Raw genomic sequence first — 144,179 nt, 5'->3', positions numbered from 1 at the left:
TACTGTTAGGGGTTCTTATGGCACATAATACACATACCGGGTGCAAAAACTGCACGAGCCGGAGCGTCATTCGTGAAAACTCATATGCACTATTTTCATTTGGGTGCCCCTGTACTCCGCATAGTTTAGTAAATCTATGCATATAGGGCATCAAACTGTTCAGTAGACCTTAGGTGTTCCTAGTTGGGGTGATTTTCCTTTTGTAGGCAAGAAATTGTGTGAGATAAATGCGGCAAATTGCAACATTTTTAGGCGATTTTCTGAAATGTCATAGAAACCACTAGCTTTAGGAAAGCTTTGCAGATTCTACACAAAAGTATCAAAGGACTCTTTACCCATGTTGGATTTGTCTGAACGTGTACTTTCCAAAAATATATGGTTTTCAGGGGTTACCCTACATTTCTGCAGTTTCTATCCCACATAAAAACTGCCATGTGTTTATGAATTAGGTAAAGGTAAGCCATGAAATTAGTGTGCACTAGGTATATTTTGGGGTCTCTAAGTGCCATGTGCTTTGATAAACCTATGTACAATGGGCATCAAACTGTTCAGTAGACCTCTGGGGTTCATATTTAGGGTGATTTATCTTGGTACCTGATCACCTATAGAAAATAAGATGCTGCATATTGGAAGTTTTGAGGTGATTTTTGGAAATGTCATAAAATTGGCAAACTTAGGAAACCTTTGCAACTTGGTACTTTTGAGTAGAAATACATGGGTACCCATTTTAGAGTTCGGGGAATGTGTACTTTCCAAAAATATATGGCTTTCTGGGGTGAGCGTACTTTTTTTGTAGTGTTGTCCCACACAAAATGATGTAAATGTGTTGATTTTGCAGAAGCTGAAATGACAGAAATGACGGATCATATGGGGTATGTTCATATTGGGGCCCCTACATGCCACATACTTAGGTAAACCTAAACATATTGGGCATCATACTGTTCAGTGGACCCCTGGCGTTCAAGTTCAGGGTGTTTTATCTTGGTACCTAATGATACATGGGAGATTAGATGCTGCAAACTGGAAGCTTTGAGAGGATTTTTGGAAATATTATCAAAATTGGCAACTTTAGGAAAGCTTTGCGACTTGGTACTTTGGAGTAGAAAGACATGGGTACCCATTTTAGATTCGGGGGAATGTGTACTTTCCAAAAATATATGGCTTTCTGGGGTGAGCATACTTTTTTGTAGCATTATCCCACATATAATGATGTAAATGTGTTGATTTTGCAGAAGCTGAAATGACAGAAATGATAGATCATATGGGGGTATGTTCACATTGGGGCCCCTACATGCCACATACTTAAGTAAACCTATACATATTGGGCATCAAACTGTTCAGTGGACCCCTGGCGTTCATATTTAGGGTGTTTTATTTGGTTACTTTATGACCTGTAGGAGATAAGATACTATAGACTGGAAGCTTTGAAGCGATTTTTAAAAAAAATCACAAGTTTTGATAAAAACCAATAACTTTAGGAAAGCATTGCGACTTGATAGTTTGGAGTAGACAGACAGTTGTGCCTATTCTGGATTCCCCAGAATCTGTTCTTTCCAAAAATGTACAATTTTTATGGGATAAACCTTCTGTTAGTGGAATTTTTGTCCTTGAAATCTAAAGTATGCAGCTTTCTGGAGCAGTGCTTTGGAAATTTGGTAATGTACTGCTGGGAGTTTTTGACCTACACAAGTGAGAAATCTCCATAAAACTATATATATTTGGTATTGGCACGTTTAGGAGACATGGGACTTTCCAAATCAGGTGTATTTTAGTGCATAAAATAATTTTTGTTTCTGGTGTATGTGTTTATATTATGGAAAATATTTTTTTTTACAAATTTTTTAGACATTTAGAAGCCTATATCTTTTTACAGAATTGGAATTACACAAAAATTCCACCATATTTTGAAAGCTTAGGATGTCCCGAAAAAAACGATATATAGTTTTCCTGGGTAAACTAAAAGTCCCCCCGAGGAAAGGCCCCTAAAGTCAAACAGTGCAAAATGTTCAAAAACTGTCTGGCAGTAGAAGTTCCACTTTGTTCAAAACGGCTGGCAGTGAAAGGGTTAAAGAACTGCCTCAATAAATGCAACATTTGTATCCATTGTATTAAGATCAATATCCAACAGTGCTTAGTGATATCATCAGATATAATCGGTGCTTAGTGATGTCATTTCTGTCACATGATTTACTGACGCTTTGCTGGATTAATTGCCAGATCTAAGCTACTGAATCAAGCTCACCAACGGGCAGCCAAAAATTAGCCATATGCCAATTGGGCAGGTTTGAAAATCCATCGGCACATTGATGTGGGCCATGTCCTTTGGGTCTTTGTAGACCCCAATGGATAATCTGATCATTGGCCCTAGGGAAACAATCATTAGCCCTGTTATAATGGGTTACACATGTCAAATAGGAACACTTACTGGATCTGGCAGCACAGACTTTATTTGATGAGCCATAAACTGCTGCTCACCTTCTGCAACTGCCAACAAGTGTGGCCAAACACGGTCGGCAATTTCTCTGCCAATGTAGGGGGCCCTACGACGGGCCTCCCAGGTAATTTCTGGCTGAGAATCTCACAGATATTGATCGGACAAGTTTAAATAGTCCTTGTCCCAATCCACATGACCATTGTGGTTATCCAATCATTTGTTACATAGTTAAGGTAGGTTAAAAAAAAAAGGGAAAAAATGGAGAGTGCACACCCAGCCACATTATTATGAGGTGCTTTCCCCAGGGATGCCACCCATACAGAGTCTCCTAAATTTTAGACAAAGTTTATGAAGGAAAGAACTCATGATAACTCATCATAATAGTCATTACACAGAAGCCCATGGGGTCACTGACCCTGGCAGCCAAAAAACTATTGCTATGTGTGGCTACAGTCTTATTCTTATTGCTACTTTTTACAACTTATTTTTCTGTTCAGGCCCTCTCCTATTAATATACCAGTCCCTCATTCAAACCAGTCACTGGTTGCTAAGGTGATTTGGGCCTTAGCAACCATATAGCTGCTGAACAAAAACGGAAATAATTAAAAAACTACATGTACATTATACTAAAAGTTAATCCAAAGGTGAACAACACCTTGGAGGTTCTTGTATACTATGCATCTTACTATAGTCATTATAAGCTGCTTCCACAACTTCCCCATGGCAGAAGGGGAGGTTTGACTGCTGTTGTGCTCAGGAAGAAAACTGCGGAGGCTTGAACAACCTTTCTCTAGGAGTTTTCCATGCAGATGTATGGTAAATCATTTTCTCTGGTGGAATAATTAAACACACACCACAGGGTTATTTTAATTTCAAGCTAATTAACATACCATTATGTTATTATGTATAATGAAACCAGGCCCCCACAGGAAACCCAAGCAAACATGGGTAGTACACACAAACTTCATACAGATAATATCCCATTCACCATCCTAACCATAACCTACTGCTGTAGGGCAGGAATGCTAACTAATGTGTCAACTTACTGTTGTCAAATTATAGTAGTAGTATTATCATCCCAATAATAAGTCAATAAATGATTGAGTTACTAGTCCTCATTGGATCTTAGAATGGATAAATGTCTTGTGAGACACAAGGCTACAGGATTTGCAACCCTAGGGTTAGGCAACTGGTGTCTCTCCTACAACTCCCTGTCGGTAAGATTCTGTTAATTCCAGGCACAACTGAAGGGTTTCTCCAATATCCATGATAAGCAGTCACAAAAGAGTTAAGATCATTACTCCCAGTTTGCCAATTATTTGCTTGTTGCTTAATCCCTGAATGATGGTCACAAGATTACAGAGTATTATCACAAAACAGTAGGACATACCAACATGCTACTGGCGAAGTTATCACCCTCCTGATGTAATTAAAGGAATGCCTAGGGATAGTATTTAAGCAGAGATGGAACAAACACACAAACACACATATATATATATATATATATATATATATATATATATATATATATATATATGGCATATTATAGAGAAGGCTCAAGAGTAGCTTAGATCCATGTTAAAGAAACCCATAGATATCATTCAAAAGTGCTGCAGGGAAATGTAAACTCTCCCTCTTTTTTTGAAAGGCTGAATGACTCAGGGTTATATGTGAGGTGACAACCAAAAGGACAAGCCCTGGTGCAGATTCTTCAGAGAAACACTTAAATGCACTTTGCATGCTTGAAATGTAATAACTGCCATTCTGTAATTAAAGAGTAGGAATTCTTGTGTTCTAGCAAAGATACTTAATGTTCTCATTAAGGTTTTTTTTCCACATGGAATATGAAATCATACATTTAAATGCCTTGTGGCCTCATACAAGTAGGTTTAACAATTAAATCCAAAGCATTTTAGAAATCAAGGGTCATTTACAGAATTTACATTCCTGGAAATCAAGGAGAAGATGCTCCAACTCTTAAACTACAGATTGAGAGCAAAAATGAGAGGCTGCTGTTATTCTGATGGGTACTTGAGCAGGTAAGGCTTCCCAGATGATAACAGAACAAATTAATATTGAAGTGGAAAGGAAAATTATTTAAGTGAATTTAACTTTTACTTGCTTTCCATTACCTAAAGAAATAAACTGTAAAACTAAACTGCTGTTTCCGTTTGTTTTCCAAGAAGTCCATGGACCAAACTTAATTACACAGTCAAGTTTTCACTAATGAGAATCCTACATCAGAAGTCTTGCATTTACATTATATAGACACAAATATGTAGACACCTGCACATTCTAAAACCAAGGAGATATATATATATATATAAATATAATGCTCCCCTCTGTGCTGCCAAAATAGCCTTTAACTTTTACTGTTCTAGGAAGGCTTTCCACCAGATGTTGGTGGGATTTGCATCCTTTCATACATTCAGTATATAATTGGGTACTAATATTGAGGACCAGGCCTAGCACTTATTGGTTTTCCCATTTCCACCCAGAGTTAGTTGGGTTGATGTTAGGGATCTAAACAGGCCAGTCAAGTTTTTTTACTCCCATCTCTGCAAACCCCTTCTGCATGGAACTAACTTTATTCATGGGGTTATAATTCTGCTGAAACAGGAAAAGACCTTTTCAAACAGTTAATGCAAAGTAGAAAGCACAAAATTGTAAAGAATATCTTTGTACAACATAAGGATCCTTGTGTGAGCAATGATGACTGTGGTTAAATAGATAATTCCCATAAGAAAAAGGTGTCTCCAGTTTTGTCCATATACTGTTGGCCATACAGAGATATAGATGCAATTTTTGTCACCACCACATTAAAGTTCACTGGCAAATGAGGAGAAAGGACACGGATTCTTTGGGACAGGGGCCTCAATTGTGTATTGAAACATTTAGCACTTAAGCATAGATGTATTTATTTTCAAATATATATATATATATATATATACATGGGCGTCCACAGAAGGGGGCAAGAGGGGGCACTTGCCCCCCCCCTGGAAAAGTAGCAAAAAAAACAAAAACCTTACTCCGTTTCTGCACTTTCCCCTCAAGCCCGTTTTTGCTGTGCTCCGATTGGATCTTTCTTCTTGTGGATTCACCAATCAGAGCACAGCTTCCTTGACAGACAGTAAAATTGACCAATCAGAGCACAGATGCACACAGGGATCGGGAGATTTTGCAAACTGGAAACAGAAATAAAGACTGAAAAGATGAATCTGCAGCTGTAACTTTACCTAAGAACCAACTCTCAACTTTTGCTGCAGTTTTCATCCCACAGGTACTATACACAGGTACTATACACAGGTACTATACACAGGCACTATACACAGGTACTATACCCAGGTACTATACACAGGCACTATACACAGGTACTATACACAGGCACTATACAGTTCTAAAGAATCACTAGCTGACATTAAATTGTTCAATTTATAATCTATCCCCTACCCTAACACATGGAGGGTAAGTTAACTCTTTCCCTCTGAAAAAGCTCATTGTGAGTTTATAAATGTGTTGTTGTTTTTTGCACTTACTATTTTTTTTTTTTTTTTTTGTCATTGTTTTGTTCATTTATAGTAAGTTACAGTGGGGCCAATGCTGTGTATCAGTGCCAGTGTTATAGTGCCAGGGCCTGAATATCTGCCATCTGTACCCACTGCTCCTCATGGCATATAATGTGCTGGGTTTGTAAATACGGACTGCATCTCACTGTATATAATGGGGAGTCAGTACCCACTGCCTTTCTTGCTATAAAACTAACATAAACACATCTAAAGGGGTGGTTCACTTTTAAGTTAACCTTTAGTATGTTATAAAATGGCCTATTCCTAGCAACTTTGCAATTGGTCTTCCTAATTAATTTTTTTGAATAATTTGCCTTTCTCTTCTGCCTCTATACAGATTTCAAATGGGGGCCAAAAAATATTGTATTATTATTATAATTTTGTATTACTTATTTTTCCAAGTAGGCCCCTTAACTATTCATATTCCCATCTCTTGTTTAAATCACTACCTGGTTGCTAGGGTAAATAAGACCCTAGCAACCAGATAGCTGCTGAAATACCAAATGGAGAGCTGCTGAACAAAAAGCTAAATAACTGAAAAATGTGAATTCGAATGCGAACTACCCCTTTAAGCTAACTGATCCCAAACACAAATGTTTGCAGATCCCCTAACAGAAGTGCGCGTATGAATACTTTTACTACTAATACTAAACATTTTAGGGTAAAAAAAAAAAGCACCCCCACCCGCACTTTTGTACAGTATCCCTGGGAGTCAGTGGGAACGGCAAGAGGTAGTTGGGAGGTTAACTTTTTACGTCAGCAGTGAATCCACTAAGTGTCACATTAGCTGTAGGTCAGTCTGTGTATGGGCCATATTTAGCCTCCCCTAGTATCATCCTGCAAAAAAAAAAAAAAAATATATATATATATTTATCTGTTGCAGGATGATGCTAGCTTACTTGCCCCCCCTTGGAAAATTTTCTGCGGACGCCCATGTATATATATATATATATAAACAAGCAGAGTACCGCACACAAAGGGACTTTATGAAAACAAAAAAGGTTTATTGGAAAAATCCGACGTTTCGAGCACCAAACTGTGCTCTTCCTCAGGGACAAACCAAAAGACAAAATGCATGCATAACCCCTTAAATACCCTAAAGTGAAAAAATGGCGCCAAACAGTGCAGGTCATCACCATAGTAACCCATGTAAACAAATAACATGAGTTGTAGATTGCAAGTGTGAAAACAAACAGGCATCGAAACGTCGGATTTTTCCAATAAACCTTTTTTGTTTTCATAAAGTCCCTTTGTGTGCGGTACTCTGCTTGTTTATTGAATTATTTGACCAGCACCGAAGGCAGTTGTTTTTTGCTCAGAGGGTGTGCTCCTCTCTGTTCTTGTATGTGTGTATATATATATATATATATATATATATATATATATAATTCTCATTGGAGTATACTTTTGCACAGTGTCAGACTGGCCTACCAGGATACCAGGAAAACACCCAGTGGGACCAGGTGCAAGTGGGCCCTCTTGCTTCTAACTATTTAGCCTATTTCATGGTCATTCCCTGTTTCTGTATGGGAACAAGGAAGCTTGATAGATGGAAGAATAGAGTATAGTATGTAGAAAAAAGAGAACAGGATAATAAAGAATTTGAGGGAGGAGAGAAGGAATTAAAGTGTTGAAAGTGGGCCCCCACCATCTCACTCCAACACTGCTTTTGCATTCAGTGGGTCTGTCATTCTGGAGAGCTGGATACATCTTTTGCTAAGAGATATTTCTTTAATAATACAACCCTGATGTTGTTGGAGTACAGCTCCCAGCCCATATTCATATGATGGGGTATGCTGGAAAACATTTGAGTAACATATTTGTGGAGTGTTTAACTATGACATTAACCTGAAAGCCCTGAGCCTTAGGTAGATGTATAGTCATTGACTAAAGATGAGCTAGGCCAAGAGTCATGGCTTTGGTGGACTGTTCAGCAGAGTTCCACTACACGCAGGGTCCAGTCTCTATAAGACACACATGGGGGACTTTGCTTAATACCGTAGGTTTCTGTTCTTCCCCTGAGTGGCACGTGAGAGAGGGAGACTTGTTTCATCACAAGCAGAGATATTATTAGCCTCTTGGAAAGGAAACAGCTGATCTATTTTCATCTAATGCAGTAAATGGAAATGGAAATAGGTGCACTTATGCTGTTACACGGATAGTGATAATGCAAAGATCTTATTCTTGCTCTGTCATGTCATTACAGTGGGCTTTTAAGAAAGAAAAATGGACCCAAACATCTATTTAACCAGGGAAGTGCTTATCTAATCACATCACAATGCAAGTGCAGTGTGCAATTTCAGATGCAAATTTCCATGTTTTTTTTTTTTACCCATAATACAGCCTTTTCCCATAATTCCAGTGTAATTGCAGCCATGCTCCTAGTTGCTTCCGATTCACTAAGCACAAGTTTAATGTACCTATTGGCACAACCCCTATGGGGACTTGGATCTATAGGCAGGTCCAGGTTGGTGGTTGCTCCAGGTTTGCCAGTATCAATAGGCACAGTTGTGCACCATTCATCAAAAGAGTGCAGGAGCATGTTTGGACAAAAGTACCTAAATATATTCTCCTTTGGTCTTTGGGTACGCTCTGCCCCTACACTAGATGGAAGCCCCAGCCTTTCTGTAATGAGCCAGGCTTCATTCTGACTTTCATAATGTAGTATAATGATGGATAGGAGGGCATTACAACCTCTTTGTGTCAGTCAAGGTGACAGCATTACACAATTACAAATGTTGATATTTACACAACCCAAACAGCACACGGCATGAGGCTGGAATTTCAACAGCTCTTTGCTATGGATTTCTTTGCCTCTTCCACAAGGCTAGAAATACATTGGAAACGTGAGGCCTAATCAGAGCCTCATTAGAAATTCCATGTCAAGCAAGGCTGTCTGGCCCTGTCACGCAAGATCAGGATTCCTGATGAAAAGCGAAGTTCATTTCCAAGTGAGTGGCACTAGAATTTTAGATTTTGGTTTCAGTGAAGGCCATTTGCACAGATGTGTGTTTTTGTTCCTCAGTGGCTCTGCCAGGAAGAACACAATGATTGAGCGGCTTTATGAAAGATGTCTTTCAATGAGCTATTCACAGATTTACCCTGGCAGCTGGAACGTGAAATGTGAGAAAGTTTCCATTGAATATTATGGTTGTATGAGCGGTGTAGATTTGCTGAACAGTATTTGACCTCTCCCTGATGACAGATAGCCATTGAGATGACAACTACTGTTGCAGATATGGTTTATTTCCATTGTGGAAAACATCTCTTTTATTTCCCCCGTTTGATGAGAATCTGCAGCAGGTGGAATAAAGAAGGCAATATAATTGTGGCATCAGGCAGGAAACAAACTGATTGCACTTATGATAAAGGTCTTGGTAAATGCACCCAAATAACTTCACTGTGACTGCTGTAGGTCTTGAAAACCCTTGGAAACTAGATTCCTCTGGCTTTGGCTGCCAGTGCTTTGAAATACTTTGTAAAAGTGGTTTTCTAAGCTAACAAGGACATTCATTGTTGGGTTGTGTCTGGTTTCTTTGTTAGATCCAATCTCAGCAAGCAAGGGCACATAGATTCTTCCAAGAAATCAAACAAATGAGCACTTTTGCAATGTGTTTTTGGTTTCACTATCTGTTGCTGGTGCAATATTACTCATGGAGTGTGGAAGTCTAGGGGTAAATCCAATTTTAAGTGGTTTCTTCAATAAGGAGTCCTTCTACATATTCATTGCTGTGTCCAACATTATTTTTGTGGAGTCTAGATCAGGGATCCCCAAACTTTTTTACTTGTGAGCCACACTCAGATGTAAAAAGTGTTGGTGAGCCAGACAAGCATAAAAAAAGGTTCTCTGGGGGTGCCATAATAAGGACTGTGGTTGACTATTTGGTAGCCTCATTTGGAATGCTGGCACATAGGAGAATTGGCTTGGAGTAAAACTATGTCTCTGGGATTCCAAATGGGCACCAACTTTGAGGCCACTGGGAGCAACATCAAAAGGGGCAGTGAGCAACAGATTTCTCACAAGCCACTGGTTGGGGATCACTGGTCTAGAGACAGAGCCACTTAAGCTGGCCATACACGTGGCGATCTCACGATGTTTCGTACGACCGTCGGTCGCACGAAACATCGTCAGATCCGCCACACACCATTCAGGGCTGAATCGGCAGGTAAGGAGGTAGAAACAATAGGATTTCTACCTCCTTCTGCCGATTCAGCTCTGAAGGGAGAATTTTGGTCAGGCGCCTTCTATGGCGCCCGATCAAAATTTTCTAACTTGGCCGATCGGCGAGCCGACCGATTTCAGCAGCTTCCTGCGATATCGGTCGGCTCGCTGACATGCCATACACGCACCGATTATCGTACGAAACGAGGTTTCGTACGATAATATCGGTGCGTGTATGGCCACCTTTAATTTGGGCTTAGCATGGGTCTCAGAAGCACCCGACATATAATGGTTATGGCAGCGATTTGGCAATGAGATAATCTCTCACGTAAGTAAGAATATCAGGTAGATCATGATCCACAATAAGTGGTTCAGGAGCACCGTGTTGAAAGTAGGGGCTTCTTTTTGTATTGCTGGCTTGGAGGCACATTTTGGAATTATAAAAACTGCCAAGCAGAACCTCCTGCAAGGTGACAGTCAGTTTGGTGATAACAAACAGCAAATTATTGCCCTCATTTACATGCTACATTTGAATGTGGCTTATTGGCAAATAAGGTTGGGGACCCCTGAGATAAATGTGGATTTGTTCTAAATGAAAATGATGAGCGCCTGAGCCAAACAAACTCTCGGCACAAAAACTTAGTTCAGTGAACAGCATATGCAGCAGAGCGAGTTCCCAGTAAAAAGCCCCCTGTTTCTTCTGTGCTGCTCTCATTAGCACCATTGTGCCAGGGTCAGAAAGTAGCTCCACAAACCTAAATGTGAAAAATCATATTACATGCAAAAATACTCAGAGGATCACTTTGAGTAAATCTACTTTAATTTCTTCGGTAGGTTATATGGTAGCGATGGCAACTTGGTTAACGACTTACAATTACATTTCTAATTTTTATTGTAGGAGTTTCCCGCACATATTTCCATGATGTGTAAAAAAACAGCAGGAATGGAGCAGTTCAAGGAAAATTCAATGAAAACCTTAAAAATATACCCTTCAGTATTGCATCATGCTGGCTCATAAAAACAAAACAAATATTTTAGCCTCGGCAGGATTTTAATTACAGCCATTGTGGGTGAGGGATTATGACTCAACTTAGTGACTTACAGGGGACTTGGTTAAGAGCCTCAGATATTTTTAGAAGGTAAAACACAAGTCCAAGACAGTCTTGCAAATGTTAAACATGATTTATTTTATCCATACATCAAGCAAATCTTGGTTCTCCATTGTACCCTTTAAAACTCCACAAGGGATTGATTTCAGGAGCCTGCTGAACTCTCTGAATACCAACTATCTACTTGGCCATTTTAATTAGATTTCATTCTACTGAGACAGCTTTAAACAAAGTCACCAGTGGCTTTTATCTTACAAAGCTTGGAAGAAACTCTCATACTCATGGACTATACTATAGCAGGTGATACCTGTGTCCGCCTATAGAACCTCTAACTACTTATCACTGCTCTGCACTGTTTGTTTGTCCTTCTTTCACTCAAGTTAAACTTTCAGCATTGCTTTTTCTATTAGATTCTCTTTGCAATGTACTGAATATATCTTTTAGAGCAAATGGCCAAAGGGCTTAATCAATGCCTTAGCTTTCCCACATTGCCCCACATCTTGCCTAGCAGGTGGCAATTCCAAGGCACAAAGTGGAATATTGTCAAAAGGCTAGGTACAAATTAGCAACAATTAGAGGGCTGTAGGCTGGGCAATGATGTTAATTTATTTATTGGAAATATCTTTTCAGCAAAACAGTTAACCTGAAGATGTACAAAGTTGTCGCATCTTGCAAAGACTCATAGTGTAGAGCTGGTAGTGTAGTCAATCAGACAGGTTAGAAAATTTTGGTTGGATAAGCATAAAATCTGCGCATGTATTATGTATTGTGATATCCTTGGGGGACCTACAATGGAAGTAACTTTTGTACAATTGGTGTCTGCCAACTATCTCATGTTCAGAACATCCTCAGATTAAGGACTTTATCCTACAATTTCAGTCTGAATGTTAGTTTCACATCGTTGCATTTAAATGTACGACCAATATCCAAACATTTGTCGGTACAAAACTATAATCTGATGTGAATGTCTGACGTGTATGGCCACCTTAGGCCATAGATGCTGAGTACTGTTATGATGAAAATGACACCAGGCTTATCTTGCAAATTGCCAGAACATTTTACACGACTCAAGGTTCCGCATTATAAAATTAGAAATATTGCTTGCTATCACAACTGCAACTTCATTCCTTAGGCTGGGCATGCTTGAACGTGTGTGGCTGGAGATTAGTTTGCACCAATGCAACAAGCAAAGAAGGAAAAACAGAGTTTTCATTTGAATTCAAATACTTTGCTCTGCATGAGACAGGAAAAATGTAAATGAAGCTGCCCTGGATCAGACTAATACAAGTCATACAAACACAGTTTTTCTCCTAGGTAGGGTTCAGACACAATGAAGAGACAACAATATATGAATGCATTTGAGAAGTTTTTCCTATAAGTCTGACAATTTTTATGATTTACAAATAGTTTTTTTTATTTCTTGCGTGGCCATGGCCTGCTTGAGAAAAGGAGACACTGGATATATATTGTGAAATATCCAGCCAGGGGACAGAATCCTTTTTATATAGTAACAATGGGTGACACTTGCGGAGGAGCCCTGTGTTGTGATTTAGTAAATGGCCCCCAAACTGGCAAATTAATCCTCTGCATTAAGAACCCCGAATCACCTTTGTGAGTGGTACCTACCTCTCTGTTTCTTCCTGTTTTGTTACAAAGTATACACAACCTATTGGTATAATAGTATAATTTCTGTGCAGATTTTCACACAAATAAACACAATCAAACTATTCTTGTGCTTTTCCATGTGCTTTTCAGTGCTTTTCCATGTGCTTTGGAGTGTTTGTCAGCCTGCTTATGTTTGTACTGCACTCATGCTAATGATATTGCTATGGTCTGAAGTATATGCAAACATCTGCCCTGCTCAATTTTTTTTTATTGCATGAATAGGAAACCCTCCATGAAGCTGGAAAATAACCTTCATAATCCAAGCCAATTCCTTTAGAAGAGTTTGCTGCTCCCCATAACAATACCTTAATGCGCTGAATGCTGTACATGTAAGAATAGAACCTCTTAGCGTCCCAATTCTTGTTGTTTTAATAAACTTGATGCAGGTTCCCTTGTACCTAAAGTAAACAGAGTGAGGGCGGTATGACTGATGATTTGGGAAATTAAGAAACAGCTCTAAAGCAGACAATGGATACTAAAAAACGGTCATCTATAAAACACAGTGAAGGCCAAAAGCAGTGCCGGGCCAAGCCGAACGGGCGCCCTAGGCAACCTGGTCGGCTTGGCCCACCCCAACCTGCCTGGTGCCCCCCACAGTTGCACCCTTGGCAGGTGCCTCTTCTGCCTACCCCTAGTTCCGGCCCTGGCCAAAAGTGATCCTATTAAGGCCCTCCTTTCCACTTCCCCCATATACAAGTTGGCTACAATGGGAGATGCTGGTAAAGGGGTTGTTCACCTTTGCGTTAACTTTAAACATGATGTAGGGAGTGCTGTTCTAAGACAATCTGCAATTGATCTTAATTTTTTATTATTTGTACTTTTTAAGTTATTTTATTTTTTTTCTGCAGCTCTTAAGTTTGGAGTTTCAGCAGCTATCTGGTTGCTAGGGTTCAAATTACCCTAGCAACCAGAGCGTGGTTTAAATGAGAGACTGGAAAATGAATAGGAAAGGGCCTAAATAGAAAGATGACTTATAAAAAGTAACAATAACTATAAATGTGTAGCCTCACAGAGCGATAGCTTTTTGTCTGCTGAGGTCAGTGACCCCCATTAGAAAACTGTAAAGAGTCTGAAGAAAAAGGCAAGTTATTCAAAAACTATGAAAAATAAATAATGAAGACCAGTTGAAAAGTTGCTTAGAATTGGCAGTTCTATAACATACTTAAAGGTGACCAACCCCTTTAATAGAAAACATATTTAAGCAGATGTTTACCTCTAGCACCTTTTGTTTCAAAATGTTGAGTAAAGGAACCTCTCAGTTATATTGATGATATATTTTGCTAGTTTCCCTTAGAAGCCTGCTCTTATGTGAAGATCTAATAGTCAGTATTAAGCCATTGATTACTGAAAATCGCTAAACCCCATTAGCATGGCTTAGCAACAAACTCACACTGGGCTTCTGTGCAAATATCCCATAGCATGGCAACACAAGTGACAGCAGACCTCAATATGCATTGTGGAAATTATAACGTTATAGTACATCTATGGGGTGATATGGACAGTTGTGCAAGATGAGACAGTAAAACTAGTGATGAGCGAATTTTTTCACCAGGCATGGATTCACAGCGAATTTCCGCATTTTGCTATTAGCGAATTGTTTTGCGAAACTTCCATGAAAATTCAGTGGAAAAATTCAGCGTAAAAAAAAAAAGTTGCGGTCGTATCAAAAAAGGCATGGGTGACAAAAATAAGATGTGGGCGACAAAAAAGTTGTGCAAAAAATGTATTATGTATAATTTTGCGAATTTTATGGCAAAGCGAAACGTGACAGATTCACTCATCACTAAGTATATCCTGTAGAGAAGCTGAGAGGAGCTAAGCAAGCCATGAATTTCCATTCCTTTATACAAAAGAACATCAATGAAGTCATAGGGAGTCTTCTTGCCTATACATTGTATGTGTATTATTATTATTATTTGCATGGCTTGTGCTCTCATATAATTAGTTATTAATATTTGCACATTATAAAGATTTGCAGCCTATTTTACACTGTACAACTTTTGTTTTTATTGAAGTCGAATGGAAAGTAATGAGGCCAGTATATGTTCTGTTTCAGGGGACTTGGAAGAGATGCCGCATTCCTGTTTCTTTTTGTTGAATACACTGGAAAAATGCCAGTTCGGTGCAATTATCTTGAAAATAATAGAAAACCAACACACATATTTGATTTCATTAAACCTCAGGCATTTTGGAGCTCTTGCTAAAGTGGCAATTTACAAATATGTGAGAGAAAAATGAAGAACTGAAAGAACCACAATCTTAGTATAAAAGAATTAATACTTTTTTTAATGTTGCCCTTTTACTCATATAAAATAAATATGGCTGACTCTGTACTGTAGTACACAGGGCACTTTTTTTTTAAAGGGGAACTCCAAACCAAAGTTTGTTAAAGAGCCCCACACAGCACAGAAACCCCTGATATACCCTAATATCTCTGTAATTTGTCCCTTCAAAGGGTATGAATAAATACCATTTTTATGCTAAAATCCAGCTGCAAAACAGTTTTCTTTTTACATCATTTTATATCCTGGCAGGGGAGGAGAGACTAAAACATTGATGTTACAAATTTGAATAACTTCTCCACAGCTTACAGACAGCATGCAGGAACTACAAAACCCACAATGCATTGCACTGTGATGTTGCTTCCCTTATTGACATCATGTGTGCAGGGAATTGTGGGATTGGGGGGAGGCAGGCTGGGTCTACTATCAATTGCTTTGAAACCACCCTGGGCAGTCAACTACTGCTGTACTCACCATATTTGAAGCTCCACATGTGACATTATTGAGCCTTTGCAAAATTCTCATCATGACAGATGAACCATATTTGGATTTGGTCTTAAAGGGGTCCTCTACTCAAAAAGATACCTTGCAGTATACAGTCATTAAGCAATTTCAATTGTTTTAAAGTTATTTGCAAATGTGTTTGCTATTAAAATAAGTAAGTGTCTCGCTGTTTATAATTTCTACAAGGCCTTAAAAGTGGCACTAGCTGATGCACATAGGGATTTAGCAACATACATACAGCTTACTTCAAGGGGATGTTCACCTTCAGACAATAGTATGAATTAAAACAGCCCCTCTGAGAAAAGACATTTTTGTAAAGCATCTTTATTGGCATATCCGGCTGGTGAGATTCAACCAATCATGCAAATGAAGCAGGAGAGGGAAGGTATGAGCAGTAACTTGTTCAGCGTCAACTTCCTGTTTGGGCAGAATGCAAGTTGGTGTCGGCAATCCCTTCGGAACAGAGAGGAGAGAGCAGAGAGGAGCGAGCAGAGAGAAACTTTTATCAGTGCTGATCCTGGTCTGTAGCTTCAAAAATAAACATTTTAAATAATAAAGATGCATTACAAAAATGTTTTTTTTCTTACAGAGGCTGTTCAAATTCAGACTATTGTCTGAAGGTGAACATCCCCTTTAATTAAGCAGAGTGAGAAATGCCCATGAAACATTCAAGAAGGTTGATTGCCTCCTAATAAAGTGTGTTGTGGGAACTTAATAGGCACCTTAGATTGGTACTGATATAAATTATGATAATGTCGGGTAAACATGTCGGTACCATATAAAGTTTAATAACATTCATACTATTCCCCACAGGGGGTAAGCAATATCTGCTGATTATTCGAAAGCAATCTTCCCAGGAACACGAGAACATATTCTCAAGCATTTGGCACCATTCTAAGCAGAATAACGGTTTATTGACAAATGTGGGTATAGACCGGTATCTACATGTACATTTTTATTGATTTGCTGTGATTTTCCTTGACCCAACAATCCATTTTGCCATAGGTGAATATAACAAGGTGATGTCTCTGCCAGTATATTCCTGCCAGTAAAGAAGCACCCAATATTACCCCCACTGATTTTAAAAGGGTAGTTCACCTTGACATTAGCTTTTAGTATATTGCAAGGCAATGGTATCCGCCAACAATTGCCCTATCATCCATTTAGCAGATTGGAGATCAGAATAGAAAATGAATAGTAGAGTACCTGAACAGTGACATAAGCATTAACAAGAGTAACATAAAATTAAAAACTCACAGCCAATTTGTTTTTTGGTTGTCAGGGTCAGTGACCCTACCAACCAGATAGCGATTCCAGCAGAAGACCAGAAAATTGTAGAATTGGAATTAGAAAACCCTAAACAATAAATAAGGCAACATGAAAAGTTGCTTAGAGAATTAGACCTGAACCTTTCTAAGGTCATATTTATTAACACTGGAGACAAACATCACTGGTAATTGCCCATAGCAACTGATCTTTGCTTTTGTTTTCTAACTTATAGGTGACTGATCAAATCTAATTGATGAAAGGTTTCTATGGGCAACATCACTGGTGATGTGTATCTCCAGTGTTAATAAATATGCCCCTTATAGTAAGGGCTGTGACACACGGGGAGATTAGTCACAGTGCGACAAATATCCATTGTCGCAGGCAACAAATCTCCCCGAAATGCCATCCCACTGGCTAGAATGTAAATCGCCAGTGGGATGGCATCTGCGGTGCCGCGATTTGTTGTAGTCGCGGAAATTGCCTTGAGACTTCGACAAATTGCGGCGCTGCATATGCCATCCCACCGGCGATTTACATTCTCGCTGGTGGGATGGCATTTCGGGGAGATTAGTCACCCGCAACAAGGGAGATTTGTTGTGTGGCGACTAATCTCCCCGTGTTTCACAGCCCTAAAGGTAGATTATGGTCTCCTAAGCACATGTTGTACTGGTGGGAAAAAAATACCTGTACTAGTAGTGGCAGGCAGTTACCAGTGGGAAGAACATGGGAACTTTCTGAAGGGATTGGGTAACATACATAACAAATTCATGGTGTGAGATATATAGATTCCAAGGGCAATACTATATTCATAATTGTGGATTTCAATGGTAAGCAGTGTCTCATGTAAAATGAAACCCATAACACAGTGCTGGTGGTAGTGCAGGGAATTAAAAGTTAAAGAGAAACATTTTGACTAATGAGCTAAGTGAAAGCACCAATATCTGACCTCCTTATGGTATTACAATTCCTTGTAATGTTACTGGAAATAAAGGCATTCAATTGTCATGTAGCAGAGGCTTTAAAGGTCACAAGTGAGATATGAAATCAGTGAATAAATTGGAACTGAAAAAGGGAACTTTTATGGCTCATGGAACCCCGAAGTGTTTCAAAGATTTCTTTGTTTGTGATCCTCAACCTTATCCCCAGAATTCATTCTGCTTTATATTCCACTGCACTTTTTTTTGTTTTTGTTTTATTATAAGCCAGTCTCCATCAGGGTGGTATAACTAAATGAACTTGGGACAGCAGCACTTAATAGTGTAAATAGTGTTTGTTTGTGGAAAAACATAATGAAAAAATGCTTTATATTCCAAGGAAGTGTCTGTTCATCATTGTGCTGTTTTGCTAGTCTCCTGCCCAAATGATAAGAAAGCAAAGACACAAATTTGGGATATTGTTTGTAAGAAGTACACTTTATTAGAAAGGGTCATATCATTCACTCATTTTCACATGAACCCCATTCATGGTTCAATTTTGTGTCCCTTATATTTAACTCTGAGCTTTTGTCAGCTCTGTTGATGCCACTCATGGTTGGATTGGCAGTAAGGCACTGCAGGAAACAGGTTACCATCAGGATTTCTCCAACACTGGATAGACCTTCTGGCAACTTGACTTCTGTCCCAGACATCCGGGAAAAAGTGGTTTACAATACAATGATGGCAGATTAGTGACATGTTCAACCCACCTTGCAATTCTAATTAACAATGCATTTCAGTTTAGGTTTAGGGTAATTTCAACCACTAGAAACAAACATGCTTTTGTACAACCAGACTTCTTAACTCACTCGCACACTTTCTGCCTCGAACATTTCTTCTCACAGTCAACATCAGCAATAATAGCTCCATTACAATTTTAAATTAACTAAGTCAGGTCATGGCTTCCCACCATGCACTATTAACACCTGGTTTTCTTGAGGGATCAGATAAGCACGAGCAGGGCTGATGAATGAAGCAACAAACCTGACATTCTGTGAATATCACTATCAGTCTTTCCCAGTTCTTTGGGAATGTACAATATAAGACTGCATTTTAGAAAGAATCAATGAATATCTTAGAATGTGTTCTGTAGATTTTCAGAAGAATGTGTAAAGTGACTAGTCATTAATCATACGTGTGCTGAACACAATATAAATGTGGTTGTCATACATGGAGTTCTTTATTATACCGTGGGATGTTATCATGGAATGCCCCAGATTAAAGAAGTGGCTCTTGGGAAGTAAACTAAGCAGAGAAAGAGCTTGTTTAAGTAATTAAAAACAAGGGAGTGAGGAGTGTGCAACAAATGTAAGCAGCATGTTTAAAGTGACTCCAGAATATCAGCAATATATCCTTCTAGTTAGTCAGTAGCCCCGTCTGTGGTATTTATTTGTAAGGCCTTATTTTTCTACTTTAATCCATTCTTGTCATTTTTTACTGCCCAGTAGTTGGTTAGGAGGTATTTAGTATTTATATATATTATCAGGGGGTTTTATTTTGCCATACCCTGTGACTTCTAATTTCTTGTAGGAGGTATGTCCCTTTCTAATATATTGGTCTAGTAGTCACCAGTACAACATATGCTTAGGAGACCATTATCTACCTTTAGGGCTGTGACAGATGGGGAGATTAGTCGCCGTGTGACAAATCTCCCCGAAATGCCATTCCTCTCAAGACAACATCTGAGACTTCGGCAAATCACGGCGCCGCGTATGCCAACCCACTGGCGATTTACATTCTAGCCAGTGGGATGGCATTTCGGGCAGATAAGTCACTGCGTGGCGACTAATCTCCCCGGCTGTCACAGGCCTAAAGGTAGATAATGGTCTCCTAAGCACATGATGTACTGGTGACTACTAGACCAATATAATAGAAAGGGACATACCTCCTGAAAGAAATTAGAAGTCACAGGGGTGTTCCATGATCATGTAAAACACACGGTTGAGGTCCGATTACTTTTATACTGGTTATGGGACTACAAGGTTGACATCTAATATGTTGATATTTTACTACAGAGGGTGTAAGATTAGAGCAACTTTACGTGTGTTTTGTTGCTGCTGTCTGAAGCAATTTCTGGGAACTGGTAAAGAGGTTGCCTACAAACTGTGCAGTAAAGAACCTCAAACAGGTAGGATGCTTTTTTTCTTTAAAAAAGGAATAAAAACCACAGGCAGAGCTAATCTGGCCTAGTGTCAGTTGGAACATACTCCTAAAATCACTTTAACACCTAAAACCTAATGCAAAGTTCCTACAACCCTCCCGACAGTGAAGGGCCAAACATGAATGCGGAAAAGGACAGTATTTCTATGGCAGGAGAAAAATGGATTTTTAAATAGAATCTAATTGAATCTAAGAGATAAATAAACAAATTATCAAATACATACATTAAAAAGAGAAAACTATTTACCGTTTACATAAAGTAAAAATATTTTTTTCAGGTAAAAAGTGACAAGTATTTCATCTTTGTATTAAGGAAAAACAAAAAAAAAAGACATATTGAAAGGAATATAAACCATCAAAACTCTTTTTCAAGTCAACTCTTTGAAAAACACAAATCGCACACAAATTTCTGCTTTGGTTTGTAATTCACATAGAAAGGAGACAAATTATTTTTTTTAATTATTTTGTTTCTGGAGTGGGAAAAAAAACAGTGACGTGTGCCTACCAGAAAAGCTAGCCATGCATCGTTTGCCAATGAACTGCAGGCTTATTGGCAGAATATGAGAGGCAGTTACTAGGCAGTCAATCGCCAAGCTAAGCGCCATTCTTATATCTCACTTTGTGCCTAATACATTATTTCCTCTATGGGTTGCTGTTAAAAATGAGTTAATTTTCTAGTTAAATTTGAATTGCAATGGTCAATCCATCAGGGACAGGTATATGCAGTCTAGTCAACTACTAGTCTTAACATAGGCTTTTGTTCCAATAGACCAGCATTCAGGGACATGTTTCTTATTTCTTTAGAGCGCTATGTTATATGAACGCTGAAACTACTTTATATCTGCCCTATTTATAGCAAGGTATAAGGGCAACCAATTACTGGCACTATTAACTACTTCAAAAATACATCATCGGCAATTTCTCAAAATCAGCAACATATCAGCAGTCGGCTTGTCTAGTGCAGGTAAAAAAAATGAAAGCAAAGATCTCATTGGTTGCTGTGGGTTACGGTGATTCAGGTATGGAACCTGTTATCCAGAATCCTCAGGACCTGGGGTTTTTCAGATAAGGGGTCTTTCTGTAATTTGGTTCTCCATACTTTGTCTACTAAAATAATTTAAACATTAAATAATGTTTAAAGATTATTTATAAGTACAAGATACTGTTCTGTTATTACAGATGAAAAGGAAAAAGTTTTGACATTTTGAATTATTCAATTAAAATGGAGTCTATGGGAGATGGCCTTCCTGTAATTTGTAGCTTTCTGGATAACGGGTTTCTGAATAATGGGTTTCTGAATAATGGGTCCCATACCTGTAGTATACACTGTGTCATGTTACTGCCCAGATGGCTAATATTTATAAATCATCATTCCTATGCTACTTCTGATATCACTGGAAAAGTAACATTAAAAACCTCCTGCATGGTGCTGCTTTGGCATGACCAATATATTCTGGAATATAGGAAAAACAAATAGTCAACCTGATAAGGGCATCTCTGTAGGAACAGATCTTCATGGCTAAAGGGCTGCGGTGACCTGGGACTGGTGCATCTTAGTGTTCTTCTGTTTCTAGCCCAATTCTTTGTCAAGCTTTAGTTCTCCTATAAGGAGAGGGGCTTCATGACAGATTATAATGAGTCTAGTCAAACCCCGTGCATCAATAAAATGTATTCCTGGATAAAGGTACTAAATGCTAATAATGTTTACCATATATATGAGAAAACACAGTTGTTCAAAGAAGAATGTATATTGAATGTCATGGAGTGGTTCATCTAATGATAATGATATGACTCATGGCCATCATTAGTTATGGCAGGGCCCAAGCCAATATGGGGTCCTATCATTTATATGATAGGACGGTCCAACCAGGGCTCATCAGCTGTTGCAGGACAACATTGCCCAGCCTAGCCCTGCGCACCTCGCCATTAGCCACTGGTTTATGGAGGTTGCTATGAATTGTACTTCTAGAACAAGAAAACAAACAATGGGTTTATACAGATACAGTGTTATTGCTGTCAGTTTGCCCTACTATACCTGGTACCCTCTGCCACGGCACCCCCCCAAAGTAACCCCTACTGCAGCTATAGGCACCAGCTTACCCTACCATACATGCTATGCCTTAACCACAGTCTCTTATCAGAGACTCTCATTCCAGCTGTTCCTATAGGTGCTACCAACATGCTTGCACACTCAGCCTCCCAGGCTAGATGCCCCTACTTGGAACCCCCCACAGATAGCTCTGCTTAGACTTCATTGCAAGGATACAGTCAGTATTTGAAATTAGGGTTTAAAACAGGACCGAGCAACATAAAACAGCATTGCACCTTTTGTTTTGTATATTAAGCAGTGAGTTTTGTATATTGTCACCCAAACCAGATTTTACATATATTTCTAGCTCTAGTAATCTAGATTGCAATGGATCCAAAGTGAGAGGCCAACTAGTAATCCAACATCCTCTTATGTAGGTTTGGAAATAAAATGCTAATACTTTATGGAGAATCAGGCAAGGTTTTTCCCACTAGCAGTAACTCAAGCTGGGTTCTGTGGCACGACGTCCAAGAAGAAAACAAAACTATATTTATAATATATATATATATATATTTTAAAAATTAAATAACGCATAAGTGTCCACCACAATGGTGTTTTGTTTCCATGTAAACAATATCTGCCATTTTGCATTATTCCATTTTTTTTGTTGATGTCCGGCTGAGGTGAAGAGCATCTGCAACATCTCACTGATACTGTAAATAGTTCTTCAGCGCCTGAGGCAAAGGCAAAGACTCGATTTGGTGCAAACGGTCTCTGCCTACAGCAAAGCGGACTGATCTTCGGCACAGGTCCATTAAAGGCAGCGGCTCCGCTGTAAGAAACATAAAGAGAAGATTAGCAGTGAGTGGAAGCTGTACATGTTTAGGCTGCAGGTCTGTGGGAAGGCTATATCAGGGATGATGCTGAACTACAGCCCTCAGTGTAGGAGATTTTGGGAATACTCCATGTGTATACACTACACTACAGCATGAGGCGGATAATAGCATACTGTCTGTGACATTTCCAGCACTATGGGCAGGCAGAGAAACTCTTTAAATTCGCCTTGTGTGCTCTAATATAGCTGGAGTGGGAATGGGATACTCTCACGTTTTCCTATCTAGGACCTCACATCCTGGGAAGGGCATGTTTTTCTTTAAAATATCCTTAATTGCAAAAATGCCGCTACTCCAACACTCAACAAGAGCACCTTTAAGCAATGGTGGCATTCTGGCTACTTTACCTGATACACTTAGGGGCAGATTTATTAAGTAGGGTAAAAAACAGCAGCAACACAATCCCAAGATTCGCTGCGTAAAAAAATGGTGCAAATTTTTTTTTTAGAGGGACTTCCTCTGAAACTTAATTACACAAGGTCTGAAGTGGCGTAAAATAACATCAAATCTGGCTTTCTGAACATGTAAAATAAAACACACCTCGATAAATTCACCATTGATTTTACACTTGTTACACTATTTTTTTTCAGAGAATTTCATTTTACACAGCATAATAATAGGCCCCTTGGTGGGCAGCCTACGGGTGATAAAGAGCATTACAATCTAATGGCTCTACCATGGTAAATACATTTCCAAAAATAGAAAGGATATCATGTCCTTCTGAGGATACAGACAGTTTTTGAAAATGCGTCAGTGTCTCTTGTAAAGGTCGCCAAGCGAGCGGATCTTCCCCCGATATCCCCACCTACGGGTGGGCGATATCGGGGAGCATTTAGGTAAAAAAATAATAATCCAATCGTTTGGCCCTGGGGCCAAACGATCGGATTACGTGGGCGGCAATGGGGCAGTCGGATCGGGGACCACATCAACGAGCCGATGCGGTCCCCGATCCGACCAGATTTTCTAACCTGGCCGATCGAGATCTGGCCAATTTCAGGCCAGATATCGGTCGGCCAGGCCGCTCTGCTCTCCCCATACACGGGCCGATTAGCTGCTGAATCGGTCCAAGGGACCCATATCGGCAGCTATAGTGGGCCCGTGTATGGCCACCTTAAGGTATAACCAAGTAGTGTCCCTGCAGATCTATTAATGTTGGTGTCTCACTGGCGCTACCCCATGCCACAGCTGCCACTAAGAGAGTGACATATAACCAAATTCATATAACTGATTATATAAGTGGTATGCTCCAGTTTTTTATTTGTTTGTTTGGTTCTTGTGCCTTTCAGACATTACTTGGTGCCCCAAATACTGCCCCTCAGTATAACAGGGTCATTAAAACTGGGATTAAATGGAATCTGAATAGAATTTGGGATTTGATTTTTTTGTCCACGTGAGGAATCCTTTCCTCTGCTTGACTAGATTTCAGCATGTTTCTGTTCCAGAAAGCAACGTGCCAGCAGCAAATTCTGCTCTAAGGTCAAATCTCGTGTTTTGAAAGGCATTGCCAAATAAATGTGGCAGAAAGCATTAAGGTATTTGGAAACCAGCTCCTTTAAGCTCTGGTGAGTTGGACTGTACATGCCGCAGACACTGCAGGCTGCTGTGGATTTTCTTTCCACAGGAAACCATAGGTTTCCTTATAGGCTATGAAAATACTAGTCATGCGGATTTGTACAGTAACGTACTGTATAAAGGCTGAAGCATTTTCCAGTATCAGCCCTGCCTATGAAAAAAAAGCATTTTGTTCACACTAACCCTTTAGCTGCAGTGGGGTTCTGCCCTGCCCTGGGATCCTCTGTAGCACACGGACTCGGACAGGGTTTGCATAATCATTTCTATTGGGAAAAACAAATGCCCCCTAACTTTTAAAATACCCATTTCTATGCACAGCTGCCCCTCTCCCAAAAACCATTAACCAGACTGCAAGAAGTTAATGACCTAGGTAAGAAAGCTGTGTAAGAGGGCTAGTAGTTAAGGGGTTAGTCGCACTTTATGCAGCCCAGTCCTGCAAACTGGGGTCAGGTTAGGGGTTGCAAGTTGTAGGAGCAATTTTCTTTTTCATTCCAATACCAATACTTCCCCATCCTTCCTACAGCCTCATCTCCATTCTTTTAGCCCCCTAATGGGGCTGTAGGTAAAATGCAGCAGGTCAGGTTTAGTGAGTGCTATGGCCCAAATATTCTGGCTGCTGGGTCAAGGGCTACAACTCTCAGAACCCTCAGCTGTTGGTAGGCTGAGGTTTGTAGCTCAACAAAATCTGAAGGGCCTTCAATTGCCCGTGCCTGTATATATATACACACACATCCGGCTGCTCTAGCTTTTAGCAAGGTACACTTTACAACCAATAGCAATTCACTGTTAAACTAAATGAACTGAGACCTTTTTATAGAAAGGTTATTTTGCATTTTTCAATATTTATCATATTACTTTGCTTTCTATTACACAATTCCAACACAATCTTCTTCACAGCAGTTCCATCTTGCTTATGAATTATGAACTGTTCCCACATTTATTTCAGTGGAAATGCATTTAAATGAAGGGCCTGCCTGGCAGCCGATCTTTCCTATGAATATGTGCAACAGTCTTTATGTTGATAGTATATCACATAAGACCGTATACCAATTATACTATAATACCTGTATGTCCGCCCTTAGTAAATACGCCCCAGCGTGTTCACTTCATGATTGTGTGTTTATTGAAGGAAATAACCAATACCAATCACAAAGCAACTAATGGGCTAAAATATTTCTTGAACACTGTTTTTGAATGTGCCCTTTTCCAAATATTGTGTAACTTATCACAATTTCACACCAGCAGAACATTACGCCACTCATCCCAGTGACTTGTGTTCTTTAGAACAAACATTCCTTAATAACATGATATTTACGCGGCTAGTTAGCAGAACAGTCTTAAATCTTCCTTGAAGTTTTTTTTTCTTCTCTTACATAGTAACATAGTAACATAGTAAGTTGGGTTGAAAAAAGACATACGTCCATCAAGTTCAACCATAATGCCTATACCTAACCTGCCTAACTACAAGTTGATCCAGAGGAAGGCAAAAAACCCCATCTGAAGCCTCTCTAATTTGCCTCAGAGGGGAAAAAATTCCTTCCTGACTCCAAGATGGCAATCGGACCAGTCCCTGGATCAACTTGTACTTGTAGCTATCTCCCATAACCCTGTATTCCCTCACTTGCTAAGAATCCATCCAGACCCTTCTTAAAGCTATATAATGTATCAGCCAGCACGACTGATTCGGGGAGGGAATTCCACAACTTCACAGCTCTCACTGTAAAAAATCCTTTCCGAATATTTAAATGGAACCTCTTGGTCAGTGATTCCTTTCTCTGTATTCTAAGCCCAAATTTATCCAAAAACTCATTTTAGTTTGTGCCAGAAATGATCAAATTAAACTCACTTAATGCAACAGCGAATCTTCAAAGCAGCCCGGCTTAAAAACAAAGCCACCATGTGCTGGACAAGAGCTGCAGGGTTAGCACTGGATAAAGTAAATCTATGGGTGATTAAAGGTGATCTATCAGTAATACCCTATCATCCTGTTTTCTTAAGTGAGACTCACATACATGAATGGTATCATATTATGAACTGGAGCCAACTATCCTGATGAGTGATATGGAGTTTTATGGCCTTTGAGTTCAAGCTTTCAGTTACAAAGTGTCTCCCCCTTCAGTCGCAATGCTTGTTCTGCAATTTGCAGCTTCAAGGGGCATAATAAATGGAAGATGTGGCGGCAGATGGAGCAGTCTTTGGGAATACATTAATCTGCATTAAGTGTATAGTAGTAAGAGCACTAGGAGTGGATTGACTGGGATTTGGATTATTAGGGTTAAACAGATCCAGGGGCACATACACTAGCTATTTATGAAATACACTGACCATGGGTCTATGCAAAGACAGAAAGCCTGTGCTACAGGGCAAACAGTAAGATTTGCAGAGAGTATGGCCATATAATGATGCAGTGTACCTGTGCTCAGAGACCCAGCTTTACAGACTCATCACCATTTCCATTTGCTTTTACAAAGAGACTTGTAAGCATAACAAATGCTGATGAGATAGCTGTACTCTTGGAATCAATACTTGCACTTAGTGATTTGTACAGGTATGGGATCTGTTATCCGGAAAACAATTATCCAGAACGCTCTGCATTACAGGAAGGCATAGACTCCATTATAAGCAAATAATTCAAATTTTTACAAAATAGTACCTTGTACTTGGTTCCAATTAAGATATAATTAATCCTTATTAGAGGCAAAACAATCTTATTGGGGTTATTTAATGTTTAAATAATTTGTAGTAGACTTGAAGATCAAATTATGGAAAGATCCCTTATCCAGAAAACCCCAGGTCCCAAGCATTCAGGATAATAGATCCCAAACATATAGTAGTAGAGATGTACAGGAGTTCACAAGAGCAAATCCTCCCAACCCTCAAACAACAGGGAAGAAGAACAGTTTTTGTATATGTCTGACAAGAGGCATGGTTGGTAATGAAGTTTTCTCTGCCAGCTCAAAAAATGCCAAACATTAGCCTTAGTTAATATTACATGTAGTGTTTCTCTGCCCATAAAAATACTTATTTGCCAAAATCATTCAACAATGCAGTTAGGGGCAGGTTTTCCACCAGTTAAAAAATAACAGGGTAGAATCGACCCTTTGTGACCAAATAGGCATCTTATTGGACTGTGTATGGAGCCCTCTGAAGGGCCTGCCCAAACTATATGTGGCTAAAAATTGGCCAGATATCAGTTGGACAGGTTTTATTTTCCTATCAGGCCTTCACAAGCATTGGTGGCTGTTATGATCCAAATTACAGGATCAGCCTGATATTACCGAATGACCAGATCTTTAGATGTATGGTCAGCTTTAAAGTTCTTATTTCAGCTTCAAAGTCCTAGGGGAGCAGTGTCTATTAATATAAGAAAAATGTCTAGTTTAGCTGCCTTCTCTTATGCGCTCACATGGGATTTCTCATGCTACAACTAGATTTTCTGGAAACTGTCCCTGCAGTAATGGCACAGCCTTTTATTCCAGCCTATGGTTTGAAAATGACTATAACAGCCTGACGGCACTGCAGATAGCTGCTCTGCTCATTCATCTTCCCACTTCCCTGCGGATGGCTTTCATCCTCAGCAATCTAAATTATTCCCTGGGCCCTGGGTGGAGCGGGTCGAGGCATTGCCCGCTGCTAACACTTTAGTGGCTAAAAGATGAGAGTGAGAGGTTTCTGTGAGCAAGGTACTGTCTATCCGTTTTGTTGTGCCCTTGGCTTTAGGGTGTTGTTATGCTTGTGGAATACCGGTGCCATTTTACTTCATGCACTGCAATTGATTTTTGGTCTCTTGGCAACGGCATGAATTAAGAATGAGTTACTAACAGGCCACGCGCATCTTGGCTCAAACGCAGGTAAATTAATCAGTGGCGCAGTCATTTCGCCTGACAAATGGCCTCTCAGATAGGGAATTCCTTCAAATTTGATTTGTTAGCAGCCTTTGGAAACTACTAACATTACTTCTGGGGTAATCTAATTAACACATTTTGAAAGCAGATGAGCACGGACCATTTACTGCACATAAAAATGAGTATTCTCCATGCACACTAATATAAACCAGTTCTGCACCAAAAGCCTGAGCATTTAGAAAACACTGTGGGTAAAGAACCTGGGTGCCATTAAACATTTCAATGGCTGCAGTATACTGTGTCAATGAGCACTGAAAGGCAGTATATTATAGGGGGTGTTTGGATAGCTAATGAAAAGCAAGAACACAAGCGGCCATAAAGGCAAAACATTCTGCAGTGGCAACTCTAGCAAACACACACATTTCTACAACTCTCATAATCTCATGGGAGCCTTTAGCTATGAGAGGAAGCTGTGTGTTGTAGATAAACAGCAGCGGGAAGGTGGTCGACTAGACATCCCCGAGGCTCATGAAGTACAGTAGGGCTACGCACGACTAACATGCACCCTTTGCCTTATAAGGGTAGTTCACCTCTAAATTAAGTTTTAGTATGTTATAGATTGGCCTATTCTTAGCAACTTCAATTGGTCCTCATTTTTTGGGGGTCACTGACCCAACAGCCAAAAAAACTTTTGCTCTCTGGGGTTACAATATAATTCTTATTCTTACATTTTATTGCATATACTTCTAGGCAGGCCCTCTGCTATTTATTTTCCCTCATTCAAACCAATGCCAGGTTACTAGGGTAATTTGGACCCTGGCTGTTAAAATTATAAACTGGAGAGCTGCTGAAAAAAAAGCTAAATAATAAAAAAAAAAAAAAAAAAATAACAATTACCCATCTTGCCATACTGCCCTTACAGACATCTGCCCTGCACCCCATACTATGCACTGTACAGCACACACAGGCACACCTACAATTTGCCCAAATGTTCCTACATTTCCAAATCCTACTTTATCCATCATTGAAATATATACTATTGAAATCAATTTTACGTTGGCCAACCCATAAGACAACTATTCTATCACAATCTTGCCCTTGTTGGATTATATTGTTTTTCTGGTGCAATATGATTTTTATTAAGTGTGTGATACATTACAGGGACCATTTACTTAACAGAGGGTAGTGTGCAAAGTGCAAATAAAAGAGACTTGTCTGTAATGCTCCATTCTATCGTACCTTATTTAGTATTCCAGAGCTTCCTGAAAGTTTGAATAGGATTTTATGAGCCGCTATCTGGCCACTGCTTGACCCCAAGGTTTTTATGTTCAACCAGATGCAACAGTTGGTCTCAATGAGGCACATCCATCAGTTCAGTTTCTGGTCTTATAATACCAGACATTCAGCTCAAAAAAGAGGGATTATGCAGTTTCACATTCCAGTCGTCAAAATGGATTCTTTAACATAAATGGGCTGTTGCTGTTTTCATGCAAAAATCCAGTGATTTAATTAAAATGTGCCTACTTGATGGCTTGAATGAGTTGCAATAACTTTGAAGAGGAAATTGAAACACCGTTATACAAGAAGGATTTTAGCTGCGAGAGGCAAACTGAGAGCCTCCATATACTGCTGAACTACAACTTTCAGCACTTCTTTACAGCCTTTGGCTTAACTGGGAGTTGCTGATTAACTATATATACATGCATAAGACAGAAGTTCTGGGACATAAAAATGCAAACATTAAATTAAACTTAAATTGGCACAGTAAGCACATATGTCCTTTAAGTGACCGTCCCCAGTTTCTGTGGCCTACAGTAGCCGTGTGTGCTAGTAGGTGGCTATTAAAAATGGGAGCCACAATTTATAGGTGAGGAGAAAAAAACTAGATCTATGAAACATTAAAGGACATGTTAAGAGATTTTCTAGCCTAATGACTGTTGAGAGGCAGGGCAGTACGATATATACTTTGTATATTGACTTCTCCTTTAAAGATACTTCTACAACAAGGGTCTCTGTGTAGAACAAACTAAGGCCATATGTTGAGACATCATTACAGACTACAGTATGAGTCCTATGATATATTAAATGTTATAATGAAGAATCAAACTGGAATATATATATATATATATATATATATGAGTAAATAATATCGATTTACATCTTCCAGAACTTTGTCCATTATTTGTCTCATGTGACCTAACATGTATGTGTGCCCTAGGTTTGTTTGTGTGCACCTTGAATCGTATGATCCCAGGGGGTGGCACTTAGTACTTAAAATGGCAATTTTCTATTTAGTATTACCCAATCGTAAAAAGTCTGTTCATGAAAATGGTTTATTTAGATGAAGCAGGGTTTTACATATGGGCTGTTTGATGCAACATATTTTTATAGACACCTACATTGTTCGGGGGTATAGTTTTCCTTTAAATGTCACACAGTAGCTCATTAGTCAAGGTAGGATCATGGACCCATGAGCAGAAGGCCCGCAGTGCAGTCATGCAGTGCTCCAGCTAAAATACTTAGGATTAGAGTGATCCTGCACTAGTATCTTGTTCTGCTAAACCACACATCTTAAAAGTATTTAGCATGTCCAAGGCATCTTCAAATTCTTGTGCCAAACAACTGTAAAATTCAAGACAAAAGCTAAAAAAATACATCCAAAAACTTTCAGGTACATAAGTGTTTTAAAGTTGCTGTTGAAATGAGCCTCGAGTAAAAGAGAAGGGAGAGCTGAGTGCATGTGGGTACATGGTGTGTCAGTCTAGACAGGATGAGACGACTGAAGGAGAGGAAGGGAGAGGGGACAACTAAAAACACTGTTACATAAAGTGAACTTTGCCTTACATGCATTACATCAAATGTTGCCCCGTGTTTTACGTATTCTAAACTTTTCCTGGACGCGGCTTTGGCTGGTAGGCATGCACAATCTCCTGTCTTTTATAGTTTACGCGTCGACATAAAAGGAAATGAAGATGTAATTGCTTATTGATCTGTGTGAAGTTCTTGAAAACAGCAACATCTATTTTTAAAGGACCTTTGCTGAGGGAAGAGTATGGATCTTCTCAGCAGGTTTTCCTCTCAATTTGAGTTCCATGATATCAATGGCTTTATATTTGCTAGAGTTCAATCAACATAAAGAAAAATCTTCAGCACACCACTTACATACATGTTCTCAAAGGGTGCTTGACTTCCACAGCCGCTCCCAAGCCTTTTTTCCATGTATCTTTGCAAAGGGGAAGAAGCACACCAGTGTGTGTCGGCAATGCCTTTAAATCACTGCACCTGAAGAAGGGGTCACCCCCAAAAGCTTGTGCTGTTTATATTTGCTAGGCCTTTACTTTTAAGGAACAGTGACTTTTCATAGAGCTGATAGTAAAACTCCCCACCATCCTAAAAGCCAAGAGAGCTTTACAAAATTCACCATTATTAAGCCATGTATTACACTTTCAGCAATAACTAAAATATGATTAATTTAGCTGCTCTATACACTGCTGTGCTCTGAGTAATAGGCAGGGCAGCCAACGGTTCTGAATTTTTTGGGATGATCTTATTTTTGAAGATCTGTCCCAGGGTTTTTGCCTGTTTAACATCAAACATTGAAATGGCTTCAATGGGAGCAAACATGGCACCAGAACCAGGCATGCAGCTTGTCCATTACTTTAACAGCAATGTGGAAACACAGAAAAAGTTACAGATTGCCAGCGATATTCTATATTGTTGGTAGACAAATAATAAAAGGATTAACTCAGTATAAAACCGAATGCACTACACTGAGCTGATATACTATACACACAATACCAATACTGTGCTCACCGTTGACTTCTAAGTAAATCTGTATCAAACTCAGTGATTCCAGAGCCTGAGGCCAGTAGGCCAGGAATTCCCTCTGTTCACACTTCTAGAAATGTATTTAGTCTATAAAACCAACATGGTTCCCAGGATATTGTTTTCATGTCTACTTATTATCTTCCACTTGCATTCCTCTCTCTTAAACACACAGGCCCACCCTCCCAATTCAAAGGTCACTTCTTATCGAGGTGTATGCTCCACATGAAAAATGAAGCATGCCCTACATTATATTAGCAGTTCCACAAGCAATTACAGTGGTTCTGTCCCAAGAGCATTTTGTGTCCATGGATACCATGCTGTCTTTAGGCTTAGAGATTAAAAACAGTTTAGTTAAAAAATAAATCTGCCTAAGGGAGGAAGACAGGCCAAGAGATGTGAGTTTAAGTGAGAATAAGTCTTTCATTCTATGTTTACATTGAAAGTTACATAATAAAAGAAACTCATTTGGCACAAAGTCTTGTAACATATAGCAAGTAATAAGATTTTCCTTTTCAGACAAATGATCACCAAGGGAGTATATACCAACGTTCGATTTTTTGTCACAATTTGTTTTTCTTTGTGCCAAAATAGGTTTTCTTGTGGGGGAAAAAAAAATCAATATTTTCGCGATTTATTATTCGACAAACCCGTAAAGCAAAAATCCGGACAAATCCTAAAGAAAAATACGCCATCTACAACCTGTCAAGATCATGTAGAAGTCAATGGCAGATGTTCCTTCCTTGCACGTGTGACAATACAAAAAAGCTGCGGTTTCATGTTTTTTCCGTGTCTTTTTTCGTTTGTGCTTTTTCAACTTGGATTTTTGATGACTGACATTTGTGGAAATGAGTTTAGTCGTGGTTTCAAAAACCTCTAAAACCACAAAAACGAGAATGCTGATAAATGAGCCTCCCTGTGTTGCATTCCGATTGGCTAATAAACTGTATACAAACACTGCCCCATTTATTACATTGCATAAGAACCCTTGGATGCATTATGAGTGTATTTCTTTTTTATCCATATAAATTTTAGGGGATATTTTCAGCTGGTTCCGGGAAGGCTGGAACAGGTGGTAAATTTTTGTGGTTTCTGACAGATCAATATGGGAATATTAAAGGTTCTGAAACTGGAAGAATTGGAAAATTCTCTCAGGTTGGACAGGATCAATATAATCAGTGCCATTTTTAAAGGGTTCCGTTCAAAGGGAGTAAGGCAAGTGATACAAATGTGTAAAGAGAACTTTAGCCACCAGAATGTGGCTTTGTTTGGTCCTAGCTTCAGGGGAAATATTATGAATATTTGATTTTATGTCACTATGGTGCGCTGAACTGTAAAGGTTGCAGTAGAAAAGGGGAGGGCAACCCTATTATTTAACATTTCTATAAGGAAGTAAGTCCTCCCATTGTGATAGTCTTTTATTCCTCCTGCATTATTACATGGGCTAAGTCCAAGAGCATTTAGCATTTGTTATTCAAATATGGATTCACTTGGGAAAACCCAAGTTACTGATTATGCTGTATTCACCTTAGGCATATTATGGACAAAGACATTTTTCGATCCCACATTTATATGAGACTGCTTTATATTTGGGTTTGAAGTTCCAGCTCACCATCTATTAACCCCTTTAAAAGTAACCACCAAGGAATAAGGTCGACGTTCTGTGGAGGTTCTGCTTTAGATATTTTACAGGACTTTCATAGAATTATGGATTCTGATTCTATATTTGCAAAACAGTCCTCTCAATTCAGGTTTCTAGAATAGTTAAATAATTCATTAGATGTACCCACAGCCACCTCTACAGCTGAAGAAAGGTCAGTGGTTTCATACATGCCAAAGCAAAGGCATATATTATTAACTGCTACCCTAGAGTTATTTGAGAGGAAAGAACAATTATGCCTGTTTGTCATTCTTTTCCTTTTCAGCTGGGGCTTTTATTATTGAGGCCGAATTCATTCAGTTGGAAGAACATATCCAAATTAGCAATGGTTTGTTTTGCTTTTGTCTTATCATTAGGCCTTTCATCATTCGCTGCACATGGCCAGCCCTTGGCTAAACGGTGGGCAATGCCAATAAATTGTCTGTCCCTCTTCCTTATAGACTGGAGATATCAACTAAACCTATCACATTAGTATGATAACGATACACTCATGATTTTCTTTTTAAATTATAAGGCCTCAAACATACCCTGAGTGGATCATTATCACCTTAATAACATGGGGTTAGTTGAAGTCTTCTCCTTCACTGCATATCAGATCATGCCATGTTACATTAGTCATGTGTGTTACATTAGTCCAGGATTATATGTAATCAAGTATTCAGAGATGCACAGGGCAGACTGCACTTGTTGTTTTACTCAACCATGTAATTGCTATCTGCACTATTTAATAATCAGTCATCCCAGACTTATCACGATTGCCTGTTTTAAGCTGACCATACATGATCCACTGGCCAACACTGGCCATACATGATCCACTGGCTAACACTGGCCATACATGATCCACTGGCCAACACTGGCCATACATGATCCACTGGCCAACACTAGCCATACATGATCCACTGGCCAACACTAGCCATACAAGATCCACTAGCCAACACTTGCCATACATGATCCACTAGCCAAAACTTGTCATACATGATCCACTGGCCAACAAGTGGATCTTACACATATGCCCACTTGAGGCAGGGTATATCAGGCAGCATCAATGATTCCCTGCACAACAGACATCTGGACATGTATGGGCCCCCATACATGCTCAATAAGCTGCCAACAAAGTCTGTCTACAACTTTAATTGGCACGTGAGTGGCCACCTTTAGAGGTGAGCTGTCATCCCTAAACATGGCTATTGCCCACCTATTCTTTTTTCAGTCACTAGAGTCTACTTTTTTATGTTTTTTTAACTAGATTAGTTGCCTGTGGATAAATCTTGGCTACTGCAGTCTCCTGAAGGAAACTTTCGAAAACTATGCGATGCGTATGCCTTCCTACCAGCGATTCACTTTATTGCCAGTGAGAAGACATTTAGGGGAGATTAGTTGCCAGTGGTAGCAGAGATTTAACTATGGGTTATTAATCTCCCCAAGTGCCACTGCCCTAAGCAGTATAAATATAAACCTAAGAATATAAAGTGAAGCCATCGCTGCACACACACCCATCATGCATACTCAGTACCAGTGATTAAGAGCAGCAAAGCCAAGGCAGGCATATCGTTAGCTAAGTGCTAATAGAGATGGCTTTAACTGTACCGTCAAATTCCATTGCTCATTAGTCTTTGTTCCCTCCACTGTATTATAAAGCATGCATTCTGCAGAGTGGGGATAACGGAGTTGTAAAGTTGTGTTTCTGGAGCTTCACAGCAGGCTTGTGGATATGATCTTACTACTCTCTTTTAGAGAGAGAGATTGTTGTAGAATAATGGGGAAAATGCATTTGTATTCACTTTGCCAGTTTCATTTCAAGTCCACAGATGGTATAAATATACATCCTATTCAGGCATATAGTGTGTTTTCCATTTATGTGATAGCATTGTGGTTATTTAGCAATTTTCCTGTAGGAACCAGGCAAGGAAACATGTTTTCATTCATTCATTACATTTTACTAAAACAGAACGTTTTCTCTTAGAGCTATTGCTGTTATTGAATGCTACAGTACTCTGCACAAATTCACTTTGCTATCAGTCCTTGGAGATATACATTGTATTTCAACAGAAACGTACCGTATAAGGGAACTTTTGCTAAATGTCTATAAGCGACAATGATGTCAATGCAGGCACTGTATCTATAAATGTAACTTGATGGAATAAACACCATCAAGTTATCTAGGTTTTTGCAACCAAACTTTTGCAGGAGTCTTTTTCACACTTCTCATCTTCCTTCACAATAGGGCTCATTTACATCCACAAGTTCTATAGCAGAGTTAAGTTTCAAGTGCCATTGCCATACTTTTTTTCCAAAAAGCGTCACAAACGGGTGATTCTCTTGATGCAATGGGGCTGCGCTTACCATCACCAAAGTAAATGAAATGCTTTTATACTAATAATATATTAATTATTAGTATGTGCTTATTTTCATTATTTGGTCCTGCCCCCTTCCCCCACAAAAAAATCTATAGAGATGCCTGGTACGCAGCAACCTACCCATCCACTTCTTACTGCCCTTCCCTGGCCCCACGTGCATGCCCGCTGCAGCTACCCTGTAGTCCAGGCCCCCCTGTTCCCTAGGGGTCTGCTACCTCTATAGTTACTCCAGTGGCTTTGTGCACTAGTACTTGCCAAGGTACAGACCCCCCTCCCCCAAATCTTCACACTTATATTCCTTACACCTTCAGGGTACCCCTGCTAATTGCACTGGGGAAGTGCACATGCTTATAGAAATAATGATTATCACAGCTGCCCAGTGGCTAAACACATAAAGGATGCAGATGCTAAGGGAACACCAGCAGGGTGCCTGGGAGGGACAGGACTTTAATTACATGGCATTGCTGTAAATGGAGAAATAGTACAGTATAGCTTATGCACTGAAAGGAATATAATGGGGGGGGGTCATGGTGACACAGAAAGTCCTCTGAAGACAAGTGAAGAAGTGTTATTCATCAGGCTCATTTTTTACTTCTCAGCTGCAATTAAACAAAATAACAACTGTAAATACTTAAAATATGTCCTAGAGGACAAACAATCTCTGTGTTCTGTGCGGTGTGTAGTTTCACCCTGGCGGCACCCTATTTGCATGCGTCAGTTTGTTCATTCTGAGATGGGCTACAAGTTCTATTTTTCCATGACTACTGCTGTAACTCATCTATTTGGGCAGCCGAAGTGCCCAGACTGATTCCTCCTTCAGTGCCAACAAAGCAGCCATAGCCAAGTCATTTCTCAAAATGTTTTTTTTATAGGCTGCCGTCAGTACTGATATTATGGATTCTACTGCTTTTTCCCTTTGCAATAACAATACATTTATCCTAGTAAACTACTGTAGGGCCCATTTGCGATGCCAAATGCAGCGTGCAAAGTAAAAAAGACTGCAATAGGCCATTTTTTCTTTTTTGCATTTCCAAGCTGTGTTTAGCTGTATGCAAATAGAAACAGGCTCTGCAGTTTTGGGAAATACTTTGGATCCAGTCCTGACTCTGTTAGTCAGCGTAGGATCCAAAAAAGGCGGGGAAGGGGTCATCCTCTTGGATGTTACATTACAGGTATATTATAGGAACCACCTCTGGGAAGGGACGCAGATAGCAGGCCTGTCCTAAGTAATGTAACCAGTAAATCGCCAAACAAGCAGATGTTTTCCCAATATGCCGACCTAGGGTGGGCGATAACAGGCTTATTCAATTGTATGGCTCAAGTGATCAAATTACAATGGTAGGCATATGCGCTGATGGACCGAGGACCACACCAATTTTAGGCCAGATATCGGTCGGGTAGGCCTGTCTTGGGTGCCCTTACACAGGCAGATAAACTGCCAAATCGGTCTGAAGGACATGAATCGGCAGCTGAAATATGCCCATGTATTGCCACCTTTAGGCCAGGAAAGGGTTAGTTATCCCAAAATGACATGCAATATGACCTAACAGATGCATGCCTTGAGATTATATTTGCCGCCTGCTGCACATGATGACAAAACAGTTCTGTGACTTGATGAGTTCTGTCCCAGCGAGAGACCATTACGGATTCTCTGTGCTCAGACATAGGGAGTTCTCTTTTACATAGGGACTTTAATGGCTGCTCATTATACCCTGTTGAGCTGCATTGATTCTGTATGCAGAGATGGAAAGTGAGCTGCCAAATGATGCTAAAAAAACCTGGAGCGGAGAATGATTGCATTAGTTAGGGTTATAATGAATAACTTAAGCAGTTTTATGCCACTGACCGCTCTGGTACTTTCCTAGTCCTGGACACTTGCTCTTCTGTGCCCATCTTTAGCTTTTCAACACTGGCACTTTCTAGATGAATATTTAGTAATAAAGGTTTGTAAAATCAATACTAAGTACACTCCTCTTTATTAAAGCACTTTATACTGGGGTGCAAAGAGAGGGCACAGGAAGGCCCCACAGACCTGCAGCTGCAGATATAGACTTGGGGGGGGGGGATAAAGTAGGACAAGAAGGCAACAATATCTGGAAGCAGTTCTAATGTGTAGCGCTGGCTCCTTCTGAAAGCTCAGACTCAGGCACAATGCACTGAGATGGCGCCTACACACCAATATTACAGCTAAAAAAAATACAAAACACAAATGCAAATAGTGTAATTTCGAAATAAAAAATACACCATAAGCTCATGACAGAATCCCTTTAAAGAACAGGCACAAGTCTATGTCCACTGCACCCATGCAAGCCAACCTGGACCAAATGTGCATTCGCTGGATGGCTTGCTGAATGCAAACATGTGACTGGTTGCTATAGGTTACTACATCTGGAGTTAACTGTGTGCCTGTTATTATATTACACCCCCCCCCCCCCCCCCCCATCATAGCACTTTCTATTGCCCATTGATAAACCAATAAAGCACACCCTTCATTATTCCCTTTATAAATTGTTCTAACAAAGATCCAAAGGTAGAAGCTATATAGGAAACCATAGTAGCCACATGCAGACACATGCCAAATCGACTACTAAGCTACATTACCCCCTCACCCCCAGCCAGTGTTGTACTGCGATCCTTATTGGCACCTTCCAATGTAAAGACAGCAGGTGTGAATGTGGGGAAACTACCATGAAAAACTGCAACCACCTAGTCTAATATTTATCTTAAAGGGCATGTCAACCCCAAAAATAATGTTTTGCACAATGAAAGAACACATAATTCTAAGCAACTTTCCAATATGAAATAATTAAACATTTGTAGCGCTTTAAACGGTATTTGTAAATGTAATTGCTATTGAAAGCAGCATTTGCTGAACGTGTGGTTGTTACTTTTTAAACAATGTTGCAAAGGTCTTGCTTCTCCAGCAATACAGGTCTGTCAGGCTGCTGCCTTGTGTTACATTGTTTCAACAGTCTGAGCCACCAGGGCAGAGAATAGAAAAGGCAAGCACTGCTTCTAATAGCAATTATAAATACAAATAACTCAAAAACCATTACAAACTTGTAATAAATGTATATTGCAAAGCTGCTTAGAATTTTGGTTTCTTTTAATAATAACGGACACCAAACCTATAATGTTTCTCAATGTATGCACAGGGGCTGGTATACCTTGATATAAAACAAATACATTTCCAGCCATTTCCAGTCATATAATAGTTTGAATTCACAAGACACCTTTGTTGACAATTCACTTCATCATACGGCAAGATGTCTTCTGGCGCCAGCGAGCTTTCTAATGAAACTACGCCATTTAGTAAGCCTGGGCCAAAACACTGCTCCAATTACAAATCTTTGCAATCCTGTGTTGGAAACTTGCCGGCAGTCGTTTCTTCCTTTGCCAGTGCTGTTCAGCTAATGTAATCACAGTTTGGGCACAGGAAGTTAAAGTCATTTTTCAGAAATGTAACGCTGCCAATGTATATTTAGGAATCCACATTTGTCTGGCTCCTCTATAAGTAGAGCATGAAATACTATTTTAGCCTGACTCGCTTTCCTGTCATAGAATGCTCAATCAATGCTCAATCAAATGTATATATGTATATATATATATATTGTACAGTGCTGCATATACAAGTAGCCCTATATAAATAAACATACATACATATACACTTCTGTTCAGAAAAAGGCAAACATAAGAGTTTTGGGGGCAAAAGTATAAGGTAAGCAAGTACTGCCCAAGAACTGTTTATTTGGAACACATGCCAAGCTGCCAACCTGCCAGACATACACACAGCCCAATATTTCCCTTGCAGCCATACCTGGACTACAACTGACCTATGTTGGGTTACAGCCAATGAGACTACTACTGAGATTACTGCTCAAAGGGCTGTTTTCTGGCCTTTCTGTATTTTGTACTGTGTTCCATACTGATACACAGAGCACTATTTAGGGGGCCATCTATTATGCTGGGTAAAGTAAATATCTCTGAAAAAACGGTGTAAAACAAATAACAAATTTACCAAGGTATGTTTTTAATTTGATGGCGACTGTGTCATTTTATTATTTTTTTGTTATTTTTGTTATTTTATGCAGGAGGTGATACCTGCCTATGTGTGGTGAATTTAGTTGCGGCTTTTTAACACCATGTAATAAACAGACACATTAGTCTTTACAGCACCGCACAGTCATAAGTGACTGCCAATGTTATACTTATACTATAACAGGGATATACGAAAGCCGTCATTTTTGGATGTGAGCAAACACCTAATCCTAAACCTTATCTGCACACAAGAGCCAGGATTTGGTTCATTTATTTGACCTAATCCTGGATACTGTGTCAGTAGTATAAAATATTCAATAATAGTAAAATAAGCAATAAAGCAACCCAAGAAAAGAGGTTATGGTAGGCACCCACACAGAAACAGCGACTGGTCAGCCTACAACTGCACAAAAAACGCTTACACAACCACAGGGGTTTCAGTGGCCATAGAGAAGGAAGCGCATGGCAGACATCATTTTTCAGCAGAGTTTGTAAGTGCAGTAGTGGGGGACAAAGAGGAACATCTGGTTTCTGTGGAAAGTGTCTCAAGCTCTGCATCCTCTCCTCCGGCTGGCAGTTATTTCACACTGATTACTGGAAGCAGAGTCTCCAGACAGGATATGTGCACTGCCGTCCCCTCACGCGGCTCACAAATGATTCATCCGGTCGCCTCTCCATCCTTACAGCAATGCAGAACAAATCTGACTTCTTCAGATCTTTCTACAATTTCACCAAATACATGGGGACGTTCATTACTTTCTGCCTTTTCTTCATCTGGGGAAGACATCTAGTATTTTGCTTTAAAGGGGGGCTCCACCCAAAACTGTTTTTTATAATGCATAAGTAAAGAAAATATAATTCTAAGCAAGTTTCCATTGCACATTTATTCAAATTTTCAGTGGTATAGAAGTGATTTGTAAATGTAATTGGTACTGAAACCAATATTTGTCTGTTTATGTTCTCTACATTTTTGGGTCTGACTCCCAGTGTAGCAGAAGCCAGCTGATTAACACACCTGGGGGAGGTGGGATATCTGCAGCAGTCAGACACAGAGAACCAAAACAAATAAATATTTCCTTTATTACTTTGCTTCTAAATAAATTTCTATATCTAGTTCTTTGATGGCACCATATCAAACTGATAGGTTGCAAATAGGGTTGGCACCTTTCTGCTTCTGGAACTCTGGGCAGGGGGTGGGCAGTGATATAACGGGGCTGAGTGGTGACAACAAGAGAAGGAAAAGTATTACTGGGGGTGGGACCGTGACAGCAGGGGTGGGTCAATTAAGAAAATTCTTTTTTAGATTTCCTAATTTGGAAAACAAGCTAGGCAGTTTTGACCTGGACAGCACATCCAAAAAACAGGCTGTCCGGATCAAACCGGACAGGTAACAACCCTAGTTACTCAATCATCTAGCAACATCTCCCACTGACAACACATTACATGTCTTTGGGGCTATGGGAGATAATAAGGAAGGATGAGGGCAGACGACTTGAGTCATGGCAGCTGCAGCAAAGCTAAAACTGCTGGCTGAGCCAGTAACATTTTTCCCAAAAGAAAAAACAAAGCATGAGCAAAATAACTATACATTAACTATACGTACACACATCTTAATATTGCCTAATATTTCAGCATCAGCAAATCTCTGCACATCTCCTTCAACTGCCTTCTCTTCTTCTATCTACTCTACAGTGCAATACATGCATAGTGCAATTTATTAGATTATCGATCCATGTGCTCTATATATATATATATATATATCATACTCTACAAAATGTATTGGATCCAGAAAATAAAGGACAGCTAACAGGTTTTATATGACATTCACTATGTGCTTAAAATGAATAGTCCTATAAAATACGTCCTAACAGATAAATGATGGCATTCTGACATGCAATATATTTTATTGACCTGAGTGGTTTGTTTCATCGGTGACACTAATAAGGCTGGTTTATATGCTTTGTTTTTATAACACAGCACACATATATCAGTATATTAGAGAATTCCATTCAGGCTTATTAGTAAACAATGGTCATATATAAGAAAGTATGTATCCAGTTATATATCCGATACTATGAGTGACACATATTCCAATATATTTCAGGTGCTTACTGGGGAAAATGTTAGGCACTTCTAGGTTCAGTATAGATGTTTGTGTGTAAGGGCCATTACACAATAAGTAACTAGTTTTATGCTGCATGACTAGAGAAGAAAGGCCCCGCTGATCACTAAGTCATTTTTGTGAGGGATTTAATAGAACTGAATGACATCAGCTTCACCTTAAGATAAAACCAGCAGCTTGGAGTGCAGTTCATGCTATATAATAAGTCAGGTTGTTAAAAGGGATCTTAAACAGGAACATGAGCAGATGTAATTGGGAACATGGGAGGAGTGATACTCTTAGAGCATTTACTAAGTGACTTTCATCGCCTAAGTTCCACTTTAAGTGAAATGGGACTGCTGCCAAAAGCTCTATTTGGAATGAGTGGTTCCATGAAAAGCAAGGTGTCAGGGCTCTTCCTCGGTGAGATGATGCTTAATTCCCCTTTAACTCCTCTGAGGTGCTGTAAAACAGCAGTGTTATTACTTGTGGCCCTCCAGCTGTTGTGAGCAGGACCGTTCTCTGATCTATATGGTGATTAATCTGATAGGGAGAAATGGCAGTATTGCTCCACCTCTTGCCTTTGCACTGCACAAACTCCTATAGTAGTAGTAAGCAAAGACTGTAAGTTATGGTAACAGTAACATTTCTATCACTTTTATCCAACCAATGTACAACTCCCATCACCCACCAATAGCCAAAGGTGGTTGCCAGCAATTCGACCTAGGCTTTAGCTACAGGTGAAACTTAAAAGTCCTACTTTAAACAAAAAAAATAGACCTGTATGTTCTGTCTTGCCCCAGGCCCTGCCACTATAACAAATTAGGGATGCACTGAAATTCAGGATTATTTTTGGGCTTCAAAACTTCAAACCAACTCCCTAACCCTTAGGGTGAAGACAAATGGAGCTACTAGCAGCAGCTACTTGTCATGGCTACTAAACACCAGAAAATACCCACCCATAGACAATACTGAGAATTACCTCTGCTAAAACACACGTAGAGACAATTATCAGTAAATGATCAGCATTGTCTATTTTAGTAGCCACAACAATTAGCTGCTACAAGTAGCTCTGTGTGTCTTCACCCTTAGGGCTGTGGCACACGGGGAGATTAGTCGCCGGCGAAAAAATCTCCCTGTTCCCCGAATTGCCATCCCACCGGCGACAATGTAAGTCGCCGGTGGGATGGCACACGCTGCGCAGGCGATTTCGGCAAATCGCCGAAGTTGCCTCGCGAGGCATATTCGGCGATTTGCCAAAATCACGCCGTCGCATGTGCCATCCCACTGGCGACTTACATTGTCGCCAGTGGGATGGCATGGGATGGCAACTCGGGGAGATTAGTCGCCCGCGAACAGGGAGATTTGTCGCGGGCGACTCATCTCCCTGTGTGCCAGAGCCCTTAAAGTAATGAAAGGGCAGGGTACAAGTGCAACCCTATCTCCAGATGAAGCCCATGTGTGTGAATACAGCTCTGCATACAGGAGGGGTGGGTAGAGGAAGGCATGTAGGCATTCCCCTCTTGCACCGTAGATTGGGCACCAGTGGGTGCAGGCCACAATGAAGCGCCGCACTTAGAGCTCCTGCCCTATGGTAGGAGGTAAGGATAGGGCTCCTTATATGCAGAGTGCAGCTAAACTCTGAACATGAGTGCTTTTTGAATGCACATTAGAACGTGTATCACGGGATATAGTAAATAAATTACTTTAAACTTCTGGACAACTGAATGCAACTTTTATTAATGCATAATGCAATTTATAACTTATTTTTCACATCTGAAAATACAAATTAGGGCTCAGATTCTATTCAGTATTCGGCCACGAATCCAAGAACTATGGATTTGTAGTGTCACTTCTAAAAACAGGACTGGATGGGCCCACAGAGGCAGGGGTGATTGATAAATGTCCTCTCTGAACTAAAACCAGCTCTGTTTGCAGGTTTATTATAACGCTCTTTTAAACCCGGAAACATTAAATAAAGATGCTTTATTGGTAATTAGCAATAAATACTGTATATATGCATTCTGCAAGCTGTAATGGTTCCTGTGCAGCCATGAAGTATTCATCAAACCTACGTACTAATTAGCCACTGAGAATACTTATGTCATAAGAGACCAGCTCTGAAGTGATGATATGGCAACCCAGCTTGGGAGTCGTAGGTTAAAACAGCTGGAATGCTGGGCGTTCTCTTCATCTATATCCAAGGGCAGTGGATGGAAGAGTCCAGCTTGGTGATTCCAGAATGGCTACTGTGGGCACCAGCAGAGCTGCAAGTACTGTTTACTAACACTGACCAATTCTCTATTCACTACAATCTGCTGAGTTTCAGTGATGTGATACAAATATCGGCAGTCTCACAGGTCATTACGCAAATGACAATAAATGAGTTGATTAGATATTCATTACAGCAATGCACATTGAAAGCTGCATTTAAGCTGGGAGAATAAATCTTGGCTCATTATAAATTTCATTGATATTTCCTAAATCCTGCTCCACTGGAATGGCCAGCTCGTTATTTTAGATGATTTATGCTGACGTGTAATGCCGCAGTGAGCAGAGAACTGTACTGTACGGCTGAGAATTGCTTGCTTGGAATATATAAACCCCCTATGGGATATTTTTCTGACTGAGGCACCGGCTTAACCTTGCTAGTAATTTTATATCACCTCTAAGTCATTATAATGATGATATTGTGTCACTGATTTCATAATTAGAATGATTCTACTGCTTTGACCTTATGCTGATAATGAATTGGCATAACCTGTGAATAATGCTTAGTGCATCATGATGGATGAAAAGTAGTGGGGGTTGCTTATTAAGTAAATTTGTGGACATTGAATTACGCTTATTATTCCACCTTTTTCGAATGGAGATTTAAAAGGGTAATGATTTTGTATACTTAAGATGATTTTGAAGAATAAAAGCAAATGCCTTATTGGTTGCTATGGGTTGCTACAGTTGAAGTGTATAGGGAATTCATCATGGATGAGCAGGCAACCTTACTTATTTCATGATCATTAGTACAGTGACACCTTTCCTCTGCTAGTTACTGGGCCTCTCCTTTGATAAATACAATCTCCTGCTCACACCATGGCTACCTATGGCCAGAGCCAGGCAAGTAGGGCTAGGTGACCATTCATTACTAAGGGTTAGTTATAGCTACACATGTTACTGACAGACAGCCAATTTGGTTGTTTTCAGCAGAGGCTGACAGAGATGGTAACGGATTTATTGCACTGATCAATCAAAATCAAGTGCATCTGATATAACAACTTAGTGAAAAATCTGATCATTAATCACTGTGCATGTTGTCATTATTAGCTGGGCAGTGCGATCCAAGGGCCAAAAAGCAGGTATCTATCAGTAAGAACAATCTTACACATTAAGGCTGTCATTAAGCCTCCCTGCCATTCTTACAAGCCCTCCCCACCAAGGGGCCAGAACCATTTTGGAAATAACTTTTTATTTTTATTGTTTTAGAGCAAATGTTAGCCTAATATTAATGACCTGCAGGAACGTTTTACATGTAGTGGGTGATAACTTCCCATGTTATATTGCCAAAGCAAGTTAAAAATATAAAAAAAAATACATGAACATCGTTGTTTTCCAAAAATAGTGGCAATCCTAGCAATTTGCTAACTAAAATGCACAGGAAATGTACTGCATTCTGCACAACACCAGAATATCTGAATTATACATTTTTTTTAACCTTTATATTTAAAGAAAATTTGATTTTTCCAAGGCTCATCTATTTATAAGTAGCTATATATATGCAGAGATATTGTCAGGCACACAGTACAAACATATAATTTGTATTCCATCACAGCTATCTAGCTAATATCAGCCTATAGCTTTAGAATAGACCATAAATGCCATATTTATAGAACAAAGCTTTGTTCCTGGGAGATCAAATTCCACTTTGTTATCGATTTGCGATACAGTGTTCCTGGTCTCTTGTTGTAGGGCAGGCAACAAAGGCTATAAAGATACCAGAATAAAATATGACTGCCCCTGGCATTCAAATATCTTTAAAAATAATTTATTAAAATATGCATATCACAATATGGCTATTTACAGAGGAGAGAAATGTAATGTAGCTACGCTAATAGTGGTACTTGAAACTCATGTGGTGCTTTAAGGGTCTGGGCTGAATACCAGCATGGTACCAATATTGCTTTTAGCAGCTGGTGGATGGAATCAGGCAGCTTACTCTATGTATACCATATGGGAATAAAGTAGGCAGGTGCAGTTCCAAGCTGCTAGGATTAAGACCATATACATGTTTGGTTTTATACACAAATGCAGTTGATCTGACTGCTCAAGATTAAAATCGGATGTAATTACTCGCAGGGGCACCTAGCACCAGCATCCGCCAATATTGCTGTTTACTGCACTGCACCAACGCAGTTTCAAGGCAAGTCTATGGACGTCAGTGCTCAGTGTGTAAGGCCTTAGGACTCATCACTTACTTGGGAAGCAGACAACCAAAAAAGCTTGAACTGCCTCCAGAGCTTCCACCAAGATTTAGCAATTTGTGGGAAATACAAGGCAGCCGGTTGCCTGAATGTCTGAACATTTAATGATTTATGCTCTGGAACTTGCTTATTATTAAACAGGGTCAGATATAACGGGAAAATGCCGGCCACTGCAAAAATACCAGGGACAAGAACAATGATAGGGACTGCCTACTCGAAGCAAGAAACCAATGCCCCTACACTTCTTCCAGCAGAAATAAAAAGTTAAAGGGGACAAAACACAAAAAAAACATGGAGCTAAGCTGAAAAACAAACAAAACCCCCAGATATTTTTCTGATTGCATGCAGAAGCATAACCCCCTTATTTCTTACATTATTCTAAAGCACTGCATATCCCTCACTTGCAATATGAATTAATGTTGATAGAGGGGGGGCATCTTTGGTTTACACCAGTACAGAAGTAAAGTTCGCAATTCTTATTGCTGGGCTCAAAGCAAAATGATTTCATAAACCTGAAGAATTTGAAAATTTTCAACTGCACACATTGAAATTATTTATCAGTTAAATTTCCCATAGATGCCACTGTATTATTAAAGGGGTAGTTAACCTTTAACTTATCTTTTAGTATTATGTAGAAGGTGATATTCAGAGACTGGAATATATATTCCATAACATGTTAAAACTCAAAGGTGAACAACCCCCTTTAATTCCCTCTCGTCTGCAACTAGTGGGCCTGCTGTATCAATTGTTACATCAACGGCAGCCTTTACTGACCTGCTGTGAGCAAGCAGAAATCTCATTGGTTGCTCTGTGTTAGTAGCACCAAGAAACATTGCTCCTGGTATTACATTACGCCAGTGCATGCATTGTGCTTATGGGATTTGCCAGCTTTTCCCCTCTACAAACTGAAAGTGGGCATCAGGGACTGGCAAGCGTACCGCAGGGACACCATTGTGACATTAACCTGTTGATTGACATTACAGGAAGGGAATCAGCTTTTTCCTGTTTATAACACAGCCAGTGCCACACTGGAACACAGAAAAGAGCAGACCAAAGCAATACAAGAAAAGAACAATAAATATTCAAAATAATAGTGCTGTGACTGCAAATAATATTAATGACTTAGAGGCTTCATCATAGTTAACACAGAACACAAAAAAACACTCCTCCCTTAAACATTGTATTTAGTGTGAGTTACAAGGTTAGAGGAAGGATTCAGAATAACAAAAAGTGCTTGATCTCGGGAGACAGACGCATATATAGTTTGCTTTACTGGTTTCCTCCCGCAGACGCACAAAAATAAGAAAATCAATCGCTCATTTTGCATTATTGATGCGGATATGGCACACAATATCTATAATCCCATTAGCTGACCTCTAAGAGGAATGCTGGCAACTTGGGCCATTTTCTTTTTACCCCTAAACTGCCAGAAAGGCGGCAGCAGGCATACTGCAGGTGCAAGGGGATTAAAGAGCCACAATAAAAAGGGACAAGACAAAATTTCAGTTCCTGCCCCAGAGCACAGCGTGAGCAGACGTCTTCCTGACAAAAAGCCATGAGTAGAACAGCTGTGACTCAGCCCGTCATGTATTATTCAGAGAGCAAACTTCCAGCGGCTCCTTTGTGCTACAGTTCCCCTGTATGGCAGTCTCTCTCTCATCAGGTTGCTGGGAAGCATATGTTACAGTAAAGCCTTAGCAGCCATATGGACTCCTTGCAAGAGAGTGCCAGCTTTGCCCACTGGTAAGAATGAAAGCAGATTTGCATTATGTTCAGAGTTTCAGGGGTTAATACTCAGAGGAGGGCAAATGAGGCTGATGCAGAAACAAATTAAAATCTCCTTTTTATCCATAGCCCTTGTTGCCAATTAGGCGTGCTAATATCTAGATTTATTTTTTGCTTTATTATACAGAATGAGCCCTAAATATCATTTAATAACTCACACTAATTGTCCTAGCCTGTCTATGGTGGGGGGGGGGGAGAACTATCAGAATTTTTTTTAACACATTTTAACATGATTTTAAACCTGGGGCATCAATAGAAAAAATAAAGCAGTCCATATAAGTATTGAGCAGGGACACGTATGGCCTTCCCAGATTTTCTAATCCCACTGAAATATAATTAATGTCAAAGTTAGCGGGGAAGAGACACTGTTATTCTATGTGATTTTGAGATCCAATGGGCATAGTCCAGCGTTTTTCAACCGCTGGTTGACCGTAGGCAGGGCCGCAATTTTTACTTTCAAAGGGGGCCCGGCGATGCTACAGTTTTTCTTAGTAGCTCGGGCCCCCTTTAATAAAATCCGGGCCCTGTCATTGGTTGCGCCCCGTGTGTACGGGTGACGTCAGTACGCACAGGCGCAACGTTATAAAAGGGCCTGTGTGCGGTCGCGTGTAGGCAGAAGTACAGAGGCAGCGCGCGTGAGGGGAAGATGCTGCTGAAGCCGCCGAAGAGCAGAAGTAAAATGCTGCTGGGCACCAATGTATTAGGGGGGGCCACGGGGCACACTGACTTATGGGGGCACTGCTGCTGGGCACCAATGTACTAGGGGGGCTGGCTCTTGGCACCAATGTACTGGGGGGCACTGCTGCTGGGCACCAATGTACTAGGGGGGCACTGCTCTTGGCACCAATGTACTAGGGGGGCACTGCTGCTGGGCACCAATGTACTAGGGGGGCACTGCTCTTGGCACCAGTGTACTAGGGGGGCACTGCTGCTGGGCACAGAGTTAAATTTTTTAACATTTTCTAATGGTGGTGTGCCTCGTGATTATTTTCATGAAACAAGTGTGCCTTTGCCCAAAAAAGGTTGAAAAACACTGGCATAGTCAATGGTTGTCATTTCACCCTCACCCAGTTCACACCACTTTTGCAGGCCCAACCTTTGGTCAGGACCCCTATTACCTCATAAAATGAGTACAGATATAGGAAAACATTGCTATATCAGTCATACAGCCACAGTTCAGGGACAGCAAATAAATATGGGCAGTCTACAGCCCTCCAACTATTGTTGGACTACAACTCCCAGCAGCATCACATCAACAGCTAAAGATACTCTGAGCTTATTGCCAGGGTTCAGGAAAGAAAAAGATGGATTCTGATGCTGGGTATGATAAACATTGGATTTTTGTAAAAAAATCAGTACAGCAGGATAGGGGGACAACTGACAACCATGCCACATTTAGTAAAACACATATTTAGCCTTGGCAAGTAAGCAGGTACACAGGGCTTTCTTTTAAAGCACCTAAAACATAGCCACTTTAGAACAGCCAAGTCAATATTGACATATTTGCTTAATGAATAAAGGCCAAGACTGTGGGGGAAGGAGGCAATGCTATGCCACTTAGGCCCCATTAACAATATAAAATAGAGGAGTCAGTTTATTTTCCCCTTTAGCCCTCCACTCACTGATAAATATAAGGCACCATCAGCTGAGCTGCTATTCTACTACACATACTTAAAATCAATATACATTAATGTCACAAGATATAGCTCAGATCATGGATTTATCCATGACTTGTGGTTAGTGTAAGGTGAGAGGAACTCTTCGTAGTCCCATCTCTACTAGTTGTTTATTTGATACAGCACACCCTTGCCTTCAGGTAGTGGGCACCAACTACAGCATGGTGCATCTCGGGTGGAATGTAACAGGATGCTGGAGTAATTGGCCAGAGAAGGAAAAGCACTGAGATCAGATGATACCGGCAGGGGAATGAATAAAGGAAAATGTTAAGAGACAAATTCTAAAGCTGGCCATACACACAACAATAAAATCATACAAATTCTAGTTTTGCATGATTTTCGGACCATGTGGGGGCTCAGAATTATTGTCCCAATAATTTGTGTGCCAAGGCTATTGTTTGTTTAGTCAGTCAGATAAATTAGAACATTTTCAGTTGTATAACGATAAAGTCTGCGCATGTATTGTGTATCTGACAATATCCTTGGGGGACCTACAATGGAAATCACTTTCATACAACTGGTGTCAGCCAACTATTTCATGTTCAGAACATCCTCTGATTAGTTACTTTTATGGCTTTATCCTACAACTTCAGTCTGAATGTTAATTTTACATTGTTGCATTTAAACACATGATCGATATTCAAACGTTCGTCAGAATAAGGCTAAAATATATGGCCATCTTAAGGCTAATGTCAGACCAGGCGTATGGAGTATATTTTCGACGTTTGTCGAAATTACCGACATACGCCTCCTACCTGTGCCTGTACCTGAATGAATGGAATACGCTCGGGTGCAGGCACATGTAGCCGATATACACAGAAAAACGTGAGAGAATGCAATGTCTCGTGTTTTTATGAGTATTTTGGCTACATGTGCCTGCACCCGAACGTATTCCATTCATTCAGGTGCAGGCACAGGTAGGAGGCGTATAGCGGTAATTTCGAGAAGCGGTTTTCAGCTTGCCGAAAATATACGCCATACGCTTGGTCTGACATTAGCCTAAGGCTGAAGAGAAAAAGAGATGAGGAAACTGTAAAAGTGACTGCACTCGCTCATCATTTGATTGTCATCTGCAAATTAGAGTAACAAGACTGAGCATGGAATTTCACTTGAAGGTATATTACAAGGGGTGATTTTAAGCCTTTTTTCCCCCACTCATGGAGCTGCTAACCGCTGTGGAGACAAAGCACACCAAATTGCCCTGTATGCAGGAATCATAAGAGGATGGGCGTCAGTGGTATGAAAGCAGATTGTGGTAGAGCAGAGCACAGAGGAGCCCAAAAACCCTGCACTTATTGCTGAGTCAGAAGCAGACAGAGGGATTAGGCCAAGTCCAGATGCGCTCTGTACAGTATTCATTTGCTATTTTGGCCAAATCATTAGTGCATTGTGCTTCCCCATCTATATCAAAATACAGAGCACATCTAGCACATACTTAAGAAAAACTAATAAAACACCCCATTACATAACAGAGGATGTTGCACATTCAGTTACCTTGCCCTGCCAATACACCCCTATGACTGGAATCAAGCAAGATTCTGAGAATGGGGAAATTCTGTGTTTTTAAAGGGATTTCGTCAGCAGGAACTGCCCTGGTACAAATCATACATTATAAATGTTATGCATCATTTGTTGCTGAAGCACAACTCACCTCAGAGGTCATAAAACTAGGTACCCAGTGTGCCAGCATTATCCTGTCCCTCCCCTTTTTCCAAAGAAAAAGTACATTTGCAGGGAAAAAACTGATGTTATTCCATTTCTATTTATTATTCTGTCCAAGGGAAGAAGGCAAATCCCCCTTTGATTTTAAAGGATTAAGGCACATCTGCAGCAATAATACAGTTTAGCAGAATATGCCAAGTGAAGACAAAGTCCCCCTCCTGAGCATTGTATGAAAGGGAAGCTCAGGTCTGCCTGCCTGCAGGATTTATGCTCTGAAGTCTGCCCAGACCTTCCTAACGCTTCACAGATAATGCGTGTGTCTGCCTGACTTGCTGATTAGGCACACAGACAAATTCATATGGGGAAAATACAAAAGTTAAAGCCAGAAACTAATGCTAAACCTAAATCTCCACTTGTGAGACAGACATTTCATTCTCCATCAGTGCTTATATATTAAGGGGTTTTAAAATGTGTTATTAATTAAAAATACTGCCTGCTTCTGTTTCCAATGTGTGGCCCCATGGGTACCCAGAATATCCACTATGGAGTTGGAGAGTGATGGGTGCTGCTGTTCTGGAGAGTACAGATGGCTGTGGGGCTGGGAAATGAGACAGGGACCACACTTTTTTGTAGCAAAAAACACTGAGCGAGAGAGGTGGGCCACCAAGCAAAAAATGCCCAATGTGCCATCCTTGTGTGTGTTTATTAAACATAATAAGGAGTACTTCACACTTGCATAGGTTATTGGGAGAATGCTGACCCTCCTTGCTGAGCACAGAGCTAGCATTCAGAAGGGGCATGAGTGCACCGGTGGTTCTTGTAAACATAATATTTTGGACCCATAGATTACCAGTGCAGTCAAGGTGCCCTTTCCTACTTACACCTGCTTTATATTTATTTAAATGGAAAAGTGCTACTTAATGGAGGTTCCTTGGCAATGTTCTCTTTTGTATTTCTCAGCAATCCCTGCTTGACAGCACCATCACTTGCCATAGGCCAGTGATCCCCAACCCTTGGCTCGGGGGCAACAAGGGGCTCGGGGGCTCCAAGGGGCCAACCCCTTGGATGTTGCTCTCAGTGCCCCCAAACCAGTGAGTTATTTTTGAATTCCTGACTTGGGGGCAAGTTTTGGTTGAATAAAAACAAGATATACTACCCCCTTTAAGCTGATAGGGTGCATAGAGGGTACCTAATAGCCAATCACATCCCTTATTTGGCTCCTCCATGATCATTTATTATGCTTGTGTTGCTCTCCAAGTCTTTTTACATGTGTCTGTGGCTCACAAGTAAGAAAGGTTGGGGATCCCTGCTATAGGCAGTGCACTTTCCACATACAGGTATGGGACCGGTAATGTAGAATGCTTGGATAAGGGGTCTTTCATTAATCTGGCCATATAAGTCTATTAAAAACATAATGTAAACAATTAATAAGCCCACCTGGTCGGTAAAAACGATCCCTGATGCCAATGTTATTAATAGGAAAAAATGTTAAAAAAGTTAGGTAGGCCTGTATTTTTCTCCAGAAAAGGTGGCAACCCTTGCATAGGGATGCACCTCAGGTAAATATGGCCCTGGGCTTTTGTTGGAATAGGGCAGCTTCCAAAAAATCTGCTTGGAACTTATCCTCCCATGTGTAACCAGTAGTATTCTGGTTTCATTAGGCTGCTGGGAGTTGTAGTTTAAGCACAGCTGGAGGGTCACAGGGTCAAATGGGGCCCCAGCAATACTGCATCGCTGGGAATCCCTTCTTCATCTTTAAGAGAACTGGTTTAAAGTGGAATAGATAATTCTCAGCTTGCTGTAATATTTTCAGCATTAAAATGCAGTTCCCCCACAGCTGCTTCTGCTCCTACGAGGAAACGATGAAAGCAGTCTAAATGGGGGAAAGCCATAGGAATTGTTCAGGCTTCAGCAGAACAAAGGGCCGACCTGAAATTTTAGACATATGCAAGTGAGGAAGTAAATAATGCACAGCAAGTGGCTGCTGTTTCATGTGCCTTGCACAGGGCATAAAGTAAAATGGAGATGAAACGTATGGGGAGAGAGCAACAGGCACTTTGATCAACCTTTGGGAAACAGAGGAAGGAGAAGCCGCTGGCTGCCACTGTTGTTACAGTTTTTTCTCTACTCCTGCAATATGTTTATATCAGTAAATATATAAAAGGGACAGTCTCCTTAAACCTCTCTGCTTAGAATGCCTGATATAATTCACATTCAATTTTAAATTGAAGGTACTGGACCTAAAAAAAGTTTTATACAATCATGTTTTTGGGGGGAAATAATAAAGAACTGTATGAGCCTTTTTTAAAAGAGAGAAGGTATTCTTGTTAGCCATTCCTCTTATATTCAATAAAAGGGCTCATTACTAAACTGCAGTAGTGCAGTTGCCCATGGCAACCAGCTGCAGTTGTTTTGATCAGTCTACTACCAGTTACAACATGAAAGCATACATCTGATTGGTGAAGGGCAATAGCAATTTATTTCTGATTAAAAGCTATTTTAGGTTTTCTCATCTGTGGTCAACAAAGCACTACAAGTGTCATTGCTCTAATATCAAAAACTTCACTCTCAGTCTCCCACAGTCTCTAGGACTAATTTGCAACCACATGTGTTAAACTGAACCAGTGCACGTGTCAATAGCAGCCATTCAGGCACTTGTTTTCATTTTCTAAGGCTGATGCCACACGAGGCATAGGGCTGATATTTTTGGCAAGTGGAAAAACGCTTGGCGAAAATTCAGCCCTACGCCTCCTACTTGTGCCTGCACCCGAATGAATGAGATACACTCGGGTGCAGGCACATGTAGCCGATATACGCATGAAAACGCGTTTTCATGCGTATATCGGCTACATGTGCCTGCACCCGAGCGTATTCCATTAATTCGGGTGCAGGCACAAGTAGCAAGCGTAGGGCTGAATCTTAGCCAAGCGTTTTTCCGCTTGCCAAAAATATCAGCCCTATGCCTCATGTGGCATCAGCCTTAATTGTAGAGGACTATTCAACACAAATTGTTGATTGATTTCTATTGAAAACTGCACTGGTGCAATTCAAGGTGGCAAATTAAGGTGCAGTTTAGGCTAACGTCAAACCAGGCGTATGGCGTATATTTTTAGCAAGCTGATAAATGCTTGCCGAAAATACTGCCATACGCTCCTACCTGTGCCTGCACCTGAATGAATGGAATACGCTCGGGTGCAGGCACATGTAGCCAAAATACGCATAAAAACGTGACACTTTGCATTGTCTCCTGCACCCGAGCATATCCCATTAATTCAGGTGCAGGCACAGGTAGAAGGCATATGGCAGTATTTTCCGTAAGCGTTTATCAGCTTGCTGAAAATATACACCATACGCCTAGTCTGACATTATCCTTAATTTAGGCCCTCCAACAGGCATGTCTGACAGATATCTGGCCAAAAATCAGGTAGCATTTCCATCACTGTGATCTGAAAACTTTGCCCAATATCACCCACCTCAAGCAGATTTTCAGTGTATGTTTTGCTGGTAAATAAGCAAAACAAAAAAGGCTAAAAAAGGAGCCACCGGGGACAGGTGAAGTCTAAGGAAAACTTTAAAAAAAATTGATGTTCAGAATAGTGTCCTTCTATTTGAAGCCTTGTGGGCATTCTGGGATTTACAGCAAAACAACTGGGCTACAAATGTGTTCATCCTGTATTATACAGCATAGGTGGCAGTACATGATCACTTCGTAATATTAATCGAAATATTATTCCTGTTCCAAAATGTTTAGGTATATATTTGTAAATGCCACAACATGTTCTGTTATACAGTATCCAAACCCAATTTGCCCCGGGGATACCGCACAAAAGCTGTTCATGTAAATATAATCTATGGCAAATCCGAATACTTAGCTCATATTCAGGCCAGACCCCGGTGCCTGCATTTTTTTATTTCAGCGCAATCTGTAAAACTTTAAATGGTGACTGTAATGAGGAGCTGGAAGCTGAGGAGGAGAATTCCCTTTTAAGTGATACGCTTTACTGCAGTAACTGTGAGCGCTTTTGCCTTGCTTTAATAACGTCTCTAGAGCTTTGTGTCATACCAGATGCTGCCAAGAGCATAAGGAGCCTTGGTATAAGCTTGCAAATGAGCCCTGGAACCTGACGGGTGTTGGGAGCATAAGTAATGTTCTGCTCACACTAGTCATTTGCCTCCAAGTTACCAAGTCACAAGCATATATTTGTTAGAACTTCAATATTTTTATCTAAAACAAGAGCCGTTTCCCCACCAATAATCAATCTACAATAAATGAAAGTACTGAATTAAAGGGGAACTCCACCCAAACAAAACTTGAGCTTTTTAAAAAGTAAACTGAATTTCAAGCAACTTTGCAATATACTTCTATTAAAAAAATATGCAGCCTTTTCATGATTTTTAATGTAATAATATGGTCTGTAACAATTCCCTAAGCCTGACCCCCTGTTCTCCTGCTGATCTGGCTGACTACTTTGAGACTCAAAATAAATGTATCAGTCAAATGTCCTCAGCCTGCATCTTCCCAATCCCACAATTCCCTGCACACATGATGTCAAAAAGGAAAGGAACACCACAGTGCAATGCATTGTGGGTTATGTAGTTCCTGCATGCTGTCTGCAAGCTGTGAAATGTTTTAGTCCCTCCTCCCTGCCAGGATTTCAAATGATGCAAAAAGTGAAGAACTGTTTTGCAGCTAGTTTTCAGCATATTAAAATGGTATTTATTCATACTTTTTGAATGAACGATTATAGTGATAGGTATATTAAGGGTTTCTGTGTTGTGAAGGGCTTCATTGGCGAGTCTGTATCACTAATCCGTAAGGTGCTGCATGCCCACAACTAGCAGATCAAATGCTGTCCCATCACAGTAGGAAAGAGTTATTCAGGCTCGGGCAGTAATGCTAATTATCTACTCAGCAGTCTGCACTCCCCATTATGAGACAGATCACAGCCTGGGATAAAAAGGAAATTGCTTTTCCCAACCTGCTGAAAAAAACTGCATTTGCAACAGAACAATAAAATAAAATTCTATGACACCAAGAAATCAAATCTTTTGGAGTTTACTAAGCAGGGCATTCATGACTTCTAGTAATACTAGCATTACTACTATTTTAGCATATTTCTGTTTCAAAAAAAAATCATGCAGCCCTCCTCTTCAAGTTATAGTTACTTGTTTTTTTGTGAAAACTCTTTACCAATATCTATTGTACTATGAGAAACCTTCCTGATTCTTGTAGCCCCCCCCCCCCTTAGCGCATGCGTAACCCCCAGGATTTCCAGTCAATCTCCTCTGTCTGCAAGTTACTAAAATAAACATGATTTACATGATTTAACCTTCTTCTCAGGGGACCATCATTATGTTGGGAAATCAGCCCTAGAACATAGTATGCCTTTTATTTTAATAACAATTTTCTATTAGTAGGAAAAAATCACATGTTAGTAAAGGGATTATGGAAACCAACTCTAAATAGCATGGGGACCTGTTTGGGGTCTTGACCCATAGGTCAGGAATCCCTGATGCACGCATACACACAGACATGTGAAAAAGCCCAGCCAGCAGATGTTAACAGAGCAAGCAATGCAGAATGCATAAGAACCCTTGTTTGTAACCAAACACCAGTCTATCCAACCGGCTGGGAGCTGTGTCTGGTTTCATTTACTCTCCCCTGACATCTTATGAACTTTCTGCCTCGCTGTGTTTAATAAGACAACAGGCAAAGGTCAAGTCCAACATCATCACTAATGGCAACCAATAAGCATGCTGGGCTAATGTCCACAGGAAATGTAATGACTGTGCATTAAAAAGGTCACCATTAGCCAAAGAGCATGTGTTTATAAGACATTCAAATCCAAACTTTTTGCCAAAGAAAATAAATTGTGGGAACTGACTAAGGAGCTCCTTTGGGTAAAAATGGGATGTTAAACTGATGTTTGGAAGCTGAAGTTCAGGTAGGGCTGGAGATACTAAGTGCAAATCAAGAATGGACAGTGTATCTGTATTATTTCTAACTAAACACCATGGGGCTGAACTCTCTCTAGTCAGACTTGGTGGCAATCAACACTTCACAAATGCATAGCCTTCAATTATATTATTATTATTATTATTATTATTATTATTATTATAAAACACTTCTAGAAGTGGGCCTGAATGTTACAATTTTCCTTGTTAACTTTTCTGCAGACAGAATTTCAATCAGAGCTGCCTTATTTGGCTGGCTAAGGTCTCCCAAACTAGAGTTACTGTCAATGATTGGCTAAGGTCTCCCAAACTAGAGTTACTGTCAATGATTGGCTAAGGTCTCCCAAACCCAAGGTCATCCAACCAGGGGTGCCATTTCTGACTGGCTGAGGTCCATTCATCCAAAGTGAAATCTTTGTCCAAGATGTTCTAGCCCTGACCACTCCAAACTTGGCTGCCCACAAAATAAAAGATTCTAGAAAAACTTAACTCTGCTATTTGAATACTGATAATACTGATAGACTTCAATATTCAGAATATGATTAGAGTTAATAATGAGCACATAAGCATGGTACATTGCAGAGCATATAAATATATTGCCACTGCTTAGCAATAATATTCCCCCAGCTCATGGGAATGAATATGAGAATCCACATGCAAGGACAATCCTTCTGCAACCAGTGCTGCAGGGAATACCACCCACCTTGCCCACCATGGCCATGTAATTCTAGCATTAAAATAACATGGCCTTGGAAAGTTAGCTCCAGCATTAGGGAACTTCTATTTGCTCTAATTGCTTTCAGACTCGCACTCACTGAAATTACCTACATTTTCTGAAGGTAGACTAACCTGTGTGTGGCCAAATCATCCACTTCAAAGCCTGAGGTGCTTTATTTCTCCCCTCCATGTCTGTTTTTAGGGAAGGTCAGAGAAGGCATTAGCCTTCGGGCACCAACATCAGAAGGTGAAACTTGGCCAGAAAAGCCATTGGTAAAAATGCAAACTACATACAAATACTGTTGAACTGTATAATAACATATATAATTATAATATTACTATCAAGCACTGCTAAACTGCAAGTTCCAGTACCGAGCTGCAAACAACAATGGCTGGAATTTCATGGGCTGACCAGCCATGATTTCAGTTTGCACTGTGGAGCTTCTGGCTCCCATACTGCCTTGGGCCCCCTGTTCACTAACTCTGGCTCCGCTTCAATGCACAGCTATTGCCAGAAACATAAATGCCCATATTCAGAAGCTTTCTCATCTGCCCGTTATGCCTACCCCTCACTCTTCCAAGGGGTATCAATAGCTTTCAATCTACCCTTATTCTACCTTGCTGTGGGCTGCCTCTTGCTCAACACCTGTCTTGCCTGTAGAGAATAGTAAAATCGTTCTTATTAACACAAAGAAAGTGAAGAAATCTTCCCGTTAACAATGCATTTTTTATCTGCCCACAGGTTTACGTTTGTTCCTGGCTGAGAGAAGGATCAATACATATTAAGCTAATTTTAACTTCACCCCTAGAACTGCCAAGTAATTGACAATGTTAAAGCCTGCTGCATTCTGAATAAGAAGGGGATATCAAACACACAATGTGCCATCAACATCCTATTGTAAGACAGGAAACTACTCTTCAGTCAGGGCATCTGCTAAACATAGAAACTTTCCAGATATTTGAGCCACGCTTTTAGGCAGGCAGAAAGAAGGGATAATAGCCTTTAAAACCAAGTGAACCTTATGTGATTAGCAGGGCCATGAAGCATGGAATACGATTAACCTTCCCGGTGTGTGTATACAAAGCCTTGCCACCCACATTTACAGCTTGAATAGGCCTCGGAGGAAGTAGAACAACTCAATTGCCTGTTTTGACACTGTATTTGCAAACAAAATGCCCCACTTTTTGTCCTTTTAGTCTCGAAAAAGGTTTTGTAAAAAAAGCAGTTTTCAACTAAGAGTTTGGCTCATTTATGAAGATTAGAATAACTTTCTATTAAAAGGAAACAAGCGCCCACAAAAAAAGTGGTAGAATACCATCAACAAATTACTGTTCATAATAACTGTGATTTACCACAGTGTTTTTCAACCTTTTTTGGGCAAAGGCACACTTGTTTCATGAAAAAAATCACGAGGCACACCACCATTAGAAAATGTTAAAAAATTTAACTCTGTGCCCAGCAGCAGTGCCCCCCTAGTACACTGGTGCCCAGCAGCAGTGCCCCCCTAGTACATTGGTGCCAAGAGCAGTGCCCCCCTAGTACATTGGTGCCCAGCAGCAGTGCCCCCCTAGTACATTGGTGCCCAGCAGCAGTGCCCCCCTAGTACATTGGTGCCAAGAGCAGTGCCCCCCTAGTACATTGGTGCCCAGCAGCAGTGCCCCCCAGTACATTGGTGCCAAGAGCCAGCCCCCCTAGTACATTGGTGCCCAGCAGCAGTGCCCCCATAAGTCAGTGTGCCCCGTGGCCCCCCCTAATACATTGGTGCCCAGCAGCATTTTACTTCTGCTCTTCGGCGGCTTCAGCGGCATCTTCCCCTCACGCGCGCCGCCTCTGCACTTCTGCCTACACACGACCGCACACAGGCCCTTTTATAACGTTGCGCCCTGTGCGTACTGACGTCACCCGTACACACGGGGCGCAACCAATGACAGGGCCTGGATTTTATAAAACTGTAGCATCGCCGGGCCCCCTTTGAAAGTAAAAATTGCGGCCCTGCCTATGGCACACCAGGCAACATCTCGCGGCACACTAGTGTGCCGCGGAACAGCGGTTGAAAAACGCTGATTTACCAAATACATAGAACACGTAGAATATACACTAAAAGAAAGCTTTAAATGAACCCATGGACAGTACTGCAGAGTTTGATTCTGATCAGGGCACTCTCAGCAAAGGGGTGGGGGTAAGGTTGCCACCTGTGCAGTTTTTTTCACCAGGAAAGCCCAGTTTTTGGACTAATATACTTATGCTTATGATGTAGCTATTAACATTATTAATAAATTACAGAATCAGGTATGGGTATCAGATCTGTTATCCGCAAAACATTTAACCTTTAACCAGAAAGCTCAGAATTACGGGAAGGCCATTTCTGATAGACTCCATTGTAATCAAATAATTCAGATTTGTTAAAATGATTTACTTTTTCTCTATAATAATAAAACAGTACTTTGTACTTGAACCCCACTAAGATATAAAAATCCTTACTGGAGGCAAAACAATCCTGTTGAGTTTATTTAGTGTTTTATTGATTTTTTTTAGTAGACATTAAAAATGGTGAGCTAAATTGCAGAAAGACTCTGAAATTGCTCCAAGTGTGATAAGGTCCTTATATTGTAAGCTCTACTGGGGAAGTAGATGTACAATCTTTGGAAAGTGCTACACATGTTGGTGCTATATGTGTTTAGCATAAAAATAAATAACATTGTGGAAGGGCTAATATGTAAGGCAAAATTTAAAAGGCTTTTTGGGGAGCTAAGTCACCTACGGTAGGATTTATTGTGGGCAACTGAGCTTGCTGTGGGACATTAGCCTAAGCGTACATAAGACTCCTTGCTGTAGGTTTTTGGATAAGGGTACCCCTATAGCACTAAACACAAATGTAAGTATTACTGTATGATCTTAGCAATTGTTTTTATACTTCATGATTAGCACTGCTGCCGTGCAGCACAGGGGCCCTGAGTTCATTTTTAGGCACTTAATGTGGGAAGATTGTATGTTCTTAGGTTTAGGTTACCTAAATAAAAGTAACCCTAGAGTGTGTTGAGAATGTCATAGGGGTACATAGATTATAAGCACCCTTGGGGCAGGGACTGATATAAATAAAACATAATCTCTGTAAAGTGAATTATTGGACTCAATTTCACACAGTGTTATTGTGTAACTCAGCTTTATTTTATTGCTCAAGTCAGCGATACCATTTAGTAACTGTGTCAAAGACCCCATGAAAGGGTGGAAAAAGTAAAAATCATCTGCAGGGATCAGCTGCTTTGTGTATCCTAATGTACGAGTCAGTTTGCTGTAACAAGGCCACCGCCATTTCCATATGCCAGGGGTGGGGAAATGGAAGGTTATTGATGATCATCCCTGAAGAACAATCTGCTTCTACAGAAGACTTAGTAATCAATCTACTAATCTTCATCACTGGATGTGTAAAATCTATCAAAAGAGCTGGACTACTGAGGTTTGAAGGCTCACATAACACATGGTCAGTTTATCCCTACTTGTTCTATTAAGACTAAAGGAATTTCTTTGTTACACTTTGAAGAGCTTCTAAACATTCTTTCACTAAAACATCATTTTCAGCTACAACCTGGAATATTAACTTTGAATGAGATTTACTTGAAAAGGTGGGCCAAAGTCTTAACAGTGCCATTGACCTACCTTTGCTGCAAAACAATACAAAGCCCTTTAGCCCGATCAGTAAATATAAGCTGGTTCTGGGCCAGTGAAACCTAAAGTTACTCTAATTGACTGGAATTTGCTGCTCCCAGAAATAGCTCCTGGCCTTGCCCCTGTAGCATAACCACTGGGCCATTATTGGGTAGTACCTAATGGTAAGTTGCTGCATCGGAAACTCAAGAAAAAAGCGATGCATGGACAGATACAGTGTATGGACTTTGGGACATATTAACAAGAGCATCTTTGTGCTGCAGTGTTCATACTACCTTGAAAGGTGTAAGCTAGGAAATGACAGTTTATTCCTTATAAACAGCCTAAAAAAAACATGTTTTTCATTATTTCTAAAAGCATGAATATTACAGCCCTCCTGTGTCCTGTGTTTCAACCTAATAACAATGAGGGGAGATCAGGCTGTAGTTCACAAAGCATGGAGGGCTGACAGTTTGTCACCTCGTCCCTTCTGTTTGAAGCATTAATAGCCCTCACAATATCATTTTCTTAATGAGGAGCTGCGAGGGGCCATGAGCACTACCAACAGCAGATGGTTGCTGGGTTTGATGTGCAAATGAATCTGTGTCTGCAAGCAACGGGCATTTCATGGATTCCAAAAGGAATGCTCTGGTGCCCTTCATTCATTAGCTCTGTAAATCTTTACTGAGCACTGGGCTGAACATGATCACAGGACATGCAATTAATCTGTAGTAGGTCTGGGCCTTCCAGGCAATTTACTGCTGTTAACAGCACCCAGGAATATCATTAGCTGGCCTTTATGTGTTTATAAAATCAGTGACCGCATAGTGAAGAAAAACAAACCTCTGGCTCATTACGTGCTCATGTTATGTTCAGATCTATCAATAGCATACACACTATGACAGAACCTCAAAAGGGCTTGCTCATCTTACTCAAATACACATATAAAGTTACAACTATGAAAAATATAGTGCATAAATTGAGAGCATGAACTGCTTCCAGAGCCAAACTATGGCTACCGTCCTGGGGCTCATTGGAGTCCCACACAGCAGCAGTACATAGAACATGTGTAGGGATAGTTCAGTAATGCACCACATACTAATTTCAGAAATAACAACAGGACAATGGCTAGGTCATAGCAGGTATCTAAAGGCAAGATGGCAACAGTAGCACTTTATGCCACTGTTTCCCTTTCAGCTTTCTTTTGGAGGCGGGTGCCAAAAGTTCATCCATAACCCCTGAAGGGCCATAGATTGGATGTTCCCTCACTATATAAATAACTAAATATAGTCCAGACTGTATCTCATAAAGAGGTGAAGCCAAAAGTTCTATATATTTTACAACTGGTACATATCTAAAAGGGTCAGATGAGGAGAAATAATATAAGCATTGTTGGGGACGTGTGGTCAAGTCAAGACTTGTCTTTGTCCGTCATTTTTTCATTTAGATTTGGGATATTTACATGAGTCAGAAGAATGACAGCAGATTTGAAAATAGAAATGACTAAATTCTGCTACTCTCAGTATAGCACAGGAACAGCTGCAACTACAAATAAATACATTTTCTACATAGTTCCCTCCCACAGCACAGAAATGGTTAATATTAATACAAAAAAAGTTGTATTGAGTTCTGAGGCAAAAGTAGTTATCACTACCTGGTCTAGCACATGTAGCCATTATCAAATGTCTCATAATTAGTGTGGCAGTCACACATTTTGTGACCGAATCAGAACTTTCTCCTAACAGAAGCCCAATAAGTTTATTCATTATAAATAGACTTGGCACCATTTGGCTTATATACTATGTTATAAGGAGCATGTATTCTTATTGAATATCTATTGGTTAGTCAGTAACACATGGACTAAATGCCTGGCGGACCTTGTGACTGACTAACCAATGTAATTGTAATAGAATTGAGAGTCATTAGCAGAAGACAGGCTGCACACAATGAAGTTACAAATCCAGTGGTGGGTGGGCCACCGCAGTGTCTGTGTCCCTTTCCTACTCCACACCTGTGCCTCCTGGATGGCATTTTACTGGTCCATCCATTAAACAAGATACAGTATGCCAATGTTGTTAAAAAGAAGGGAACAATCCATGAAAGAAAAAAAAAATTGTTGGTTGTTATGGGTAACTTGGTCGGAGGAAAACTATGCCTCTTTCACTAAATAACAAATTGTTTAACCACTTGCCTAGGGTGGCCAATTGCAATGCCTATGATCATTAAATGTGTGTCTACTTTTAGATTATTTCACCAAGAAGAAGCCTCCATAATGCCACACCGTTCAGCTCAGGGCTAACGTTTGTGCGTAGCAGTGTAAAGGTTAATAAATACAAAAGGAAAAAACGATACACAAACTTGGCTTCCCTGCGGCACGACAATCCTCCAAGCAGGAGTCATCACACAAAACCTGAACTCTTTGTACTAAAACATTCAAGAAATGTGTTTACTGGCAAAGCAAAAACCCCAAAGAGGCCAGAGCATGGAGAATGCTGAGCAGACCAAGCATCTTACTGGTTTCTGCCTCCGCAATATTTTGCAACCAATGTGCGGTGGGAGTCAGTTGGAGTAGGAGCTACAGATTACTTCATGCTGACTGGCTCTGTGTTCCTAACATAATGTTTTATATAGAGGGAGAGTGCTATGTGCTAATATAGCAAATATATATTTATATCCTGGTGCATTCAGCTTTCACACTGTGTAGCTCACGAGCCGGTTAACTACACTGCTTTATCTTGGATGCTTTTAGAATTTCCCAAAAACAGATTTACGGGCAAACTTTTATTTCTTCTTTTGTATTATACACAGCATTATGAACAGAGAGCTTTATGCCACTAATGACTGCGATTTTCTTAATGGTAGCAGTATCTGCAGCTAAGGCGATGTAATGCTTAATAGTTTCATTGCCTTCCTGTGGCCCTTTGGATTTATGAGGGGTGCTGGGAGTAGTACAGCTGAAGGACCATATGTTGGGCAATCCTACCTTGCTTACACCATATTACTGACCTACCTCCAGCGCTTGCTTGCAACAAGACAAGGCAGCCAGCTGTGATTGCAAGGATATACGTGCCAACATCTGCTTGCTTAGACTAAAACAGGGCTTTCATGTTACACAAGCTCACATATGGCAAGGCAACAGACATGTAATCTTAGCAGCTGGCTCCCTCATTTTTTTTTATGCCACATGGCATTACCTCAAACCTTCTAAAACATACATTTTTTTTTTTTTTTTAAAAAGGATGAAGATAATTGATGGTACTTACGATCCAGTCCGTTGATGTATCGCATTGTAATTTCACAGTGACCCCATACAGCACTGACAATAGGATAAAGTTTTTTCCCTTTAAGTCCTCTGAAGGCAACTCCTAAGTATTGCCCATCTACTATGAAGCTAAGTGTCCCCTCGTCCATGTCTAAAACTACAAGCAAAGAGTCTGGGAGTACAAATGATTCATCAGGTTCTAAAAAGGCTGGATATGTTACTCCTGGTTGGTTTTTACTGTTGTTATATAGTTTGTTCCGTCCCAGGTCCCAGCCCCAAGACTCACTATTGCTTCCCACAAGTGAAGTATATCCAACAGAATGTAATGGAGCATCTGCTGTGGATACCCCAACAACAGCATGTGTTCCTCTTTGCCTGGTAGGCCAATGGATCTGCCAAACATGAAGGCCCCTTGTGTAGCCAACCTTTCCTCTGATGCAGTCTGTGCTTTGTGCAACTGGATGCCTGTGGAACGTCAGCCGGTCTTCCTCTTTCACGAAAATATTCAAGGACCGGTCCTCATTATTCCAAGCATGTTTTTGCTGGACCTCTAAGGAGACAGTGGGCATATCCAACAGCATATCCAACCGGGCAGGTTTGCAAAAGTCAGGGCCTCTCAGCTCCCGCTTGACTGGCCTGTAAGGGGGGTCCCGAACATCCACAGACTTTATACTCCCTGAGATCTTCTGACCCATTTCTCAGCTTTGGGTTCTTAAAATGTTAAGGGGGGAAAGGGATGGGGGGGAAGGGAAAGTGTTCCTTAGTTTCCTGCTGTTACCTCATTAAAATGCAGGAGATGTTGTCTTGAAAGACCCTTTTAGCGCAGAAGTCACTCAGCCCAGGTCTTCAGAGTAAATGCTCCTGCAAAAGAATAAGAGCACGCATTATCACACGGGTTTAAAACTATTCCTGATTCTTAGCCTTGAACCGGGGACTGGGAGTTTCATGAAACTTGCGTTGCTAAACATTAGTTATCTGATAATGCTGTATTTGGTTACAAATCATTCATTTGCAAGAAGATTAGCTTCCCATTAATAAGGACTAGATAACCGTTGCTTTTTTAATGTTTCCACATTATTCTGCGCAATGGAAAAGCATATGACGATGTTTAAAATGAAACTGCAGGCTCACGTCACAGACAAAGAGGGATAATCCTAGATTACCCAGAATTCTCAGCCAGTCAATGTGTCTTGCTATGGCTGCAGCAGATTACAAGAAATCATGCAAATCAATGATATCCATTAAGGAAATTGCTAACTATAACCCTCAGATTACTTTACAGCCTTGGTGACTTGCATAGTGGAGGTGATTTATGTAAAAAAATATATTAATATTCTACTGTTATCCACTGGCCAATAGGCTAAATTAAGGTTATTAAGAGAAATATTTATGACTACATATCCTATCCACATACTGAGTTTTCAGACCGGTTAGAGCACCACTTTCCAAGTACCTACTAAATGCAAACAGATCAGACTAACAAGTTCTTCGGCTGAACGTTTCACGAAGGATCTCTTCATCATCCGACTCCCAAGCCAACTCCATACATGTCTCAATGATCAGACGCTGCTGATATTTTTATGCGCCCTGTTCTGACGCTGACACACCGAAGCAGTGAGCGGAAAACAAAATGTGCCTGACAATGTACAGAGCTCACAGTGTGCAGCACAGACAATAACTTCCTCTGATTCATAATGGGATACAGACATACACTGCTTTCCTTCTCTCCACCCTCCGCAGCAGTCTAGCCAAAACCTCGCCTTTGGATATAAGAACATTACTTGCATTCTTTTAGGTAACGGTCCTGCATGCAGCTAGCACATTAGTGGGAACTTTAACTCTTTGTCAGGTACATGTTCTCTATACACCTTCTGTCTGGGACCTGTCCTCTGTGCTGGTGTTGCTTTAGCAATAGTTAAACACAGTTGGGAAAGTACCAGGAAACTGTAGCTCCAAAACTTTCCCCAAAATGTTTCTGGATTTTTTTTTTTTACCTATTTGAATACCCACAGTTGTCCTTAAATACCAGAGAGGAGCAGTTAGGAGACCACACAAGTGAATATTATGCATCTATAAGGCTATTATACAGTAATTGCCCCAAGTTGGACAAGATAGGGGAGCAGTATGCCAATCTTGTTCCAGGGCATCAAAATTCCATAACTGTCTGCAAGTTTATATGCTAGCATTCTTCACTTAATGCCTGTGGTACCCTTCTAGAATATAAATGCATTTACTAATAAATAATATATTGATAGACTAGTGACACTAGAAATAAAGACTGACATGACAGAGTTAATTATCTCCAGAACTTACAATATTTTGGATCTGGAGCTTATTCCCAATGTATGTGATAAGGAGGGATAGCACAGATGCTCCCCTTTGGGTCTTCCTACACCAGCATTTAGTGCACAATACCAAGCAATAAATTTCCACTTTCATCCACACCAAACTACCTTTTCAGCTGCAGTCTGTGTGAGATTCACTGATAAACAAATAAGCACAGAAATATAAAAACCATGCTTTTATGGTAAATTTCAATTACACCAGCCTTTGCATACAGAAAAGCTGAGGCAGAAGGGTCAAGGGATATGTAAACTGACATTTTTCTGACCACTGCATGGGCTACCTGCTGTGAGCTCTGGTCTGTTTACCATTGGTCAAATAAATTGGATGGAGTGTAATTTGACCACAAATAGATAGGTACACAGTACTGATCCCTTCAAGATATCCAACTAACTGCTGCTAAATACTATAACCATGTCTGTAAGATGATGGGGAGAGAACTTATGAGGTATCTCAAGTGGAATGTTAGTAAAGATCTTTATACACCAATCAACAGTGACTGATCCCAATTGATCCATAACAGTTTTGTATTTTTAAAAACTATTTAATTTAATGAATCATATATTAGCATAAAATTGATCTTATTCAGATTAATCACCTAGGAAAGTGTGTTTGTGACGTATATAATGGGTCAATACTGATACTGATCAAATGAACAGAAAGAAAAGTAAAAAATAATAAAACACTGGCCAGGGGCTACTACAGTATTTAGTTGTTCTGGGTTAGTGGTGCTGCTACAAGTCAATGTTCTACCTTCTGTGCAGGTTACACGTCGAGCAAAGTTGAGTTTGGGTTGGGAGAGCGCAGGTCAGGGTCAAACCCAGATTTACAATTTTGATTTTTTTGGGGGATTTCAGTCCTTAGACACTATAGACAATGATAAACATTGCATTTACCTATTATATCTGTTTATCCGTCATTGCGAATAAAATACATCTTAGCAGCAACAGACTAGCTTTCTATCCCAGAGGTGTATAGAAAAGCCATGATATTGATATTTTTACCCATGTTTATATTGTTGTGGAGAATTCACTGGACCCCTCAGATACAGAGACGTTGATATTTCTTTAAGAGAAAACTTTATTGATAACATGTATGTGGAGAAGTGTTCATGAATGGACTCTTCTGAGTAAAGGTGGGCATACACGGGAAGATTTGCGGATCTTCTCCCTATATGCCCACCTAAAGGTGAGCAATATCAGGCTAATTTGATTGTTTGGCCCTAATGATCAAATTATAATGGTGGGCATAAGCGATGTTGGACTGAGGACTGCATCAACGAGCCGATGCAGTCCCCGATCTCAAGGAAAATCAAACCTGCACGACCGAGATCTGGTCAAATTTACTGGTGTACATGGTTATACAGTATCAGTTTCTTAAAAAAACAGTCCAAGAATGGTGAAAAAACAATAAACCAAGATACAAAGTATAGATTTTTTTTTAATTCAGCAGTAGAAAGGACTGCAGTGCTGATGAGCCAGCAAGACATACTTTACTGACAGAGCGCCCAGCATTATCTCTCTAGGTTATGTACAGTATGCAGACATGATATCAGAAAGAATTTGCCATCCCACTGGCCTACAGTACGTCGGAGGAGCCTGTGTCATGCTGGAAGCACTTACAAAGTGTTATGGGCAAGGACAAGAGGATAATGCATGAGCAATACTGCACATCATCGACAGACGTTTGCATCACAAGTGATCATGTCTTCAGCACAATCAAGGGCAGAAAAATAAGGGCTTGGGATGTGCTGTACTTCATTACTGCTGGGTCAACATAATAAAATAATGAGTAAAACTTTAAGGCAGCTGTGAATTCAAATACTGTATAACATAAGCAAACTATAATGAAAGCAAATGTATTTTTAAGCAGCTTTCCAAAGTAATGATTTCAGTAATTGTTTTAAAAAGTAGTCTCTGTCTGCCTGTTACTGTTAATTTCACTGCTCGCCCCAACTGCATATGCCATTGCAACAATATAATCATTTTCCACTTTAGTTCCCATAATACCTTGCAAGTCCTGTGACTAAGAGCCCTATAAATAAGGAATATCATTCAAGTATAAGAAATGGAGTCTTGGCTAAAGAATAGCTGTTACTGCTACACTATTTCAATGGCACATGTAGTCAGGACCCACAGTGCATAGGATAGTAAAGGGTGCATACTGCTTTCATTAGCAATTACATTTTCTACACTGGAATATTGTTTATAATTTAATTCTCTTTTATTTGGGGCATTTTTCCTGCGGCAATTTTTCTCTGCTACACATCAAACTGCTGAGTGTCAACCCTATTTCTGCCTTGTGCAAAAATACTATTGCAAAAGTTTATGCAATAGGCAGCTTTTGATTTAGGGTATTTTCCACTCTAAAAATGCAGCATGATTAGAAATCCAATTCTGCAATACTGGTTACACCATGCTCTGGCCATACAATGCAAGTGCTCCCATTGGCTTTCTGGCTTCGGGGCTAACTTGTAGTGCACATAAGTCTATAGGCTTTATATTGTTTTTAGTACAGATGTTGCTGTTATAAAGAACACCACAGAGGATACCAGACTGGGCAATGATAAAGCACTGCAGCAAGAAAGCAAAGATACTTAATTGGTCAAAAAATAATTAACAATGGGCTGCTTTTCACTGCCCTTTAATTGCTGTTATTCATATATATGATTTCCTATCTACCAAACCATATATAAAAAACAAAGCAGGGATGAAGAGCAAGCTACAATCTAATAACAGATGCCTATTCAGTTGCAAGCTCAATATTATAAGGTGACATGGCACATTTAGTAAAAAACGAAAGATCACTTAGGGTGAAGAAACACTGAGCTACTAGTAGCTACTTGTTGTGGCTACTAAATTAGGCAATGCTGATCATTTACTGCATATGCCAATCCCACCAGTGATTTACATTCTAGCCGGTGGGATGGCATTTCGAGGAGATTTGTTGCGCAGCGACTGATCTCCCTGTCTACCACGGCCCTAAACGCCAGAAAATACCTTGCCACACATACAGACAATTATCAGTAAATGATCAGCATTATCTATTTTTGTAGCTGTGACAAGCAGCTGCTAATAGTAGCTATGTGTGTCTTCACCCTTAGGGTTCATCAGTAAAAAGTTATTTAAATCATCTTTCTAAATGATGATAGAAATACCTTGGTTCAGCTGTGTAGTCACAGACTGGAAGTCAGACACATTCTATTATGAAACTATGCTATGCAATTTGTTTTGACATCTTATTGTCCAATTGTGCATCTTTCAAGGGACACTCCACTTCCTTTCTCAGGCAGTAATACCATAGCATGCTGTTTATTTGGAATAAAAAGAATTATGTGTGCGGTCCTGTTACATTAGTTTTCCACTGTCCTTACTTTGTTCTACTTTCCCTTCTTAATAAAACCAAAGCTTCCATAAAGCCCCTGACTTTGATGGAAAGAACAGGAAACACGGCAGAAGTAGAAGCAAACAGGAACTAGAGTGTATTCATCTTTATCGTTGGCTTATCTTTGCAATAACCTTTTAACCAAACTAGATAGATTATACATATCTTAAAATATATAACTGGTCAATACAGAGGACCCTAACACATCCATCCAAAAAGAATGCAGCCTGCATAAGCACCCAAACAATTGCCCAATTAAATAGCTGGTTGGTAGCCTTGGGTGAGGACGCAGGGAGGGCAGAGAGATGGAAATCCCTGGCTTATGAGCAGTGTTCCGAGCAGACACGTACATCAGTGAAACCCGCGTGATATTCCATCCATGCCTAGATATCAGATTCCTTAGTTTCCTGACAATTGCACCAGACTAATTTTAGCTGCAGGATGACATAAGTATGCTAGAAAAAATCCACGCCTGTGAGTCTGACCAGCAGCCTGCTCACATCTTAGCTATGCAGGGACTTGGGAGCTGCTACAATAGATATTAACTGCTTCACTGCTCATCTGGGTACCAAAATCCACCACAATGCGTTATACAGACATACCATGTAACACAACTATAGAACTGCCAGTTCCCTCACTAGGGAACATCTCTATGAGCTTTTACAGTCTTGTGTTATTGTTTTGTCTGCTGCATAAATTGCTCACCCAAACACTGTAGTCATGCCATGGATATATGCTATGTATTTAATGTGTTTTTAACCTACTCATTCCTTACAGTGGGTATAAAGGCTCAGTTGAGGTCAGGCTCTTACTCGCTAACCAGAAATCTGACTCAATATCAAAAAGCTTGTCACATCACTGGAAATGAAGTCCAGCAAGGAATAGAAATATTTTTTCTTTTGCATTGTAAAGAGAACCACAATCCATCTGAATCACTACTCAAAGTGCCAGAGGATTGCTTGAAGGAAACCAAGGCAACTTGGCAACCCAAACCCTGACCACTTTGCGGATATTCCATGGATGCCCAACAAGATGCAGGGCTCTAGCTATAGTCTTTGGGAAGAGACTCTGAGATCATGCCTATAGTAGCAATTGTGGATAAGAGCCTCTGGAAAGAGACTGTGGCTGTGGGATAGCAGGTATAGTAGGGAGAGATGGTGCCTATAGTAGCAGTGGGATAATAGCCTCTGGGAAGTGACTGTGGCTGTGGGATAGCAGGTATAGTAGGGAGAGATGGTGCCTATAGTAGCAGTGGGGGGATAATAGCCTCTGGAAAGAGACTGTGGTTGTGGGATAGCAGGTATAGTAGGGAGAGATGGTGCCTATAGTAGCAGTGGGGGAATAATAGCCTCTGGGAAGGGACTATAGCTGTGGGATAGCAGGTATAGTAGGGAGAGATGGTGCCTATAGTAGCAGTGGGGGGATAATAGCCTCTGGGAAGGGACTGGCGCTGTGGGATAGCAGGTATAGTAGGGAGAGATGGTGCCTATAGTAGCAGTGGGGGGATAATAGCCTCTGGGAAGGGACTGTGGAATAGCAGGTATAGTAGGGAGAGATGGTGCCTATAGTAGCAGTGGGGGATAATAGCCTCTGGGAAGGGACTGTGGAATAGCAGGTATAGTAGGGAGAGATGGTGCCTATAGTAGCAGTGGGGGATAATAGCCTCTGGGAAGGGACTGTGGCTGTGGGATAGCAGGTATAGTAGGGAGAGATGGTGCCTATAGTAGCAGTGGGATAATAGCCTCTGGGAAGGGACTGGGGCTGTGGGATAGCAGGTACAGTAGGGAGAGATGGTGCCTATAATAGCAGTGGGAAAAATCACTAATATGCATACCCTAATTAAAAGCCATTTGCATTTAACAATATATCTATTAAATCTAACTTTTCTGCATCAACATAAAATTCTAAACACATTTTAGTAGGTGTACAATGCAAGGCTTTCCTTAGTAGTAGGGGGTCCCAGGGCAAAGTACTCGAAAAATTTAAAATACAGACAATAGCTCATTTCTTTTTGATATTCTGTAATGATACTGAACTAAGGATTATTCCTGCCCAACAGACCCACTGCAGTCTAAATCAGCCTATACAGTACCATATAGAGCAGAATGATGGAATGAATATATAAAAGGACACAGACAAAAAAACATTTCAGGCACTTCCTGTGGAAAACACAGACATAAGGCTGTCCAAGGTTTAGCTTTCAGACAGACGTGGCCTTACGTGCCCCCCCACTGACCAGAAATAATCATACCCACAGTAATACTAAACAGAAGGTGTTCTTAGATCATAGTTGCCATATAATTACCAGCGAGACATGTTCTAACGCAGAACACGTAGCAGGACACACCTACAGTACATGAATTCTAAACGCATGGGCCTGAATGAGACTGTTTCATTGTGTGTGTTTATATATGGCTAACCAAAGGCTCCACTGACTTTATATCATATCTATTGGAACCCCACTTGTGTGAAACACAGGCACAAGCACTATGGGGCCGATTCACTAAAGGTCGATAACGCTTATCGCATGCTTTTTTGCGTTAAAAAGCATGCGATAAATAAGTACCGATTCAGCAAAGTCATTTCACATGCGTTAAGACGCATATCGCATGCGCAAAAAAAATGCATTATCTCTAAGCGTTATTTCTAACGCATTGCGTTAATTAGCGAATAGAAATACCACTAACGCATGATTCATGATTATTCATTCACAATTAATCTGTGCAAATATTAACACCTACTTGGGGCAGGCGGTACTTAAAGAAAATTGCGGTGATAGGTGAATTTTATGCAGGCTCTCCAGTTTCCATCCAGCTGAGATCTGCCATTAACATCCACACAGCAGTTTGTCTGGTTTCTATTACCAGGAACAATTACTGAACAACATATGATTTTCAGTGGTTATCTAAAAATACTCTGTGTGCTGTGCGCTTGATTCATTATCACTGGAGAAACCCTCAGCATCATTACACAGCTTGTTGTGTTCGTTATCAGTATGGAGATAAAGAGCATTACTGCTTAGTATGTCAGGTTCATTAGCAGAACAAAGGTACTCAGCATTATTACCCAGAATCTTCTATATATAGTATACACACACACAGTACTGTACTATTAAACAATAAATGCCTCATTTACTAGGAAAAACAACAATTGCTGTGGATTATTGCACTTATGCAAAATTGCCCACTGTCAGTAAATGAGCCACTCAAGTATATACACACAAACACACACACACACACAGCTCCTACCTGTCTAGGGGTAATTAATAAAGCTGCAAGTTTACATCAGGCCAAAAACCCATAGCAACCTTTCATCAAGTAGCATTCACTGGACATCACTTTGATAGCAAGCATTTAATTGGTTGCAACTGGTTTCTATACCTAGAGCAAACTATGCAACATTTATTATGATACCCCCTTGGTTCTATTGCCTTTATCCAGTTCTACAAAGCAGTGTGACATAGGGTAGGGTTACCTGATGGAGGGTGTTTTATATGGTGACACCACGGAGTACCATTACCAAAACAGGTCACGGAGCTCCCTTGCAACTTTAAATATCCTAATGTTTTACAACAGGGTGTAAAATATTTATTATAAGTCCAGGCAAGGGGATGTTTGGTGACATTAGCTCATTATATCAGTGGGCAGGACTATGATGTAGCAATCAGTTATTGGCTGATCGCTGCATCATTCAAGGAGAACCCTGTTCAGATTTCCTAATTTGGAAAACCCAAGGGGACAGAAATGGAAGACTCTTATAAATTGCTAATATACAACCGACAGGAGGAAAGCTCTAGCACATACACACAGAAATCCTGTCATTGGCAGGCAGTGTAGGCAGAAGGACGTCTGGCATTGTGTGTTGTGCCAAATACAAGAGACAACACTGACAATGCAATAATCTTCTGTTTTGATGAAAAGCTTTATTACAGGACCTTCAAGACAAGCATTTAAAAGATATTACTCTCTTCTTCAGATCAAGCAGAACTGCAGAAAATGTTGACATTTTACAATATAAATGGGCTGCCGTGTGCATGTCTAAGTGAAGCATCTGGTCGTGAGCGAGATGAAGTAGCTGATGCCCTGTTTGGATTGGAAAAGAAATCAATCTCTCATGTTATCATCAACAATTTACAGCAGGTCTGGTGAGCTAGACTTTCAGCCTGAATGAAGAGCATCAAAGCAGGGCAGCTAGCAGTCATTTAGAGAATATTGGAACCATCAGCAAAAATATTATCTGATGTGTGTGTCTATGGGACACTGATCAGGTGTGGTTGTAAGGGAAGTGGCTAAAAGGAGATACAGGTACAGGTATAGGACCCGTTACCCAGAATGCTCGGGACCAAGGGTATTCTGGATAAGGGGTCTTTCTGTAATTTGGATCACCATACCTTAAGTCTACTAAAAAATCAAAAAAACATTAATTATTTATATCTTAGTTGGGATCAATTACAAGGTATTGTTTTATTACTACAGAGAAGAAGGAAATCAGTTTTAAAATTCTGAATTATTTGACTAAAATGGAGTCTATGGGAAACTGTCCGTAATTCGGAGCTTTCTGGATAATGGGTTTCTATCGGTTACAAGACATGGTGGAAATTACTCATTGCCGTGAGGTTGTGGAATGCCCTTCCTAGAGATGTGGTAATGGCAGATTCTGTTAAGGCCTTTAAGGGGGCCTGGATGAGTTCTTGAACAATCAGAATATCCAAGGCTACTGTGATACTAATATCTACAGTTAGTATTACTGGTTGTATATATAGTTTATGTATTTGAGTGTATAGATTGGTAAGTATAGGTTGTGTGTGCTGGGTTTACTTGGAAGGGTTAAACTGATGGTCTTTTTTTCAACCATATGTAACTATGTACTCCTTGCATCAGGGTAAGCTGGGCTTTCTCATTTCTGTAGCTTTGGATAGAGGTGTTCATCAGCTTGGAACACTAGGCCTACAGTGAAGTGATGTTGCATGTGACTATTAGGGGCCTGGGGCACGCAGGTTATTTGCACATTTTGCCATCCGATGTTGCAGCAGGCTAAGCAAATGCCAGCCCAACCAGCAGCACTAAGAACTACAGACAATTGCCGGGTTTATACTACATGTGTACGGCCTTGGGAAATAAATGTGTGCTGGAATGTACTGTTCAGGCAGAATTCCTAGATATAAATCACCGTGTAATGAGGAGTTTCCCCTTACATCACAAACACTTGGAGCTCAGGAAATGTGATGCAGAATGGAGCTCCACAAGTGGCTGCACGTTTTGTCCCAACATTAAATGGACTCATGGAAATTATTGCACTTTCCGCTTTCCCGTAACACGCTACGGTCAAGAAGGAAGTGCTAATTTGCAATGATTTCATTGAACAAAGGTAGCAGGCTCCAAGTTCGTTTAAGGACAGGCTTCTAAAATGGTCACAATTGTAATGGGTTGTAGGCTTCTATAATTGGAAATATTTAAGGAATATGGAACAAACACTTATGAGGCCAGTAGATGTCATCACGTTATTACCATGGGGCTCAGATGACTATGCTGAATAGTATAAGAGAAGATGTATGCTTGTCCCTGGAGAATGATGAGTCAATTCAGATTTCCACAGTAAGTAAAATGTATCATACGTTGTGTTGGAATATCACATATCCAAGCAATATCCAAGGTTATTGTGATACTAAAAGTCACAGTTAGAGACTGCTGCCAGGATGTGTGTGTGTGTGATATTACAGAGAAAAAATTAAATTAAAAAAAAATGAATTATTTGGTTCATAATAGCCTTACTTTAATGTGGAGCTATATGGATATCATGTTTCCATATAAGAGATCCCATACCTGTACTATAATTGCTACTTCCTCCTGACCATTACCTAGAAATCTTCTAAAGGAATTTAATGAAGCACACAGCACTAATGAATGGATCTTATAGCTAATGAATGGGTCTTATAGAACTATGGTATAAAATTAGAGGAATAGGCAGAATATATTTCCAGCAAAAGTTCTATTTATTTTGACCATGCTAAAAAAAAGATTTATATTGATGGTTGCATTACCAAAAGTAGAAGATTTCTCTACTGTATTATGTGTATAATTTACACATAGCACTAGACTAGTGCCTTCTCCTTTATGTAGACAATTAGATTCCCAGCACAGAGATAATGTATCTGCATAATGGACTCCTGCTTAAAAAACACAGCAAAAGATGAATGGATGGAGGGGTTAGTATATTGGGAATCTAATTATCTAGCTCTCACAGACCAAACATGGAGTAGCTTCATTTTCCCCGGTTAGCTTAAGAAATATAAAAAAAACATAGATTTCTAATGTTATAAGAAACATTATTTTTTAAAGTGGCTATTTTTTCCCTTTAAGAGATGTACTAATTAGAAACAGGGTTGGTGTATCACTTAGATGAATATAATGATGTGTGACAATTCCATGCATCAGTGATTGATGAGTGATGAGTGCACTGCATTAGCTGGTGTAGGAGACAATGGTGGAGACTGCATTGCTACTACCTCTAAAGGAGAAGAAATAATCTTGAGGCAGCAGCATCAAGATCTCTGGGTTCTTTCAAACCAGCTATGGGTACCCAGAAACACCCAAGTTGTGGCTGAGAGGGAGTTCTGAAATAGCAGTCAGATAACAAAATGATCACTGCAGGTCTGGAGATGAGTTATATAATATATATCTGTACATAAGCACAAGTCAAACAAAAATTAATATATACTACCGGCCAGATAATAAAGGGCATACTTGAACCTGGAGTATTTGTTATCATTTGGTAAGACAGACAAGAAACCACACAGGGTGCAAACACAGACAGGAGAAGAGGGCAGTAAGGAGGGTAAATATCAGAAAAGCTGAATACATAATGGAGCACATGTATCATTAAATATATCCTTTGAAATAGCTGCACTGTATTTGCATTATTTCTTGAAGTAGTTGCTTAATAAATATGGGCAGGTAGTAAGAGCTGTAACCCCGAGCCCAACAGAGTCATAACTGTACAATAAGTAGGAACAGGAACTTAAAAACAAAAACAGTAGTGAGAATAATGGCCTCTGGGAAGGGACTGGGGCTGTGGGATAGCAGGTATAGTAGGGAGAGATGGTGCCTATAGTAGCAGTGGGGGGATAATAGCCTCTGGGAAGGGACTGGGGCTGTGGGATAGCAGGTATAGTAGGGAGAGATGGTGCCTATAGTAGCAGTGGGGGGATAATAGCCTCTGGGAAGCGACTGTGGCTGTGGGATAGCAGGTATAGTAGGGAGAGATGGTGCCTATAGTAGAAGTGGGGGGATAATAGCCTCTGGAAAGGGACTGTGGCTGTGAGATAGCAGGGATAGTAGGGAGAGATGGTGCCTACAGTAGCAGTGGGGATAATAGCCTCTGAGAAGGGACTGTGGCTGTGGGATAGCAGGTATAGTAGGGAGAGATGGTGCCTATAGTAGCAGTGGGGGGATAATAGCCTCTGGGAAGGGACTGTGGTTGTGGGATAGCAGGTATAGTAGGGAGAGATGGTGCCTATAGTAGCAGTGGGGGGATAATAGCCTCTGGGAAGGGACTGTGGCTGTGGGATAGCAGGTATAGTAGGGAGAGATGGTGCCTATAGTAGCAGTGGGGGGATAATAGCCTCTGGGAAGGGACTGTGGTTGTGGGATAGCAGGTATAGTAGGGAGAGATGGTGCCTATAGTAGCAGTGGGGGGATAATAGCCTCTGGGAAGGGACTGTGGTTGTGGGATAGCAGGTATAGTAGGGAGAGATGGTGCCTATAGTAGCAGTGGGGGGATAATAGTCTCTGGGAAGGGACTGTGGCTGTGGGATAGCAGGTATAGTAGGGAGAGATGGTGCCTATAGTAGCAGTGGGGGGATAATAGCCTCTGGGAAGGGACTGTGGTTGTGGGATAGCAGGTATAGTAGGGAGAGATGGTGCCTATAGTAGCAGTGGGATAATAGCCACTGGAAAGAGACTGTGGGATGTAGGATAGCTGGTATAGTAGGGAGAGATGGATCTATTGCACAGTAACACAGGTAAAAATGCTCCTATGTAAAGACACATAGGGTGTGATACGGTATTTGCTGGCACTATATAAATAAATGATGATGAAATGATGATGATGATGGTGCCTGTAGTAGTACTATGGATAATAGACTTTGGCTGTGAAATAGGTATAGTAAAGAATAAGCACTGCATTACTATTTATTCTCATTTGTTAATGCAAGAGTTACCATTTTCAACCACTATCTTGAGGCATAATACATGGAAAGATCTTAGGATGCTTGTATTATATCTATATGCTAAAAATTTTATTAAAAAGGGAAAACATTAAGAAGCTAGGCCTTACCTAGAGCCCTCCCAAATCCGTACTGCAGCTAGCTGATCCTCCCATATGACAATTAACCAGCACAAAACCTATCTCTGCAAACTGATCTTCGCCTCATTGCATTAATGAGAGCAAACTGATCTCTGCAAAGTGATGTTAATGATAGCGCAAAGATCAGTTAGCTGTGGAACTGCCAAAGAGAAAGACTGTCTACAATTTGCAAGGCCTTTTAGTAGCTACACATGAAGCTTAGATCCATGTGGCCGATAATCAGAAGCAAAAGAACAGTCAATAAACAAAAACGGGTTGGGAAAATCATGGCTCGTTGTGGGGTGGTGGAAAAGTGAAGAGGGGCATTTTTGCCCTGGTCTCACAATATCATAGGGGTCATATTATTTAACAAGTACTAGATATTATAGTGTTTCTGCTGGATTGTGAATATTGTATTTGAGTTGAGGGTGGTTACTACATATATTTTCCTAACTTTTCTGTCTCAGAACCTGGGAAAATGAAAATGATACAGCCAAAATACCCAGAATGAAAGATGAGGACCTTGCGTGTCAGTGTGTTTGCTTTCCATTCTACATGCATTGAAAATGTTTGCACTGTGCATCCTGCAGGATTTTGCTAGTGGCAAATGAGAAGCTTTCTGCCCCTCACAGTCCTAGGCCAGCAATGTACAACATTCCTATCATATTTATGATTTCCTTCCTCTTCCCCAGTGGCTAACTCTGTAAATCTCTAACTAAATATGCAATCACCAGAAACAGATTTTAGAAATAGCTCTACCTTAATACAATACAGTACAATTCAGTAATATAGCTCCAACACATCTTGTAGCACAACTATGTCCCAAAGTGATCTATAGGATACACACTGCCTAAAGCACGTTGCAGTGACAGGTGGATGGATCTCTGCAAACAGCTCAAGGCCAAAAAAGATACTTTATATGCTCGTAACAACTGCTGAACTGCTGATTAATTTATATCAAGCCCAAGTACGAAACGGAATGCTGGCAAGAAGCCCTGTTCTGAGTAGCAAATTCAAGACCACTTTATCCACATATATGAGAAGATGGGCTCCCAATTCAGATCAGTAAGGCCAATGTGCAGCTAATGGCTGCCTGTGTGTGGCCAGTTAAATTAATGTTGCTGGATCACTAGAAAAATCAGGGAGAATTCTAATAAATGCGCAAAGTCAGGCTGCTCTAATGAATACATTTCAATGGTTGATGAACACATTTATATCCATCTGTACATTGTCAGACTATATAATATAGCTAATTGCCTTTTTTTGTGAGCAATACACACAATAGACCAGATTATCGCACTACTTCCACTACACTTTGCTATTGAAATTGAGCCATTTGAGATTATTCTTAAAAATATAAAGGCTCAAATGCATCACACACACCGCACATCCTATTCCCCTAACCCCGGCACCAGATTTCTGCAGAAACTACCTGGCCAGGGCTGTGGGATTTTTAATTTAAAAAAGAAAACCTATTATATATAGGGGGTTCCTATATATAAATATGGCCCTGGAACTTGTGCTTTTCCTACATTGAATTGCGTCTAAATCCACTTTCATTAATGGTACTTGTGTCCAAATGCACTCCGTGCACTTCCATATAGATGTGAACAGCAGCGATTATTCCTTACTGCCGTCTGTTCAGAATTGAACACTGCTGCGACTATTGATGTCTGAACCCTGGACATACCGCCGCCTGACCAGATGGTAGCTCCAAGGTTCCCTCAGTGCCCTGCATCAATAGACACAGTACAATTATGACTAAAATAAATCGGACACAGCCATGATTCCCACACTGACCACCTGAAATTATGCCATTGTCAAAATATTCAGGGCTACTGCTTCCAGTTTGCAACAAACCACACACACACATATTTGCATCAATTCTGATGACTTGGATACAGTTGTACCAGACATACAGCAGTTGAGTCAGAAGCAGCACAACTTCTTTTGATTAAATGCCTGCATTGTGCCCACAGTGATGCATGAATTCTGGGAAAAAATATAGCCATTAAATTCAAAATTGCATGCAAGTTTAATGCGCCCTATATTCATGGAGTACTTTAGTAATATCCTAATATCCTTCTATATCCTTAGAACAAAGTCTACTGTATTCCCTAAATATACACACTCTCTGATAAGGAAACTCCTATATAGTGTTTCATGATACATCTTTAATAAAAAGACTTAGGTTGCTTGAACTATTGCTTCTCTCATATTGATACCCCAAGGCATTGGAAAATGTAGTTTGAGAAAAGGCATGATAGTTTTTAGACTGGCCACTTTTGCACTTGCCTAGTGGTGTTTATTTCAGGAAACCACACAACTCCTGTCTGCTTCCTCCTTAAAGCATTAAATAGTCCCTTCCCCTAATCTTTGCAATTACTCTCACTACTGATCTGCCAGCCTTTATTCAGACCAAATCCAAACAACTGCACTTAATGCACTGCAATGTGTGCCAGGTTGGTTACAAAAAAGAACCACGGTTTATATGATTTATAAGAACGTTCTAAGAATGCATCTATATCTATCTATAAGTTTAATATAATTTCCAGAAGTGACCAACAAGGTAGGTGAGGCAGTTGCTTTTGGATGTGACAGTTTTGCTAGATTCCCAAGATAACATAAAATGAAAGATCTATGCTGATGCCATGCATGCATGAGGAACTAGTCGTGGGTCTGTGCCAGTTTTCTAATTGGGCACGTATGTTATTTCTACAATATTTAATGGGGTGGTTCACCTTTAAGTTAACATTTAGTAGGTTATAGAATTCCCTTTGCAATTGGTCTTCATTATTTATTCTATACCCTCCTCTCCTACCTCTTTCTATCTTTCAAATAGGGGTCACTGACCCTAGCAGGCAAAAAACTCTTGCTCTATGAGGCTACACATGTATTGTTATTGTTTTTTTTATTTTTATCTTCCTTTTCAGTCCCTCTTCTATTTTTATTCCAGCCTTTAATTCAAACCACTGCCTTGTTGCTATGGAGAATAAAACCCTAGCAACCAGATAGCTGCTGAAATACCAAGCTGAAGAAGTGATGAACAAAAAGCTAAATCACTGAAAAGCCATTCAAAAAAAAAAAAAAAAAAAAAATCAACTGCAAACTGTCTCAGAATATTGCCGTCTACATCATACTAAAAGTTAATTTAAAGGTCAACTACCCCTTTAAGGGCTAACTAACACACAGGTCACACCTCCCACAAATAACAAGGTCGGAATACATTCTACAATGCATGCAAAGCTGTAGCTAGGGTTTTCATTTTTAATTCAAAACAATTCCACCAATTAATTAGTCTTTTTCTACAGCCCAGTCCCAGAACCTACATTTTGCCTTCATTCTTCCTCCCATGCAAAGAGCCACTTACACTGACCTGTCATCATGTCTCAGTCATTTGCTTTTAACACTCCTGTACAGAATAGTGATTTAGATTTTATTAGCGTAGAGATGAAAGAGTACAAAGTCCTCTCCTACACTGTTGACCAGGCTACGCCAAGAAAACACAAGAACCCTGTATTAAAAAGGAGAGACGTGATATCTTCCTTCGAGAGAAAGACTAAAGGTGGCCATACAAGCCCAGCAGACCTTATTCCAATATTCCCACCTGGGTGGGCAATATGGGGCTAATATGATCGTTCGGCCCTAGGGCTGAATCGGCAGCTGAAATCTGCCCATGCATTGTGACCTTAACTTCCCACAACTGCCTTTTATTTGCCCCCCCTAAAACCTCACATAACCTACCAGCCCCTAGTACACAACTCCCAGGAACCCCTGGCAAGGAAGGAGATGCTGGCCTCACTACTGAGGGTTTATTTAAAACAAAAGGTTTTATATTTCCACGAAAAAGTACTAAGATAAATATAGCTAGACAATATAATTCAATGTCTCTTTCTCAATAGAAATCTGTTTGAGGAATGCGAAGTTAAATTAACATTTACCACCAAAATGTTGTGTTACAATGGGCAAAATCTGAGGTTTAAGCACTAAAATTGCCGTGTGGGCCTTCAACCTAAAGAGACATATAGTTCTGCACTCTTGCAAATTACCTTGCAAACAGATTATGGTGTCTAATTAGTAAAAATCTAGCAGCCTTGCAACTTTATATAATGAGCTTATTACACCAGATTTGAATTAGGCATCTAGCTGTTCACCTCCAACCTTGGTCCCAATATAACGTGTAATATTTTTATCATTCCAAAAGTTCTTTGCAATGGTGAAACTTAGAAGTGCAGGGCAATTTCCAGATAGAATTATCTACAAGCCACTGGGAGATACTTCAATGGGGTGACCAAAGGGGAAATTTTGTCCAGGTCTAGTAACCCCAAGCAACCAATCAGGTGTTTGCTTTTAAACAGCTGACCAGTAAATGTTACCTCCATGGTTGCTATGGGTTACTAGACCTGTAGCTATCTTTTCATATCACTACCAAGCCTTTGTGCAAAGTCAGTTTTGTGGCACATAAAACTAAAACAACCCTGCCAGCTGATCCAAAATAGAATAATTGCTCTGGAATAACAGCACACAAGAAAAGAAGGCATATAAGGACTGCCGTATTTCCATTTTATACACATCGCCAGTTGTTATGTCTCACTGGTATTATCATTCATCAAAGCCTAAGATAACATTGGCCAGGATGTTGGTTTATTAAATGCAATTTAAACAATCATCCTCGTGTTTAATTTGTATTCATAGTGACCTGGCAACTGCTTGCACAGCTCTCCCCGTACTTTCCGCTCTCACACCCTGTCGTGCTAATGAACTGGCTCCACTTACTGTACATGACTAATGTTAATATTGTTATACACAAAAGCTAGGAACATAAATCAAATAAATTATATCTTCATCCATTCGTTCTGATAGAGGTCTTCTAACTAAGTGGAAATGTTACAAGATGGGAGAAAACAGCAAAAATGTGCCTGGATAAATACATATACCACAACCTTATACAGAGTGGTGGGGGTGGTCCAACCTCCAACCTTAGGAGCAAATACACAATCAGATACCTCCTGACTTGCAGCCTTGTACATTAGAATTCACATACAGGAGTACAACTGAACAACAGTTTGGAACCAAATAGACATCCCAGGGCTAAAGTCCTCTTTCCCCAGCTCCCAACATTCCTGTTTTAAAACCACCTTAAAGGCCAGGGTGATTGGATAATTTTAGATATCCCTGAAGCTATAAAAAGTTGACCATTACAGTTATACATTTATATATCCAAAACCACATTATGAGCTTAAGGGGCCTGAGGAAAGAATAGGAGTTATGAAGCAAGAGATCAGCTCAACTTTATCCTACAGTTCTAACAGCTAAAGTTATCCTGGGATAGGCTCTTCCACTTGGCTCCTCCACTTGGCCCTCTGTCTCACAATTGGAATTTTAAAATGATGCTTTTCATCATACAGCTGGCAATGCCAGCCACGTCTAACAGACTTAAATGGGCAACAGCTGCCATCCAAATATTATTCACTACTAGCCAGTATTCTATGAAAGGGGAACAGAGGACATATTAAATTAGACTTGAGTAAGCATTTTAGCAACATTTTAAACCACTTATGGCATACAAAAGGACTCTGTATAAATTATTTGGCAATTTCAGTGGCATATAGACAAAAACTATATGTACGGTATATTTAAAAAATAGTTGCCACATTATGTTATTGCCAAACATGTTACATGGATTTCAAAATAATAGGGGTTTTTTTTCGATTGCTACATCTTCTAATACGTTACTCACTGGTAAATGATTAACTAATACTTTTAAAACTGTTTTATTCGTGTGACGTGATTAAAGACCAGAAGGCTTGAATTGCTAATCTTGACTAAGGGGCACTTTAGATCTCAACACTGCACAAAAATGATGGGACTAAGCATGCCTTATCAAGAAATTGCCACTATTCAAGTATACCTCTGCACAGTGGCACTGCATCACTCAAGGGACACTACTGGGCCAAAACCAAGAAGTAGTACCAAAAAACTGAAAGATATCCTTAATGGTACAAAAATAAAGTCATTTTCCTTGAATTTACCAAACCAACAGGCGTAATAGTAAGGATATATCTAGATTACTATATCCCTATAGACTGGAATGCAAAGCAGCAGTAATCTCATTACTAGCCGAGGGTATCTATAGATAGTCAATGTATTAGGCTATTGAACGGGTGCAAAGTAATAAATAACCTGCAAATATATGTTTAAAGCTGGTGCTTAATCAGTTGTCATTCTACATGTATTACATAACTCAATGAAACTTGTCTATTATAAGAAATCATGCACTCTTCGTTTTTAAAATACAAGCAGAACAAAAGTTAACCACATATATAAGGCATTCGATCTGTGATCTTAGGACTTTAAATAGAAACAGAACTCCTCTGTGGCTTCTAAACATTTGGAAATGTCCCTGCGTCAGCGGTTTAATAGTCAAGATACACAGTGATCATTGTATATTGATCATATACACAGAGCTGACTGATCCATTTTAGACAAATAAGCGATTCAGGGAGACGCGGTGGCTGGTTGCACAGAAAGATATGGCTTGCAGAACAATTACTGGCAGAGAACAATCCATATTAATGGATGATCTCTGTTCCCTGTCAGAGAACATAAAGGCTCTGCAACTGCACAGTGACTTTTGCTACTGTCCTGTAGCTTTGGCCTAGTTTGGAAGGGACAGTTAACAAAGTCACGAGTTCCTTTCTCTTCCTACATGGTAGGTTTAAAAATCCTTCCAAGGGTAGGACCGCCTCACCGTGCATCCCATCATTGTAATTAAATACCACAATGTGGGCATACAGGGGATCTGTCAGTGTATGCCCACCTTAAGAGACTGAATTATGGTTTACATCACTACTTCAGAGTATAGCAATTTACAGTTATATACCTAGAGTTTACCTAGAGCTTTTGTCTCTTTTCTTCCATTTCTATGGGCAGCATACAGACATTCAATATGCCAATGTGACATGACTTTGAAATGGCAAATGCTGCACTATTAAGAAGCAAAACAAATGCATGTTTATGAATAACTGACAAATGACAAGAAACTGGAAACAAACATGCAGTATGCTGATGAGAAGAAAATGCAGTCTATAGTAAATGGTTTCTGGTGCAACATTTATCTTCGTATGCCATGGAACTTGTAGATACATGGATCTTTTCAGGCAGAGTGATGTAGAACCGGCAGTCCTCCAGCTTATCTACAAGTCAGCTGTCTGTTAATGGGATGTTCTGCAGCTGGGCCCTTTCATCTGCGCTAGTCTGTCAGTCTCCATCCCCTGACTATATTTTCAGGGATCATTGCCATAGGTTGTACCTGGTGAAATGTGCTTGAAATTGGCCAGACTCTATCCTCTGATCTTACTCTGTGTACGGCAGTGATGCCCAACCAGTGGCTCAGGGGCCACATGTTGCTCCCCAACCCCTTGGATGTTGCTCTCAGTGCCCCCAACCCAGGTAGTTATTTTTGAATTCCTGACTTGGTGGCACATTTTTTTTTAATGAAAACAAGATTTCCTACCAAATAAAGCCCCTGTAAGCTGATAGTGTGCATAGAGGCTACCTAATAACCAATCACAGTCCTTATTTGGCACCTCCATGAACTTTTATGGTGCTTGTGTTGCTCTCCAAGTCTTTTTACATTTACCTGTGGCTCACAAGTAAGAAAGGTTGGGGACCCTTTGTGTAAGGTATTCAAGGTGCTAAATAGCTAACATCGGTACTGCGTGCGCTCCTGAACCCTGAAGTTCTATAAATGAGTTCAAACAGCTTCCTAAATACAAGAAATCCATAACAGTACAAGAGAACTCTGGGTCGCTGACCAGCATCAATTTAAATCAGGGCTGTAGAACTGGAGGCTAATATATAACTGGTTCCAACCTTATTAATGTCTGGGATTGGTTCAACTGAGCCAACCCTGAGATCCTGCAGCTATTATTCCTTGGAGCATATATGTCAAACACAAGGCCCGGGGGCCAAATCCGGCCCACCTGGCTGTTTTATGTGGCCCTTGGTGAGTGTGTCTGACCATCCAGCCTGATTACCATTTTCCTCACATAGTAACTAAGACTAAGGGGTACATTTATCTTGCTGTGTAAAAAGTGGAGTGAAGCATTACCAGTAATGTTGCCCAAGGCAACCAATCAGTAATCAGATTTCAAAAGTAGCAAAGCATCTGATTGGCTGCTATGAGCAACATCACCGGTCATGTCTTGCTCCACTTTTTACACATTGTGATAGATATAGTATCTTACTAAGTATATTAATAAAAAATTTGGCCCGCAACTTGGCCCGTGTTTTAGATTTCGGCCCCCTTATGTGATTGAGTTTGACACCCCTGCCTTAGAGTGTAGTATATATCAGCCGTGTGTAATGTGGAGCCATTTACTGCACCTATGTCCTTATACAACCAATTAACAGACCTTATTAACATATACTTTGAACACAGGAGGCCATGGCATAATAGATTCTGATGAATTATAACAGAAACTAGTAGCAGAAAGCACTGAATAATGGGAACTAGTATCCAGAAAGCACTGAATAATGGGAAGTTCATCTCCCATAGACTCTATTTAGGCAAGTAATTCAGATTTTTAAAGGGGAACTCCACCTAAATAAAACTTAAGCTATTTGAAAAGTAAACATAATTTCAAGAAACTTTGTAATATACATCACTTAAAATCTATGCAGCATTTTCATGATTATAATGTAATAATATGGTTTGGAACAGTTACCTAAGCCCCACCCTCTGTTCTCCTGCTGATCTGGCTGATTACTTTGAGACTCAAAAAAAATGTAACAGTAGTGGAGTGTTCTCAGCCTGTATCTTCTCAATCCCCCAATTCCCTACACATGTGATGTCAATAAAGAATCACAGGGAAATGCATTATAGGTTATGTAGGTCCTGCATGCTGTCTGTAAGCTGTAGAAAAGTTGTTACAGTTTGTAACATCAGTGTTTTAGTCCCTTCTCCCCTGCCTGGATTTCAAATGATGCAGAAAGAGAAGAACTAGATTTCAGCATATAAAAAAAATCTGTTCATACTTTTTGAAGGAACAGATTACAGTGATTAGTTTGGTTCGGAAGTAAAACACATTTTCTTTTAATCTGTAATAATAAGACAATACTTCATACTTGATCCCAACTAAAATATAATTAATCATTATTGGAGGCAAAACAATCCGAGAGGGTTTATTAAATGTTAATAACGGTATGGTATGGTTACGATATAGAGCTCCAAATTACAGAAAGACCCTTTTCCTGAAAAACCCCAGGACCCAAGCATTCTGGAAAAAAAACCTTCTCTCAGATATGGCCAACCTAAAGTATAAACTACAACTCCCACCATCCTCTGACAGCCTAGAGTTGCCTAACTAATCTATGAATGAAGATGCAACTGGGCTACATGACCCAGAGATTCTGACAAAAACCTTTCCAGCTTTGGCCATAATGGTATACATGTGGAACAGGACAGAAAGGTGACACCACAGACAATATTAAATTCAGTATTGTTACCACAGGAAGAAATGAGGGTGGAGATCGGATATTCAGTAATACATAAAGGTATGAGGCCACATATTCTTTTTCAGGTGTAACCATAGCTGTCTGAGAAAACCCCCCTGGGACAGATTATATTAGATATTCTAAAAGCATTAATAAATCTCATGTTATTTATGTGTATAAGATTTGCAAGGGTATCCCCTTTCATAACACCTTTACATCTAAAGCATGAATGGTAAGAGGAGCCTCCCTTGCTAACAACACCCCCCTTCCAGCACTCTGCAGACATTTACTGTACAGCAAAGGGTATAAAGCTTCCCCCTCTCCATACCCACAAATGTACACTATCTCCCCCATGCACTCATTCACTGTGAAATACAGACAATTTCGAATTTGTTGATCCCTCCTTCCAATAACTCGGATCTACAGTCCCAGGACAAAAGAAATAAATTAACTCTACCGGAGGAATCAGTTTTGCTTTCCAGAGAGACTGAGCTCTTTTTTTGCCTCAATGGGCACACGTCAAGGTTCATTTCTTGGCTCACATAATGCAGCCTGCGCCTTCTCCCACAACCGCAACCATTACTATTGCTTCTTCATTGCATCTGTCTCACTTGGCTAGAGCTGGCATGAGAAATTGGCATGGCAATTTTGTCACAGCAATATCAAGAAGGAGAGCTGTTCCAGGCAGAGAGCTTCATTAACCCCTTTCTTTCCTGAAAATCTAATGCTGGGACAAAAAGGCTGCATGGCATTTGCTCCCAAATATATTGTTATGAAGGGATAGTGCCACCACACTATAATCCCTGATTGTTATTCCAATATTTTCTTTTTTGCTGTGCTGTTTGTCATTGGCATCTTCTCCACCACAAGTCACCACTGCTCCACCATTATCCCCCAAAAACCCAAACACGTCTCGTGTCTTGTCATAAGTACAGTAAGAGGCCTATTATAGTTCCAGCTAATGCCAACCCCTGTCAAATTGCCCTTAGGCTTTTGGAACATGTAAAATTTCTCTGCCCATGTATTTCAGCCTTATTGCCCCCAAGAGCTTACAATCTAAAGAGCTCACAGATCTGCATGTTAATGGTATTGTCAGCTCAGGCTGGACCAAAGCATCATCATGCTGCAACTGACAGTCACAGATGGACCAGAAGTTGCAGGATGGACTGATTTAATCATCAAACCCAAACAGAATGCCCAAGTCTCTTATGAAAACATATATTTCCCTATACATTGATTTCTGGAGGAGATGGTAAATATATCTAGAACTGCTGCTCCCCTGCAATTGGACTAAAGATAGTTCAGCACTGCATAATGCTCTGCAAGCTTCTACAGGGGCTTAAAGCCACAAGCACCCACAGCCCAGTAAGAGTCTAGAGAGCACTGCAGAATCACTGTTTGTTTTCCCCTGGAAGTGCAAGCAGTTAGCAGTCTCTTGCTGGAACACTGGGCTTTTTATAACAAGCAGCGCTCTCCTGGGCAAAGAAAATAAAAAATGCTTTCATAAAACCAGGAAGACATAACTTTACGCTGTGCAGGGATAGACCACTTGCTTTCTAATAAATCTGCCATTATTTGGGCTGGCTAGTAGAGGCATAATACATTGGTGAATTTCAGATGGCTGAAAAATGACCCCCAAATATGTAGACCAAATCATGGCTCCTCAACTTTTAGATCAAAAATGTTTTTTCCTCCTCTCAATCATGGAGAGGAGATTTTTACCCAGTTTCACAACAAAAAAATACCAATAGACTCCAGTGGCTGCAAAAAAAGAGTTGCATCACATGGAAAAAGTTGTCAAAAAAAACCAATGCATTTCACAAATTTTCTCTGTTTCATAAATTTTTCATGAAACGGATTCTCTCATCATTAGATACTGAATGTGATTAATAAGATGCAAAAAGCCTCTAGATGGCATACATTCAGCTATACTTTCTAAAGTCAAAGTATATTCTTCATCTCACATTTCATTTTGCTCCATGAAATGAATAAACAATGCTACTGAAGTCATAGAGGTTTCTTGTTTCCATTAGGGCGGTGGAACACAGTTGGTTACGCCAGCCATGTGATGTCCATGATGGCAGGCAGCTGGCAAACACCCATACACTGACCAGAATAGTAATGTCTAGACCCCGCCATGGAACTCATGGTCCAGGCATATATCAGTTAGAAATGCTTAGGCAAGCAATTTGCTGCCTGTCCCCCACCATTCTGGATATCATTTGGACGCAAAACACCTTAATAAGGTGTTCACAGCTGCAGATTCTGCATTGCGCTACAATTCCAATGACCTGAGTCCTGTTCCCATGATCATTGTTTTCCCCAACCAGATCCATCCTTTAGGAATATATTAAATATTTAGCCAACCAGAGGAAAATATGTTTTGGGGTTTACTGCCTTTTAACAGATAAACTATTGTTACATTAAAGAGCAACTGCCAACAATGAGACATTGTATTTAAACTGTCATTGACAATGAAGCATAACCCAGTACAGGAAGAATGGTTTTGTTTCGGCAGTTGAACTATCCCATGTTAATACCTGTAACAGCCACAACAGGGCTTGTCCCAAACAGTTACAGACATAGCAGCCATTAGTACAAAGACTCAGCCACTACATACCACATTTTACAGGCCAGAGTAAGAAGAGTCATGTGATACACTGTCTACATAGCAATTTTTTATTATTAATAATAAAATGTGATAAAGTGCCAACATACTCTGCAGCACTGTACAACAGAAAAGGTGGAAATATTACACATACAAAGTCCACCTAACTTTTAACAAAGCTTACAATGTAAAAGTATAGTCAGAGAATAATAAAATAAATCACTAGTTTTGCATTGGAATTCCACGTAGCATATCCAAGGGGTCCTGCCTGGCTGGAATCCACTGACCCTGCTGCCAAGTAGAAAAGAACTGACAGTTTAGATAAGGGGACACTTTGCCAACAAGAACACAGTGATGCCTTATACTTCTGGGCATCCCGCCTTGTGCATTCATTCTGTAGAACAGGGGAGCAGAGCACACACTATCACTAATTACAATCATTAAATAATAATTTACTAATACAATAATTAAAATCCCATGTCAGCTTCATTCATCTTGCTAGCATCTCACACCTAGAGTGAATGAGAATTATGCACGCTACATTTCCAGATAAAATTGCAACCATAAATGACATATTTCTGCCAAAATGATTCCACCCAGATTTATGACTGTCAGTAAAATGTATGCTCACAATAAATATAGCGTGTTGGCTGGTCAGGAGAAGACAGTCAATATACCCATAAATGTGTTATGTTTATATGTCATGTTGATGAATGTGTGTGTGTGTAGATCAAGCAACTCCATATTAATATTTATATACACCATCTGTATGCATATCTTTAATATACACAAACGCCTGCACAATTCATTGGCTATCGGACCTCATAGAGCAGTCAGCCTAATCCCCTTCCACTGCTTTGTTTCCTTAATTCAAACCATCTGAGCATTTGCCAGTTCTGGGCACTATCAGTGCAGGAACCTGGCTGTAACACTAAAATACACATGTGACCGTAATGGTCAGCGATTAGGACGTTTATGGCTATGCAAGTGGAGGCCCACATGCTGGCTGTAGCCCTTCACGAGATTTACATGCCCCCAGGCTGTTTAAGACACCCACAGACCTCTGGACATTATTAGATTACTACTAAAGTAACTGGCCCACATTACAGAAACAAATGGGTACCACCAAGGTTGTTCTGCCTACAGTACCAGTGGTTGTAACCTTCCCAATATGCCCCCATGATCCAATTATTTCAATTACAATGTGTATATGACCATGATAAAGGCTATTTAAGTCATGTAATACTGTTTTCAGATCCTGCACTTCCAAACACTAATGCTCACTGTTATATGTTCTTACCCTTAAAATCCCTACAGTTCTGCAGTGACTTTGGTACTCAGAGCTGCATAAGAATTCGCCACACACAAGCAAATAACACACACTCAATATTGCCTTTACGCAAACTTTGTATTTATACAGCCTACAATGCTCTGCAATACCTAATGGCATCACTCCCCCCAAGAACATAAACATACATGAATAATGAATGCTGGTGGGACCATAGATGTTGTATTGCCTTCAAGGGCCAAATAGCTGGCTCAGCAATGTGCTGGGCGCCCCATGCTACAGGCTTAGCTGCTTATTTGCTCCAGGCAAATTTATGACTCTCTGGAAATCTGAAGGATAAAGAGAAAGAGCCACATCTAGCCAGTGCTGCCCCATTCAATCTGCATTATTTACTGGGATCCTGCTTTCCTTGGAATTTGTAGTATATACAACTATCCTGCCATTCCACAGAAACTGCAACAGTTACAGTAAACAAACCACATCTAGCAACTTTGCAGAGAGTTCTCACATTCGCCAAGGATTACGCTTTAGCGCGTCATGAGCAGTAATATCTGGGAAGAACCACTGCAGGGATCATAAATATTCTCCCAAAGAAAGGTTATCTTTACTATTCCCCCTATGCAGAAAAGCAGGCAAGCCAATTAAGATAGATAGATTGATAGACAGATAGATAGAAAAAGATAGCTTGGTAAATGGGAAAGATACACAGGACACACAAAAAGAAAGCACAGCAAGAGACAGAGATGGTGAATGAGTTGGGTGAAACTGCTGACAATCTCGCCCTGAGATGATTAGCTAAAGACAAAGGCTAACTGTAATGCTTGCAATCACATAAACAAAGGAAGACAGGCCTTTGCCCAGAATAATTGGGTGTTCAGATTAGAACTAGCATGCTGAGCAATGATTTGGGAAGGGAGGTGTCTACAGGTGCCCAGAATCCCCCAAGTCAGAATTAACCTCTGGGCTTCCTTATGTTGGGAACATCCCATGCTATACCATATACAGCCAGTAGATGGCTCTCTGTAGTTCCATTTCCTACACTTAGTAGGCCAATTCTTTGTAAGCTGTTACAATAAAAATATGTGTGTGTCTAGAATATCCTTGTTGGCCTTCTGTTTTTGTACATTTCCAAAAGCTGATTATGTGAGTTATAGTTCACAAATAGCTTGATGGATTTACAGACATATGCAGTTGGTTAGCTGTTATTATGTATCCAGCATGAAAGCAATAATTGGACTGCATCTCTACAGCTCCTATAGTCTGTGTTCTTCAGATCCAGGCAGCTGAATACAAACTGTGTATTTATGAAGCTTGCTAGTGTTTGATAAAAAGAATAAGTGTAGTTCCCCCTCTACAAATCCATATAAGAGTGAAAGCCTGGAGCACTAGTCTTCCAACAGACTACCCCCACTCCCCCCAATAAAGATAAATCATAAAGACTGTCAGGAAAGACAAAAAGGTGGAGCTGTTTTCAAATTTAGACAGTATAATATCCCTGTGAAATATTTCTGCAATACAGTATATAGCTACACTCACTATATATTATTAAAAAAGAAAAGTAGATATGGCGCAAAGACCCTGGCAGCAAGATGCCCCCAAATGGCTGAACGGCTGCCTAGCTTCCCTGAGCAATCACTTTATGAAGTCAGACTGTATCGCACCTGAGAAGTGAGCGATCCGGCCACAGACGCATCCCATTGTTTCCCAGGGGATCGCTTCGGTACGTACCTTACAGGGTGGGATCCATACAGCCGGGAGGATAGAAAGCCACAGAGTCGGGTCTAATCCAAGGCAAAGAGAACAAGAGATGGAAGAGTAAGAGAAGCGCTAATCCCACAGCTCCCACATGTAGTGAGGGGCAAGTAAGAAGCGGGGGGCTTTCATTAGCACCAGTGGGACCCCACGAGAAGTTACTCCAGGCTGCTCTCCCCAGCGCCGCTACAGGCACCGACTGCTTGTGGGATCACAGAAAGGAGCGGAACAGCCATCCGGCAAACAATCCGCGGCCCCTCATCCCTTCCCCGGCCGCTTTGTGTTCAGAGATTGTGCCCCCCAGCTCCTCCGTACGGGAGAGACAGCCCAGATGGGAAGAGCCTGCCGCTACTGCCGCTGAGCCCCATCCTGCAAGCTGATCCCTGCTGATCTCATCAGTCACAACTAACTAATCCAATGGCCGGGGAACGGGGAACACGTAGCCACGCCCCTCTCTGCCTCCCCTCCCAGCGCACACAATGGAAGGAGCCCACCAGCTGCCGAAACTGGGAGAGATCTGCGCTCTGCTGGTGGCACTGGGGCCGGGGGGTCTGGGGCTGCTCTGCCGATCTCTCCATTGTCATGCAGCGAGGCACTGGGGCCTAAATCCCTTTGTTACTAATTGGGCTTTTGGAAGTCAAATTCCTGCCCAGCTGCGCTGATGTCAATGGGAAACTGTAACTTGTTTATGGGCTGAATAGGCCGGTCCCTTTGTACTCACATGATTGCGTGAGGGGCTGCTGTCACCTTGATAATAGTAATACTGAAATAATCTGCTTTAGTTCCTGTGCTGCTGATAATAAGGACTATAAAATATGCCATTATACTGTGCAAAACCCAAAGACCAGTAGCCTCATAAATGGTGCTTAGTGATGTCATTGCTTACAGTAGGTGCTTAGTGATGTCATTGCTTACAGTAGGTGCTTAGTGATGTCATTGCTTACAGTAGGTGCTTAGTGATGTCATTGCTTACAGTAGGTGCTTAGTGATGTCATTGCTTACAGTAGGTGCTTAGTGATGTCATTGCTTACAGTAGGTGCTTAGTGATGTCATTGCTTACAGTAGGTGCTTAGTGATGTCATTGCTTACAGTAGGTGCTTAGTGATGTCATTGCTTACAGTAGGTGCTTAGTGATGTCATTGCTTACAGTAGGTGCTTAGTGATGTCATTGCTTACAGTAGGTGCTTAGTGATGTCATTGCTTACAGTAGGTGCTTAGTGATGTCATTGCTTACAGTACGTGCTTAGTGATGTCATTGCTTACAGTAGGTGCTTAGTGATGTCATTGCTTACAGTAGGTGCTTAGTGATGTCATTGCTTACAGTAGGTGCTTAGTGATGTCATTGCTTACAGTAGGTGCTTAGTGATGTTATCGCTTATAGTAGGTGCTAAGTGATGTCATTGCTTACAGTAGGTGCTTAGTGATGTCATCGCTTACAGTAGGTGCTTGGTGATGTTATCGCTTACAGTAGGTGCTAAGTGATGTCATTGCTTACAGTAGGTGCTTGGTGATGTCATTGCTTACAGTAGGTGCTTGGTGATGTCATTGCTTACAGTAGGTGCTTAGTGATGTCATTGCTTACAGTAGGTGCTTAGTGATGTCATTGCTTACAGTAGGTGCTTGGTGATGTCATTGCTTACAGTAGGTGCTTGGTGATGTCATTGCTTACAGTAGGTGCTTAGTGATGTCATTGCTTACAGTAGGTGCTTAGTGATGTCATTGCTTACAGTACGTGCTTAGTGATGTCATTGCTTACAGTACGTGCTTAGTGATGTTATCGCTTACAGTAGGTGCTTGGTGATGTTATCGCTTATAGTAGGTGCTTGGTGATGTTATCGCTTATAGTAGGTGCTAAGTGATGTCATTGCTTACAGTAGGTGCTTAGTGATGTCATCGCTTACAGTAGGTGCTTGGTGAGGTCATCGCATACAGTAGGTGCTTAGTGATGTCATTACTTACAGTAGGTGCTTAGTGATGTCATCGCCTACAGTAGGTGTTTAGTGATGTAATCAATTATAATCGGTGCTTAGTGACCTCAGGACTCACTGAAACATGCAATCATCTCAGTGTTCCATAGCAGTCTTATATATTAGAAACTAACCCCAATTCTGTCAGGGTGTGTTTATGTGGTACACTCCCAATGGCCTGCATTGCCCTCTGATATGATTCAGCCTGATATTGAGCAGCACATTGGTGGTTATATCAGGCAAAGATACCAAATGAATAATTGTTAGGTTTAGATCCCCTTTCATCTATGGCTAGTACTGTAACCCAATCACACAGGCACTTGACTGGTTGAGTCAATCAGCCACAATGTCATGGGGGTCCCGCCTACCCAGCATGCTTTGAGCAGTAGGTTGCAGCGCTGATGTAGCAGGCACCTGACTGGGACTAGTAGTAAAACAATAAATGGCTGAGCCCCACAGCAAATCTATGTTTAATCAGCTCATGTTTTGTAGCTGTGCTACAACTCACATAACCCCCTCCAAGGGCCACAAAAGGTGGAACGCTTGCATCATTTAACTGAAATAATAATAAAGGTGTTCAGCATGAGGTCCCTTTATTATGAAGTCTTTTAAAGGAAAAGTTATATCACTGGTGGTGCCAAGTTGTTCAACCCCCAATGATGTTGGTTTCTTACCTCACACCAGTCCAGGCTACTGTTTGAGGAGTGTGCCATCTTGTTCCAATGTCCCAGGCATCCCTGTGTCGCTGTGGCTAGGGCACCCGCAGTACCGAACTTTTGTGCCAATGTCTTCAGTAGGTACAGGGGGACACCAGAACAAGATGGCAACACTCCTCAAACAGTAACTTGTTCTCATTTTTTGGAGAAGAGGAGCCTGGAGTAGTCTAGAATTACTAGGGTACCCATCTAGGTGGCACCCCCACTCACCAGTAACATTAATATTGTTACTATCATGATCCCTCAGTATAATATCATCCCATGTTTTACAGTAGCCTTACAAGAGAAGCCACAAATCTATTCCCCCTGAATAGACATAGGGGTAGTTTTTGTCAATGCACTTTGCTTTAAAAAAATAAAAAAGCTCCCATACTTTGCTAACCAATCAGGGCAACAAAGGAACAGCTCTGGCCTATACACCCCTCACAAACCTTTGCACTCATTATGTCAGTGAGTTTCCCCTCACACACAGTCTAAAGCATACCATGTTCTGCTCAGGAGATATTTCTATAAGTTCCTTATTAACTGGTGCCTACCAGTCAAGTGGCAAACCCATTACTAAGGGCAGTGGCACACAAAGATTGCCAGCATTTTGCCACCCGATCAACTAGGCCAGCTGGCTTTCAGCTATTGCTGCTTTATATACCTGAATGGAAATCAGTCTGGTCTGTGCCGGAGCCAACTGACTGGTGCATATCCCAGCTATCATCACCTGACCCACAAGTGCCATTGAAACTGAATGTCATTAATAAACTGTAAATAAAAGCCTCTAAATGGCAAACATTCAGCTGCATTTTGTAATGGCAAAGTACATCTCATTCAGAAACAATATTGATCTTCCATTTATTTCTGCTCAGTTAGACAGTAAAGTATAAGAAAAGGGCTTACTGTCAGCGCACGACATTCATTTTCTGAATATTTGCCCTGACACCTTTGAATGAGAGCTTTCATAATTACTAGTGCAACATATCCTGGCACACACACTTTCAGCAACCCCTTTTGTATTTAAACAGATGGTGGTGCTGTAGCACTCGCTGTCTAGGTGACTTTTATTTGCAATAAATCTGTATCTGTCTCAGGGAAATACAAAGACATGAATAAACAATGTTACTGAAGCCACAGGGCAATTTTGAGTATTTTGCTGCTCATGGGATTTTCAGCTTGGAGGGCGAGCAGGAAAACATTTGCAATTGCCCCCAATTGACAATTGAAATTGTCTAGGCCTCACTGTTGCACTTGTAGGCCAGGAGATTGTAGCAGTGTTAAGGATTATCTTTTTTTTTAGCTGTGGCTATGCAATAGCAAGTCTAGTAGTAAAGGGACAAGACAACAATGAAGTTATTACTTAATTGCCCAAACTGCAGCCTTTCAGTTGATGAAATTAAACTTATAGCATCGTTCCAGGGCCCAAAATCTATCTGGTGTCCAACCATTGCACTGATGGGTGTAGCCTTGAGATGAAAAGAGTTTGAGACAGAGGCTCTGTCCTTTAGGGTGAAGACACACGGAGCTACTAGTAGCAGCTACTTGTCGTGGCTACTAAAATAGACAATGCTGATCTTTTACTGATAATTGTCTCTACGTGTGTTTTAGGGCTCTGGCACACGGGGAGATTAGTCGCGGGCGACTAATCTCCCCGAGTTGCCATCCCACCGGCGAAAATGTAAGTCGCTGGTGGGATGGCACACACTGCGCAGGCGATTTTGGCAAATCGCCGAAGTTGCCTCGTGAGGCATTTTCGGCGATTTGCCAAAATCGCGCCGCCGCATGTGCCATCCCACCGGCGACTTACATTTTCGCCGGTAGGATGGCAACGGATGGCAACTCGGGGAGATTAGTCGCCTACGAACAGGGAGATTAGTTGCCCGCGACAAATCTCCCTGTTCGCGGGCGACTAATCTCCCCGAAATGCCATCCCACCGTCGAAAATGTAAATCTCCAGTAACATAGTAACATAGTAAGTTGGGTTGAAAAAAGACATACGTCCATCAAGTTCAACCATAGTGCCTATATATAACCTGCCTAACTACTAGTTGATCCAGAGGAAGGCAAAAAACCCCATCTGAAGCCTCTCTAATTTGCCGCAGAGGGGAAAAAATTCCTTCCTGACTCCAAGATGGCAATCGGACCAGTCCCTGGATCAACTGGTACTAAGAGCTATCTCCCATAACCCTGTATTCCCTCAGTGGGATGGCAAACGCGGCAGCGCGATTTCAGTGAAATCGCGGAAGTTGCCTTGAGAGGCAATTACAAGAGGCAATTCTCAGTACTGTCTATAACAGGGTATTTTCTGGTGTTTAGTAGCCATGAAAAAGAAGCTGCTACTAGTAGCTCTGTGTGTCTTCACCCTTAAACTAGATATTTATGAAGTCACAAATACCCAGAACATCAAGCATAGATCTGCAGGTCTCACCTTGTAGTCCAAGTCGTGTCTGTGGCTTCCTTCCCATAAAGCACTGGGGCACGTGGGAGAGAATTCTCGCAAGCCACAAATCATTGATTGCAAAAAGTGTTTTTTGGTTAGGTAATGATGGCGTGCACCTGGATGGATATACATTTTACTAAGCAAAAATCAATCATTAATAATGCAGCAGAAAATACAAATAGAAGCTGCGGTTCTTTGTTATCCCAATGTGCAGACGCAGAGCCAGGGGCTTATCTATGCAGCAGACATCCCAGTATCACTCTGGTGGCTGAATATTCATTAGGCTAGGGAGCAGTAGAGGAAGCTTTCATGCAGAACTTTCTTTATTCTTTTATGTGGATTTCAATAAGCAAAAAACTTATCACCAGAATAATCCTTGTATATTACTATTATCACTTTATTGCACTTTTGTGTCAGTTTATCCTCTAATGACTTATCTATCGATGGGTAAATACATCCTCCAATAAAACAAGAAGGGAAAGGTGCAAATTTGGCAGCATGTGCAATTTTTTTTCCTTTACAATGCAGTGTTTTTCCCAGAATGCTAGTGTCTACTGCCAGAGGCAGCAATGGCAAGCTTACACCCATGTCACTGTGGGCTCCATGTGGGTGGCCCCTTAGGGTGTACTTGCCCTCCATTTGTACTTGATTCATCTGGTACAAAGGAACCCCCTCGCGCTTAGCCATTGGTAAAATCAGGGTTCCCTTTTGCCCATAGCACAACTTGCTTTATCTTAAACCTAAGTGACAATTAATCGTTGTGAAGGTATAAAATGGCTAGGTGCACTTATATTAACAGTTGGCCTTTTGGCTAAGATTAAGGGATATATTTATCAAGTTGTGTAAAAAGTGGAGTAAAGCATTACAGGTGTTGTTGCCCAGGGCAACCAATCAGCAATTGGATTTCAACAGTTACAAAACCAAAGCGAAACATCTGATTGGCTACTATGAACATCACCAGTATTGTTTTACTCCACTTTTTACAGAGCATGATAAATATACCCCTAAAGGTGGCCATACACGAGGCGATTTCGCTCGTTGTGCGATGAACGATTATATCGACAAACGATCGTATGGCGATCGAGTTCCCATACGATATGCCATCCACGGGCAACGATAATTCGGGAAAGATTTCGTCGCATCATTATCGTAAAATACGTACGATCGTACATCTACGTACGATCGAATGTCGTTGACTTCCGCTGCTGGCAATCGTGACATGCGCAGAGAACAATCGTTGAAAGACAAATGTCTGACACTCACACCAACTGGCAGATTTTATCGTTAAACGACCAAAATTTTTAAACCTGGCCGATCGATTTTGGGGACGATAATGTCGGCTCATTTAGTGGGCAGACGATCGTTCGTACACCACCAACTATACGTTAACTTAACGATAGCATCGGATCGTTCGGGAATCGGTCGTTTGTAAGTAAAAAGTCGGTCCGTGTATGGCCACCTTAAGTGTAGTATCTGTCCTTATAGGCACAGTAACAAAAAAATAAACGAGTATAAAAATAATAATTATTAATAATAATTAATAAATTATGTTCTATTGCCCTGCACTGGTAAAAGCTGTGTGTTTGCTTTAAATCCTTAATATAGTGTATAGAAACAAAGCTGCTCTGTAGCCATGGGGGCAGCCATTCAAAGTAGAAAAAAAATTAAAAAAGGGTGCTGGGTAGATGCAAGTGTTTCTTGGATGGCTTTTCTCAGCTGCAAATTTGCACCGATTTTAAGGCTACTTTTATTACTACTTTTGCTGTTTATTTATTTTGCTATCCAGTCTCTCTCTTCTTTATTGCATTTTGTCCATCAGACCACTCAATGGTATTTAGGATGAATAGGGTCTAACAACTAGATAATAGTTTAGATTCAAGAACAGACATGGGGAGAAAAAGTTAAAGCATTTTACTGGGCTATAGCACATGCCGTGTATTGATCAATGCTAATTGCCTCAGCTTTAAAACCCTGCTATTCACCCGAAATCACTTCCAATTTACTTGCATAGTGAACGGCGCTCTGTCATGCCAGGGGTTAATAACCTCGTGAGCCTTGTCCTGTCCTCACCTCTCATCCTCCTCTTGCCCCCTGAAGATCACCAGGGCTGACAGACAACTGAAATGCAGCTGCTCTAATCTCCGTACAATAGCAAAGCTCTTCAATGCCTTACCTTCTGTGACTCCTTTTCCATTGAGATTAGGCTTTGATGATTTTCATCTCATTTCACCATGAACAAAAAATAATTGAAAGCAATTAAAAAAAATAAATTGCAATTAAAAAAAAACATGGCGGCCATGCTCTAAATGCAAAAAATAGTTTATATGAACCAACATGAGCAAGTGCATTTATTGATTCATCTATTTTATAATGGCTAGCGATTATAGCGATTATTTTTAATGGGCGCGGGATGGCACACATGCGGCAGCGCGATTTCCCGAAATCGCCGAAAAAGACTCTCCCCGTGTGCCAGAGCCCTAATACTACAAAGCAGAAATTTTAGATAAAATAGCTTTTACAAAGGAGGTCCTCATCCACCCCTAACCACAATTCTCTCCCAGCTGGCAAAGAGAGAGATAATAGTGTCTCATTATGGTGAGATAAGATAACCAATGTTATCCTAGACCTAAACAGAATCTGTTATCTGCTAATATTTAGGTAGCTGGCAGATTTCCAGAAAGTCTATTTAGCTATGTACTATCAGCTGCTCCACACTGAAATAAAATAGATGTTTTAGAGGTCTTTACACAAATACAATAGACACATTATAAGAGTCATTTACTATTGCAGGGCAGACTGTAATGTGTGAAATAGGGTGCATGTCAGGTCTGACCACTGAGTGACCTGCAGGTATAAGCTTGTGTAGCGAGTAACCCAGGATTAACCCATTAGGGCTGTGGCACATGGGGAGATTAGTCGCCAGTGTCAAATCTCCCTTGTCGCGGCGACTAATCTCCCCAAAATGCCATCCCAACAACGAGAATGTAAATCACCGGTGGGATGGCATACGCGGCGCCGTGATTTCCCCGAAAACGCGGAAGTTGCCTAGAGAGGAAATTTCCGCCATTTCGGGGAGATTAGTCGCCTGCGACACGGGAGATTTGTCGCGGGAGACTAATCTCCCCTTGTTCCACAGTCCTTAATGACTGGATAATGAGCAGAAGCCATTATATGGTAAAAATATATTTAATTAAAAGGAAAACAAAAATAAAGAACAAGTTCCAATACAGGTCTGTGGTGAGGTTAACGGTAGACAAGGGCAGAGTCCGGTAACAGGCAAAATGGTCAGGGCTGGCCAAGGTCAAAGACAGCGGGCAAGTGTAGTCAAAAAACAGGCTGGAGGTCAAACCAGGGAAATCCACAGCAACAGGAATCAGGTACCAGGTGGGAACAGGAGAACAAGAGCAAGGAACCATGCAGGGAACACGGGAACCAGGCAGGAAACATGGGAACCAGGCAGGGAACATGGGAACTAGGCAGGGAACACAGGAACCAGGCAGGGAACACAGGAACCAGGCAGGGAACACGGGAACCAGGCAGGGAACACAGGAACCAGGCTGGGAAGATGGGAACCAGGCAGGGAACACAGGAACCAGGCAGGGAACATGGGAACCAGGCAGGGAACACAGGAACCAGGCAGGGAACATGGGAACCAGGCAGGGAACACAGGAACCAGGCAGGGAACACAGGAACCAGGCAGGGAAGATGGGAACCAGGCAGGGAATACAGGAACCAGGCAGGGAACATGGTAACCAGGCAGGGAACATGGGAACCAGGCAGGGAACACAGGAACCAGGCAGGGAACACAGGAACCAGGCAGGGAAGATGGGAACCAGGCAGGGAACACAGGAACCAGGCAGGGAAGATGGGAACCAGGCAGGGAACACAGGAACCAGGCAGGGAACACGGGAACCAGGCAGGGAACATGGGAACCAGGCAGGGAACAGAGGAACCAGGCAGGGAACATGGGAACCAGGCAGGGAACACAGGAATTAAAGCACTTTATTGAAACCAAGATCATAGTAAAAACATAAATAACATTTGATTCAAATAATAAAATGACATACAAACACAAGTTACGAGTACAATTTTTGAGATAAATCACACAATTCATATTTCTTGAAAATTAAACCTGCAGAGTATTTGATAATAGTTGTGAGAATGACAATAAAAAATGCTATATCAGGCTAGGGAGCTTAAAGGAGAATGCAAGTCAAAATTTAAAAAGCATACTGCCCAATAGTCCTCCTATTGTTTAGTAAAAACGCCACACTTTTGGCTCACCTAATCAAATATTTACTCACTCACACTTACTTCACATTTTCTAGAACAGGCAGCCATCTCTAAAAAGGTATTCTCCCTTCCTTTCCCTCCTTGCTTCATACTGCACATGTGTTTCATTCCCTCCCCCCCTCCCCTCTGCCAGATCCGCTTCTGATTGGCTGGTGGGCATGTGTAGCTCAGAACAGGAGACAGGATCAAGTTACACACATGCTCAGAGAATAGGAAGGCTGCCGCTGGCAGCCTACAGGAAGGGGAGAGAGATTTCAGTGATGTCACTGGAGTCTTCACACTGCTGTAGGCTGCCAGCACCATATCTCAGAGAAGCAAGCAGGGATCTGGGAATTTAGATATGCAGTAAGTACTTAAAAAGAATGCCTTTAGACTTACTTTTAATTTTTATTAACCTTTCATTGTCCTTTAAAGGACATGTAAAGCCTACATTTGCCTACAATGTATATCAGTTGGGCACATCTCCCCCACCCAAATGGCACATTTGTACTGCATAGATCCCCTCCGCTTGCCAGCACCATCACATTTTCCTAAAGCAAATAGCAGCTTTCACCCGGCGGCCATTTTTCCTCATATACATTTAAATTTGCAAACAGCATACACACACAGACCCTTATTCAGCATACATTTCATCAAGAATACAGGCTCACACAGGCACAACTGTCTCTGATAAAAGTTCTGCATTGTTTGAGCTGAGCTCAGGAGAGGAGGTTAAGAGAAAAAATTTAAGCAGATCTGAGTTTCTATGGGAACCAGCAATGCCATCTCTTCACTGGCTGCCAGGCTGGAGGGCGTGTTTAGTAATCTGAGCTTAGAACAACTGAGCATGCTCACAAGCCAACAGCCAAAGCAAATTCCTGAGGGAGGGGGCTGAGTGGGTTACAGGAGGAGAAGGAAATCTTAGTGATTTAGGGTAAGTTGCAGCCTTACTATTAACCTCTGGACAACCAGTGTGGCAGGAATTGAAAGATTTCAAAGAGGCTGTTCACTGATTACATTTTTGTGTGTGGGGTTTACATGTCCTTTAATGATCAAGCAATGAAGAATTGCAAGTAACTGACTTATTAAGGCCCCTAATTGCTTGATCAGTAACACGTGTGGTTAACAGGGAAGAAGGAGGTGACTGTATTGCAGGGAGAGTTACTGGGGGCAGTTAAGGACACTGGCCAGCATGAGTTCTACAGCCCCCAGTGGTTCAGCAGAGTAATACAAGAGATCTTAATCACACAGTCCATGTTTATGCACTTTGCTCCTGTACGCAGAAGAAATTCCACTGTCTGGAAATTGTACTACTGCATCCCCACAGTCCAGCTTCTTACTTACCTCATCATAAAAAGCAATTAAATTGGTCTGACATGACCTGTCCTTCATAAAGCCATGCTGATTACTGCTCATAATGCCATTCTCCACTACATAATTTTGTATGTGATCCCATGACAAGCCTTCAAATAAGATGAAGACCAATATCAAACTTGCTAAGAATAGGACATGCTATAGAATACCAAAAGTTAACTTAAAGGTGAACAACCCCTTTAAGAAACCCACTACAGCACAATGCACCAGCACATATAAGAGACTGCAAAACCAACTCATTTATCAAGTTTATTACAACATTGAATATAATATGCACCAAAACGAGTCAAGAGTGCAAACTCCACAATGGCACTGTATGGTGACCATATTAAGCAGCACTCCAACTAAAGAGGAATTTGCAGTACTTTAAGGAACTAGCACATTGCCCCCCGTAAACAAATGACAAAATGAAACTCTAATTATGTGGAAACATTTTTCTCAAATGCAACAGATTTTTATTTCTTTAGAGAAACTATGTAAGGCTTATTAATGGATGTAAGGATAAGTGCTAAGTGCTAAGAAAATGCAGAATTGTGCAATTGTTGCTATTCACAAAGGAATTTTGGTCGCATACAGGCTCCTTACAAGTTTGTGTGCCCATTCAGCCTGCTGTAAAGAAGTGCATTAAAGGACAAGGAAAGGATAATATAAATTAAAAGTAAGTCTAAAGGCATTCTTTTTAAGTACTTACTGCATATCTAAATTCCCAGATCCCTGCTTGCTTCTCTGAGATATGGTGCTGGCAGCCTACAGCAGTGTGAAGCCTACAGTGACATCACTGAAATCTCTCTTCCCTTCCTGTAGGTGCCAGCGGCAGCCTTCCTATTCTCTGAGCATGTGTGTAACTTGATCCTGTCTCCTGTTCTGTGCTACACATGCCCACCAGCCAATCAGAAGCGGATCTGCCAGAGGGGAGGGGGGGAGGGAATGAAACACATGTGCAGTATGAAGCAAGGAGGGAAAGGAAGGGAGAATACCTTTTTAGAGATGGCTGCCTGTTCTAGAAAATGTGCAGTAAGTGTGAGTGAGTAAATATTTGATTAGGTGAGCCAAAAGTGTGGCATTTTTACTAAACAATAGGAGGACTATTGGGCAGTATGCTTTTTACATTTTGACTTGCATTCTCCTTTAAAAGTGCAAAGCACACAGAGGAATGAACTGAAGGGAGTTGGAGGTTATTCCAGGGCTCCATTAGCATAGTGCTTTCCAGAATTCTCATATGAAGTCTGTCCTTAAGTTTCCTTGATTTAGTCTAGACAACCATTACCTTATAATAATATTACAAATGTATGAAAAAATAGCTTTATCTACCACAGCGTTGGCCTGGGCGCAGGCACATGGAGTGGATTTCAGAGCTGAAACGCTCACGTATACATTGTGGCACAGAAATCCACTCCATGTGCCTACACAGCCTGACAGAAAGCTGTTAGTAACATAGGGGCGAATTCTTGGCCTGTGCTTATCTGTGACACTACCCAAAGGGCTGTGACAGAGGGGGAGATTAGTCGCCGCACAACAAAGCTCCCTTGTCACAGGCAACCAATCTCCCCGATATGGCATCCCACCAGCGAGAATGTAAATCGCCAGTGGGATGGCATACATGGCCTTGAGAGGAAACTGCTGTGATTTTGTCATACGCCATCCCACCTGCGATTTACATTCTAGCCGGTGGGATGGCAGATCGGGGAGATTAGGCGCCCTAAGGAGACTAAATAGACACTCTCTCAAATTCCATCCCTGGCTCTGGTCCCCACTGCCCTAGCACGTTGCACCAATAAACTGACTTGCCACCATTCACACAAAAAACAGTGAAGAAACTATATTCTGCAACTTGCACATATTTATCAAAGCATAAGTTAGTTTGCACCCACATTTGTGAATTTCATTCAGTAATGCTGGATTTTTAAAAAGAAAGTCAGCATTGATGGCAAAAAATACACTTTGTACCCAAATGTTGCACTCTACATGGACCACTGTTTGGTAAATGGGCCATTTCATGTTGGCCTGGGTTTTATGGCAGATAATATAAAATTAGATCTGAAGAAACAGTAAGAAGTCACTACTTACGTCTAGTTTATGTGAAGGTGCTTTGCTCCCATTTATACAATATCTGTCTCTTATTTACATAGCTCCTCTCACCGTATGTTTGTCTCTTTTTACATCTTAGGGCTATGGCACACATTGAGAATAGATATACGCAATAAATCTGCTCTACTAGGGGCAACTTATCTCTTGCAAATGCTTTCCCACCAGCAATAATGTAAGTGGCCGGTGGGAAAACTCATGCGTTGCTTCGTTTTTCTGAAGTAGACTGAAGTTTCCTTGCGAGGCAACTTCAGGAAAATGAAGCAATGCATTTGTTTCCCACAGGTGGTTTACATTATTGCTGGTGGAAAAGCATTTGCAGGAGATTAGTCACCCGCAACAGAGCAGATTTATTGCAGGAGATTAATTTCCATGTGTGCCATTGCCCTTAGTGTATACATATGACTATATGGATATGCGACTAGACCTGTGTCTATATATATGGTATATATTAGAAGACACTCAAGCTTCTTCATTATAAGCATAAAAGAGAACTGGAATGTTCTGAAAGCTTGCAGTGATTATCATCTAAGTTGCCTAATATGCTCCCATGCAGCATTTTGATTGGCTACCCCAATACTTGCTTTTCCTTGGAGATATAGGCAGACAAATACCAATATACGGTTCCTCGAAAAAATAACACTAAACACTACCCATTTAACATGATCGTTCTATTGTCTGTGATACCCAGTGATGAGTAAACAGAAATGAAAATCATAGTAAGGAGGCTATCAGGTATATATATGGTTATGTTTAAACTGTGTTCCTTTCATTGGCAGTTCATCTTACAAATCATTGCTTCATGCCCTTATATTGTCTCATTGTTCCCTCCCTGCCAATCCTTGCTAAGCTAATGCCTAATCCACCTAAATGATTACCTCTTGCAATTATTTTGACCTGTAACAGGCTCACCTCTTGAACTTGCAGCAGATTTTGGGACCTAAGCCAGATACAAAGATTGTATTCAGTTTGACCTGAAATAATGCACCTTTATTTTTTTTATTAAACTGTTTTAGACAAAATTATTATTAGGACTGCAACAAAAGACCTTGGAGCTTTAGCCAGACATAGGATTCCATGGGTGAAATAGTCACAGCTTCCACTGCAGGAGCAGGGTGCTGGCCTGGTCATTATATGGGGGGGTATATGTCTGCTAATGATAACTGCAAAGGTTCAGTACTTTATTTATATAGAATTTTATGTACTTTAGCTGTTACCTCCCTCTGCTGTCTGGATTGATATCTGTGTGAAATACTCGGTACAACACCTTTCTTTGTATTTCACCATATTATTTGCAATACTGGCAGTATACAAGTAGTATTGCTTTTGGGGTCCCCAGTAGGAAAGTTCCAGTGGCTATAGAATTCTATAGAACAGGCACAGTGTTAGCAACTGGTCACATAGGTATTGTCACTGCTATTCTAAACCATATGTTTAAATATATTGTACTAGATAGGGTAAATTTCAGCAGTTGGAAGGGTAGGAGGGTAGGGTAGATTCTAGGAGGATTCTATGAGATGTAAATCAAAAAAACCTGGATGGTCATTGGTTGGTCATAGCTCATTTAGAGATTCTGTGACTTTCCACTAATTCTGTTCAATGTATTAAGGGCTCAGTGCAAAGTACAAAATTGCATCTATTACAATTCACATAGGTATTTGAGTCTATACCACCCCTCTTATTGCCTCTCCATTCTGCTCATCCAAAGTGGCCCCCTGTTGTGTCCATATTTGAATTTAAAATACTACAACATACACGATCTTCAATGTTGTCATTTTCAAATTATCTTCCATACAACTTGCTTCCAGGACTTCTCAAGAGCAGCACCCCAGCTGTTGAACCCCCATACTGCTTTCTTAGGCTTTGCCCACCTAACCTGAATTTCAATGTTCCTTTAAAATCCACCATGTCAGAGAAGTCAATGCCATGCTCAACTAGCCATACATGGGCAAACTGGGCTGAATTGATAGTTTAGCCCCTAGGCTAATGGTTGAATTATACATTTGGCCAATGTAAACCTGTTGAGAGAAGGCCAGATCAACGCTCCAGGATTTTCTCACCTGCCCAACCTTTGGCCAGATACTGGTTGGGCAGGACATTGGAAAAGCCACATACACAGTGCAATAAGTTGCTGACTCAATCTGGAGAAGCCTAGTCAGCAGCTTTTATCGGGTCATGTATGGCCACCTTCATACAGATTACTGAATTTCAAATACAGATACTTATTAGTATTACACATTGTTAACTCATCACTTACAAGGAAAGATGCTGCCTTGCTGAAAATGTATAAAGTATATTAGAAATAACTTCTGTATATATATGTGGCCTATATAAAATCACCTGACCTGCTAACGGAAATCCATGGTGGCCTCTGATATCTTACAGAAGGTAGTGAATAATGCTATAAATCTTCATCTGCAGTCTGTACCTGTATTTAAAATCCCTGAGCTAAGGGTTTATCTGCTCAGTGAAATCTTCCAGTGGGAGAATGGAATAACAACATGAAGGGAGAAATATGTGAAATAGGAACAATTTTGAATTTCTGTGCATGAGTAATTGTTTCTTTGCGCATAGTAAAGAAAGTGTGCAGTGTATATAATAAGCATCTAAATGAGGAGGCAGCCAAAAAAAAATGACATCATCTTCAAGTTGGTAATAAAAGTGATGTACAATTAAAGGGGAACTCCGGCTTCTGAACCAAAATTTGTTAAAGAGCCCCACACGACACAGAAACCCCTAATATTCCTATCATTGTAATCTGTTCCTTCAAAAAGTATGAATAAATACCATTTTATATGCTGAAACTCCAGCTGCAAAACAGTTCTTCTCTTTTGCATCATTTGAAATCCTGGCAGGGGAGAAGGGACTAAAACATTGATGTTACAAATTGTAACAACTTCTCCACAGCTTACAGACAGCATGCAGTAACTTCATAACGCACAATGCATTGCACTGTGATTTTCCTTTTCTTATTGACATCACATGTGCAGGGAATTGTGGGATTTGGAGGATGCAGGCTAAGGACAGGTTGAGGACAGTCGACTACTGTTACATTTTTTTAAATCTTAAAGCAGTCAGCCAGATCAGCTGGAGAACAGGGGGCCAGGCTTAGGGAACTGTTCCAAACCATTAGCCATGCACTGTGCATTATCATACCCCCCCCCCAAAACTTATTTAATTTCCTAAATATCTGCAAAAGAAAATCCACAATGCCCTATATAATGAATGCAAACATGAAAGACAAATTACTGGGCATGGCTTTCAGGTAAACAGCACAATATGAATAATGCTTTTGGAATAGCAAACAATGCTGAAGCAATACAACCACCAGCTTTCAGCATTATTTGCCAGAATACAGCAGTTGAGTGGTAGAGTGGATGTTTTGCAGAGATAGTGTCCTGGTTTTCCTTCAGTAAAACCCACAATTCCCTCGCACAGACAGAGCATCGCTTGCCTGGAACTCAGAGGAATAAGGCTTTTGACAATGATATGTTTTTCTGCCTCAATATTATGTGCCCTCGGTGTCATCCAGCGAATGAAAGAGCTGCCGGATCTGTAAAAATAACTGCAGAGCGCTTGGAATACAGAACCCACAGCATTTTATTTGCTCTTCTAAGAATATTATATTATAAAGGCAGGGTGAAGAGGGTGATTGCTTTGGACCCCGGGCCAGAGAAGGACCTTTTTGATCTTTACTATCATAACAAATGCAGCTATTTGTTTTTATAATAATTATTATATCATATGAGAGCCATGGTGATTTTATTTATGTTAAGAATATACAATTTGCTTCCCTCCAGAGGACACTAGGAAGGTTAGTTCAACAACAGTTAGAAGACTGAGCAATATAAGTCTTGAGAAAAAGGACAAGGTTCCCAGAACCCTACATAAGAAGTTCCTATTTGCCATTTACACTTTTTACCCCCTACTATTTCATTGCCTAGGCCCTATCTCCTTTAGTGTTGCACACAAGTATTAGACATATTTTTCATTTTTCCTACATATGCTCATAAATCAGTACATGCGAACGATCTGGAAATACAAAAGCTAGCAGCTGCTATTATATGATCAATCTTCATGTCTTGTAAGATATGCTATGAATGGGAAAGAAGATTAAAAGGCTACTTTTTGGTTATGCATTTAACATCTGTGAGGGTTTGGGTGTGCCTATCAGAAACAGACATATAAAGATGGCAACACAGAGATGAATGCTTGGGACCAATTGATTCTATTCTATTAGTTCTGCCACATAGAGTACATGGATGGCCCAAAGTCCAAAAGTCAGTGATCCAATGGGAGTGCTGATCTGATCTTTATACCACACATGCACTGACTGGAACCATGAGCTCCAGTGATCTTCCGAAATGATCAAACATCACATTGACCAATCATAATCCACATTCTAGAATACAAGTAAACAGCAGGACCAGGTTGTCCTGTGTGGGGTGAGAGCAAATCTTTCATACAATATATAGTAATATTCTCCTTTGGGGTTAGTTACAAATTAGTGACGTTAGGCTTGAGCTGTGGTTTAGGGTAAGTGGCAAATCAGGCTGTTAGTTTATTGTGGTATTCCCCAGGGAAGCATGGCGACAGTGCACTGCCTGTTTAGGCTTAGTTCTCTGGGTTAATGTGACTTTCCCGGGGAAGGTTACAATGACAAATCTGGAGGATTTGCTGCAGGTTACTTTCTATTATAACCAAAGGGAGGGGCTACAAAGGGTGCAGTTAACACCTGCTTCTCTGCATTTCTAGTCATCAATCATACCCCTATAATTTCCTGTTTTATATGTCCCATAAGCCTTGGAAAAAAGGGTCTCAGGATATAAGAGATAAAGATGGCCCTGGCCAAAAGAGCTTACATTCCTGATCATAGGTGTTAAATTGCGAAGAACAGTGCTGATTAGCATCCACTCAGGTCTTTCCTTTCATTTTCAACATGTAGTCGACGGTTTACTGGTTGTCATTGTTTAATACAGACAGCTGCAACCCCATGGTAATTATACAGCCATCTCTTATTTCTGCTATAAATTAGACCTTTAGTGATTAGATCTTTAGATTCATGAATAAAGGTGTTACACTTAATGCCTATGACCATAAATCAGCCCCCTAATTTAAAGGGACAGTATGCACCTCTTTTAAACATGAGCTGAATGAATAGGGCATGTGCTGAAAATACTTTTTGCCCATTGACCACTTTCCTCTGCAGACGGTTTTTATAGACACCAGGCTCCATTGACAGCCTGCTGTTGGCCTGTGTAAAGCTACACCGAGGGCACATTGGATTTAAAATGCAATTGTCTGCATTTTTGCAAGGGGGTGTGTGCGCATAAAAGCGGATCCAGTTTTCGCCATGTCTATATAAGATGCTTGCAGAGTTTGGTGAATCTGCTTAGTGTGCCCTTGCCCTAAGGGTGAGAGGTGTGTTTATTTGTATAAAGTTAGCTAGGCATTTATAAAGGAAGGGGGTAGGGTCAGTGAAAATAGCACAACTTTCAAATTAGTGCTTTAGAATGGAAAAAAAATAGTAAAATATCGATTTTCTAAATTAAAACAATGTGAAACAATGTGAATTAGAATGTTATTTAATGTGCCCATTTTTAGCAAAGGTGTATTTTGGTGTATACTGTCCCTTAACATGGCTATACTTGGTCTATGGTAGATCTTTATCTTCTTTCCTCCTGCCTCCCATATACACAGTTCCAGCAGTAAGCACTCACACAAGGATAATGTCACCTCAAAGCAGTTAATGCAGTCTTCTTCTAGTGAGCCCAGCACGCTTTCTTGTTTGCATAGGATTTAAATCCACCTTCCCCCCAGCTCATTGCTGACCCCCTATGTGTCCCTGCCAGTATAGTGTTGGCTTACATTTCAGCCATCCTCATGTACCGTATAGGGTCTTTGCAATTCAGGGTCCTTCCATATCAATTTATTACTTATTATTAATTTACTCTTTGCTGAGTATACTATCGGTGCTATACCGCGTTAGCCAATGGAAATGTCACAGGGAAACCCCTTTGAAATTAAATTGTGATTTGACAAATCTCAGTTTATTTTTTTTTCATCCTTTTCAGGCTGAAGACAGCTCTAGAAGCTTGATGTGTTGATTACATTTACTTTTCACTTTTGTTGTTACCCTGTATCACCTACTGAGGCATTCTTGCTTTGCCTTATTCTCCTCGCCATGTCTCATTGACTGGGATGGGATTCTTCCTTTTTATCAGAGAAGATAGTGGTGCTCATACACTTCTGACTTCTATCTGGGACACATACAGGCTACAGGGGTTCATTCAAACAGAGGTGAGCAGCAATGGTTTCCATTATATGTTGTATAAAAGGTACTTCAAAGATACATTAATATTGTTGGAAAAAAGAGCAACCAGGAATACCTGTATTATTTTCTGGAGTCTGCATTTTTAAGAAAGATGATCTCCCCTTTAATTCATAACTTGGGGATTTATCTGCTTTTGCTGAAACTGCATGTTATTTAACCCCTAAACAGCATTTCTAGGCTGCCTGTGACTGCATGGCTGGACGGAATACGCACAGTGTTAAAAACCTCCATTCAGGCGTACACATTTTATTTAAGCGGAACATATTTAGCCCAGCCCCCCTGGAGAGTCACAAGAGTAAAAAGAGCTGTTGCTTTCCATCCTTTAGTTTAAAAAATGCCTCCTCCATTCTCTGGATCTAGCGGCTCAAAAGGTAAGCATTTATTTGCTGACTTGTATAGTACTACATGTCAAATTCTCAGCTGTCCAAAATAAAACCTGCGTATAATGCATTAATACTGGCACAAAGGACCCATAAATATGAACAGAAGACATGGATATAAACTAGAGCTTTATCTAAAAAAAAATCTACTAGATCTTCCACAATGACTGCAACTATATTACGGTGACACCCGTTGTCCTGTTGTGTTTTCTCACTGCAAGCTTCCATTATGTTAGCTTCTGTTTTGCTGTAAATAATGACTTTATGATATATTTGGAGTAACAGCTGTTTATACCATATGCAGCTGCCAAGAATCCTCTGTGCTAAGTAACAATGCTGCAAATGACAGCTGGCATTACAAGTAAAGTATTGTCTGCCATTAAAAAGTTACTACTACAATCATTGGGCAAATCAATATTTTTTTTTTGAGTGGGAAGAATAATTTGAGAGACGGCACACTCTCTAAATATCTTTATTCTGGCAGAGCCATTAAAAAGCATATCTGATATCCAATAGTAGAAGCACCTTGCATGGGCCCCCTCACCCACCATACCTCAAACCACCATATTTTTACCTCTTGACTAGAAAAGGATGAAATCAGCAGCAGATTAAAGGGGTTGTTAACATTTACATACCTTTGTGATGTGAGAGTGCTAGTCTGAGTGCTAGTCTGAGAAAAATTGCAATTGGTCTTCATTTTTTATTAGTTGTGTATTTTAAATTATTTAGCTTTACCTTCAGCAGCTCTACAGTTTGGAATTTAAGCAGTTATCTGGTTTTTAGGGTTCAATTTACCTTAGCAACTGGGCAGTGGTTTGAAAGAAAGATAAAAAGGATTCAGAAGAGGGAGGCAAATAATTACCTTCCTTTTAAAAGTAGGCCTTTCTATAACATACTAAGTGGCCTATTATGCTGTGTAAAATGACATTTGCTGAAAAAACTGTCCAAATGCCGATATTTTATGTCATTTCAGACCTTGTGTAAGTAAGGTTCAAAAAACACAAGCAGATTTTACACAGTGAAACCTGGTGATGTTTGGCAAATGTTGTCACCCTTTTTTACACATAATCTTCCCCTGAAAGTTAACCTGAATGTGAATCACCCCTTTAAAGGCAGGACAGAGGGCAGCAACCTTGGGAAGGAAGAAAGGAAATTTTGCCCTAAGTAAATGGACACAAAGCTGCTGAGAGTAAGTGCTGCCACATCCATACAATATATTCCTGCTCTTTATACATATTGGGCTGTGTCCGTCTCTTTCACAAGAACTGTTCTTCAGTACCTTCTGCCGACCTGCTCATCTGTTCCTGAAAGCTCCAGTAATTACAGCCTAATCTCCATTACACAATATCAGTGTTGTCCTTTGACAATAGTCTGCAAGGCTGCAGGCGTCCATCTGGGCTCTGAATCCACAATAGGGCTGTTGGGCAGGGTTGCACATACAAAAGACACCTTGGGGACAAGAGAAGTGTGTGTCACACACAAAGACACTATTTTGCTATTGTCTTGCAGAACTGCCCCGAGCATCTTATCAGTCCCTAAAGCATAAGGGAGGCAAACTCAGATGGCAGGCGCCAGTTCAGCCTGGGACAGATGGCGAACAAAGGTAAAATATAAATGTATAAATAGACAATCAAGCAAGGTCAGTTCCTACAAGAAAGCTGCTCTAACCTGCAATTATTTTGACACACGCCTTCTGACAGCCCTTTGAAATCAGGAGTGTGCTCTGAATATCATCACTACGGCTCTGTTGGCTTGCACTGTCAGGCGAATTAGAAATGCAGCCCTTTAAAATCCCCTGAAGAGCTTGTTTATTTCTCCGTGGGATGGCTAGGATGGTAAGGATGGTGGGGAATCCATAATCAGTACTGCAGAAGTGGCCAGAACGTCTGGATTATTCCCATTCCATACACATGAATGGGATATTAAACTTTCATTCTCTAATTTGCTAGCCCATGGTACTGTTAATGAGAGGAGAATATGCAATGTTTTACCAGTATATGTTTTGCCTTTGAGGTAGCTGCAGTCTTTGATGAGATTTTCTTAAATAGCTAGCAATTCATTCATGGCCACGTCAGGTAATAGATCTTAGCAAGTAAATGAAGTGCTATATAGTAGTATTTCATTTGGATTAATTAAGCGCAAAGTTGTCTGCATTTCTCCTTTTAATTATAACCTTTACACCCCTGAGACCTTGTGCACCTTGGGAGGGCCAGTTTTAGGGCAGACATTTATCTGTGGCCTGTGGTGGAACTAATAGTAATTACTGGGTTCTACGTGTCTGACACACATATTAAAAAGTCTCTGTAATAAAGAAAAAGGTCAGTATCTGTGCTTCAGCACATGTAATGTTTAATAAAGCAGTGTAAAGCTCTCCTAGCATACACACCAGTGATTCCCACTAATAATAAAATAATCTAACAGTTTTATATATAAACTGTATATGTATTGCACACACTAGCTTACTGGACTCCAGGTAGGATATTTGAGGTACAGTTCAGTTCCTGGCACAGAGAGCTAACGTACCAGTGTTAGTAAGGAAGTGCCACCTTCCCCAAATGTCCTCTACTTGGCTTAAGGGCAGATGCTCCCATGTAGCATGCATAAACACAAGCTCTAATGGTCATTTATCAAATGCAGAACAGGGTGCAAAGTGTAAAAAAAAATGAGCCCAAACCTGTGTTTTCTGCTCTATGCACCTTGCCCTGCACTTTAAAAAAAATCTGCAGAATGGAGCATAGAGATCTACATTTCCCTGAAAAATACAGCACTACCTACTCCCTCTATGCCTGTCTCCTAACTTGAGCATCATTGGGCACTTTTGCACCTCTAAGTGCTCTTCTGTCTGGGGTCTATGTAACTAACTAACCGAAGGTAGCCATACATGTGAAGAGCTGCTCGTTTGGCAAGGTCGACAGACAAGCGGATCTTTCACCTGGACATGGGAGATACTAGATTGAGCTGATCAAATTGAGAGGATGCAGGCTGTTGAAACGAGGACTACATCAGCTTTTATTAGCCCGTGTATGGCCACCTTAATTGGGCCTTGCTTGTAATTATGGCTTTTTGTAGCTCACGGGTAACTCTGAATCTTGGTAATCTCTTGGCAATCTTTCAGCTTTGCAGGCAGGGCTTCAGTCTCTGTGCAGTTATGGAGCTTCAGGCTGCAGCTTCTTCCTGCTTTCATGGATAAGCTCCCTCTGGGAAGCAGCAAGAGGAGGCCATTTATAGTGTCTGGTGGCCCTCTTTCCATTTCGGTGATCAAGTGTCTGGTGGCCCTCTTTCCATTTTGGTCATCAAGGCCTTTTCCTTAACCCTTAGGCTACTGTCTCACAGAGAGATTAGTCGCTGCGATTTTTAAAAAGCGAGTTCCAGGGACAAGTCGCTTGTTTTGTCTCTAAAGAATAATATAAATCACCAGTACCTAAACTGACGATACTACTTCAAATCGCTTATCACTCTGAAGCGCTATGAGCGCTTTTTTGAGTGATTTTACAAAGAAAGCATTCCCATTGAAATCTACTGGAATCGCTGAAAGAAAATCCCACTGAGCAGGAAGTCGCTGTGGTTTCCCCAATTGCTCCGTTGTTGAAATCTCTAGTAATCGCTTGTTAGGAAAAGACGAGTGACTTGTAGCTGGAACTTGCTTTTTAAAAGTTGCCATGACTAATCTCTCCATGGGACATTAGCCTAAAGGTCTCCACACGATATCGCCCACCTACGGGTGGGCGATATCGTGAGAATCCAGGATAATTTGATCGTTTTGCCCTGGGGCCAAACGATCTAATTATAACGACGGGTATCGGAAAAGTCTGTCCGGGGACCGCATCAACAAGCCAATGCGGTCCCCGATCCAACTAGATTTTCTAATCTGCTGGATCGAGATCTGGCCGATTTCAGGCCAGATATCGGTCTGGCAGGCCCATCGGTAGTGCCCATACACGGCCCGATTAGCTGCCGGATCGATCTAAGGGACTGATATCGTCAGCTAGAATCAGCCCGTGTATGGGGACCTTTACTTTTTATTAGTATTCCCTGTCAGGTCCCACCCTTCCCCATAGTGGTTGCAATTAAAGTAAATTTGATGTATATACACATATGCACATAATACCTATTTTCTGCCAGCAGATTTACTACATATATACAGAGATCTGCCCTGTACTAATTTAAAGTGCATGGAGATAAAAACATAAAAAAGGTAAAAATAAGAATTTAGAAATGATGGTAAAAGTCCTGCCACAGTCACAGTGAGATTGCAGTATATGAATATAGCACAGAGAGTAACGATACAGACACATTGCACATTTTGACCTTTGCTGGAACTTGGCTATGGCTGGGTTATTTGCTTGTTGTCTTGTTAAATTGTTTATTAACACTGCCCATGTTTGCATTGGAAGCAATGTCTGCCTGTCTGGGAGGAACACATTTATACAAGGAAGTAAAGTCTGAGAGGATGTTTGTTGTCTGCAGAGAGATTTGACTGGGCAGGACAAATGCAGATTAAAGTCAGCATTAATAAATACTACGCAATGAATACTAATTATCCTATAAACTAGGACTATTTGTTGAATTGAATAAGGATATACAGTGGTATGACTTGGTCGTGCTGGGTCCCCTTGCAAAAAAAATCTGGGGGGCCCCAATGAAACCAGTTCCTCCAGCCACACCCCCCTCCCAGCCCACTCACGCCGCACCTCCCGGCCTGTACTGTGCCGCTATTTTAAAGGTAAAGGTAGAGGGGCCAGGGAGGACCCGGGAGTGTCCCACGGTCTAGGCTCACCTGTTGCCCGGGCCCCCCCTGCGACTGCAGGGTCTGCTGTATAGATAGTTATGCCACTGGTCCCTATCACATTTGTACACACTATAGTCAATTTTATCAGAATCCTATTGTAACATGGAGGAAACCAGAGTTCCTGGAAAAAACATACAAACTCCATGTAGATAGTGGCCTGACTGGAATCGAATCTAGGATCCCAGTGCTGCAAGGCACCAGTGCTAACCATTGTACCACCTTGATGCCACCTACGTGTCACATATAAATTCTATAATCTTTAGCACTTGTGGGTGCAGAAAATTGTTACTGCATCGTTTCCCTGCCTGTGGCTCAGTTATCCCAGTGAGGGTCCTTAGACAACAGCAGCACATGAAAACTACACTTTTGCTGTTCAAGGGCATCTCTGCACCCATGTCATCTGAGGTGGCCGTAGGGTTGCCACTAGGAGTGGCAAAGCCAACCCTAGGCAACCTGATTGGCCACCTTGCCCCTGCCCCCCTCTGTGTGCGTGTGTGTATGGTGTCGTGAAATTTCAGCATTGTTCTGCTGTTTGTAATCTCCATAAAGCTCTACATTTCAGTTATTAATATAATTAGTACATAGAACTGTGGTTTCACTATCTCTATGTTATATCTCTGTTAATTAATTTTTACTTCTTATTGTTAGTTTCATCTCCTGTTTGTTCCTTCTCCATAACACTCAGATCATAGTAATGGCTGCTTTCCAAAGCTACAACTACATCCACAAAGCCACACAGAGGATACTGACATCAGGGGTCTTGTAAACTGATTCTGATCTCAGCCAGACTTTAGGTCAGAGCACTTCCACCATGTTCACGAGTGCTACTCCTTCAGCAGATCCTTTAATGCTGCCTACTAGCTCAAGAGGATGACAAGGGCCACTTGAAGTACAGACTTTCATTTGAATGTGAACCTTCACACTGCATCTCAACAATGGCTGTTTCATACAAGAGTTCCTATATGGATTATCTGCTGATTATGAAGTCATAGCACACAGGAAAAATATAGGATTCTGCATTTTCTGTTTCTTGCCAAGCTCAACAATGTGGGGGTATCGCGCTTGGGAGAGCTTATTAACAGGGAAGTAGGAATCATCCACGATTGGATTTGCAACTATAATGACATGGATTTCAATTGAAAGATGCAAATGAGAGTAAAGAAAGTCATGCAGTTTGTTTGTGTGTAGCAAGCGTTGATGATGTGTACTCAATCAAGATTAGACTTGTATAACAGATTTTCTGTAGTTATTCTCTAGCCTATTATTCCCACTATTTACTTAATAATGATCATATTTGTATAGTGTTAAATCATCACAAACATAATTTTGTCTGGCTCATTAATCTAGTCAACAAAAAGTCATGTGAGAGGAGTATTTTTTAAAATAACAACCTGGATTGGTTGGATCAAATTTGTAAACTATTGTATATGTCATCATTTTCATTTAAATGTTCTATTAGATTGTCAGCCCTATGGGACAGGGGTCTCCTTCCTCTTTTTCCTTTCTAAATGTAAACCCTCAAAAGAGAGTAATATAAGATTTCTCAGAGCGCCCTTCTAAGCACTTTGCAATAAACAATCATTTTCTATATTTTAAAATATTAGCAGTTAATATAATGCTAATAAAATGAAATAAGACATGAATGAGACAACAGCGCCACCTGCTGTTAATTTCTGCAGGCTAGGTACAGTCCTCTACTACATATGGCTGAAAACAAATTTCCTGAGAACAGAAACGTCTTGTGAAGTTTCTCTGCTTACAAAATGAAGGTAGTGAGCAGAGAAGATTCATCTGAAGTTTTTCTGGTCAGTTCTAAGCACAGCAATATCACAAACACTTTCCTTTCTTAACTAAATAAATTTCAGCTGACTGTAGCCAATTAGCCAAAATGATCAGCAAGCCATTACAAAAACCACTAATATCTTGAAAACTAGAAAAAAAATAGTTAGTTTGAAGGTTTACATTGTCTTTAACATGTAACAGTGCATATTGTTATGTTTATTTTGTTCCCTAGCTGTTCTATTAATGTATAGATATACATACAAACATACACACAAACATACAAACATATTTTTATCTAAATGAAAACATTTTCTATAAATGAAAAATATCGTAGTTCTCCAATATCTACCATTTTTATACATTTTTCGAAATAGACCTCTGTTTTATTATTGTCTGTTTCCAGTTGTTTAACCTTCAAAACCTTTTTCTGGCGAACTGCAAATCAGCCAAGTATTCAAATAAACACTGAGTGATGAGTTATGAAATTAACTCCCGGAACGCTTGTTCCTCAGGGCAGAAACAGTCACATGGAATGAAGCAATTTTGTGATAGTAACTGCTCAGAGGATGAAGAATATGAAGACAAATAAAAATAACAGTAAAGGATATCTTCCTCCCTCCATAATAGTTAGTGCACTAATGCAAAGAAGGCTTGATGCATTGTTTGATATTCCTGTAAGTCAGCTTCATGAAAGAGGATCACACTGTACTTATTGATCAGTACTACAGGTAAAGAACATCCTGAAGACTGCAGGTTCCCATCTTCTCTAAGTTCAACTACAACTCCCAGAAGCTCTGTAAGAATTAGACATATTAATCTGCTATTTCTGCAAGGAGTGGCTAGTAATTCCAAAGGCAAAGTTCTTTTTCTTTAAGAAGAAATTGTGTATTCAGGCAGTTCCCTTCTGATAAGGAACTAACATAAAATTAGCAAAATGGAGCGTAAGTAATCTCTCACCCAAGGTGCATGAGTAATATATTTCAGTACAATGTAGCCCCTGTGCCTTGCACAGACTAGAGATGCCTGGCTGCTCCTGCTGGATGGAGCTGTCAAAGTTACAATGTCAAAATATTTTCATTACAGGCGCTGTGTCTGTCGCCTATGGCGCACTGAGAGCAGCATTCGGAGAGAAGAAGTGGCTGAAATGTCTTGGGGCTCCTGGGCTGGATCCAAAGACTAAAGATAAAGCCTGCTGTACAGGACAAAAATGGCACTGGGATGGGAAAATTCTATTACAGGTGAATCTGTTGCTATCAAATGAGGAGGGAAAAATAGATAAGTAATTTAGGATGTTTAGTGTGAAAAGTCCCTTGTTCTACTGTCTGATCCACCTGTGCTGCTGCTGCCTGCACAGATATTCAACCTCAAGGCAGCATTGAAAACCTGCACATAAGGTACTGTACAATCATTGCTTAGCACAAGGTCTTCACACAAAAGTCCCCAATACTTTAGTGTTTAATAAACCCCTTTTCCAGTCATCTTGTCCATTTATATCATTCATATACTGAGATTTATATTCTTACCCTTAAAATCATCACATTGTAACATATTTTTACATTTTGCTCATTCCCAAGGAAGCCAGGAGGCAGGATGAGCAGCATGTCAGTGAATGATGCAAAATTCAATGTTTAAAGGACCATAATGCCAATGTCAGACTGCTTGTTTGTTACTCAACTTCAAATTGTCTCAAAAATAAGGTTCTAACTAATTAATGACACATCCACTATTGTACTGTCAATGGGGGCATCCCACAATAAACTGAATAACTATACAACAGTGGTTCTCAACCTTCCTAATGCCGCAACCCTTTAATACAGTTCCTCATGTTGTGGTGACCCCCAACCATGAAATTATTCCTAGGACCATCGGAAATATGTGTTTTCCAATGGTCTTAGGCGACCCCTGTGAAAGGGTCAAGTTGAGAACCGCTGCTATACAACCAAATCAAAGTGATAAATCATAAACAGAATCTATAAATAATGGTGGCAAAATGAATGCAGCAAAGATCACTTGAGACCAGTTATACTTCTTAATATCGTCCACCATAGACCAAGTGCTAACTGAATTCCGTTGTTAAGGTGCCATGTAAGAACTCATAAATTCAAAGATAAAGTCAAAATAATGACCACTACTGTATATTAAAATGCCACACAACGGTCAACGACAAAGTGCCAATATTATATTCCAGAGCTAATTTATTCAATAAGCTCAATAACAGGCATCCATTAATGTGCTCCAGTCCTTAATGTGGCATTTTGAGCCATCAAAATTCTAAAAATGGATGTTTCATTTCAAATTGCAGGTTAAGCGGCCAATGTATTATTATGAATGCACTTATACTTATCTCCCAAACCCGGAGTTAGCAAGTTCAAGTCACATAATATACGATGGGAAACCCAAGCGGTATTCAGCGTCCTTGCCAGCAGCAGCATGCAATTAGATTTGTATCAGGTCTGTGCGCAGAACCGCCACACTGAAGCGGTACGGAGCAGCCCACCTCTCAATGGCATTCGTCTTACACTTTTAATAGTTCTGGCATAATTCTGTGGGAATAAATAATGTCTTTCAGTTTTATCTCATATATCTTTGGAGGTGTTTTCTGTCATTTAGGGGAATAAGTCCGTTAGATAGGGTTGTATAGAGACACCCTGCCTGCCCTGTCCTCTTGTCTGGCTTGGACATTGAACCTGTTAAGCTATTTTGTTCCTTGCTGTGGACTTTTCCCTGCCTTTACCTGCCTGTTTAGGCTAATGCCACACACTGCAGATTCTCAGCCTGCAGAGAATTGGCCCCTACACTTGTGAGGATTCACATGGGAGGATTCAGTGCGAAATGCATACTCATGTGTTTCAGAGCCAAAATCCACCCCGTGTGCCTTCACCCAGGCTGATGCTGTGGCTCCTGGTGCAGATTCAGAAGACATAGCTGATTCAAGCATTCTTGGCGAGAATCCACCATGTTTGGCAATAGCCTTCCTTATCCTACACATTCTAGTACAAGCCTGTATGAATCCTATTTTCATGTACATGTTGTGCCTGTAGCCCAGTTCTGCTTTCTACTTGGTCCATGCTCTGACCTTCAGGGCCATCAGCCACTAACACCATGGTGGTACAAAACTGCCACAATTTAGTGCAGAAATAGTTCCAAATCAGGACCTGTACCAATAAAAATAAAACACGACTCACAAAGCAGTTTTCCTCAGGGAGTCATCCCAATGCGGGGCTCTTCTGCTTGGTCACAAGGTGCAACGTGTTCAGCAGTAAACTGCTACATAAATGTCTCCTTTCTGGGGCTGCTGAAATATGGAGAGGCATAAATGATTTGGGATATGCATGCTAGCAGCTGGGACAGACAATATATTTAAAGTATAGTGTCCCTAAAATACACAGAGGCTCATGTGATTCTGTATAAATATATTTTCCATCTTATATCTGACTTATACCAGGGCATCAGTATTAGCAAATAAGCACTAGAAATGTAAATAATTGAATACAAAGTAGGACCGGTACAGAACATGAAATTGGGATACTAAATCAAATAGTTCCAGTTGATTACACTGACTACACTGTTTTGTTTTCTATAAGGGTTCCGGGTAATTCTGCAAAACGTATTTCTTTTTCTATTCCCTGCTCTGATTTACTATTGCTGTCACACTAAAGGAGTACATACAATGAATGATTATGCAGCCGTTTTTTGGTGAAGCCCACATTCAAATGTGGTGCGCAAGTGTTTATTTAAATGTCCCAGCTGCTGGATGTGCCCTCAGAGTATTGTGAACCACTGCGTTTCCGAAAGGCTTAAAATAGCACTGGCTAATGTAGCATGGAGGCTTGCTAAATGATCTCCTCTGTAGAGTGATTGTTTCAGTTGGTTTCACTGGCCACCTGCACCATTCACCTCATTTGTGCCCCGGTGCCATAAAAAATACTACAGCCCAACACCAGGTTGGCAGACACATTCATGCAGAACAAAAACATGACCCAAGGCTGCATTTTTCCTCAATTTTTTTTTAAAATATATTTTATATACCAAATATAAAATATATCTATATAATATCATATATTTATATAATAGATATTTTATATACAGTACACCTTGGAACCTACCATGCAATTGCTGAGGAGAACTTGGCCTGCCCATGTCCGTGTGAATGCTATACAGCGCCCCTGGATTAGGCATATTCATAAATGTACCTGAAATCAGTACTTTATGATACCAACTGCATATTCAAGATCATTTGAATTCTGAATTCTGTCTGCTACAAATATGCTGACAGAGTTATAAAGTACATGCTATATATATGTAGGGTTGCCAACATTTTATAAAAACTATACTGGCGGAGCAGGGGTGGATCGTGACATAAATGGTCGGGGCAATGACAGCGGGGGGCAGAGTGTAACAGTCAAGGTGAGTATGGCCGGCATAAAGGGGTAGGCTGGGGGCTGATCAAGGCGGGTGAATTAACTAGACCCAGTCTTGGCAGGTATTTTACCGACTAGGCCAGTGAAATACTGTACCTGCAAAGTGGCAACCCTATATTTTTGTGACTGATTTGCATCCCTATAGATATCAGTGCACCCAGGGCTGATTTAAGATGCCAGTGGGCCCATGGCAAAGATCCCATTGGTGGGTCCTTCAGCCTTCCAAAGACATAGCATTACCCTCTAGCAGGTGAGCTAGGCTATAATAAGATGGCAATGAAGAGATGGCCTGTGTTTACTAAAGCAGAATTGAGGTGCAGCTCACTGAACTAATATCCATAGGAGAATCCCGGTGAATTAAAACGAGGGGCCTGCCATTTTAGGTGAATGCTTCATTCAGATATTATAGCAGATGAAAGGTCCTGATGGGCCCTTGGCAAATGCTCCTTTTGCCCTTTTAGTTAAATGGCCCTGACAGCACCAGGTGCAGAACAGTAAAGCATGCAGTGTTGCTGAAATAGCACATATGCAAGCTTTTTGTACTATACCATAGACAGACATCTGTTTAGTTCTGTTTAGAAAGATTGGTGCCAAGCTCACAGGGGCCAGAGGAATGCCCAACACATTCTACATGACTTTGAAACACTGAAATAGTTCATAACCATCCATACTGGAAATAGTTACCAGCACTTAGCTTCTGTACAGTGAAACAGCTTACATTAAATTGGTTCCTCATTAAGGAAATCAATGGCGATAATAACTTCCTCTCTTTTATTGGAAAAAAATGGTTGATTTAATAAATGCCTTATTCTAGCAGGTAGACAAAAGAATGGCATATTATTCTAATGAAAGCCTCCATGTGTTTGGCAGAATTACTTCAGCTGCATTTGTGGCTTTTATGTAAATAACAGTGCCTGCGCCCAATAATACTCCCATTTAGCCAGTAGTTCCAATGAAATATGTTAATTTGAACTGAAGCTTTCACTTCCACACAAAAATCCTCTTTTGTTCCCAGGTGTATGACTCAGGTGGTAATTCCCATACTACTGTAACACATTCTCCATTCTGCTCTGAATTCCAGTAAGAAGAGCTATCAATGCCTACCCTACCTATTAGCACATCATCATTCAGCCTGAGTTAAACAAATAGCAAAATAAAACATTCCGTAATTTTATACTATAGTATATTTATCTTTATATTTCCCAGGACCGGAGACAGAGAGATATGCGGGAAGGCAGGCTAAAAACGCCATATTCCAGCACGCCCAACCAGTGATCCTTAAGCTGTTGTTATGCTACAACTTTTAATATCCCACCCAATAGCCTTTGTGTTGAGTTTTAAGCTTTAAGCTCCTTTATCCATCTGTTAATCTAAACTGGTCATAAAGCCACTTTTCTGGTTACTTTTCTACACGTATATAATGAATATATATTTGACCAAGTTTCATTGAGAGGTGGGGCATTAGGCAATAAGTATCTACATGCTTCTTACACGTCTCCTCACTAACTGAGCTAAGGGTGGAAGTTTAAATAAATAAATTTAGTGCAATGATTCCCAAACTCTTTGGTTTGGCCCCCATGGTGAGACTGTGAGAGTCTTGCCTAAAACCACTACAGGAAAGATTTGGGAAAATACTTATGAATACTTTTTTGTCATCATAGCCAAGGCTGTCCAACTGGAGGTCCATGGGCCAGATGTGGCCCTACAAAGAGTTTTTAATGACCCCCAGTCTGCTGAAGGCTCTACAGACTTTTTTTTTTTGTATTCAAATCTTTATTAGTGCACAAGAGAAAAAAAACATACAGCTTAATTTATACATATTTGCTTGTGATTTTAAGTAGTTTTATATTATACATTTTAAGTAGTTTTATATTATACAATTCTTCATTTAGATCTGTTCTGCAAGATTTGTATACAATGGAACATATAAATTTCAACAAGGTAAGTAACTTAATGCTATGAGATATTCTGTGTTAGTACTATCTACTATTAGTTTGTTTTGTCATATTCGGTAAATGCATATTTCACAGTTTGTCCTGAGTGTTTAAGTATGAGACCCATGGTTGCCAGATTTCAATAAATTTTTGTGGTTTGGGAGATAGGGAGGATGTAATTTCCTCCATAAGGTAAATTTCGTTTACACTCGATAACCATTCCTCTACAGTGGGAGGGTCATCATTTCTCCATTTCCTAGGGATTAAGATTTTAGCAGCCAGTATCAATTGCATCAATAGACTCTTTTTAAATATCTTTTCGGCTTTATCTGTGTGTAGGAGCAGTATCATTTGGGGGGAGAATCTTATCTGGCAACCCAGGATCTCACTACTTATTTGTTCAATCTGTTCCCAGAAAGTTTTCACCCTTGGACATGTGTACCAGATGTGGGATATTGTCCCACTCTCACCATTACATCTCCAGCACTTGTCGTTTTGTATCAGACGCATTTTGTAGAGTTGTGTTGGAGTTCTGTACCAGTATGATAGAATTTTGTATGAGTTTTCTTGGAATTTATTACTTATGGAACATTTCGCTACAATTCTGAAGATTCTTTCCCACTCTTCTTCCCCTAGGTCAATCTGGAGTTCCTGTGCCCAGGTGCGGGTGAAGTGAGGTAAGTTGGCATATTTACTTTGGATGATAATTTTATAGACGGTTGAGATTAGATGTTTAGGGCTAGTGTTTCTGTTGCACAGGCGTTCAAGGTCTGTTAGGGGTCTAAGAGGTTGCTGTGGGTTATGTAATTCTTTAAGGAAGTTCTTTATTTGTAGATATCTCCATGGGTCCTGCTTAGTCCAGATGTTTCTGTTGATCATTATTGCTGGTGGTTCTGTGGCTGTTGCTAGGACATGTTGTAACTGTAAGTTTTGTATTCCAAACGCGTTGTTCATGCCTTTGTCCATGATTCCTGGTGGAAAGTCTAAATTGTCTCCCAAGGGTATAAGTGGAGATGGGAATGGGATAAGATTGTATTCCTTATTGAGATTTTTCCAGGTTTCTGTTAGCGCTTGAATTTGTGAATTTTGGCCTATGTGTAGTTCCTTCTTCTTCTCTTTGTTCCAGACTACATTTGCTAAAGAATGGCCTGCCCATTGGTTTTCTATTTTTATCCATTGTTTGTCATTGGCTGTATAGGTGTGTTCCACTAGTTTAGACACAATGCTTGCTTGGTAGTAGGAGAAGAAATCTGGCAACCCTAAGCCTCCTTTCTCTTTTGGTTTATATAGAATGGTTTTTTTGAGTCTCGCTTTTTTCTTTGTCCATATGAATTGTGAGACCATGTGTTCCGTTTGGTGGAAAAAAGATTTGGGTAGGGTGATTGGTAATGTTTGAAATAGGTATAGCAGTTTAGGGAGTATTGACATTTTAATGATGTTTATCCGTCCCGTCCAGGTAAAATGGTTATGGTTCCAGCTCTGTAGTTGGGTGGCTAGGTTGGACAGCAATGGTTTGTGGTTGTATTCATAGATTTTATGTAGATCTGTCGGTATGTGTACTCCTAGGTATTGTATTTTCTCAGTTTGCCAATGGAATTTGAAGTTGTTTTGTAGTTGGGTGAGTAGTTTCCCTGGGAGTACTACTGGTAGTGCTTCCGATTTAGTCATATTGATTTTGTAATTTGATAAGTCTCCATAATTTTTGAGTTCCTTCATTGCTATTGGTAGGGAAATGAGTGGTTTCGTTAAGAAGAGGAGTAGGTCATCAGCAAATGCTGCTATTTTGAGCGGTTCCCCCTTTATGGTGAGACCTGTTATATCTGGGTTCTGCCTCAGTGCAATCAGTAAATGTTCCATACAAAGGACATAAAGAAGTGGTGAGAGTGGGCACCCTTGTCTGGTACCATTTCGTATTGTAAATGGTTCTGAGAGTATACCATTAATTTTAATTTGAGCCCTTGGTATTGTATAGAGTGCCATAATTTTATTTATGAACCTTGTACCCATTCCTGAGTTTTCAAGTACTTTTTTTAGGAAGGTCCAATGGACTCTATCGAACGCCTTCTCTGCATCCGTTGAGAGGAGCAGAGAGTGCGTTCGATGTTCTTTCGCCCAGCACATCATATTTATTATCTTCATTGTGTTCTCTTTACCCTCCCTGCCTTGGACAAAGCCTGTTTGGTCCCTGTGTATCCACTCTGGTAGGATGGGGTTGAGTCTAGTTGCTAAGATCTTTGTATATATTTTAAGGTCTAGATTCAATAAGGAGATGGGTCTGTAACTGCTACAATTGGTGAGGTCCTTTCCCGGTTTGGGTATGACCGAAATGTATGCTAGCAGGAATTCCTCGTTCAGAGGTTTCTCGGGTCCAATCTCGTTAAAACAGTTTGTCAGCATGGGGGCTAAGTGCTCCAGTAAGTTTTTGTAAAATTTACCAGAGTACCCATCTGGGCCTGGTGCCTTCTGGAGTTTTAAATTTTTAACTACTTCTATAACTTCGTGAAGTTGAATGGGGGATTCCAGTTCTTGTAATATATGTTTCTCTATTCTTGGTAATGCATTTTCATTAAGATAAGTTTGTATCTTGTGTTCTAGTTTTATTTGGTTAGGATGTTGGGGAATATTGTAGAGATCTTTGTAGTAATGTCTGAAGGCTTCTGCAATTCTGTTTGGTAGTAATTGCATAATGCCTTCTTCGTTTTTCACTTTGTGTATATATGAATCTTGTTGTTTCTGCTTAAGTGCTCTAGCAAGCAGTTTACCCGTTTTATTCCCGTATTCATAGTATTTTTGCCTAAGTCTGGTCATTGCGTATTTGGTAGCACTGTTGGATAATTGTTTTAGTTCTCTCCTTTTTTCCGTCAGCAATCTATATGTGTCTAGTGATAGATTTTGTTGGTGTTGAATTTCCAACTTGCCTATTTCTCTGATTAGTTGGGTTGTCTTTTTCTGTCTATCTTTCTTTATTCGTGTGCCGTGTTTAATCAGAATACCCCTTAAGACGCATTTTAATGCTTGCCATTTTGTAAGATGGGAAGTTCCATCTGTTTGTGTGTTTTGTTTATAGTCTTTAATTGTATCTATAATTTCTTTGCGGCAGTCTAGATCTTCTAGTAGGCTTTCATTAAGTCTCCATTGCCAGGTGGAGGGGGTTTTATTGGGGATATTTAGCTTTATTTGTACGGCTGCATGGTCGGACCATAGTATATTGTCTATACTGGCTTCTTTTAGCCAGTGTAGGTGGTGTTGTGAAATAAATACGTAGTCTATTCGGGCATAACTGTTTTGTGTGCTTGAGTAGTGTGTATATTGTTTTGTGGTTGGGTTGTGGAATCTCCATGTATCGATCAGTCTTAAGGACTGGAGGGATTTGGATGCTATTTTTAGTTTAGAATATGGGAGTACAGAGCTTCCTTTAGAAGTGTCGTTTTGTGGATCTACAGGGAAGTTTAGGTCTCCCCCTATGATGCATAGTCCATTTGCAAAATCTGTAATTTTTTCCTTGAGTTTGTTCAAGAAGGGGATCTGGTTTTTATTTGGAAAATAGACACAACCTATAGTACAGGGTGTGTGGTATAGCTGGCCTTTAATGAGTAGGTATCTACCATTGGGGTCACATAGAGTATTTTCCAATTGGAAGTTTAGGTTCTTGCGTATTGCTATTGCTACCCCTTTAGTTTTTTGTTCTGGGTTGTTGCTATAGTACCATTGTGAGAAGGTGCCTAGCTTGTGCATTGGTTGTGGAATATTTTTGAAATGTGTTTCTTGTAATAAGATAATATCACCCTTTCCTTTCCTCATTACATTTACTATTTGCCTTCTTTTCTCAGGGATATTAAGACCATTTACATTTAAGGAAATTACTTTGACCGTGTTATCCATTACTGGGTTGTGGTAAGTATATTTGTTCACATCTATGACATTTACCCTTGCACTTAATGTATTTCAGACAGTATATGTTTACCTTGATAAGACAATATTCATAGCAAATTTCAACTTGTATAAAACAAATAACATTAAACTGTTTCGTTAGTTTAAACCATAGCATTGTTAGTAAGAACATATTATATAACCTTTCTGAAGTTGGGCTTTGTGCTCTAAGGCAGTTTCTCTTTGACAAATCATTTGTCTTGCCCATATATCGGGGGGGGTGGGTGTTCCGAACCAGATTTGGCTTCAGCTCAGCAGGTACTTGTTAAACTTAAGTTTTTAATTCCGTGAGGGTGTGTTTCCTTTGTTACGTAGCACATCACTTTTCATCCTGTTTCTTTAGTTTTGTCTTGGGGGGGTAACTTTTCTGGTGTTAGTTTCATCTTTCTCCTTTTGGATTTGGGCGTAGTTACTTCCATCCATGGTTCTTTGTATTGTAGGGAAGTGGGTTTGGGAAGCTGCACAAATTTGACCCACTCTGTCAGATCTAGGGTTTCTGCTTTGCATGCTTGCAGGAATGGGTGTATGTCTTCTGGAGTTGTTAGGATATGTGTTTTCCCTTCTATTGTCGCTTGGATGGAGAATGGGTAACCCCAGCGAAATAGGATTTGTCTCTCTTTAAGCATATCTGTTAGTGGTTTCAGTAGTTTCCTTTGTTGGAGGGTAAACCAGGACAGGTCTTGTAGAATAGCAATTTCTGTGTTTCCATGTTTGACTACTTTCCGTTGGCGTGCTTTGGTTAGTATCTCTTCCTTTTTAGTGTAGCTTAATAAACAGCATATAATGTCTCTTGGTTTTTCAGTGGGGAGACCTCTTGGCCTTAATGCCCTATGTATTCTCTCAATTTGCAGATCATTAGCAGGCTGTTGGCCTAGTATGTCATTGAATATTGCTTGTACTGTTTGTTTCAGAATCGGCTGGTCTATCGACTCAGGAAGGCCTCTCACTCTTAGATTGCATCGTCGCCCTCTATTATCAAGGTCCTCGACTCTGCGGGTGAGTAGTTGTATTGCCCTGCTTTGTGATTCTGTAACCGTTAATAAAGACTCTAAAGTGTTTTCCACTGACTCGGTTCTATGTTCTATGTCTGCTGTCTTGGAGTGCAGGGCCGTGATCTCGGCCTTTAGGTCCCCCACTTCCTCTTTTAGCGTCGTTTTAATTTGCGTCGCTAAATCAAGGAAATCTTGTTTTGTAGGTAGAGTTTTGAGATAGGAAAGAGTACCTTGATCTGTGTTAATGGATTCACATTCAGATTCTGCATCTGTGCCATCCGGTTTGCCTGTCTCTGAGCTTCCCTCGTGTGCGTCGCTGTCTTGCTCCGCTGGCGTTAGAAACTTTTTCAGAAACTTCTGTGATTCGGTAAGTCTGTTCCCCTTGGGTTCTTCCCTTTGGGGGTCTCTATTTCTACCGTGTTTCCCCATGTTTAACAGGTTTTTTCCTCACGATTGGATCGAGCTGTGTCGCAGCTCCTGAGCTAAGCGTCCATCTTAGTTGGCGTTCAGCCACGCCCCCTACAGACTTAATTTTATCCTTATTTTAATATAATCCATTGAATGTAATAGGGATAATTGGCCTAGTACATGTAATAAGATGGAGAGCATTGCCCTAGATATTCTTGGGACTAAGGCTGAAAGCTCAACACAGCAATGTTTCCATATATCTCTATTCTTGTTATAAGTTAACAAATGTTGGACCTCAAAGGGGGACTTGAACTGAACAAAGTTTGACAACCACTACTTTAGGGTAACAGAGTGCCCCTAGAGCCTACGCCAACCAAATTGCCAGCGTCTTAGGGATCTTAAAACTCCTTGAGCCAGTATAATGAAAAAGAACATTTATGTGCAGGTTCCAGAACAGTAAGAATTTCCTTACCTGTAGGTAAATAAAATGTAACTAATATGCATCAATCCGAGTCTTGCTGGGAATTATATTGAAATGTGGGGTGAGCTAATTGAAATATCTTACTTGCTTCCCAGTGCCAATTGTACTGCTGTGGCCTGACTTTCCAGATCTATTTCCCAGCAGGAACAGTAGGCTGGGATTCATGGAATGGGCAGCAAATAGGAGGTGACAGTGCCAGCAAAGCTGAGCAGGTGCAGCTTGCCCCATGGCATATGGAAATATGTGCATTCTATTAATTCAGTCAGATGAGCTTTAGGTGGTTACCCTATGTGCAGTTTTTATAAATCCTGTGTACATATGTACAATTGATGCCCTGCTACAAAACCTGCTTATTGAAAGCGTTTAATACAGCACCCTTGTTTTAGTTTTAATCCAATGCAAAGTGCAGGCGCAGAGTATAACTTGTATTTGCCATTTGTGCTTTACTTAGTATATTTTAACCTTAACGTAAAATATAATAAATAACTTAAAATACACTATGGGGCACATTCATTAAAGTACAATTGAATCCGAATACAAAAAAATTTTTTTCAAAGTTTTTGTACTGTGCATATTTTTTGCGACTTTTTCCTTAATTTGTGTGACTTTTTCATACCTTGCAACAATTTGCGTGACAAAATCGTATTTGTCGTGCCGAGTACGAAAGTTTCGGATTCATTAAAGCTTTGTTATCGTGACTTTCATTGGGCCAGGTTGGAGCTGCAGAGTGCCATTGAGCCCTATGGGAGACTTTCCTTGGGCCAGGTTGGAGCTGCAGAGTGCCATTGAGCCCTATGGGAGACTTTCCTTGGGCCGGGTTGGAGCTGCAGAGTGCCATTGAGCCCTATGGGAGACTTTCCTTGGGCTGGGTTGGAGCTGCAGAGTGCCATTGAGCCCTATGGGAGACTTTCCTTGGGCCAGGTTGGAGCTGCAGAGTGCCATTGAGTCCTATGGGAGACTTCCCTTGGGCCAGGTTGGAGCTGCAGAGTGCCATTGAGCCCTATGGCAGACTTTCCTTGGGCCAGGTTGGAGCTGCAGAGTGCCATTGAGTCCTATGGGAGACTTCCCTTGGGCCGGGTTGGAGCTGCAGAGTGCCATTGAGCCCTATGGGAGACTTTCCTTGGGCCGGGTTGGAGCTGCAGAGTGCCATTGAGCCCTATGGGAGACTTTCCTTGGGCCGGGTTGGAGCTGCAGAGTGCCATTGAGCCCTATGGGAGACTTTCCTTGGGCCAGGTTGGAGCTGCAGAGTGCCATTGAGCCCTATGGGAGACTTTCCTTGGGCCGGGTTGGAGCTGCAGAGTGCCATTGAGCCCTATGGGAGACTTTCCTTTGGCCAGGTTGGAGCTGCAGAGTGCCATTGAGCCCTATGGGAGACTTTCCTTGGGCCGGGTTGGAGCTGCAGAGTGCCATTGAGCCCTATGGGAGACTTTCCTTGGGCCAGGTTGGAGCTGCAGAGTGCCATTGAGCCCTATGGGAGACTTTCCTTTGGCCGGGTTGGAGCTGCAGAGTGCCATTGAGCCCTATGGGAGACTTTCCTTGGGCCGGGTTGGAGCTGCAGAGTGCCATTGAGCCCTATGGGAGACTTTCCTTGGGCCAGGTTGGAGCTGCAGAGTGCCATTGAGCCCTATGGGAGACTTTCCTTGGGCCGGGTTGGAGCTGCAGAGTGCCATTGAGCCCTATGGGAGACTTTCCTTGGGCCAGGTTGGAGCTGCAGAGTGCCATTGAGCCCTATGGGAGACTTTCCTTGGGCCAGGTTGGAGCTGCAGAGTGCCATTGAGCCCTATGGGAGACTTTCCTTGGGCCAGGTTGGAGCTGCAGAATGCCATTGAGTCCTATGGGAGGCTCCCAAAAACATGCACAGAAAGATCAAAGTCAGAAAGGTTTTACGATCATTTGGATACGAAAATTTAGTGACTTTTGGATTGCCAATACGATATTATTGTGACTATTACGATTTTTTCGTAACATTTCTGAACATCAGAAATTATCGTATCTAATCTGAATTTTACCCATTTCGGGATTCATACGCGTACTTTGGTGAATCTGCCCCTATGTATTTTTGTAGCATTGTCTGAAGAGCAAGGGTTTTACCGCTAAGGTACATTCAAATGTAAAAAGAGTTGGGGAACAACACAGGTGTAAAAAGTTCTTGGGGGTGCAAAATAAAGGCTATTATTAGCTACATGTTAGCCCCTATGTGGGCTGGCAGCCTACAGGAGGATCTGTTTGGCAGTATACCTGGTCTACTAAAGAATAATTTAAACATGAAATAAACCCAAAATGATTGTTTTACCTCCAATAAGGATTAATTATATCTTTGTTGGGCTCAAGTACAATTTGCTGTTTTATTATTAAAGAGAAATGAGAAATAATTTTAAAAAATTCTATGGGAGATGGCATTCTTATAATTTTGAGCTTTCTGGATAATGGGTCCTATATCTGTAGTGCTGTCAGGACAAAAGCTTACAGTGTTAATATCATATAAATCAGTATACAGCTATAGGACCAGTTATCCAGAATGCTCGGGACCAAGGGTATTCCAGATAAGGGGTCTTTCCGTTATTTGTATCTTCATACCTTAAGTCTACTAAAAAAAGAATAAAACATTAATAAAACCCAGTAGGATTGTTTTGCATCCAATAAGGATTAATTATACCTTAGTTGGGATCAAGTACAAGGCACTGTTTTATTTTTACAGAGAAAAAAGAAAATACATTTAAAAAATCTGAATTATTTGATTAAAATGAAGTCTATGGGAGAGGGGCATTCCGTAATTTGTAGCTTTCAGGATAACGGGTTTTTAGATAACGGATCTCATACCTGTAGTTCCAAAAAAAGTAAAATCTTACTTTACAGTAAGGATTCTGTATAAAATGCTGATTCAGAGACACACAAGACAAGGCAAGTTTATTTTGCCCCTTAAACAAGCGCAAGAGCAGTGCTCAGGCAAAAGACCTGGAACAAACAATGGAAACATGTGCAATGTGCACAAATGACAGGGTTCTTTACCAAGTTTTTGGCACTTTGAACACTGATCCATACACTGACTCATTTTTCTGAAAGGGGTGAAAGAGTGTTTCATCCATTTATTGCTGATGTACAGTAAGAATACAGGTCAAGGCTTTGGGGGAACCTTCCACTCATAACAAGAAAGGAGTCTGTAGGACTCTTTTAGCAAAGGACAAAAGCACAAAATAGTGGTGAAAATTACACCAGTCTTCATAATTAAAGGTAAATTGCTCTTACATAAGGGGGGACTAGGGCACAAGAGTGATTGTCTATGATCACAACATGCTAAGGGGGTAATATATTTAATGTGTGCATAATGTAGCTAAGTGTGCTGGGCTTTGTGCCTGATGCAGCCACACACTGGCGTAGCGTACTCCTTTACCATTGTACAAGCACTAGGGGCATGGAGCAACAATAAGAGCAATTCTCTTCCCATTATTGCCCCATGTTCTGAGCCTACTTCTAACAGACGACATGAATGCTTACATCATTGCTTATTGCTAATATAATCAAAACCATTGGCTCTAATTAAAAAATGCATATTAATGAATGTTAATGTCCAACCTCACTGCCTTGGTGCTGTGCCCAAATCAAATGATAAAAGTCATTATTAACCCTCTAATGAATATTTTCAGTACCTGCTTGGCAGAACAGTACTTTTTTATTTAATGAGTTAACTCAAGCTCAGAGATCTATCATGTTTTCCAGGAAGATGAAAGTAACGATTTCTAGAGCACTTCAGCAATTATGGCAGGTGGGATGAACTATTTTCCCTAGCAGTCATAATCATTTGGAATTTCTTCTAAATTGTACATTTACTGTACATTTGCAATTGATTGTATAACTTCTCCATCAAACAACCACACAGGTCTGGGAGGGTAACAAAAGTTCACTTTGCTTTTTACTACCCTGGCAACAATCAATAAATATAAACCATAACAATAAAGATGGTTATTTTTCTTTCCCTAGATTAAAGGAAAAATAAAGTCAAAGTCACTTGGGGGTGCCAAAATGTTAGGCACCCCCAAGTGACTTTAACCGCTTACCTTTTACCCCGGGCTGGTGCCCCTGTTCGGAGAGAACAGCACCAGCCCGGGGTAGCAGCGATCGCTTCCTTCTTCCTGTATCGCCGCGCGCGCATGCGCAGTAGAGTGAAAAGCTGAACTTAAACATTAAAGTTGGCTTTTTCGCTCTACTGTGCATGCCCGGCCACCGGCAGTTTAGGAAGCAGAAGCCGGAAGGAGGAAGCGATCCGCTCCAGGTGCCCCGGGCTGGTGCTATTTTCTCCGAACAGGGGCACCAGCCCGGGGTACGAGGTAAGCGGTTAAAGTCACTTGGGGGTGCCTAACATTTTGGCACCCCCAAGTGACTTTGCCTTTCCTTCTCCTTTAAGTATGATATCCATTATCCAGAAAGTTCCGAATTAAGGGAAAGCCAACTCCTATTATAAGCAAATAATTATCAAGTAGATTTAAGGTATGGAGATCCAAATTACAGAAAGACCCCTTATCCGGAAAACACCAGATCCCAGGCATTCTGGGTAACAGGCGCCATATTTATACGTTGCTGCAGGACAGCCACCCTACCTGCAACACCCAAGGTCACATCTCACCCAAAATCAATTGTGGTTGCAAAACTCAATTTTAACCACTATAAAGATTTGAAAACTGCCTACCCCAGATCCTCAGCACTATAACTGTGGTAGGCACTATCCCAGTGCCTCTGCATATGTCCCAGTAGGCACTTCCTTGGTTGGGTGCAGATTAAAATGTCAGTATCAAAAATATGAGATCTCAATTTCAAATTAAGGGTATGTAATTGTAAATCAGTCTGAAAATACATGGCCAATAATGAATAATGTTAATATATATTTAGTGATATAGTCATTAAAAGGTAGCTAAGCAATGAAACAGATTAAAAATCACTAATATAACCTCCATTATATAAACAGTAAAAGCAAAATATTTATTGCATCAATGTTAAAAACTCATTAAAGGTGGCCATACACAGGCCGATAAATGCTGCTGACAGACAAAGTCGGCATCTTATCCGCCCATATATATATATCGGCCCGCGTGGGCGTCCACAGAAGGGGGCAAGAGGGGGCACTTGGCCCCCCCTGGAAAAGTAGCAAAAAAAAACAAAAAAAAAAACCCTTACTCCGTTTCTGCACTGTCCCCTCAAGCCCGTTTTGCTGTGCTCCGATTGGATCTTTCTTCTTGTGGATTCTCCAATCAGAGCACAGCTTCCTTGACAGACAGTAAAATTGACCAATCAGAGCACAGATGCACACAGGGATCGGAAGATTTTGCAAACTGGAAACAGAAATGAAGACTGAAAAGAAGAATCTGCAGCTGTAACTTTACCTAAGAACCAACTCTCAACTTTTGCTGCAGATTTCATCCCACAGGTACTATACACAGGTACTATACACAGGCATTATACAAAGGTACTATACACAGGCACTATACAAAGGTACTATACACAGGCACTATACAAAGGTACTATACACAGGTACTATACACAGGTACTATACACAGGTACTATACACAGGGGCTATACACAGGTACTATACACAGGCACTATACGCAGGTACTATACACAGGTACTATACACAGGGGCTATACACAGGTGCTATACACAGGTACTATACACAGGCACTATACACAGGTACTATACACAGGCGCTATACACAGGTACTATACACAGGTACTATACACAGGTACTATACACAGGTACTATACACAGGTACTATACAGTTCTAAAGAATCACTAGCTGACATTAAATTGTTTTTTGCCTGACCTGACATCTATAATAATATATAATCTATCCCCTACCCTAACACATGGAGGGTAAGTTAACTCTTTCCCTCTGAAAAAGCTCATTGTGTGTTTATATATTTGTTGTTGTTTTTTGCACTTACTATTTTTTTTTTATTTTTGTCATTGTTTTGTTCATTTATAGTAAGTTACAGTGGGGCCAATGTTGTGTATCAGTGCCAGTGTTATAGTGCCAGGGCCTGAATATCTGCCATCTGTACCCACTGCTTCTCACTGTATATAATGTGCTGGGTTTGTAAATACAGACTGCGTCTCACTGTATATAATGGGGAGTCAGTACCCACTACCTTTCTTGCTATAAAACTAACATAAACACATCTAAAGGGGTGGTTCACTTTTAAGTTAACCTTTAGTATGTTATAAAATGGCCTATTCCTAGCAACTTTGCAATTGGTCTTCCTAATTAATTTTTTTGAATAATTTGCCTTTCTCTTCTGCCTCTATACAGATTTCAAATGGGGGCCAAAAAATATTGCTCTGTGAGGCTACAATTTTATTATTATTATAATTTTGTATTACTTATTTTTCCAAGTAGGCCCCTTAACTATTCATATTCCCATCTCTTGTTTAAACCACTACCTGGTTGCTAGGGTAAATAAGACCCTAGCAACCAGATAGCTGCTGAAATACCAAATGGAGAGCTTCTGAACAAAAAGCTAAATAACTGAAAAACCATTAAAAATAAAAGTGAATTCGAATGCGAACTACCCCTTTAAGCTAACTGATCACAAACACAAATGTTTGCAGATCCCCTAACAGAAGTGCGCGTATGAATACTTTTACATACTAAACATTTTAGGGTAAAAAAAAAAAGCACCCCCACCCGCACTTTTGTACAGTATCCCTGGGAGTCAGTGGGAACGGCAAGAGGTAGTTGGGAGGTTAACTTTTTACGCCAGCAGCGAATCCATTAGCTGTAGGTCAGTCTATATATGGGCCATCTTTAGCCTCCCCTAGCATCATCCTGCAAAAAAAAAAAAATATATATATATATATTTGCCTGTTGCAGGATGATGCTAGCTTACTTGCCCCCCCTTGGAAAATTTTCTGCGGACGCCCATGTCGGCCCGTATAGCCTACATCCTGTTGATGTGATCAGAACATTTGGCCCAAGTGATTGATTGAATCCATTATTGCTCCCTTAAAGGTGGGAATATTCGGGATAGATCTGCTCGTATGGTGACCTCTCCAAAAAAACGGATCTTTCAGTGTTTGGCGAGCTTAAGCCATAAACATGTGCCAGGTCCCACCATTTGGATTCTCCCTTTCAGATATTAAAACTTAAACCTGTATATGTGACAGTTATGTTACTCTCATCACACCTTTACAGATATACCGAATGTATTCTCACTACATCTGATAATACTGGCAGTATACACAAGGGTTCTGAACTGCAACATAGAAATAAACTAGGCTCTCCTCCCATTCCAATTCTGTGTCGGTGTTTTAATTATCATCATTTTACTTGGCAGGATTCAAATGAAGAGATGTATAACAATCTCTTGGGCCATATCAGTCTTTCTGCTAATGTGCATCTCTGATAATCTCTTTTTCTGTCAGTTTATTATGCAATCTTAGAGAGCTAAGTACTGATTTTCAGAATACTGTTTTTTTTATTACTAAGAATGCCATGCATTAGTGCCAGTCAGATCAGGGAGGTTTGGCATTCAAAGCAAGGGTGGCAATGTGCACCCACTATCCACAGAGCTAAATGCATTGTTTTTAGTCTATTACTATATTATACTGTATTAGATATACAAACACGGGGACAATATGGGAGGATTCTGTATTGTGCTGGGACAGATGTTTGTTCTACCCTCTATCTATAGAATACTTTGACCTAGGTGGTGCAATATGAGGAGCATCAGACTCCTGCCTATAACCGATATTACTGGGCTTCCATGGGAAAACCAAATTCTAATCTTCTGTGAATGATAAAATATTAGCTGTGAAGTTCTGTTCAGTATGGTGGTTTAGTTTAAATAAAAGATTAATATAATTATAATAATAAAAATAACATGTTTTGGGGCTGGGTGTCACTGACTATCAACACTACAATTTCCAGCACCATCAAACAGCATTTAGCTGAACATACTTGGCACAGATACAGATAAATATCTCCCAGGGAAGGGTGTAAAAATCCAGCCTATATTGAAACAGAACATTAACAACAACTTCTTAGCCTAAAGTGTACACAAGCTTTTTTATACTTAATCTATAAAGAGGGATTGGTTTACCAGTACAACAGCTACTTCTGCTCCCCCCCAAAACAATACAGCAATCAGCACTTTATACAAATGCAAATCAAATGAAAGCTAAATGTTTTTATGCGTCACTGGGTATTATAAAAGGCTAGTAATCAGATGGCCAGGTCACCTAAGCTAATTAATGAGAACACTAATTCTCATATGTCTGATCATACCTAATTAAAGGCTTTGGTAGATTAAAACCACAAGGCTAAAGGCAGACTAATTGATGTGTGTAGGATAAATCTTGCTGGCAGCTGCAGTTTGGCAGTGGTTGGCCAATATTCATACATATACAGTATACAATATATTCATCTATGGAAGTATAACTATAATAATGGCAAAGTTGAACTCTATTATCCTGTCTCTCATTCCTTGATTAACAGTTCAGCACCTGAGAAAAAATGAATCCTTGACATAACTTTTATTTTAATAAATAGTACTGCCATTACTGTTAACTCTCATCAGACTCATTTACTAACATAGGTGCTAAATTGCACCAATGTCATGCAAAGCAAAGATCTGATTGGTTGCTCTGAGTAGCTGCAGTGGTGAAGTTTAGCAAATCAGACACTGCTGCACACAGGGGCCACTGGGGGGTAAGGGGTGGTTGTTATGGGGGGGGGATTTTGATGCAAATTGTGTAGTCTCGCCTCCAGGACACTAGTTAAACTACTGGCTGCTTAATATAACCACTCTTCCTCTTGCTTAGGAATATCTATAGATCTATATACTTAGTGGGGATGATCAGATAAAGCTTTATATTCCAGAATTACTTGTAAGCGAGTAGCCTAAGAATAGAAGGAAATGACCAAGCGGCAGTATTGGCATTTTATTGATTTAACAAGAGGAACCATAGGATATCATTTACTGTATATACTCGACTATAAGCCTAGTTTTTCAGCACCCAAAATGTGCTGAAAAAAGTCACCCTCGGCTTATACTCGAGGCGGGTGCCATGGGTCCCTCTAGACTAGCACCCTCTGTCCTTTGTGTGCAAATTAGGCCACCCGCAACCAGACCCTCCAGTGCCCTGGCCTAGGCTCCCACTAGCAATACATATTTCCCCTTACATCTCCTCCGGGACTGGGTCTGCTGCCAGTTTGCCAATGTGCAATGAGCGTGGGGTAGTACTCATATTGTTTTTGTTGACCCTCTTCTCCGCTTACAGAGCTAATTTACTGGTTTTCTTTTAAATAAATATTGAAAAACATATACCCCACTGATGCCTCAATTAATGTAATTTTATTGGTATTTATTTTGATTATTGAAACATAGCAGTAGCGGCTGCATTTCCCACCCTAGGCTTATACTCGAGTCAATACGTTTTTCCAGTTTTCTTAGGTACAATTAGGTACCTCGGCTTATATTCAGATCGGCTTATACTCGAGTATATACGGTAAATAACAATGACATAGATAGAACCACAGAGAGTGGGTTTACTCTTGCACTCCAAAAATACACAGGCAGGCTAAATGGCCCTTATTGAAACTGATCCTAGTGAATGCAGTAGGAAAGCAAGGATCAAGGGTCAAGGACCGCTTTAAATGATGAACAGTGTCTGTAAAGTGCTGGAGATGATGTACAGTGCAGCAGTGTAATTATAGATGAAGTAGCCCTTTATGAGTGATAAGCAGTCTAAAAGTTTGTCTATAAAGTATGTTTTATTCTCAAAGATTAGGGGGACCCTAAAATGATTTTTCTGTGGTACTTAAAGTTATGTCTTTATGTATGTACTATAAAAGTACATATTGTCTTTGTTCTCGTGGGTGCCTGAAGCATATATGTTCCATTTTCCAGCTACCTAGATTTCCTCTTGCCTGGCGAGCAGGTATGTAAGAGGCAATGCACCTACTGCTATTAAAATTCACCAAGGAGATACATAACCGTAAAAAGGCACAAGGTGACTTCTCATGGCCTAGTTTTTTGATCACAGTGTTCATTATCCCATAATAGTGCATCAGATTTATGATTTCTGTGTTCTGGAGGGCACTTGTATAAAAAGTAAGAGCTATGAGTAGCTGGAAGGCTGTGCATCTTATTCCAATTAGGGGGTGAGGTATACGAGATGTATACATGAAACACAATTTTGGACCACGAAAAAAAACCCAGGTCATTTAAAATGTTGCAGTACTTTATCCGAGAGGGGTGGGCAGGTAGAGGACAGAGTTCTTTTTCTCTACCACAATTCTTATTATTTCTTCTCAAAAAGTGGCATGTATGTGTAAACTCCTCTAACAGATATATAGTTTGCTTGGTTTTTCCTGGTTGGTGGGGCTATGGCTGAACGGCACTGGAGAATAACCAGAACCAAAGGGAAAGATGTAAATAGAAGAAATCAGGCACGGAAATTCTTCCTATTTCTCACCACCTGTATAGAGATGTTTATTATCCTTTATACAAAGCTGACATAAATGTAGGAGTTTTTCATCAGTCCCTGTTCCTGCAGAGCTTGCAATCTAAGATATATAAATATACCTGTAGGCATTAAGGGAATGTATGAGGTTTCAGTGCCTTTAGAATGAAAAAGGAAACCTTCGCTTTTGATTGCACAAAATAAAAGTCCTGGCTTCTCTATAGCAGATTGGACTTCTTCATGGACCAGAATTCTCCAAGTGTTTTAATCAATTACAGTAACCCAGATATTATCTTTTTCCAAAAAAATTTATCCAGCCATTCCTGAAAGCTTTGAATACATTGAATGCACCCCCAACCACGCAATCCCCTGTCTGTGCAAGTGAATTCCTACATTTCGTTCCTCTTCCTGTAAATAAATCTTTCAAATGCTTGAAGGTTGAAATTATGAAATTTATATATGGTTAGTATAGTTAGTGCTTACCTTTCATTTATTAATTTAAGAGTAAAGCTTATTTTACAGAATAAGTTACAGAACACATGATTTGGGTAAACTGCTCAAGAATTTTTTTTGGGGGGGGGGGGGTCAGGATGAATAT

The 144,179-nt window shown here is 40.5% G+C and overlaps 1 protein-coding gene and 1 long non-coding RNA gene across 6 annotated transcripts in view; one reads left to right on the top strand and one right to left on the bottom strand.

The window, feature by feature from the left end:
- LOC105948572 overlaps nt 1-15,391 on the top strand; it is a 19,431-nt gene extending 4,040 nt beyond the window's left edge. The window contains exon 2 of the long non-coding RNA XR_001172009.3: nt 14,993-15,391. This is a non-coding gene — a long non-coding RNA (uncharacterized LOC105948572). The remainder of the gene's footprint in view (nt 1-14,992) is intronic.
- A 7,289-nt stretch (nt 15,392-22,680) lies between these two features.
- Nucleotides 22,681-95,258, bottom strand: spsb4 (splA/ryanodine receptor domain and SOCS box containing 4). 5 transcript variants are annotated; one of them, XM_004917790.4, is made up of 3 exons: nt 94,749-95,258; nt 65,625-66,484; nt 22,681-22,986 (listed from the first exon to the last, which is right to left on the bottom strand). In XM_004917790.4, exons 2-3 carry the CDS (start codon nt 66,316-66,318, stop codon nt 22,859-22,861), a joined length of 822 nt encoding a protein of 273 aa, XP_004917847.1. In that variant the 5' UTR covers nt 66,319-66,484; nt 94,749-95,258; the 3' UTR covers nt 22,681-22,858. The 5 variants fall into 5 exon arrangements, with proteins under 5 accessions (XP_004917847.1, XP_002941342.1, XP_031758352.1 ...); XM_002941296.5 differs by having other exon boundaries at nt 94,816-95,258; XM_031902492.1 differs by lacking the exon at nt 94,749-95,258 and adding an exon at nt 67,077-67,301.
- Between the last annotated feature and the right edge of the window lie 48,921 nt (nt 95,259-144,179).

The sequence above is a fragment of the Xenopus tropicalis genome, chromosome 5 (genome assembly GCF_000004195.4).
Source record: "Xenopus tropicalis strain Nigerian chromosome 5, UCB_Xtro_10.0, whole genome shotgun sequence".
NCBI lineage: Eukaryota > Metazoa > Chordata > Amphibia > Anura > Pipidae > Xenopus > Xenopus tropicalis.
Note: the sequence above shows the minus strand (reverse complement) of the source record. Positions and strands in the feature narration are given on the sequence as shown.

What these genes read in the sequence shown, in the direction of transcription:
- spsb4 (XM_004917790.4), bottom strand. Translation starts at nt 66,318, where the DNA reads ATGGGTCAGAAGATCTCAGGGAGTATAAAGTCTGTGGATGTTCGGGAC. An exon ending in ATACATCAACGGACTGGATC is followed by an intron (nt 22,987 to 65,624) that starts GTAAGTACCATC and finishes TGTTTCTTACAG; the next exon opens with CGGAGCCGCTGCCTTTAATG.